The sequence below is a fragment of the Trifolium pratense genome, linkage group LG3 (assembly GCF_020283565.1).
Source record: "Trifolium pratense cultivar HEN17-A07 linkage group LG3, ARS_RC_1.1, whole genome shotgun sequence".
Taxonomy (NCBI): Eukaryota; Viridiplantae; Streptophyta; class Magnoliopsida; order Fabales; family Fabaceae; genus Trifolium; species Trifolium pratense.
Genome location: NC_060061.1, coordinates 47,032,963 through 47,157,289, shown reverse-complemented (window position 1 = coordinate 47,157,289; position 124,327 = coordinate 47,032,963). Strand labels below are relative to the sequence as shown.

Genomic DNA, 124,327 nt, shown 5'->3' with positions numbered 1-124,327 from the left:
TATCGACAACAAATAGAGTGGATTTTGACAAGAGATTGCGATTCACTAATTTGTCGATCTAGTTGTTAACACTTGAGTAGATTCCTATGATATAGTAGATTGTATGTGGTTTAGCTATAGACTAGGCGATTCCGATGATTCTACCTCGCTTTTCCATTATATCAAAGCACGTTTTCTAACAATTCATCACTCAACATACCCCCAATTTATGTGTATTTCTTGCATAATGTCTATGAGTTCTATTCGACTAGTTTAATCACACAATCCCTGTGGATCGATATTTTTATTACTACGTGGTAATTCGTTCACTTGCGAAAATTATCCATCAAGTTTTTGGCGCCGTTGCCGGGGATTGTGGTTGATTCGACAAGGCGATAGTGTTTATATTTTCTGTGTTTTCTTTGATTTTTCTGTTTTACATTTTTTTCTACCGGAGCGTTCTACTTGTGTGTTTCCTTGTGCATGCGGAGAACAGGTCCAATTGAGCTGGATTTCGATCCTGAAATTGAGAAAGCAGCACGAGCAAATCGTAAAGTGGAAGGAAGACATGTTTGAATCATATGTTGGAACAAAATTGATTTAAAAATGTTTGCCCCTAAATCTATAAAGGTTTTGATGATAACAAAGTATTAATAAACAATTGGAAGGACTAAAAATTTATTTTAAGTGCGCAGATATAAGCATCATTTAAGTCCTGAGTGAAGTTCAGAGGATGTGAACTCAGAAGTTCACAAGCGCTCAGAAGATGTTGGGCTTCAGAGGTTACAACGTTCAGAGGATGAAGACTTCAGTACTTCAGTCTGTCTACAAGCTTCATCAAACTCTGAAGATCTCTTTGAAAGCTGTGAAGATTCCTTTTGCTAGTCAACTCTTCTACCAATGAAGAAAAGGACCTTTCAAGTCTGATCAGCTTAGCTACCTCTGTTTTGTCTGTCCTATCTTGAGAACGTGGGTCTTCAGTTTTGTTAGCTGAATAAGGAAAGTCCACTCTGCAGTAGTCAAAGTACCTGAAACTCTTTCTTAGTTTTGGATACAACCAAACTGCATCAAGACAGACTGCTTGAAGACAAAAGGTTATCAACTCCAACGGCTCCTTTTGCAACGACTCTTTTCTAGTGGTATATGTACTAGAAGATTCAGCTACAACATAATTAATTATCAAGAATTGAACGTGCGCTGAACAAACTCTGAACTCTGTGATATACAAGCTCTGAACCTTTCTCAAGTGTTTTTGCACTTTAGCCAAATACTCTGTAATACTTGTATTTGCTCTCTTTAGGTTCATCTAAGAGCACTTGTATATTTTTATATACTTTATTGTTACGTGTGTAACTTAAGCTTGTGTGCTTAAGTGTGAGACTTAAACTTGTGTGTTTAAGTGTGAAGTCTTAAGCTTGTGTGCTTGAGCATTGTTGAGAAGTCTCTTGCTTGTGTGCTTGAGCAGGTGTAATCTTGTGTGATTATAGTGAACTCCCTTGGAAGTGCAAGGGGACTGGACTACTCTCGTTTTGTGAGAGGAACCAGTATAAACTGCTTGTGTGTTTTTCTCTCTCTCTCTCTTGTTATTATTTGTGTTATTTATCCGCTGCAAACGTAGCTGAGTTAAGAACTTGAAAAAGTTTTAAACTTAGCTAAAACACAATTCAACCCCCCCCTTCTTGTGTTTTCACACCTTCAATTGGCATCAGAGCACCTGGTCTGTTACTTTCACTTAACAGTGAGACAGTAAAGATCTTGTGAGAACACTATGTCTGGAGGAGATGATAGTAGTACTAGAACAACCGGTGAAGCCGGTAATGCCAGTGGTGCTGGTGGTGGTCCTAGAAATGCTTTTGGTTATGACTACTTAAGTAATGAATCAAATGAACATAGTGGCAATAGAAAAGCCCCTATATTCAATGGTGATGCTTCATTATTTGAGTGGTGGAAAGAGAGACTGTATAGCAATATTACTGCTATTGATCATGAGTTGTGGGATTTGGTTGAGTTGGGAGTAACTTTTGAAAACTTGAACGAACATGGTAGGTTGTCCATGGAGAATAGAAAGTTACTCACACCAGCTAACCTAAAAATCTACACAAAGCATCATAGAGTAAAGGACATTGTTGTTGGTGCTATTAGACATGAGGATTATGTCAGAATAGAGAACAAGTCTACTGCTAAATCTATCTTTGATTCTATGTGTGCTACCTATGATGGTAATGAAAAGGTTCAAGAGGCTAAAGCTAGTCTTTTGATAAGGCAATATGAACTATTCACTATGCAACAAGATGAAAACATTGAGACTATGTTTACAAGGTTTCAAATCCTTGTATCTGGTCTTAAAGCTCTTAAGAGAAGTTATTCTACCTATGACCATGTTCAGAAGATTCTGAGAAGTCTTCCTATTGCTTGGAGACCTAAGGTCACTGCAATAGAGGAAGCTCAAAATCTCAAGACTCTGAGTCTTGAAGCTCTGATAAGCAATCTCAGAAGCCATGAGATGGTTCTGGATGCTGACTCAGAAACTAAGAAGAAGTCTAAGTCAGTGGCTTTACAGTCAACTAAGACTACTTCTAAGGCTCTTAAGACTCAGCTTCTTGATATTGAAGAAGAATCTTCTGCTGATGGTCAAGAGGATGAGATGAATGAGGATGAGTTTGCTTTATTCACCAAGTTTCAGCAATGGAACAGATTTAACAAAAGAAATTTCAGAGGAGGTAACAGCTCCAGAAATTTTGTCAGCAAAAAGGATGATCAGAAGAATTGCTTCAACTGTAAGAAGCCTGGACACTTTATTGCTGATTGTCCAGAAATGTCTGCTAAAGACAAAAGCAAAAGATACACCTCAAAGAAGCAACAATTCAAGAGTAAACTGAGAAAGAGTCTGATGGCTACTTTTGAAGAGCTATCATCTGAGGAAGAAGTTGATGAAGAAGAAGAAGCAAATCTAGCCCTGATGGCTTCAACTGACTCAGATGTAGACTCAGACGATGAATCAGAATCAGATTCAGAAGCAACTGATGAGGTATTTTCTGACTGCTCTAAATCTCAACTCATAACTGCACTTAACAAGGTCATTGAGAAACATCTCAGAGTGTTAAGTAAACAAAAAATTTTACAAGAAAACCTTAACATTCTGACTGAACAAGCAGAACATTTTCAAGGTCTATATCAAGAAACTCTGAATAGAGTAAATGATCTTGAAAAGGGTTGTGCTGTGTGTCACAAACCTACTGATGAGCAAGAAATGGCTCTTCAACAGTTTGTGCATCTCAACCTTGGTAAGAGCAAAGCTGCTAATCTTGTCTATAATGTCATGAGACATAGAGGAGAGGGACTTGGCTATGAATATGGTAGAACATATTCAAAGCTAAAGACCTATCCCAAAAAGGTTGGAAAATCTTGGGTTTACTATGTTGTACCTCAGAGTGAAGAAGGAAAGAAATTTGGTACTCTGGAAGATGAGGATAATAATCTGAGAGATTTGGGAAATGACAACTCAGAGGAATCAAGTTCCTCAGGATCTGGGAAGAAAAGCTCAGAAGATAAAAGCTGTTCAGAACTTGACAGTATTAGTTCAGATGTTCTGAAAGTTTCAAAATCTGATACTTCAACTTCTGGAACCAGAGGAATTCTAGTTCATGAGAAAAGTCAACCTAAAAGCTCAGAGGTTTTTAAAAGAAAGTCAAACCTCAAACCTCAGAGGCAACATAGGACTAAGGTTATTTATGATTCTAGAGTCAGTAAGTATAACCAGTCAAATCAATGGACTGGTGATAAATACAAACTCTGGGAGCATAAACAATCCAAGTCCTGGAATAATAACAGAACTCAAACTAAGAAATATTTTCAAAAGAGTTATTATTCCAAACCAAAATCTTTCCCTCACACTCAACAACACAGTAAGCATTTGTGGACTAACAAGCGTGGACCCAGAAGATGGGTACCAAAAGCTGAAATTATGTATCATTCAGATTTACCAACTAGGAAAGGATATGTCCTACCTAGAGTTTGGAAACAAGTTCTATGCAAAGGAAGAAGGGCTTATGTCCTTGACCAATGGCTGACAAGTTCTCAAGTGAACAATCAGAACTTGATCAATGAAGAGGAAGAATATTGGGATGACTTTATCATTAACGGTGATAAAGAGTTCCATCGTAGTGATTAAAGTTGTTTCTCATACAGCCTATCACTCAAAGAAGTATCATGAATCATTCATGGTATCTGGATAGTGGGTGTTCAAGGCACATGACTGGTGACAAGCAACTGTTCTCCAAGCTAACTATGAAAGAAGGAGGTTCTGTTGGCTTTGGAGGTAATCAGAAAGGAAAGATAATAGGTACAGGTACAGTAGGTAATTCCTCCCTATCTATTAATGATGTTTGGTTAGTTGATGGACTTAAACATAATCTATTGAGCATAAGTCAATTTTGCGACAATGGTTATGTAGTCATCTTTAATAAGGAATCATGTACTGTGTCTAAACAATCTGATAACTCCATTATATTCAAAGGTCTGAGAAAGAACAATGTTTATAAAGTTAATCTTTCTGATTTGAATGAACAAAAAGTGATGTGTCTTTTGACCTTGAGTGAAGAAAAATGGATCTGGCATAAGAGGTTAGGCCATGCTAACTGGAGGTTAATCTCTAAGCTTAGTAAACTTGACCTTGTCAGAGGTTTACCTAAAATTAAATATCACTCAAACACACTTTGTGGTTCATGTCAAAAAGGAAAGATTACAAAGTCATCTTTTAAACCTAAGAACATTGTCTCTACCTCAAGACCATTGGAACTTCTTCACATTGATCTTTTTGGACCAGTTAACACTGCTTCAATCAATGGAAAGAAGTATGGATTAGTGATTGTTGATGACTACAGTAGATGGACTTGGGTAAAATTCCTAAGAACAAAAGATGAAGCTTATGATGAGTTTAGCATCTTCTGCAAACAAATTCAAAATGAAAAAGGCTACACTATTTTAAAAGTTAGAAGTGATCATGGTGGAGAATTTGAAAATGAACCTTTTGAAAACTTTTGTGAAAAATATGGCATTCTGCATGAATTCTCTTCTCCTAGAACTCCTCAACAAAATGGGGTAGTAGAAAGGAAGAATAGAACTCTGCAAGAAATGGCCAGAACCATGATGCATGAAACAAATGTAGCAAAGTTTTTATGGGCAGAAGCTGTAAACACAGCATGTTATGTTCAAAATAGAATCTATATCAGATCTAAGTTGAACAAAACTGCTTATGAATTGTTCAAAGGAAGAAAACCTGATATTTCTTATTTTCATCAGTTTGGATGTACATGTTACATCTTAAACAACAAAGTCCATCTAAAGAAATTTGATGCTAGAGGTTATAAGGGTATCTTTATAGGATACTCTGAACGCTCAAAAGCATACAGACTGTATATTTCTGAAACACATACTGTGGAAGAAAGTATGCATGTCAAATTTGATGACAAAGAGCCTGACCAAGTGTCAGAGCTTGTGGAAGGTTTGTCTAGATTCCAGGTATCAGAGGATCAATATTCAGATATTCCAAACTACTCAGAACATCCATTCTCTGAAGTACCTCTGAACACAATAGTTCCTACAGACTCTGAACAACCAAGAACAGAAGCATCTGCTGAACCTGATGTTGATGAGTCTGAAGATGATGAACCCCCAAGAAATACTTTCAAATACAAGTCATCACATCCAGAGGAACTGATCTTAGGCAACAAGGATAGTCCAAGAAAGACAAGATCTCAACTAAGAAATGAGGAATCATTAGTTGGTCTTATCTCAATGATGGAACCTTCAAAGATTGATGAAGCTCTGAAGGATGATGCTTGGATTGTAGCAATGCAAGAAGAGCTGAATCAATTCCAAAGGAATGATGTATGGACTCTAGTGCCTAAACCTTCACACAAGAACATTATTGGAACAAAATGGGTATTCAGAAACAAGCTGAATGAACAAGGTGAAGTGGTAAGAAACAAGGCTAGATTGGTTGCACAAGGTTATAGTCAACAAGAGGGGATTGACTATACTGAAACCTTTGCACCAGTTGCTAGACTTGAAGCAATCAGGTTACTTCTATCTTATGCTGTTAATCATGGAATAACCTTATATCAAATGGATGTTAAAAGTGCTTTCTTAAATGGTTTCATTTCTGAAGAAGTGTATGTTAAGCAACCTCCTGGTTTTGAAGATATCTCAAACCCAGAACATGTTTTTAAACTGAAGAAATCACTGTATGGTCTGAAACAAGCTCCCAGAGCTTGGTATGATAGACTCAGTAATTTCCTTCTTGAAAAAGGTTTTGAAAAAGGAAAGGTTGACTGCACACTCTTTAGAAAAACAACCAAAGAAGACATCTTAATCATTCAAATTTATGTTGATGATATTATTTTTGGTTCAACTAATGCTGCTTTGTGCAAGAGTTTTTCTAAGATAATGCAGGATGAATTTGAAATGAGCATGATGGGAGAGTTGAAGTTCTTTCTTGGAATTCAAATCAATCAGAAGAAGGAAGGAACTTATGTTCATCAATCAAAATACACTAAAGAACTTCTGAAGAAATTCAATCTAGATGACTGCAAGATTATGAATACTCCTATGCATCCAACTACCAACATGGGCAAGTCAGATGATGAAGGAAAGGTAGATCAAAAGGTCTACAGAGGTATGATTGGTTCCTTACTCTATCTGACAGCCTCTAGACCAGATATTTTATTCAGTGTTTGCTTATGTGCAAGATTCCAGTCAGATCCCAGAGAATCTCATCTTACTGCTGTAAAGAGAATCTTTAGGTATCTGAAAGGAACAACTAATCTTGGACTTCTCTATAAGAAATCCAATGATTATGTGCTAAATGGATTCTGTGATGCTGACTATGCTGGAGATAAAATTGAAAGAAAATCCACAAGTGGCAATTGTCAATTTGTTGGTGAAAACCTTATCTCCTGGGCTAGTAAGAGACAAACTACTATAGCTTTGTCTACAGCAGAAGCAGAATACATTTCAGCAGCTAAGTGTTGTACACAACTACTCTGGCTAAAATATCAGTTAGAAGATTATCAGGTAAGCAGTAACAATATTCCTTTATATTGTGATAATACTGCAGCCATTCATTTATCTAAAAATCCTATCCTACACTCTAGAGCCAAACATATTGAAATTAAACACCATTTTATCAGAGATTATGTTCAGAGAGGCATTATAGATATTAAGTTTGTTGATACTGAAAATCAATGGGCTGACATATTTACAAAAGCCTTATCTGTTGAAAGATTTGATTTTATAAAGAAACATCTGAACATGTTTTCAATCTCTGAATGAAAATTTTTTTGGCACTTAAAGTGTAAGAGGTTATGTATATCAGAACTTATGATTCAGAACATCTGAAACACAAGCTCTGAAGTACTTAACTCTGATAGAGAATTTTAAATAACTCAGAGGCTCTGAACTATTTAAGTGGGAACGTTTAGTATTCACTGCTGAACAGTTGTCCACTAAAATAGCAGTTACCGAGTAAATTTCTGCACGTGGTCTACGTGTGTCAGGTAGTGGGTGGTTAATGATGATTTTTGGTATTCAATTTTCTGTCAATTAGCGTAACTTCCCAAATTTGCTATTTTCGTGTTAACTGTACTCATTTAAATAAAACTTACACAATACACTTGCACACTATTCACTTTCACAACCTACACTTTCATATTCTCTCTAAACCTCCAACACAAACTTTCTTTCTCTCTCGTTAGTCTTCCAAACCTTACCCTAATCTCCAACAATGGCTGGTACTTCGTCTTCTTCTTCAAAAAGGATTCCACCGTTCATATTCAAGAACCTTCAGATCGTTGGGAACGAGATGGAGTTTCCAGAATCTGAACTTACTTTTCTCTCAGAGAAGATGGTTGATTTTGATGGTCTACAAGCTAATGGGTTTGATGTTAAAAAGTACTTTATCGCTCAGGGATGGGATAAGTACTTCGACATGCTTAATGGTCTTATTTATCCAGATTTGTTGAAGAAATTTTGGATGAAAGCAAAGGTTTTTGATAAGCATGAAGCTAAGAAGGAAGAGCTTGCTGCTATTGAGAGGGATCCTAGTCTGAAGGGTAAAACTAGGAAGGAAATGGGTTTGCTGGATTATACAGGTGTACAGATTAGGTCTAACATCTGTGGAATGAACATGGCAATCTCGCCTATTCATTTCAATGCTCTTCTTGGTCTACCTAACTCTGGGATAGAGTTAGATGTGTTTGAAAAGGATACAAGATACAGGGATGATCTTCTGCATCTCATCTGCACAGATTTCTCTTTGAAAGGGAAAGTAAAGGGTTTGACTGATGAATGTAGAGTTCTCTTCAAGATTATCCTAGCTGCTATCAGTCCAAGGGTTGGTGGGACTGATACAATCTCCTGGACTCATCGTCATCTGCTGTACTTTCTTCTGACTGAAAAGAAGGTTAATCTTGGAGATTACTTTTTTGAACGTATCTGTGAAGCCATTTTTGCAAGCAAATCTCAGAGGAAAACTACTATAGTTTATCCTAGGCTGTTGTCTGACCTTCTGCATCAAGGTCATGTTGTTCAGAACTTGAGGAAGTTCCACCCTGAATTGGTTGAGAAGAGGTTCTATCCAGAAATTCTGAACGCTAATTTTCTGTCCAAGATGCGTTTGATTGCATCTAAGCCTGTTGCTCCCCCACAAGAGTTCACTGTTAGGCTTGAGGATCGTCTGTATGTCGACGGCTACCCACTTATATCTGAAGCTGATGCTGAGCATGTAATTCAAGGCTACTTGGAAGTGCTCAGACAAGAAGGTTTTGTTGTTGATAGAAGTATGATTCCTCCTGCTCCTGTCAATCTGTATAACCCTAAGAGGAAACCAAAGAGAAAAGCTGAAGCTCAAGCTGATCTTCCTAAGCCAGATCTTCTGGTTCAGAAGAAGATTAAGGTAGAAAAAGCTATGGTTGAGCAAAGGACTAAGAGGAAGCATGAAGAATCTGCTACCAAGGCTGCTGAAGGAGCTTCCAAAAAGCCTATGGTTGTTGAAGTTGAAAGTTCATCTGAGGAATCTGACTCTGAAGATGAAACTGAGTCTGATGAAGAAACAATTGCTGAAAGCCTTCGTAAAAGACCTGCTCCTACTTCTAAAGATAAAGGTAAGTCTTCTAAGTATGTTTTTAATGAAAATGAGATTGGATTAGGTTACACCAAACCTCTCAAAACCATCTTACCAACCTCTGATATTTCAACCTCTGATAACCCCCTATCTGAGCTTGAAAAACATCTTAGCCCTGACCCTCTTAATAATCACCCTTTTTCTCCTGAAACTCAATACAAATCTAGCTCACCTCCTAAACCTACATCACCTCAACCTGAACCTCAACCTGACATTCCACAATCTGAACCTCAAACAGATATTCCTGTCACTAAACCAACCTCTCCCACAAAACAACCTTCTCCACATAACTCTCCTGAACCAACAGCTGAACACAAATCTACTGAACCAACCCCTGAACAAATTGCTCCTGAACCATCTCCTGAACATAAATCTCCTGAGCCATCTCCTGAACATGTTCACCCTGAATCCACTTCTGACATCTCATCATCTGAACCAACTCCTGAACCCCATCCTAACCCAAGTGCTGAACATGCTTCTCCTGAGCGCATTCACACTTGTGCTCCCAAGCCTTCAGAGGTAGAAGTTGTGATTATTGACAACCCTACTTCTGAAATACCTACTCTCTCTACCATTCCCAATCCTTCACCATCATCATCCAACACTTTTAGATATCTATCCACTCAATTTCATGAAGACTTGCTTAGATTATCTACGATAAAGGACAGGTTCTTAGTTTGTCCTTCTGATGTGGATCTCGAAGTATCACGCATTAAGGCAAAGATTTGCAATGCTCTGGATGTTGCTGCTGCAAAGGTTAAGGCTGTCATTGGTAAGCGGGATCTGGAAGGTATAAGCTTCATGAGGAACAATCTGGCTAGGGCTGAGCTGAAAAGGTTAACGCCATTCAATCATGAAGAGCATGAGCGTGCTAAGCTTGTTGCTATAGCTGCTGCTGTGTGGCGTATGTCTGAATTTCAAGATTGCTGGGTTGATTCTACTCTTCTGCAACGTCTTGAGGATCAAAGGATTGAGACTGAACGTCTGGAAGAAGCTGCTGCTAGAGTTGCTGAGTTGGCAAATGAGCTACCTAATGAGGATGCCACAGAAGAGGATGTACTGGATGTGCTTGCCTCTCAGAATCAAGAGGATGTGCTGATGATAGACTATCCAGAGGAAGGTGAACCCTCTGATAAAGGCAAGGCACCTATGATTGAAGAACCAGAACCTGTGATTGAAGATCAAGCTCCTGCTATGGCAGAACAGTTGCAGATATTTCAAGAAGCCCTGAGGGAACAGCAAGAAGGTCTAGAACGTCAAAGAGCTGCTCAAGAGACATTGGAAACCAAGGTGGATGGTTTAGTTTCCAATGTGGGATCCTTGAATGACAAATTCGACCAACTCTTAGCCCTTCTTAAGAAACCCTAGGATTCTCTGCACATGTTTTATGCTTTCTTTTTAACCTCTGAACAATTTTTTTTGTTATGTTTGATTTTTATTATTATAAGGTTTTGTTTATGTTTTGCTTGATTAATTATTTTATGTTTTCTTGATAAATTAGAAAATAAGAACACAAGATGCTTTCTAAAAACAAATTCTTATTAATGATCTGATAATGTAGAGTACATTGGTAAAAAGAAAAAGAAAAAGACAACCTAATCCTAATCAGATGGATAACACTCAGAAGAAATCTCTGATTTCTCCTCAGCATCCTCTGATGATATTTCAATGGGATCTGGGTTTTGCTCTTGTTCTTCTTCTTCTTGTTCCTCTTCTGGAACATAGCTAGCCAAGAACTCCACATAGTCAGCATCATCCTCATTCTCTTCAGCTTCAGAGTCTGATGAGATGATTATTATCTCAGCATCTTGTGGTCTCTTGTTGTCTTTTTTATCCTTCTCTTCGTCTTCGCGTTTCTCTTCGTTCTTCTTTCTCTTAAACTCTGCGATGCGTAAACTAAATCTTTTCATTATTCCAACTCTCTCTTGCTTCACTTGTTTGTTCTTGTTTTTGCGTGAAGAAGGCATGTTCTTCGTTTACCTTTTTATAAACCCTTGAGCGCGTTGGTTTTTGGTTTTGAAATTAATTCACCTTTGTAACAACCACTCTTTCTTCTTTGACTGTCTTGGTTTTATAACTTTGTTTTACTTTTTGATAATGACAAAAGGGGGAGTAGTTACGCATTAATTGATAAGGTCCAAAACTGAAACCACGCCTTTTATCTCGTTTTTATCTGTTAAATTAAAAGTTGTTACTTTTAAGTTGTTTTACGTATTTCAAGGAGGAGACTAAGTTAGTTGAAACTAAAATAAATTTCATAAGTAAGGATAAGTTAAGAGTGCAATTTTAACTTAGCCTTATGAGACTTAGGGGGAGAGCTTGCAAACCTCTCACTCTGAAGAAAGATATGAAATTTGTTTTATTTCAAAACATCTTAATCTTATACTAAATTAAAATATCATGGATAAAACATAAAGTTCAGACTTTATGGAGTATCAATCTTAGGGGGAGCTTGCAAACCTCATAAACCTAAGAGAAACATGATAAGTTAATTTAACAACAATTGTCAATTAATACTTGTGTTTGTCATCATCAAAAAGGGGGAGATTGTTGGAACAAAATTGATTTAAAAATGTTTGCCCCTAAATCTATAAAGGTTTTGATGATAACAAAGTATTAATAAACAATTGGAAGGACTAAAAATTTATTTTAAGTGCGCAGATATAAGCATCATTTAAGTCCTGAGTGAAGTTCAGAGGATGTGAACTCAGAAGTTCACAAGCGCTCAGAAGATGTTGGGCTTCAGAGGTTACAACGTTCAGAGGATGAAGACTTCAGTACTTCAGTCTGTCTACAAGCTTCATCAAACTCTGAAGATCTCTTTGAAAGCTGTGAAGATTCCTTTTGCTAGTCAACTCTTCTACCAATGAAGAAAAGGACCTTTCAAGTCTGATCAGCTTAGCTACCTCTGTTTTGTCTGTCCTATCTTGAGAACGTGGGTCTTCAGTTTTGTTAGCTGAATAAGGAAAGTCCACTCTGCAGTAGTCAAAGTACCTGAAACTCTTTCTTAGTTTTGGATACAACCAAACTGCATCAAGACAGACTGCTTGAAGACAAAAGGTTATCAACTCCAACGGCTCCTTTTGCAACGACTCTTTTCTAGTGGTATATGTACTAGAAGATTCAGCTACAACATAATTAATTATCAAGAATTGAACGTGCGCTGAACAAACTCTGAACTCTGTGATATACAAGCTCTGAACCTTTCTCAAGTGTTTTTGCACTTTAGCCAAATACTCTGTAATACTTGTATTTGCTCTCTTTAGGTTCATCTAAGAGCACTTGTATATTTTTATATACTTTATTGTTACGTGTGTAACTTAAGCTTGTGTGCTTAAGTGTGAGACTTAAACTTGTGTGTTTAAGTGTGAAGTCTTAAGCTTGTGTGCTTGAGCATTGTTGAGAAGTCTCTTGCTTGTGTGCTTGAGCAGGTGTAATCTTGTGTGATTATAGTGAACTCCCTTGGAAGTGCAAGGGGACTGGACTACTCTCGTTTTGTGAGAGGAACCAGTATAAACTGCTTGTGTGTTTTTCTCTCTCTCTCTCTTGTTATTATTTGTGTTATTTATCCGCTGCAAACGTAGCTGAGTTAAGAACTTGAAAAAGTTTTAAACTTAGCTAAAACACAATTCAACCCCCCCCTTCTTGTGTTTTCACACCTTCATCATACAATCAAGAGGCACTTTTAACTAGTTGCAAGTTCAATAATGTGTTTCTACAAATCATTACCAAACAACTAGAAGCTCAATGTATGGTGCAAGCAATCTCTCAAAATAATCCTCATTTCAACACCTACAATCTTGGAGTGAAGAATCACATGAATTGTTCTTATGAAGCTAATCCAAATCAAGCATTTCCTCAAGATCAACATTTTGAAGATCACCTTGAATCTTTTGAAGATACTCTTATCTTGGCCATGAAGATGACTCAAAGCAATTTTGAGGTGATGAAGGCAAACCAAGAAGTGTCAAACGAACGTCATGAAGCCTCCATCAAACATCTCGAAAACCAAATGGGTCAACTAGCAAGGCAAGTCTCTTCTCTACAAACTCAAAGTGGGTTTTGTGGAAACACCACGGATCCTCGTAATGAAAGTTGTAATTCCATTAATTTGAGGAATATAGAAGTTTCATCACCGGAAGTAGTGGAGAATCCTAAGAAGGATGAGAGTAGAAATGGTGTAGTTGAAAAGATGAGGGATGGTGTAGTTGAAGATAGAAAAGAAAATAAGAAAGAAGAAAAAAATAAGGAAGAAAAAGCTTATGAGGGTGAAGTTGAAAAGAGAGTAGAGAATGAGTCTAGTGCTAAGAAAGACAAGAAACCTCTTGTGAAGGACCCCAAGTTTCAAGTTCCTTCACCATATGCTAGAATGCCTTATCCTAGGATGAAGAGGGTCAAGAACCAAGACCTTGAAGTTTGTGGAGTGGTATCCGAATGTTTCAAAGTGGAAGTGCTAGAGGAAGTGGTAAAAGATGGGAAAGAAGAAGAGTGGGATCATGAGATTGAAATATTTCTTCAAAACTTGGATAACCCCCTAGAAGAGGAGAGAGAGCCAAAGGCGATGAAAAAGCCACCGGAATTAAAAGAACTTCCTCCTAAATGGAAGTATGTGTTTTTGGGTGGCGACTCTAGGAAACCCATGATCATAAGTGATTTGCTCACTCCACTAGAAGAGAATGACTTGTTAAAAGAAGCGGAGAAAGTAAATGACGACCTAGGATGGGACTTGGATGGTGTGATTCCTATCTATTGTTTGCACAAGGTGGCCAAAGAAGAAGAGCCCAATCCGGTTGTCAATCCTCAAAAGTCTTCCACTTCAACATTGAAAGCTTCAGTGAAGAAAGGCTCTAAGAAATCTCCATCACGGTCTAGTAAGAAGGAAAGAACTAATGTGAAGACCAAAGGGGAAGATCTCAAGAGTGATTCGGGAAGTGTGAAATCATTACCTATTGATATTAATATTGCTCCTTTGAATGAAGAGAACAAGAGGAGCCGGGTTGAATCAAAGTTGAAGTATCCTCCCTAACTTGTGATGATGAAGCGTCAAGCTAATGACGAGAAAGAAGCGCTTCATGGGAGGCAACCCATGAGTTTACGGTCCTTTCTTCCCTTTCACTCTTATGCTACTTTATGAATAATAATTTGATGTTGCTTGGATTTGGCTGGATGTACTATTTTAACCTTGAATTTGAACTTTGTCATGTTTGATTGTGGAATGGTTTTTACTTTTAGAGTTTGATTCAATACTTTGGCATGTTCCTTCTTGTTACTTGAGTATCAATTGCTTGATTTTCTCCGTGTGTGATTTGTGAAACCTGCAGTGCAATAGCTTGTTGCACTCATGTGATCAAGAGACAAAGGAAGGGAACGCACACTTTTTGACCGGTTCTTTGATTCGACCCAACCGAGAGGTATTGAGCCAAACACTCCTTTTTCCTCTATGTGTGATATCCACTCATGTATTGTCTCTCGATTTTGCTTGTCGTCTTTTTATTTGATTGGTACTTTTGTAGCACACACGAGGCATGTTCCTTGGTACCTTTGAGCCTTTCTATCCACCCTTACATATAATTATCCTTTGCTTAACCAATTTGAGCTGAAAAATAATATGTTATTTTGCACAACCTTAAGAACATTTTAAAGAAAAAAAAGGAATGACTTTCTTGGAGGTTAGGCACCTAATTAGTGGTTGATGCGCATTGCTCACCACTAAGTTTGGGGTTGCTCTTTGGAATTAGCAACAAATAAAGTTTGGGGTGAGGGTATTAGAGAACTTATAAAAGTTTTGATTGAAAAATTTCAAAAATTGCAAGGCAAAGAAGTAGAGAAAGAAAAGAAGAAAATGAAAAAAAAAAAAACAAAACAAACACGATGAATGAATATGAAACAAAAAAAAAAAGAAAAAAGAAGTGATAGCCTTGAATTCAAAAGAATTGCAAAACTTTGTTTGATGAGTTGAAAAAGTTCTCTAGTCCACTATATTTCAAAAGAAAAGGGGTTTGGTTTATGAAAATGTTCTTTGACTAATAGGGGGATCTAACTCCAAGTTTTTCTACTACTTATCCAAAATGTCACCATCCACCCTAGCCAAGCCACGTTATAACCCTAAAAGACCTCTAATGTGTGTGCACAAAGTGAACCGAATGAATTCTTAGACTACTTGCAAAATTATTGTTGACTTGCATTGATGTGTTGATTTGAGTGAATTACCAAAACTGAAGAGTGAATGTGAGTAGTGTGATGAAATCATAGAGCCTTGGTCGAAAAGTGTGCAATTGAGCATTATTTGCAGGTGGATCATTGATCATCAGGTGATTCTCACGTATGTATGATTCGAGTGAATTTAAGGAAAATGCCAAGGTCTTGACACAAAAGCTTGAGGTAAAAGTTGTTTCCTTGAGGACAAGGAAAGGTTTAAGTTTGGGGTTGTGATGACGGATCGTCACACTCTCTAATCCATGCCTATTTTAGCAATATTAAATGCATTTTAGTAGGTTTTAAGCAATAAATGTAAGAGAAATCTAATCATAAGCTTGATTACTTGTTTTGCAAGAAAACAGGAAAAATTGCAGGAAATTGCTGATTTTCACTACGCTGGGGGCGTAGCCCATCACGCGCGGCGTGATGCCTGACCACGCGCGGCGTGAAGCTTTGTTCAGGAATTGGAGGCTCTCTGACTTGATCACGCGCGGCGTAGCACTTGACCACGCGCGGCGTGAAGAGAAGAGGAACAACTACGCCGGGGGCGTGGAGCTATCACGCGCGGCGTGAAGATGGCAGAGCTGAAGATCAGAGACCTCAGATTTGATCACGCGCCGCGTGATACCGTTACACGCGCGGCGTAGTTGAAGGATTTGCAACCACGCGCGGCGTGATAGATCTGACGCGCGGCGTGGTTGCGATTATTATATAAGGATTCTGCATTTTTCTGTTAAGGGGTTGGAAAATTCTGCAAATTTGATCTACATTCTGGTTTGGAACTTCAAGATTGGGATTCAAGACTCCAGAGGATAGCTCCAAGCACATCGATAGCATGGATTCACAAGCCATGACATTGAAGCTCGGACGCGAACAAAGGGAGATGAGGAGCTAAGTTCTTCGGAGGTAGGATCTAGGATAGTCTAGGATGTAGATAGATCAGTTGTAATCTGCTATATGTGTAAGAATCTACTCTTTTCATAGTGTTGATTTAATGCAATTCGATGCATAATGCTTTATAATCCTTCATTAGTGTTGTAATGATTTCGAGTTAAGTCACGTGCGAGAGTATTGATTTAATTTCTGAACTGAATTGCATTAAGCGCTCGAGTGTCTCCGGTCGAGAGATTGAGGCATAGAGTGTAGCGAACGATTGACGCGCGTTAATATCATTCGTTGTAGGTAGCTCCCGCCCGAGAGATCGGGGGAGTATCGACAACAAATAGAGTGGATTTTGACAAGAGATTGCGATTCACTAATTTGTCGATCTAGTTGTTAACACTTGAGTAGATTCCTATGATATAGTAGATTGTATGTGGTTTAGCTATAGACTAGGCGATTCCGATGATTCTACCTCGCTTTTCCATTATATCAAAGCACGTTTTCTAACAATTCATCACTCAACATACCCCCAATTTATGTGTATTTCTTGCATAATGTCTATGAGTTCTATTCGACTAGTTTAATCACATAATCCCTGTGGATCGATATTTTTATTACTACGTGGTAATTCGTTCACTTGCGAAAATTATCCATCAACTATTTTGTAATTTTAAATTCCCTTGTAATTTTAAACCTATGTTTTTGCTAAGTGATTGACAATATGTTTAAATTCCATTGTTTTTGCTTAAATTTACCTTGTTTTGCTTAAATTTGCAAAGTAGTACAAAATGTGTTGTGGGTTTGGGTTTGGGTGTAAAAAACCCGAACCCAATGGGTGTGGGCATGGGTGTCGTTTTGCCACCCGAACAGATTTGGGTTTGGGTTTGGGTGTTGATTTCGGGTGTGGGTTTGGTATCACACAAACCCGCACCCGTGGGCGCCCATTGCCATCCCTAAATAAAATCGGAAGAATGAAACTAACATGGTTTAGATCAAATGATGCGAGTGTTTTTTAGTTTGACTAAGATTTTGGGTTTCATATTTAATTTGGGAATGCACCAATGTTAAATGTTTTTTTAGAGCATTTTATCACCTATTGGATCCTACAATATTCGAGAGATTAATCTCTACGGTTGCGCGCAGACTATATCTAATTAATAAAAAAAAAAAATTAGAAGAAGGAAGGAAGAAAAGAAAATGAATTAGAAAAATTATATTTAATGATATAAAGACTTATGTTCTAAACATAACTCAAATTTATCCGATGAGATGAGATAAAAGATAGGATAGAGAACTCATTGTTGTGGACCGATGGAAGAAATGTTTCGAGCTCAATGTCAAAATTCGAGGTAGAGTTGACCAGGGATACAAAACGGGTGTACCTGCAGAAAATACTCCGACACCCAAGTCAGTATAAGCTTGAGGTAGAGGTAAAGGTTAGAGTAATGCATACTTTGTGAGGTTGTGAAGGGTTGTATATAGTGTTCAGTGAATTTGATATTGAGCCGGTGAGTGTGAGATTGGGCTTGGTCTAACTCAACACAATTCAGTTCAAAAACGACTAAAATATAAAGAGAAAAGCACGTATAGAATGTATTGATTATTACATACTTACTCGATGGACTGCACGCATATTATGTGCATGTTTGAATTGACTATGAATTTAATAGAATCACGTACTCAAGGTTTTAATAAGTGGAATGTTTGAAATTCGAATTCCAACCTATGCTTATAACAATGTCCCTACAAAATGAATTATCCTCATTGGATATCACTTTCTCACACATTTACGGACTAAAATCATGAATTATTTTTAAAAAAAAAAACTATATCCATAAAAATCCAGGATAGTTCAAAATTCAAATCAATGCTAGACATATATAAAATCAAGAACAGTTTAGATGAGCCACAAATATTGCATACCAATGGTCGAAATTTAGGGAATGTGTATGGGTCCCTGCTTCTTCAGAATGGCAACATGTGTGACCTTGATATTTGAGGACCATATGAATGTTCTCCCATTTTTCTTGCTAAACAATTAATATTGTTGAATCCTTTAGGAAGGAACCAAAACAGAGAGTAAGATAAGAAGGAAGGAAAGGAGTGAGAAATTGCAAATTAGTAAATCAGACATTTTAATATATTTCACTCAATATACACTCTCAATCTTTCATGTTTATAGATTATATGCCAACATATTATGTGCATCTTTAGATTGATGGTGAGTTTAATAAAATTACGTCATGCCAGTGTAATGTTATTAAAAATAATATTTTGAAATTTCAATAAATTTATCTTGTCATTGTGATTTTGCCAAATACACCGTCAATAAAAACATTGTTCATTAAAAAATACACAAAAATAATGTATTGATGATTACACCACATTAGCATCAAGCTCTTTTTTTTTTCGAGATACCATATTATTACCTTTTTTTTTTTAATTTTTCAAATTATTATATGCATATATATTGTTTGTAGCTTCTTTGGTTCTCTTTGAGCTTTAGTTCACATTTGGATTGACATTTCAGTGACGGGCTCCACTACTATCCGGCATTCCTTTGTTCAGTTTACTTCTTCAGCTGGTGGATCTCGGGCATGACGGTCTTTTTTGCAACTCATGGGCTTGCTAGTGTATGTGTTGTATGGATGGAAAGAAATCACAGATTGTTCAGAGGCTCAACCAGTACTCTTCATCAGTTGCTAGACAAGATCAAGATTTTCTCTTATAAGTGGTTGAAGGCAAAGAGTGTTACTTTAGCTTCAAACTACCATAGTTGGTGATCTAATCCTTTGTTATGTTTGGGCCTTGTACGAATTTGTTTTTTTTTTGTTTTTTTTTTCTTTATGTAAACTCGGGTAGTCTATCTTGGCACACCTTGTACTGAGGAGACGTTTTATTAGTAATAATATATCTTTTGGCTTGTTAAAAAAAAGTTCCATCCAAAAGGGTTGTAAACTAACCCATTAGATCCACTTTAATTAATTAATAAAAAACAAATTTTGTGTCTTAAACTTCTTTAGATTAAAATTAGTAAACACAACCAAGAAATGGTAAATGGTACCTACAATTAATTAGTACCTAATATATGAGAGATGTTAACGAAATTCAACTTCTGGATATTTATCAATACAGGAAACAATACCTTGGTAAAGAAAGAGTTGTTGTGTTAGGCATGTGCTCTTAATAAACCTATTTCAGAAAAAAATAAAACCAGGCAGTATATTGTGATCTGGATTCTGGATTTTCAGCATTAACAGATACACATTCATTAATTGATAATCCTAGCTACTCTATCTGCTCTTAATTAATTATAACCAGCACTAACAAACTGGTCACTTAATTTAGCTAAATTTGATTATTTATATAACCGATCGAGTACTAATTTGGATCAAATGGTTAATCAGTTTTTCTTAGGACGTCGAATTGTTCGGAAGAATGCAAATTCAATTTTTAAGAGGAACAATTTTTTAGTAGACCGGATACTGATGCTGAAAATAAAAAAATAAAGAACTAATAGATATCTAATGTTTAACTCATTCATATAGTGGATATGAGATTAATCCATCACACTAGAATACAACAAACCTTCACTAAATCATCTTAAAATAGTTTTCAGATCAGATCAACCAAAAACACATATACCTGATCAAGCATTTAATGTGTTGAATTCAACTCCCATTATTGCAAGAAAAAACACTAAAAAACTATTGAGTAAATACACTCTGAAACATATCAACTAACCACACACTATTCCTACCTGTAAATATTTACTTCACTCTCCATATAAACCATTCCATATTCCTCACTACTTCCTCACTCCACAGACACCACTTCACTTCTCTCAATCCATCTCTCTTTGTTCTAAGAAATGATGAAGAAAATAAGCAATGTCTCCTTTTCCATGCTTGTTCTGCTTATAGGTCTTCTTTCTCAGCACCTTGTGATTCAGGCAATCTCCAACACTGCTGGAGATCAGAAGAACTTCAAAATTCCAGATCCACATTCAGGAAATCCTCCTACAGGTTTCACTGATTCTCTATGTAATTCTCTAACTTTTTAGCTTCAAAATTTCTCAAATATTTATATCAAACATGTAACAATCTTTTTTATTATGTAACAATCTTTCTAAAGATAATAAGAACCAGATACATCAGTTATTCAATGAATCTGAGAAAAGAATCTTTACTTATATAAAATTAAAGTGTTTGATTTTTTTCCCATTGGTGTCTTTAACTTAATGCAGGTCCACATAAGAATTCTCCTTCATCTCATAGCTCACCACCATCACATGGAAGCTCCTCACCACCATCCCATGGCGGAAGCTCATCTCCACCGTCACATGGAGGAGGTTATTATACTCCAACACCATCAACACCTTCAGGTGGATGTGGAACATCACCATCACATGATCCTTCTACACCATCAACACCATCACATAATCCAACAACACCATCAAACCCTCCCTCAAGTGGTGGATACTATACCTCCCCACCACCATCAACTAGCAACCCTCCAATTGATCCACCAATCACTTTGACACCACCATCTCCATCCACACCAATTGACCCTGGCACTCCTACTATCCCTTCACCACCTTTCCTTCCTTTCACTTCTCCCTTCACTGGCACATGCAAGTAAGTTACTTTCACAACACATCACATTGTTAATGTTACCTTGCCAACCATAAAATATACTATGTTTCAAATAACATGATGTTTGGTTGTTAGAAAAAACAAAGTAACATTTAATTTTAGTATAACTATTGGACCTATGTTGTGTCTTTTTCTCTATAAAAGAACCTTTTATTCTGTCATTTTCAAACATTAAAGTCATATCATATAATTATAATCGTAGGGTTAAGTTGTATTTACTCTGTAATGTTATGGAATTTCGGTTTAATCTATGTAATATTATTTTTTTCCGATTACCCCGTGCTTTCTAAAAAGGGTTAATATATAGAGACAGAGTTACTACCAATTTTAATAATTTTTTTAAAAAAATTCAGTATCGAGCTCAAAAACAGACTAATAATATATTAACTTTTGTGTGATTTTCAGCTACTGGAGGACACATCCCCAAATCATATTGGGAATTCTAGGTTGGTGGGGAAATGTGGGGCATGCATTTGGTGTGACCAGTCTTCCAGGTTTTAGTCCTGGATTAACCTTACCACAAGCACTTTCCAACACAAGAACTGATGGATTAGGAGAACTCTACAGAGAAGGCACTGCTTCCTTCCTCAACTCCTTGGTGAACCACAAATTCCCTTACACAACTGACCAAGTTAGGGAAAGGTTTGCATCATCACTTCACTCCAACAAGGCTGCTGCAACACAAGCTCATCTTTTCAAGATGGCAAATGAAGGGAAAATCAAGCCTTGATCACCATGAAGTTGATCATAATCTTAATCCAATTTAATTAGTTTGTTTGATTTGGTGTGTCAATTTATTATTGAGTTATTAAGAACATTAAATTAGTTTGTGTCTTGTTTCAATTATGAGTCTCATATGAGTTGATTTATTATGTTGAGATGGATATCATGTTTCTTTACAATTTAAATTTAATGAAAGTTTTATGGTTTTACTAGTTTAAATTTAATGTTCATTTATAGTTATGATTGATGGTTGTTGATGTTGTCCTTTGGTTCAAAATATTCAAGTGTAAATTTAAATTCTTGTCATGTCAACAATTGATTTTCCTAGACTTGAGTAATAATGAATTGTTCAAAAGTGACCAATAGGATTACTCCCTACATAAACTGCACAGCTCACATGATATTGGAATGGATAGGTGAGTCTTGCAGATAAAGAAGTGTCGCCACTTAAATGTTGTCCAGCACTCTAGCTGAATATTTAATGTTCAAAGTTTTTTATGTTCTGTTTCCTAGTGGTAATGCAAGGTAAAATTATGTGTGGTTTTCTTTATCAATACCTACATGGTTTACTTTTTTAAAGGAAAATTAAACAGTATCCTTTTAGGCTTTCACTCTTTGTAACATTAATCCCCAATTCTCTGGTCAGGATCAAATGACACCAAGACGTCAAACTTTTTATATGGCATATTCGATAATTCTTTACCAGATAATCGTATTACAAAATTGATCATTGAATTGAAATATATTATAACATAGATCATATATATAAAATATAACATTATACGGAAATCATTTGATACGTCAATGGGATACATCAAAATTAACATTTTACGAACATTCAAAAAATGAGTTAATTTGTATGTATTTCATTTATATATGAAATGATTTCCGATTAATGTAATATTTTATAGACATGAATCTATGTTATAATATAGTTAAATCCAACAATCAATTTTGTAAGACGATTATCTGGTAAAGGAAGTGTACCAGAAGACTCATTTGAAAAATACTAAATTATTTAGTATTTGTAGATACGATATTGTGTTAAAAAAAATTAAAATATAGATACGAATACGATATTGGAATATTGCAAAACTTTTATTTTTGTTGACAAAAACAACTAATTTCTACCCAAAAAAAAAACTAATTGAAAATTGAATTTTTTTTTTTTTTGACGGAACTAATTGAAATCTTATGCTTAGAGCTGTCAAAGGGGCCGGCCCGGTCCGGTCTGGTCCGGCATGGAGGGGCCCGGTCAAATAAAGGGGTCAGTCCAGCTCGGCCCGTTAACTTCATGGTCCGACCTGCTAAGCCCGACCCGATAAGCAAAAGCCTACATGGCCAGATGGGCCGGCCCACTAATTTTCATAGTATTTTTTTTAAAAAAAAAAAATATTCTATTAAATTTATGTTATATTTCTCAACTAAATCTTCAAGAAGATAATTCGTATCCCTATATTTTTTCACATAATCTCCCAAACAACAATATCTTCCTCTTTATCCTCATCAAACAAATAATCTCATTCTAATCCAATAAGTTTTTTGTCATATTATTATTATTACTACCAACAAAAAATCCAAGTTTTATATCTTTCATTCATCTATTGTAATTTAAGTAAAAAAAAAATTAAAATATAGAAAGAATATAAAATAAATACAATAAAAAGATGATAGGCTTATAATAAACATATTCCAAGTTTTATATCCTGCGTCGTAATTGCACAAAATTTTTTTAAAAAAATATAAAAAGATGATATGCTTAAAAATAGGAATAAAACAGTATAGATAGGAACAAAACACAAATAATAACAATAAAACAACAAAAAAAATTTTAAAAAAATTATATATGAATTTATGCATAAAAATATGACCAAAATATAACAATAAAAAGATTATAATTTTTTTTTTAATTCTTTAAGGTGCCGGCCCAAAAGCCTGTGGGTCGGCCCATGAAAAAGCCTGACCCGATAAGGCCCGACCACCTTTTTATGAAGCCCGACCCGTGTAAAAAGATAGGGCTAATGGGCCGGCCCGACAGCCCGACCCTTTTTTACAGCTCTACTTATGCTCCAAGAAAGATATTATTATGATGCAATATAAAATAACTCTAAACAGTTCATTATCACTGCACCCGATTTTTTCTTCTTTTCTTTGTTCACTTTTTGCTTAAATAAAGCACATTAATTATTTGAGTCTATTTCCTTAAAAATTTAGTGTATATACTTCGTCAGTGTAAAGTTATTTTGCACATGCGTTCAATAATATACCGGCACATCATGTATGGTAATTAAAAAGAGTTTAATTGTTGTGCACCGTTGGTGTAATTTTTTTTTACACATACATCTAATGACGCGTTGCCACATTATTTAATGAATGTGTCACATCATGTGTTTTTAATTACCATACATGATGTGTCAGTACATTATTGGATGCATGTGCAAAATAACTTTAGACTGACGGTGCATATAAATTAAATTCAATTAAAAAACATGATGTGTCACATTCATTAAATAATGTGACAATGCGTTATTGAATGTATATGTAAAAGTTTTTTACACCGACGATGCACAACAGTTAAACTCTTTACTTAATATGAATGTTCTAATGTTTCTTTTAAATTCACTTTAGCAACATATCAGAGCTTCAACTAGTTATTGTATCCGTCACACTTTATTTATTTATTGAATTAATTGATATGCACCGACGGTGTAAAATAATTTTACACTGTCAACCAATACCAACCCTGTTTTCCGCCACATCATCCCACTTCACTCCACTTTCTTGACATGACATGGCAAAATAATGATTATTTATTGGAAGATTGTGTAAAATTATTTTACACCGTCGGTGCATATCAATTAAACTCTTATTTATTTTTGCTTTATAACTCTCTGATTCCTAGGAGAAAGGGTCTCTAGTAGTTCAGAGTTCGCGAGGTAAGTCAAAAGCCCGATAAGAAATTGTTCCACCCAAAAGTTTTAATTGAACTATGAATTAGGAGTTGAGACCTAAATAAAATAGAATATATTTGTTATTTATTATTTTTGTTCATGGAATTTTGCACGATGAATTAATTAATATTTTTTGTTTGTTTGTAAAACCTAATGCAGAATGCAAATCTGAAGTTTGTGAAGGTGGTAGATGCGCATTATAGGTCATGTAGTTCAATGGGCTATTGCATTAAACTGAACGCTAATGATGGAGAGAAAGTGAATGTCTATGAAACGGGAAATTTTATTTTTCTACCCCTACATTTATCTCTTTATCCCAACATATTTTATTACTTGTTACTCTGTCGTTTTCTCACTTTTTCGATAAAATGTACACCCCTTCAAACACAATGTTCCGATAACCCCTTCAAAAGTATTTCGGTACGATATTTTCCGGTTTGCAAAAATTTTCAGAATTTTCATTGTTTTACCGGAACACTTATAACAAGTGTTCCGGTTTGTATTTTATTCAGAACCTATTATAATTGGTCACCGGAACACTTTAAAAATGTATTCCGGTATAGGAAAAATTGCAAATTTTTTTTGTGGTTACCTAGTGTTCTGATATGTTAAAGAGCCACATTCTACTTGTACTGAAATATTTCCTAGGGCAGTCCCGTCCAGCAACCTCGATTGAGATCACAACTTATTTTCAAACTTCCAAAAGTACAAAAGAGCAAAAATTGCAGTCAAGCCAGTAGTAGTAGCCAGCAGATGATGATCTCCCATATGTATACACAGATCTGGGAACAATGTTTGAAGTATACTGGAAATGATAAACTAGCACATATAAGATATTCAATTCGAATAAACTAACCGGTATTTAACCAAATAAAAAGAAAAGGGGTAGTACTTAAGAAATTGAGACTTTGCACAACTTGAATCTCCAACAACACAAACATTTATGTCCCCTCTAAGGTTGATGCCTTCATGAGTAGATTTGTGGACACCACCAACAAGCAAAAGAAGGATTGCCTGCTTTACTTCTCGATGACCAAAAACCGTTGGAGCAATACTATCAATTAGTTTGACAAAGGAATCTTGAGTGCTCTGTGCTCCTCATTCTTTGAACTTCATCCAGTTCTCGTGCTTATCAATTACATCAACCAAATATAAGTTTAATTTTTTCTCAGATACCCGGCACAAATTTGACCGCAAAATTTAAGTGTATGTGTTGGGGAACAAAAAAAGTGTATAGTTTAACATACAGGAACACTTATAACAAGTGTTCCGGGGTCAACAACAAAATTTCTGCAATTTGTCTTATACCGGTATACATTTTCAAAGTGTTCCGGTGATCAATTATAATAGGTTCTGAATAAAATACAAACCGGAACACTTCTTACAAGTGTTCCGGTAAAAACGATGATTTTTTTTTATAAGCAACGATGAAAATTTTGCAAACTGGAAAATATCGTTTCGGAATACTTTTGAAAAGTGTTCCGGTAAAATTAACATGCCGGGAAAAAAAAGATTTACCGGAACATTGTGTTTGAAGGTGTGTACAGTTTACTGGAAAAATGAGAAAATGACAAAGTAACAAATAATAAAATATACTATAATAAGATAAGGGTAAAATTAGAATAATTTAAAATATGTCGGGGTAAAGGGATAAATATAGGAGTCGGAATTTTTTTTCTTCATGAAACGGATATTTCTGTGACGCCTTGGAAAGATTGGAAGGAGATGCTAAATCTAGGAGAGGTGCGGCTTATAAGCCATAATCAATTGGTAGATTGATTATTTTCTGTTTTGGGAATGACATGTTATTAGTTTCCATTACTATTTTTATGTTTAATCATCTTTGACCTAACAAACTAACCAGTCTCCTTCACTTCACCTTCATACTGAACCCGAAACCGCCACTTTCACTTTTGAATTCAACATTGTCACAATATTTCTGTTCACACAATAGATTAGTATTAATTACTACCACAAAAAATATTTCTTCCTATCATTTTAATAAGAAACAACGCACTCACTTCCTTGAGAAGAGGGAGACAAATAATGTAGGTTGTGGCCGTTCCAGAAATGTCGCGGTTGCTCGACCAAAGCCGGTCAAAGAATGAAGAGTAGCTAAATGAAAGAAGTGAAGCAATTCGCATGCTTGGAAGTTAGGTTACTCTAAAGGATTTTATTAGGTCCCCTTCCCCGAACCCTTATCTCTCATGGTAGTGTTCTTCACAAATATGAGTAGCAAAAGGAGGCGAACTCGGAGAGGTTAATGAACTTGGAGAGGCGAACTCGCAAATATGTGTTCTTCGCAAATAATGAAATGGGTGTTAAGAGATTCGAGTTTTTGAAATTTGGGGTTTGAGTTTTGATTTTTGGGAAGAAGAGGAAAAAATTTGTTTGCTCCTTGGAAGCAGAAGCAGGTTTGAGAAGTAGTTTTGATTTCTGGGTTTTTGGGAAGAAGAAGCAGTTTTCAGAAGAAGCAGGTTTCTGTATTTTTTGGGAAGAAGATGCAATTATCACTGAACTTTGATTTTATGAGAAAAGGAAAGAATTATATTAATATTTGGATCTTATTAATTATGTCTTCAAAAAAAAAATTGGATCATATTATATAATTATATTAATAATTTTTTTCTTTTCAAAAAATAATTATAAAATTATGTGGCACAAATTATTTTATTAAAAAATTAATGAAAAACCAAATACGCTTGCTACATGATCAATTTTGCCCATTCAGCAGCTTGACACATCATCAAAAGTATAGATTCCAAGGTTGGGTTTGCAGCAGCTTCGGCATGGTTGGGTTCTGCAATTGCGGCAAAACAGGCCGGCGAAACGGCGAATGCAAAATGACAAAATGTTGAGGTGGTTTGTGTGCGTGGTGGTCGATTGAGAAAAGGGGAGAAAAACCGCCGCCCTATGACGGCCGGAAGTGGGGGCAGTGACGGTGGCTGAGGTTGACAAAGTGATGAAGGAAGAATATGGAAAGACAACACAAAGATCACGCGCGTGTATTCCGTTTGTTTTGTATTGTTTTTAATTTTTAATTATTTAATTAAAGTCATTAAATTCTAACCATTAGATTCAATTTTGCCACATGTCGTCAATCAATTAAAGGAAAAGGAAGAAAATGAGCTCTAGGAAAAGGAGCAAAGTTGCACTCCTATTTGAATAGGCTTAATTATAAGGTGAACACTTCGGTACACATATTATGTGGATGTGTACCGGTACACTGCTGAGGTGGTTAACAAGTGGCAAATATTTAATGCAGATTTTGTTTCTTTATTAAGTTTTCTATATTAAACCCTATTTTTTAATATTTGCAAATGTATCTTTTACATAAATGTAATCACTAATCATGTCCCACAATAAATCAAAGTATGCATCAAATCTTTCAACTTAAATTTTCAACTTTTTTTTAAGCAAATATTTTCTTTTTACAAGATTCAAATATTATAATATTATTATATATCCTGTAAAATATATGCTTTTTTATTATTTAAGAGCATCTGGTATTTTCTTTAAAAAAACAACGGATAAATATATATTATTTTTGATAATATTTATTATTATTATTATTATTATTATTATTATTATTATTATTATTATTGCATCCAACGAAGTTTTTAATATTTCAATATTATTTATATTTCCATTTTTTTAATATCATTAGTTTGTAATGTTTAATATTTATTTACCTTTGAACCATTAATAGATATAATTATATATTATTTTATGTAAAAGAAACTTATAATTCTTAGTGTGTGTATATATATATATATATATATATATATATATATATATATATATATATATTGACTCTAGAAGTAAGACTTCATTGACTTACTCCGCTTAATAACTCGACATCGGCATTATATTTCTTCAATCCAACCGTTGAATTCAAATATCTCATTGAGTAGATCAACTTCACAAATTTTTTAAAAAATTCAAAACTGTTTGATACTTTTTTTGACAACTTCAATTGAACGTACGATAAACTTTAAAAAAAAAGCTGTTGAATTTCAATGGTCTGAATACATAACTACATATTTTGAATTTTTATAAAAATTTGTGGAGTTTATCTACTCAATAAGATCTTTGAATTCAACGGTTTGATTGAAGAAATATAATGGCGATATCGAGTTATTAAGCGGAGTAAGTCAATGAAGACTTACTCCTAGAGTCAATGAATCCCTCGTCTATATATATATATATATATATATATATATATATATATATATATATATATATATATATATATATATATATATATATATATAGGGGTTTTCTAACTTAGACCCTAGTTAGGTCTAAGTTAGCAAGGTGCACCTTTTCAATTGGACCAAAATACACATTCTTTTTAATTAATTAACCAAAATACCCATCAATGGACGCGGATCCAGTGTCGCGCGCGTACCGAAGGACCATGGTTACTGACCGTTGATTTCCATCAGACAGTCAAGATCTGATCTCATCAAGACTGTCTGATCAATCCGACAGCCCAGATCATCCTGATCCATCAGATTCCAGCGCGTGCGCCACACTGGATTACACCCTGGAGAGAGAAAAATTTGCTTTTTAAAAGTAGGACACGTGTCACACAATGGTTGGCAGGACATGATTTTTTTTCATTTAATACTTTGAACTCAATTATTTCGTTGTAAATTAATTTTTTATTTTTTTTTTATACCAAAATTCATAATTTTTTTTTTTTTACAAATAGAGACTTGGTTCGTTTGATTTGGACACCGAAAAAAAAATTCAATTTTTCACTACCTTAATCTCATTTTTTGTCTACTAAATACGTTACTTGTGTGTTGTAATTTAACACGCACCACTCAACCAACTCACTGAAACCATTATACCAGGAAAATAGTAGATAATATTCTGGAACTTTTGGTATATTTTATGAAATTTTTGGAGACCTGAAACTATTTTTAGTTAATTAAATGAGATAAAACGGTAATTAAAAACTAGTGTTTGCTTCTGAAACCATTTTACTGGTAGAATGGTTGCACATAGTTGTATTCTGAAACCATTTTACTGGTAGAATGGTTTCAGTGAGTAATTTATTAATTGTGTTTGCTTCTGAAACCATTTATCTGGTACAATGGTTTCAGAGAGTTGTAATCTGAAACCATTTTGCTGGTAGAATGGTTTCAGTGAGTTGATGTAAGGTAGTGAAAAATGAGATTAATGTAGTGAAAAATTGGGTTTTTTTTTCTGTGTCCAAATCAAACGAACCAAGTCTCTATTTGTAGAGAAAAAAAAATTATGAATTTTGGTATAAAAAAAAATAAAATAAATAATTTACAACGAAATAATTGAGTTCAAAGTATTAAATGGAAAAAAATCACGCCCAGCCGATCAGACAGCGACCCGTGTCCTGCTTTTAAAAAGTAGATTCTTCTCTCTCCAGGGTGTAATCCAGTGTGGTGCACGCGCTGGAATCTGATGGATTCGGATGTTCTGGGCTGTCTGATTGATCCGACAGTCTTGATGAGATCAGATCTTGGCTCTCTGATGGAAATCAACGGTTTGTAACCATGGTCCTGCGGTACGCGCGCGACACTGGATCCGCGTCCATTGATGGTAATTTGGTTAATTAATTAAAAAGAATGGGTATTTTTGTCCAACTTTTAGACCCAACTGGGTCTAAGTTAGCAGCCCCCATATATATATATATATATATATATATATATATATATATATATATATATATTTTCGTATACATAAAAAAATTATGTCTTCATCTCTTCAAACTGTTTATGCATGCAGATAGAGTCATGGTGTTAAGTTGACGTGTATTTATGATAATTTTACAAATATGTATAGAGTATTATAAAAAGTTTGTCAAAAAATAAAGAGCACAATATTTGATTTTTAGGTCAAATGATTTTTTAGACAAAAGGAAAAATATATTAAGTAAAAATAAAAAATACAGAGACCGGAGGACATTAAACCTGGCCTGGCTAAAACCTAAACGGGAATACAACGTGATCAAACAAATAAGGTAGAACAACCCTAATCAATCTAACACTACAAACAAATAAGATTTTATGCAATATTATATAAGTTTTTTAAGGTAGTTTATGAGAAAATAGCTTATAAAAATATAATTCTTGTTGGTGAAAACTTATCAAAATAACATAAATTTTATTTATTTGAATAAGTTATTTTCATAAACTAAAAAATAAGCTAAATTCAATCGGGCCCATAATAACAAATAGGTTCAATTAACAAGATGATTATTTGTCGGAATTTTTTTTTCTACCCCAACAATTGTCAATCTACCCCAACATTAATTTTGAATGGACGAATTTGCCCTCGTATATAACCCTGAAGAAAAAAATTTGGTTACCGGTACACTTTGGAAAAAAGTGTGTAAGTATGTAAAATTTTTCCAAATTTATTTTGTTACCTACACACTTTGGAAAAAAGTGTTCAGGTATGTAAAATTTTTCTAATTTTTTTTTACCTGAACACTTTGAAAAAACGTGTGTAGGTATGTAAAATTTTTCCAAATTGTTACCTACACACTTTTTTTCAAAGTGTTCAGGTAAAAAAAAAAATTAAAATTTTTTTACATACCTGAACACTTTTTTCCAAAGTGTGTAGGTATGTAAAATTTTTCCAAATTTATTTTGTTACCTACACACTTTGGAAAAAAAGTGTTCAGGTATATAAAATTTCCAAAAATAGCCTATTTTTTTACATACCTACATACTTTTTTTCAAAGTGTTCAGGTAACAAAAAAAAATAGAAAAATTTTATATACCTGAACACTTTTTTCCACAGTGTGTAGGTAACAAAATAAATTTGGAAAAAATTTACATACCTACACACTTTTTTTCAAAGTGTTCAGGTAAAAAAAAATATTTACATATTAGAACACTTTTTTCAAAGTGTTCCGGTAACCAAATTTTTTTCTTCAGGGTTTTAGTTTATATATGAGGGCAAATTCGTCCATTCAAAATTAATGTTGGGGTAGATTGACAATTGTTGGGGTAGAAAAAAAAATTCTTATTTGTCTTGTTGGTAAGTTATATGTGTTGTTAACGTATAGTCTGGGTTCTAATTCTAATCCATCATGGGCCAAATTTTATTTTACTATTTTTTTGAAAAAAAAATTGTCTACAAAAGTATGATCGTTTGGTCTAGTGGTGAGGAGTTTGAGTTGTACATTTGAGGTCATAGTTCGCTTTTCAGCTCAATTGTAAACAAAAAAAAAGTAGTAGCTTTTACAAAAAAATAGGTTTGTTTGTATTAACTTATTTTTAAGCTTATAAAAAATGACTTATGCAAATAAATAATTGTTAAATCTCAACTAACTGAACTAACAATACTTAAAAATTCATCATGGACCAAATTTTATTTTGCTTTTTATTTTTGAGTTTATAAAAAACATTTTATACAAATAATAAACTTTTATATTAGTTTATTAGTTGCTCCAAAAAAATATTAATTTATAACTTCTATCTAGCGAAAATTGTATTTTCATAAGTTATTGTTTTCATAAATTCTTTGACAAGCTTATGAATAATACATAAGAGCTTATTTATTTGTCTAAGCTTAAAACTAAGTCAATTCAACTGCGCATAAATTTTATCCTTATTAAATCATATTTAACCATACTAATTTCAAAAATCATAACTCTCAACTAATTAGATTAGCTATGGCTCAAGAAACCTAGTTCATATGAAATAAGTCTCAACTAATTTTCTCAATTGTGACCATGGGAATCAATCCATCTCATTCAGTTTGTTCAACTTGACCTAATTAGAATAATAAACACTTAAGAAGTTGAATTTCAACAATCTAACGGTTCAATATCATATTGTTGGACTAATAACTAATGCTCAAGAAACCTTAAATTATGAAAGGATTGCTAAGTCACATCCACCTAGCCAGATTGAAAGGGACTAAGGAGATCATGTATTCTCAATCTGACTATTCAACTTGACCAAATTGGAATGAGAAACACTTAAGAATTCAAATTTTGACAATCAACAAATAGTTAAACCTCAACTAGTTAGATTAACTATGACTTAAGAAACCTAGTTTATATGAAATTATTGTTAAGTCTCAACTAATAATGTCGAATGTGACTCAAGAAATAAAAATTTATAGATCAGACATTTCAACTTGAAACATAGTTCATATGTAAACCTAGCTAATTATACATACTTTCATTAATGAATTCAAATTTTCTCAATCAAGTCGTTCAATATCACCTAATTGGACTAACAATAACTTATGAATTTAAATTTCGACATTCAAGCATGTCTAGAACAATATTTACAAAACTTTAGTATTTTCCAAAATGAGATGAATAAAATATGAATTTTCTAGATCAAAATATCAAGATAATAGTAACGAATGTTCTGACCTAAAAATCATATTTTGAGATCCTTATTTTTTGACAAACTTTTTATAACGCTCTATACATATTTGCAAAATCATCATAAATACACATCAACTTAACAACATGACTAAAATTACATGTGAAAAATTAAATTTAATAATTTTGCAGAGGCAAAAAACTTATTTAACCCTATCAAATATTACCAATCACTAAAAAATAACATAATTACAATAAAAAATTTAAACATATTAAAAATTATAAGTTTTTTTTCCAAGAAAATAATTGTATTTAATAATTATATGTATTAATTGTTAAACAGTAAATAAATATTAAACTTTATACACTACTAATATTAAAAAAATTGAAAGGAAATAATAATAAAAAAAAGTTATTAAAATCCTACGTTTTTTTTTTAAAGAAAAAATATCAAATGTTGTTAAAAATACTAAAATCATATTATTTTATAGGATATTAAATAATATTTTTTAAAGGGATATTAAATAATATTAAAATATTTGAATCTTGTTAAAAAAAATTAAAATCTAGATCGAAAGATTTGATGCATGCTTTGATTTATTGTGGGACATGATTAGTGATTACAGTTATGTGAAGGATGTATTTGCAAATATTAAAAAATAGGATTTAATATAGAAAGCTTAATAAAGAAACAAAATCTGCATTAAATATTTGCCACTTATTAACCATCTCAGCGATGTACCGGTACACATCTACATAATATGTGTACCGAAGAATTCACCTAATTATAAACAATAAATTAGCATTATATTTTATGAAAAAGGATTGTCTTAACTATGAAGTAATCCTTAAGAAATCAACCAAATCTTACTATCGCTTATCAAAAAAAAAAAAACCAAATCTTACTATTACTACTACACACAGCATAAAGAGAGGAAAATCTAATTAATCTAGTAAAAAAAAAACCGGTCAAAACAATATGTCTATAAGAGTTTGTCTAATTAATTTTTCTTTCTAAAATGAATATTACTTTGTCAAAAAAAACAAATAGAGTCAAAAGAAAATGTCTATAAGAGATTGTCTAATTAATATGACCTCGCACAAAAGTTATCTATAAATTATAAATATAAATTTGACAGAAGTTTTATCATTCACGATAACAAAGAATATCTAGCATTTAAAGATGGATACAACAGATATGAAGAAATTAGAAATGGAAGAGGAAGATGAAGAGGAAGAGATTTTGGGAGGAATATTTGAAGTGGAGGGAAGTCAGAGCAACCCCACTATTAATAGTTTTGCTCGTTTTGCTGTTGATCAACACAACAAAAAAGAGGTTAATATTTTTGTATTTGTCTTTTTCGCTTTGTTGGTGTTGGTAAAATTTATATTCTTTTTAATATTGATATATACCGAAGTTATAGTATGAATTGTTAATTCATTATAATTACTTCATAATTAAACTCTGAATTATCGTTCAATGTCTGGTTTTGATTATTGTATTAATTTTTTATTTTTTGTATAAAACATAATATGCAGAATGCAATTGTGGAGTTTGTGAAGGTAGTAAATGCAAAAATTCAAGATGTTGCTGGAGTGTTGTATTACATCACATTGGAGGCCAAGGTTGGAGAGAAGGTGAATGTCTATGAAGCAAAGATTTGGGAGCAGAGTTGGTTGGATTTAAAGGAACTAACAGAGTTCAAGCTTGTTGGTGATGCTCCTTCTGTTGACTCAGGCAAAAAAGCATGAGACCACAAGACTTAGAGAGGTGTATTGGATTAAGATTTTGAAAGACAATTTTTGTATAATTTTTTTTTTTGTGAATTTTAAAAGATTGTGCAAGATTTTAATTACTTTTAAGATTTTAATAGATTATTAAGATTTGTAATTTGAATTTTAAATGATTTTTATGATAAGATTCTATAAGATTTGAATGACTTTATGAATTTCAATGGACATTGATTTTTTAGTAAAAAAACAGAAAAAGACATTGAATTTTTTTAAAAAAATGGAGATCATCATCAACATATATTATTAATATTATTATGAATTATGAATTGCCAATTACAGAGTGACACTAACGAATTAGAATTGGAAGAAAATAGAAGAGATGATATATATAAAATCGTTAGAAAGTACATATCATATTTGTATGCAGGGGTGTACGTGGGCCGGATTGGGTTGGGTTTGACCAAAACCAAAACTCAAACTACATATGGTACTCCGGGTTGGGTTTAGTAAAATAACCACCCGTTATAACATTGGGCCGGGTTGGGTAAATCCATTAATTTTCGGGTTGGATTGGGTTGGGTTGTGGGTTACCCAAATTATTTTCCAATTTTTTTTATATTAAATATCTAAATGTTGAATCATCATATTTTTTCATAAAAATAAGTCAATCAATGTATTTTCTTGAAAAATAGGGTAACTTTTTTTCACTATAAAAAATAATCACCCTTTTTTTGTGTAAAACTACTAATTTACGGGTTGGATAGCGTGTTATCCGAATGATGTTTTTGTTTTTTTTAATATCAAATGACTAAATCATGAATCACTATATATTTGTTTATGAAAATTATTCAATCTTTTTTATTTTCGTAAAACATAGTATAACTCATTTTCAATATAAAAATATTTAATAATCAAATGAAAAAATCTTTAGTATTTTCATAAAAAAAATTCAAGAAACATAGCACTAGTGGGTTAGTGGGTTTTTTGGGTTGGGTCCGGTTTTACCCGAAACCCGATTTTTTTAATGGGTTTTTCATTTTTGAAATCCATATCCACCCACTTACCCGACCCAACCCACTTTTTTGGGTTGGATTGGGTGGATTTGACCGGGTCGACCGGATTTGCCCAACCTATGTACACCCCTATTTGTATGAATGAGTGAGCAGAGTAACATTGATGCACTATTGAAAACCATTAATTGGAAGTTTTCACATTGGTATCATGTCGTTTGTGTGCAGTCTTAAAATTTGTCGGTATGTAGCATCGATATGACATATTTCTAATATTTAATTCAAGGGTTAAATATGTTTTTTTCACTGATGATGAATTTCTGAAATTTATTTGTATTATGGAATAATAGTATTATTTTTTTCCATGATTAACCACTTTCCTTTCTCAGTGTATCAATGCAAATGTGTTGTCCTACAAAATTGTTAGTGGATTAGAAAAAATTTGAAGCTAGAAAATGATTAGTATATGTGGACAAGATGGCTGTTTAGTATGCTTTCAAGTTCTACACTTTTCAAAGTATATCACATTCTATGCAAATAGCTGGTTATTTATCAGTCTTGATTGGCTAATTAATAGGATTTTTTAGGCCTTATATTGATTCCAACCCAAAATTTCACATTAATATCCATGGAATACACTGACTAAATGTAAGTACTGTAGTTGAGAGATACCTCTTGTGCTTAATTGAAAATGAAATTTTAAAATATAGAATTTATTTCAAAAATATAAGTCAAAAAAGTGCGGTGAACGTGGATCGAACACGTGACCTTCAGATCTTCAGTCTGACGCTCTCCCAACTGAGCTATCCCCGCAACTTGTTGAATTTGTTTATTTTACCTGTGCTATACTACATTAAAAGAGTTGCTCCCTCCTTCTTCTCTTTACTCGTAATAATTTTCGGTCCTTCAATCTAGGATATCTTCTTCGTCAATCGCCATCTCTTCCGGTTCTTCTTAGACTTTGGTACCTAAAATATTCTCTTCTACACAACCAATAAAGATAATTTTCTTATGAACATTTCAAGCTTGTTGGTGATGCTCCTTCTGTTGACTCAGTCAAAAGCAATTGTGATATGAGCCCAACTCAGCTGGTAGAGACTACACATGTGCCAATGTGATAGAGGAGCCCAATGTTACTAGTGAAATCATGAGGCCACAAGACTTAAGCAAACGTGTAAGGAAAAAGCCCTTGTGGATAAATGATTATGTGTGTTATAAAGGGAGTTTCTAAAAGAGGATCATCCTTGTTTGTATGAGCCATTTTCATTCTTGCATTTTTTGTTTTCTTACATGTTGTGTACTTGCTCTCAATTGGTATGATGATTAATAAGGCTCTCATTCTCCCTTTTTTCTTATATATTAATAATATCTTAGATAGATTGTTCTTGCATTTAGTATTACAATCTCAATACATCTCCATCGTGCTCTGCTACTATCCTCTGATATTTGATCCCATCTTTCAACACTTATAGGACAATACACTAACTTTGAGCAAGGCGACCGAGCAACCTCACAGTTTGCACCATTATCAACAACCTTGTCCATTACCACCAATTTCCAACACAACTTTTTATGTCTTTTCCAAATGCCACACCTGATCTGCTACCATTTTTTGAATCATAATTTCTATGGCGATGGCGGAAGCGTTTATGAGAAGGAAGGAAGAGAGAGCGGTGGCAGTGGGGAAGAGTTTAGGGAAAGGAGGGAAATTGGGAGAAGAAATGGACTCCAGGAAATTGTGAAGCTTTAGAAATTGAGGGAAAGTGAAAAATTGGAATATTCAGGGTTAAAAATAAGGAGGGAGAATGAAAAGGGTGAGTTTTCTTTCGTAAAGGAGTTTTTTTAGCCACGGTTTAACCGTGGGAAACATACATATTTATTTGTTTCTGTTCCTATTGTTTTGCGTATTATTCTTCTTTGTTTTTTTTTTTTTTTTTTTCTTTTATCGAATAACTTATTTAATTTGTTATTAGATTGAGTTCCTATATTTATATGTAGATCGATGTTTTTTTCTAGGCAATTGCTTGTTATAGAGAAAATTTCATCATGAACTAATCGCGAATGTTCTTGCAGCCTGGAACCAAAAAAAAAACTCAGTTTGACAAAAAAAAAAAACAAAAAAAGTTTCTGTCTTCTCTTTCATGATTTCATCCTCCTTTAATATTCAACCACCCAAAAAACCCACTCCTTCATCTCTATGCACTTTCATAAATTCTTGGTTGGTTCTGTACCTCTTTCTTTCTTTTATTCTACACTGAAACTCATAAACTTGATTGAAGTCTCTTTCAATTAACTCTCAACAAAACTTACTTTTTTTAATTGGAGTTTTTTGTTTGAAAGAACTGTATATTATCCAAAATGAGGTTTTCGAAAGTGAAATGCAAGGTTTTAAATTGCGGTTGCGGTCACGGTTGTTGCGAATGTGGTTGCTGCAACGCGCAATACGGTTGTTGCCGCGTGGAATCATTTTGAAATTTCATAAGTTGTATAAAATGAAACTACTATGTAACTACACTACTTATCTATCATTGCATAGTCTTAGTTTATTCCATAAACAATAATTTGAATGTACTTAAAATACACGGTTGAGAGATTGTTAAAAGTATAAGATTTTTCATTAGATATGACACAAATTAGGATTTGAAGTTCAACTGCCCAGTGAGGCTCGATAAGGTGCAATCCGCACCTATCTGCGTGTGTGTGTGGTTTTTTTGAGCTTCTTGCTGCGCCAACAATATCAGATTTGCGATTCGCAGATCAATTAGTAATCGGTGAAAAGAAAATTATAGAGGATATAGAAGCAGATAAGTAATATAGAGATATAGTACACTAAATGCAAGTAGTTGAGAGAAGGATGTTGAACCCTCTCTTAATATATGTAAAATCATCGCTTAATATGTGTAGAAATCATTCTTTTTTACTTCTCTGGGTATGTCTTGTGCTTTGGAAATGTAGTTTTAAAATATTTAGCTTTTTTCCTTCATCCGCACCGTTCCATGCAATATTAACTTGTATCTTCCGTGTTGAAGAACTCACAATATTGCTAACATTTACTCTCTCATATTGAAGCACCCAACCAAGAATGAAGCTCCAGGGGTGAATGCGACTTATACGCGTATCACCGTGACCGTGAGCCTCGCGGTTCCTCCAATTCCACAGAAAATAGCAGCCCACTACCCACACATTAGTCCAATTCCCGTGCATGTTACTACCAAGCTGCCGATGCATAATACTATGAATCCAGTAAAAAACCAGTCACGTAATACATGATTGAATATGGTGTGTGTATGAGTAGAAGCTGCGATAAGGAAAAAAGGTCAAAAAACAACCCTAAAATATGCGGTGAGCGTGGATCAAACACACGACCTTCAGATCTTCAGTCTGACGCTCTCCCAACTGAGCTATCCCCGCAACTTGTAGAAACACTTTATTTTACTGATGATATAATACATCAAAAGAGCTGCTCTCACTGATGGTCTCCAGTAATTATATTTGGTCCTTCAACGTTCAACCTAGGATCTCTTCTTCTGCAACCTAAAACATTCTCTTCAACAAACCGATAAAGATAATTTTTGCTTATGAATTTTTTTTTTAAGATTGGATTTTTCCGAACTTCCATAACTTTGAACCAAACTTTTCTATTGCATATCAAGTCAAATAAAAATAAAAATTCTATTGCCTATGTTAAAAGTTATGATTCCATATGTTTCACATTTGATCACAACCCCCGTTGTAGAAGGAATGGCACTTCCAAATATAATTGGGATTTCATCATCCTCGTTAATATCCATTATATAAAAATCATATAGGACAGCCACTAGTTGGGCTATTTGAGAGAATTGAATCTCAATCATTCTGTTGTGAGTAGCCATATCCGTTTAAGATGTCAAATGATTTAGCATATCACCAATTTGAAAATTTTCTCTTTTAACTTCTGCATTTTGTTTTACTTGACTTGAAACAAAATTTTCAAATTAGATTTTTGAGAATTAATTATTGGAATTGTTTTCGAAGCCGGGGGTCTAGCCGTTTTATATGAAAAATTTGGGTTATCCTCTTGGATTTGAATTCTCTATATTAAAAAATCTTACATTTAATTTATTTTTAACGTCACCCAAATTTTTTATATGAATTACATTCTGCATTATGTATCATATAAATAAATAATTCTTATAAAAAAAATATAAATAAATAATTGAATGGACTCTACTTTATTGCTAAGTAATTATCCATAAGAGGCAAAACTTTAAAATTTGGCATTGTTGAACAAACTTCAAAATTTGGCTATATAAGTTATAAGCTTACTAAAACTTAGCTTACAAATGAAAGACAAGATGCACATAATTTGAAAGACAACATAATACTATTTGAATATAGACAAAAAAAAAATATTTAGCTTAATATATGTAAGTAGTTGAGAGAAGGATGTTGAACCCTCTCTTAATATATGTAAAACCATCGCTTAATATGTGTAGAAATCATTCTTTTTTCCTTCTCTGGGTATGTCTTGTGCTTTGGAAATGTAGTTTTAAAATATTTAGCTTTTTTCCTTCCTCCGCACCGTTCCATGCAATATTAACTTGTATCTTCCGTGTTGAAGAACTCACAATATTGCTAACATTTACTCTCTCATATTGAAGCACCCAACCAAGAATGAAGCTCCAGGGGTGAATATGGGACTTACACACGTATCACCGTGAGCCTCGTCGCGGTTCCTCCAATTCCACAGAAAATAGCAGCCCACTACCCATACATTAGTCCAATTCCCGTGCATGTTACTACCAAGCTGCCGATGCATAATACTATGAATCCAGTAAAAAACCAGTCACGTAATACATGATTGAATATGGTGTGTGTATTGAATATCTATGAGTAGAAGCTGCGATAAGGAAAAAAGGTCAAAAAACAACCCTGAAATATGCGGTGAGCGTGGATCGAACACGCGACCTTCAGATCTTCAGTCTGACGCTCTCCCAACTGAGCTATCCCCGCAACTTGTAGAAAGTCTTTATCTTACTGATGATATACTATATCAAAAGAGGTGCTCTCACTGATGGTCTCCAGTAATTATATTTGGTCCTTCAACCTAGGATCTCTTCTTCTTCAACCTAAAACATTCTCTTCAACAAACCGATAAAGATAATTTTTGCTTATGATTTTTTTTTTAAGATTGGATTTTTCCGAACTTCCATAACTTTGAACCAAACTTTTCTATTGCATATCAAGTCAAAAAAAAATAAAAATTCTATTGCCTATGTTAACAGTTATGATTCCATATGTTGTGAGTAGAATTGAATCTCAATCATTCTGTTGTGAGTAGCCATGTCCGTTTAAGATGTCAAATGATTTAGCATATCATCAATTTGAAAATTTTCTCTTTTAACTTCTGCATTTTGTTTTACTTGACTTGAAACAAAATTTTCAAATTAGATTTTTGAGAATTAATTGTTGGAATTGTTTTCGAAGCCGGGGGTCTAGCCGTTTTATATGAAAAATTTGGGTGATCCTCTTGGATTTGAATTCTCTATATTAAAAAATCCTACATTTAATTTATTTTTAACGTCACCCAAATTTTTTATATGAATTACATTCTGCATTATGTATCATATAAATAAATAATTTCTTATAAAAATAAATAAATGAATGGACTCAACTTTATTGCTAAGTAATTATCCATAAGAGGCAAAACTTTAAAATTTGGCATTGTTGAACAAACTTCAAAATTTGGCTATATAAGTTATAAGCTTACTAAAACTTAGCTTACAAATGAAAGACAAGATGCACATAATTTGAAAGACAACATAATACTATTTGAATATAGACAAAAAAAAATTAGCCCCTTTATATTTTATGAAAAAGGATTGTCTTAACTATGAAGTAATCCCTAGGAAATACCAACTCTTACGATCACTACTACACACATTGCATAAAGAGAGAAAATATAATTAATGTAGTCAAAAAAAAAAAAATCCAGTCAAAAAATGTACCAAAAAAAAAAAAATCCAGTCAAAAAAATATGTCTATGAGAGTTGGTCTAATTAATATTTCCTTCTAAAATGAATATTTTTTTGTAAAAAAAAAAAGTAAAAAAATTCTATTTTTATTGTAATAATAACTCTTTGTCAAAAAAATATAGTCAAAAGAAAATGTCTATAAGAGTTTGTCTAAATTATAAATACAAGTTTGACGACGGAAGTTTTATCATTCACTATAACAAATCAATTTAAAGATGGATACAACAGAGACGAAGAAATTAGAAATGGAAGAGGAAGAGGAAGAGATTTGTGGAGGAATAAGTGAAGTGAAGGGAAGTCAGAGCGACCCCACTATTAATAGTTTGGCTCGTTTTGCTGTTGATCAACACAGCAAAAAAGAGGTTAATATTTTTGTTTTTGTCTTTTTCGCTTTGTTGGTGTTGATAAAATTTATATTGTTTTTAATATTTATATATACCGAAGTTATAGTATGAGTTGTTAATTCATTATAATTACTTCATAATTAAACTCTGAATTATCGTTCAATGTCTAGTTTTGATTATTGTATTAATTTTTTATTTTTTGTATAAAACATAATATGCAGAATGCAATTGTGGAGTTTGTGAAGGTAGTAAATGCAAAAATTCAAGATGTTGCTGGAGTGTTGTATTACATCACATTGGAGGCCAAGGTTGGAGAGAAGGTGAATGTCTATGAAGCAAAGATTTTGGAACAAGGTTGGAGAGATTTAAAGGAACTAATAGAGTTCAAGCTTGTTGGTGATGCTCCTTCTGTTGACTCAGCCAAAAGCAATTGTGATATGAGTCCAACTCAGGTAGAGACAACATGTGCCAATGTCATAGAGGACCCAAATGGAACTAGTGAAATCATGAGGCCACAAGACTTAAGCAAACGTGTGAGGAAAAAGCCCTTGTGGATGAATGATTATGTGTGTTATAAAGGGAGTTTCTAAAAGAGGATCATCCTTGTTTGTATGAGCCATTTTCATTCTTGCATTTTTTGTTTTCTTAGATCTAGCTAGTTTGGTATAAGGTTGTTGACAACCATCTCTTTAATTATACATATTGTGTACTTGCTCTCAATTGGTATAATGGATATTAATAAGGCTCTCATTCTCCCATTTTTCTTAGATATTATTAATATCTTATATAGATTGTTCGTTGCATTTAGTATGGAGAAGTACGATCTTTTTCCGTCAAGGTCCGATTGCATTTTTACCATTAAATTATCTTCAACCTCACCATTCTCCCAAAAACAATATAAACAAAACAGAACTGTACTACAAAAATGGGAGATATAGTGGTTATGATTAATTTGGTTCTTAATTCCATACATATCTTTTTCTTACCTTTATGAAATTGCCAGTTAAAGTGTGGTTGATGATAGTTGGTATGCAAAGGATGTTCCCTAAATCTTATGCTACTTGGTGGGGAGAGGTGTGCTAGACCTTCGTTTGGTAAATCTTGTGCTACATGGTAAGTGGAGATAGAGTGTTCTTTTTGAAGGACAGTGTCTTCGGTGCAACATTCTTTTGGCGAGGCCGGTATGGTTACTTGTGCCCTGCTCGCCCTAATAGTTTAGGAAGGGTGTCCTTGTGGTGGGGCGATGTATCTCTTTTACGGTCTACAACAGGCACTCCAGCGGATTGGTTTTTCAAATGGGTGACCAAGAGGGTTGGAAATGAGAGATCCGTATCTTTTTGGTATGATCCTTGGTTAGAAGGGGTCCCTCTGCGAATTCGCTTCCGACCTCTATTTCAAGCTTTGGATCGGTGTTTGGTTAGTGTTGGTGATATGGGAAGATGGGTGGAGAGTGTGTAGGAGTGGGTGTTCAGATGGAAAAGGACTCTCAATATCCTCAAATGTAATATTCTTACAGATATGAGGATATATATGTTGTTGCGGGAATCTCATATGTCGGTTAGCGATGATGTCTGGTGTTGGAAGCATGACCCAAGTGGGTTGTTTTCAATAGAATACGCGTACTTGGTTCTTGAGGGTAGAATGAGGTTGATAGGACTTATCTGGTTCCTTGCTCCACCCATTTAGCTAGCGTATGAGAGTTGTGGGCCCCGTCAAATGTGAGAGTCTTTTTCTTGCAGCTCCTTCGAGATAAAGTGCCTACACACCAAAATCTACTTAAGAGAAGAGTGTTGGCGGGGTCATTTGTCACTTCATGTGTGTTCTGTAGGCGGTATCTTATCTTATATCTAGGTGGTTGGAGAGAGTTTGGGTCCCCTTAAGGAATTGTGCAACTTTTTGAGTCGTTCTTGTATGGGGCAACATATACGCTTTAGGTTAACTTTAGTGTGGCATGTTGTTGTATGATCTATCTGGACATTTCAAAATGATATTATCTTTGTCGGAGGGTCTTCAGGGGTCAACAGGATGTTGGAAAAGGTGAAACTCGTCTCTTGAAAATGATTTCTACGAAAAAAACTTTACTAACTCTTGTTCTTTTTATGATTGAGAGGTGCAACCTCTCTTGTGTTGGGCCCGATATGGTATGGTGAGGCTGACTTACCTGCCTATTTTGGGATTTGGTTGAGTATGCTATCGTGGGACGCTTCTTTGTCTTAGGTTGGTTTCCTCTTTTTCTCCTTTCAGTTGGTGGTACTGTATAAATTTGTTTGTTTTCGGTCACTTCGATTTCTTTGGTTTTTCTTTTATTAGTTTGTTTTTTGGCTAGTGTACTTTTAGTACTCTTGCTTTGTACAGTACTCTTCTTCTCTTTATTTATTTATTATTATATATATATTTGCCATTTAAAAAAAAAATTGTACTACAAAAATGTCTTGAGAAAAGAGTATTTGAGGAGTGGTTTTTATTTTAGATATGGAATTCAAGAATTAATTTTTTTTGCAAAAATGTACCATGACAATGAAGTTTTTAATCTGAAATTTGATGATATTTTGTTGGAAAAAATGTGCTACACAGACAGACGTAGTATTTTGTTCAGATCTAATCATATCTACAATATTTTTTTTTGGGTTAATATCTAATTATATGAGTCAAATGAAGTATTACTTATAATTTATAAGCTGAATTAAGGCACTCCACCGAATATTTATAATGAGGTGCTTACTATTCTCCAGAGATATACTCTCCTTTGGATGAGGTCTAAGATTGGGATTTGGGGCGTCACTCCCATTATTTGAACCATGCTTCTCTACGACGACTCTATTCTTAATAGCCTTGAAATAACACATCAATCTCCAATCTTTTTTCTCTGTCCTCCAAAATATATAATATTAACAAATTTTTGTGAAAAATTGAGAGTATACGTGTCATTTTCTTTCAAAATCGTGATCCTCGTGGCACAAAACAAATTTTGTGCCTTGTACATGTAAATGACCAAAAAGGTATGGCATGAATAAAAAATTAGCTCGTGTTCCATGAGAGACATCAAAATGGAGCTTATTATTTTTTATGACTACTATTATAAATTATATTATAATATTATTAATTATTATATGAGGAGGGATGAAATTATATTATTATATATTGGAAAATGCTAAACAGTGCCCCCGGGGCATTGTTTAAGGAACCAAATATAGTAATATCATATTAAAGTTTGTGCAGTCAACGTCTCGAAAGTTTAAAAAGTGTTATTTTCAATTTTAAAATTTCCTTTTTTGGTTTCCTTAACCAGTGCCCCGGGGACACCGATTAGCATGACCTTTATATATTATATATAGTATATAGTATATATACATAGAAGTCTGCTGCAACAATTGCTCATATCTTATCCTTCAAATTACTATATTGCATTTCCTTCCCTCTCCTCCTTTGTTCTGTGACTAGGGAAATCATGTAAGTTATTTCTATGTTTCCAATTTTTTGTTATTTTTGAATTTCTGTCATACAAGATTTTGGGATTGTCTAGTTATATCGATCATCTAACTATATATGCATGCATCAAATATAGACTTTATAGTAGAAAAAAATGTTGTTACTAGTTCTAGAATTTTGTAGGCACAATCTTTTGATTAAATTCATTAATCCCCTGATTCAAAAAAAAATTAGTAATCCCCTTATTTTGCTTCATTTACAATTTGGGTGTCCCAATATTAAAATTCACAATTTTGACCATTCAGAATTACATTTTTGGGTTTTTTTTTTTTTTTTTATGATTTGGCAAGTGAGATTTTTATGTGACAAATGAGTTTTTTTTTCTTTACAAATATAATATGTGACAAATGAGTTGATGACATAGAATTTAGAAACAAGTTATTAAGCGAGAATCCACATAGATAATATTTTATATCAAATTTAATTGTTTATGTGATAAAGATTAATGTTTACATTACTAGTAAATATTTAAGGAAACTGTTAAATAGTGCAACCGGTGCACTAATTAAGCATACCAAAAAGAAAATTTTGTTTGAAACTCGTGCATTCAATGCATTGAAAGTGTAAAAAGTTGTTTTTATCAACATTAACGTTATGTTTTATTTCTATTTTTAGTATGCTTAACAAGTGCACACGGTGCATTTGTTTAACATACCCAATATTTAATTAGTTGCTAAGTCAGAATTGACTTATACACTATCATGTCACCAACTGAGTTGTCACATAAGCATCTCGCTTATCATACCGTTAAAGTTAAGCCTCAAAATGTAGTTTATCACTTTTAAAATTGGGGGACTAAAATCGTCAATGAGACGAAAACAAAATTGGATTTAAGTCGTTTATTTATTAAAATGCTAAAATATTTGTATACTCTTCTATGACATGAATCAATATATGTGCAAAACTTGTGATATTTACATCTTACTAATAATTAACTTCTATTACATTAATCAAAGTTGTGCAGAAATGGCTACCAACTACAAGCCAAAGAACATTCTTATTACAGGAGCAGCAGGGTTCATAGCATCCCATGTATGCAACAAACTAGTCCAAAACTACCCTGCATACAAAATCATTGTTCTCGATAAGCTCGATTATTGTTCAAATCTAAAGAATCTAATTCCCTCAAATTCATCTCCTAATTTCAAGTTCATCAAAGGAGATATTGAAAGTGCTGACTTAGTCAACTACATTCTATTAACTGAATCTATTGATACAATAATGCATTTTGCAGCTCAAACTCATGTTGACAACTCTTTTGGTAATAGTTTCGAGTTCACGAAAAACAACATTTATGGAACTCATGTACTTTTAGAGGCTTGCAAAGTCTCAAAAAATCAAGTCAAGAGGTTTATTCATGTTAGCACCGATGAAGTTTATGGTGAAACGGACGAAAATGCAATTGTTGGTAATCATGAAGCTTCTCAGCTTTTACCAACAAACCCTTATTCTGCAACAAAAGCCGGTGCAGAAATGCTTGTTATGGCTTATGGCAGATCCTATGGTTTACCAGTTATAACCACTAGAGGGAATAATGTTTATGGGCCAAATCAGTTTCCTGAGAAATTGATTCCAAAGTTTTTGCTTTTGGCCATGAAAGGGAAGACTCTACCGATTCACGGCGATGGATCGAATGTTAGAAGCTATCTCTATTGTGAGGATGTTGCTGAAGCTTTTGAGATTATTCTGCATAAAGGTGAAGTAGGACATGTTTACAACATTGGTACAAAGAAAGAGAGAAAAGTGATTGATGTTGCAAAGGATATATGTAAGCTTTTCTCATTGGATTCTGATAAACATGTTAAGTTTGTTGATAATAGGCCTTTTAATGATCAAAGATACTTTTTGGATGATGAAAAGTTGAAGAAATTGGGATGGTTTGAGAGAACTAGTTGGGAAGAGGGTTTAAGAAAAACAATGGATTGGTATGTTAAGAATTCTAATTGGTGGGGTGATGTTTCTGGTGCTTTACTTCCTCATCCAAGAATGCTTGCAATGCAAGGAATTGAGAAATTCTGTAATGACTCAGATGCAAGCAATTCTGGTGAGAACAGAGTTGTTACCTCGGCTACAAGGAACAACGATCAATCATCGCGAAAAGCATCGTCATTGAAATTCTTGATATATGGTGGTGCAGGGTGGATTGGGGGGCTTTTAGGAAACATTTGTGAGAAGCAAGGGATAGAATTTGAATATGGTAAAGGATGTTTGGATGATAGATCAGAACTTTTGGTTGATATTAAGACTATTAAACCAACTCACATTTTCAATGCATCTGGTGTTACTGGTGCATTGAATTTGAAATGGTTTGAAGATCATAAACCGCAAACTATACGCGCTGATGTTGTTGGTGTGTTAACATTGGCAGATTTATGTAGAGAGCATGGTCTTCCTTTGATTAATTATGCCTTTGGTGGTGGTAGTTTTGAAGACAAACCAAATTCTACTGAGTCTTTCTATTTTAGAACTCAAGCAAAGGTACGTTCTGAAAAACAATGTTTTAAATAAAGATTTGCTTCGTCATTGAAATTCTTGATATATGGTGGTGCAGGGTGGATTGGGGGGCTTTTAGGAAACATTTGTGAGAAGCAAGGGATAGAATTTGAATATGGTAAAGGATGTTTGGATGATAGATCAGAACTTTTGGTTGATATTAAGACTATTAAACCAACTCACATTTTCAATGCATCTGGTGTTACTGGTGCATTGAATTTGAAATGGTTTGAAGATCATAAACCGCAAACTATACGCGCTGATGTTGTTGGTGTGTTAACATTGGCAGATTTATGTAGAGAGCATGGTCTTCCTTTGATTAATTATGCCTTTGGTGGTGGTAGTTTTGAAGACAAACCAAATTCTACTGAGTCTTTCTATTTTAGAACTCAAGCAAAGGTACGTTCTGAAAAACAATGTTTTAAATAAAGATTTGCAACTACAATTGTGGTCACATCAAGTGCATATTTAGAATACGATGGCGGACCATAATTCTGCCAAATTCACAACTGTATTTGACTTCAATGTTTTGCAATGCTGCCACTCTTAGAATTGAGAGTTGGCCTAACTCAACCCTATAAAACTGGCTTGTAAGGTGGGGATTGCCCTCACTTTATAAACACATGTCCAGGCCATCTCGTAACCGATGTGGGACTTCTTAACACACCCCCTCACGCCCAGTACTATTGGGCTTGGTGCGTGGATATAAACGGTGGGTGACTCGATAGCGGAAACCTGATAACAGGTGGCCCTGCGGATCTTGGAGAGGCTCTGATACCATCTTAGAATCGGGTGTTGGCGTAACTCATCCTTACAAAACCGGCTTGTAAGGTGAGGATTGCCCTCACTTTTGCAACCACAACCACCATTTAAAACCACGTTAAAAAGTTTCATTTTGTTTTATGATTTTTTTTTACAACTAACCTTTGTCTATATTCACAATGTAATTTCAGGTGGAAGAGTTTCTAAAGGAATACGAAAATGTATGCAGTTTCAGAATTCAATTTCCAGTATCATCTGATCTAAGCAATCCACATAACTTCATCACAAAGATAACAAAATCTGACAAAGTGGCCAACATTCCAAACAACATAACTGTTTTGGATGAACTTCTACCTATTTCAATTGAAATGACCAAAAGAAATTCAAAGGGAATTTGGAACTTAACAAATCCTGGTATTGTGACATGCAATGAGATTCTTGAGATGTACAAGAATTATATTGATCCAAGTTTTAAATGGATTAATTTTACACTTCAAGAACAGGCTCAATTTCCTACTCCAAGAATTAACCTTATGGATGATGCATCAAAATTGAAGAAGGAATTTCCTGAAATGTTGTCTATTAAGGACTCATTGATTAAATATGTGTTTGAACCAAAAAATAAAAGCTTTGGTTATTGAGAGTAGTTAGAGTAATAAACCATATATGTATAATTAAATGTATACATGATGGTGCTATAACCTAATGTGTCACTCTATTGTATTTTTCTTTTTTGGGAAATAAAAGCTAAATAATGTTTCTTATGTTTTTATTCTAATTTTTCTATATTTATTTCTGTTTCTGCTTTTCTATATTGAAATGATATCAAATCTTAAAGAAGTAGATTGGCAAATTGGACAACACTGAAATTCATTGTAAGTTCGCGATATGCATCTTCTTGTCATGAATCATAAGAAAGATCCTTTGGACCTGCTATGATTCTTCATCAACTAGCGGTGTCTTTTTTTTTTTTTTTGAATAAGCTAAATTAGTCCACCTAAATTGGTACCAGAGAGAATCTAACCTCAGACCTCAAGAGGAGCACACTCTCAGGTCCTAAGTCAATACCAATGCACCAACCCAAATGGGTTTTGCCTCCAATGAACTTCTCTAGATATTCTTACAAGTTTAGGTCGAAGTGGTCTTGGACCTACTGTACTCCTGATGTTAGGACTTACGAAAAAGAAAATCCTACATTCGGTGTTTTGCGCCAAACTAGAGTTGATTGGCTATAAGACTTTTTGTTTTATGATGTATTCATAACAATAGCACATCAATTCAGAATTCGCACACTGCTTATGCCGCATTTTCCTTACCAAAATTCTGCTTAGACTGTTCTGCTTTGTATTTCTTTTAGAAATTCTGTTATAAGTTTGTCATGCTGTCTCATTCTCATATCTCTACAACTACACAAGTGTAAATCAACTATCAGCAAAAAAAAACAGGTGTCAACCTCTAAGGTTGTCCACATAGGATCTGAGCTTTCATGTTTAGACAAAAAATTTTCCTAATTTAGGCAATGTTTTCAAAATTGTTGATGGAGGGAAAAAAGTGTGAAGAAATGATCAAAGGGCCAGAAAACTGGGTCGAAAATGCAAGGCCCAGTCCATAAACCCACATGGATGGACAAAAAAACAAAATCTGTTCTGAAGCAGCAAGAAAGTAGCAGTGTTGTGTCACTTTCATCATTGAAAAAATTCAACTTCTTTCACCGTCCCACCAAAATTTATTCATCTTTTCAAAATTCAAATCCCACACCTATTCTTCTTTCTTTGTCTCGACATCTCTTCCACACATATTCTTCTTTTAGTTTCCTTCAACTTCTCTCACCATTGCAGAGGCATCAATTTGCTCAGGTAAGGTTCTTTCATGACAATATTTGCAGAGTTTCATTTCTTTTCGGATTTTTGTTTTTCTTTCTGATTTTAATTTGTTCATGTATTTGATTTTGAATCTTATGCAGTTTCATATTGACGAACAAACATGGCTGGACAGGTGGTAATTTTATCAGTAGGGTTATCTGTTACTTCTTCAGTCAAGTGGCTTCTTCAGCTTTGCAAGTAGAAAAGCTTCCTCGGATAGAAAGGTTTCAACTTGCTTCTCAATCCCTTTCTTATTTCACGATTTGATTACATATTATGTTATTTATTTTATTTTTATTTTTTATGTTTTATTATTTGTTCAGGTTAACAAATTGGGGTTTGATCGAGTAAGTTTTCTGAACTTTAATTGATTGTTTCATCTTTTCTCAATGTTTTTTTTTCCTTCCTTTTAGTTTGATTTAGATAGAAAGAATTATTGTCATTCTTTGAATTCCTTACTTTAGTGAGAGTTGGTGAGATACATAGCTTTGATTGTAAAAGTGAGCACTCAAAGTGATTGTGGAAATGTCTCAATATGAAAATTGATGGCTTTGTGGTATTCCTTCTGATATTGCTTCTTCCTTTTACTCACATCATATTTTATTAGTGCATATATCGACTCATAGTTTGGTGGTTGATGAAAGTGATATGTCATTTAACATTCTAAGTTTGAGTTTTTATTTATTGTTAATTATAATTTCTACAAGTTTATATTTCTTCTGTTTGTGTTTATATTTCTATAGGTTTCAAATCTCTTCTCCAAACAATATTTCCTGGTTTGATTTCATTATCTGATTTGTATTGTGAATGTTTAATGTTCTGTTTATTTTTACAGGTTAGATCCTCTTCTCACCCAAATCCTTTCTTTCGGATTTCATGTCTTTCCCCTTCAATATTTCAATTTCTTTCTTTTCTGAAATCCCTAATTTTATTCAATTCTCTTTTTTTGTTTTTTTCCGGCAACAGAAAGGTGATTTTGAATACAAGGAAAATCAATTGAAGTGGCAATGGAAGGAACCGCCATCAATAAGGACACACCATGGAAACCGCCATTAGCAAGGACACATAGCAGGAACCAGTTCAAGTGGTATTATTATTGTTAATGATTATTTTATTTTTTTTAATGGTGTTTTGGTTTGATAGTTTTGCTTTGGATTTCATGACTAATTAAATGCATGTTCAAATTTGGATTTCTTCCTTTCATGTATGCAAAGACTATCTTAATCCAAAGCTAAAAATCCCCTGATTGTTTTTATTGGAGTATTTCATTTGAAGGTTTTTCTCTTTGATAAGAATTTTTATATAGATATAATGTTGTTTCAATCCCAAATGCTACTGTGGTCTGAGGGTTTAGTCAAAGATTATGATTCAACTTCATTTTTTTTTAATTTGCATATATATTATGATCCCAAATGCTACTGTGATCCCAAATGGTTTTCTTTAATTTGTTTGGTTTTCTTTAATTTCTTTAATTTATTTTTGTTTTCTATTTTGAGCAAATGGTTTTATGTTTTGTATATCATGGTTTGTTTTAGTTTGTGACTTTTGGTTTCTTGGTTTGCAAATAGTTTTATTTACAAGTGAAATCATTTGAGTGAGTTGTGTTTTAAAGGTAATGAACATCTTCATGTTAAGTTGTTTTTTATTATAAAATTGAGGACATATTTCGTGGTTTTGAATCAGGTTATAGTTTGTCTTTTTTCTATTTAATTTTAGTTTTACATTTTAAATCAAATTGAGTATGTACAATTTATTCTTTTTTTTTATCTTCATAAGCATAATGATTTATATCCATATGACTACATTAGGTAAATATATTGTTCCATAAAGTATCACAGGTTGAAAAATGAAACTTTTTTTCCTATTTGCCTCTTTCATTTGTGACTACATGAAAAGTTTTTCTTCTATTTTTAGATTAGCATTAGCATATTTTTCTATTTGCCTCTTTCTATTTTTTTTTTTTAAATATTGTTGCTTAGCTGTCATACTTATCAGGACTTGTTTCTATCTTTTAGCTAATAATCCCTACTTTTTAGGAGTTGTTAGTGGAATTTTTTTCTCCCCTGCAACATGATTGATTTGTTTTGTTAAATTTCAGATTTTTGTTTTAGATTTGTATAATTTTTAATTTGTTTTATTAGTTATTTGTAAACTTTAATTGAGGAGAAAACCAAACTGATATACCGTTACTTTAATAAGATTTTTTGTTTCAAAATTTTAATTTCAAATTCAATCTAAAAACTTTTTTATAAGTAGTTAGTTTGATTGAATAATTGACCCAAAAAAAAAAGTTTGTTTGATTGAATGTGTTTTACAAATTTTGAAACTAAATATTTGCATATATCCACTACAATCACCAAATAAAAGTCTGACAAAAAAAAGAAAATAAAAACTAAAAAATCAAAAACAGGAAAGAACCTTTCTCTACCCTTTCTGCCTTGATGATGTCTTCTTTCTCTCCATCTTCAACAAAACTTCCATTTTGGTGAAAAACCAAAACTGTTCTCTACAAACTTTGACTAATTTAACGATGCTTTCAAGTTTGTGTTAAATTTGGAATGCAGAACATGACAGATTCCTCAGTATGCTTTTAGGTACATTCTTTTTGACTATATAACTATATATTGCTGAAAGCATCATTATGTTCTTATCTGATGTCGAACTGCGGGTTGCGCCATAGATGTATTTTACGACTTTTTAGTGTGATGCGTAGATGTAGCTAAATAATATCTTTAGTTCATTTTGGAGGTTTCTTGATGAATGTTGTTATCTCATTTGTCTATTTGCTTTGCTTATTTTTGTTGCAGAAACTTTTTTTTGCTATTTTTGAGGGCTATAAGTGGGCTATGATTTGAATGGGGAGAGGATGCTAGAGTTGAGAAGTGGAGCTAGAAGGTCCAAGAGGCTTGGGCAGAGCCTTCGCAGGACAGAACTAGCAGGAGAGTTGGAGGTGGAAGAGGAACTGGTGCTAATGCAAGCAAGCAAGCTCCTTCTATCATTTTCTTTCTCTGCTACCTTTCTTTTGAAATTCATAAATTCCCTTACCTCCAATCTGTCATTCTCTCTTCTTCAATTTCCTCCATTTCCTCTACATACAAAATTTGGGATAGCTTCATGAATATAATCCTTAGTCAGTACTATTTTCCCTTTGAATATACATTGTGGACTTTGAACGACTATTAATTGTGTCTTATTATGACTATTTTTTGTGATGCCTTTATAAGTGGATCAATTATAGTTTGATATTTTTAATTACTTTTATTTTGATTCCTTGAATTATTGTCATTCCTTGATGGTGAGGTACATAGCTTGATTGTATTTGAAAACTCCTCATTATGCGGTTCTTTGATTCCTTGATTTCTCTGTTATTGTTTGTCCAAGTTCACAAACCTAGCGACGACAGAGATCGATGAAGCAGAGCACACGACTGCAGCGAAGGTAAGCACTTCAGATCCATTTTAGTTTTTGGATTCCAGATTTATTTTCAATTCATTTTCGGATTTCAGATCTATTATATTTTTGTTCAATCTATGGTGATGTTGCTTCTTACTCTACTGCCATTTATTTGATGTAAGGCTTATTAAAAAGGAATAAAATGTGCTTCTATTTGATTGAGAGTGGTATAATCTCTCTTTTGTAAAGAATTTGCCATGATTTAGAGTGGTATGACCACTCTATTGAAAAGGGACGAAATATGCTTCTATTTGATTGGTTCTTTTTCCTATACATTTTTTAAGGTTTATTTTTTGAATATCAAAATTTTAATTGCAGGAGTTTTTTTAACTTAAAATGTATAATACCTAATTGTGTTAAACGTGTGGAACCATGTAAAAACTTCAACTTGGAATAGGATATTGATATTTTGTCACCTACAAGAGGAGTGGTATATAAAGAGCAAATCATAAACATCAAGGTAGAATTGAGATTCATTTTATCTTATGATTACTATTGTTTTTTATTATGAAAGGTTATTTTCTTTATTGTGAATCTTATTTACTATTCATCAGGTTTCTAATGACATCTTTTTTTGGTTTCAGATCTAGCCATTCATGCATGCACAAATGAGTTGATAGTATGCATTTTACAGAGGTAAGCTTTCCCTTTGATTAGTTAATAATGCTGGTAGTAAAACTGAACTTCAACTTATATTGGTGCTACTTTTTGTTTTGCAAATATAAGTGGATCACTTATAGTGTGATACTTTTTGTTTTGAGAATTTGTTTTAAGTGACTCAAAGCAATGGATGATTTATGCTCTGTGTTCATTACGTTCAAGAGATTGGCTTATCCTCTATCTGTTCCAATTCATAAGCACCTGTAAAGGCCATTAGTAAATGATTTTCAAGACTTAACTTCATATTATTTGATACTTTTACTTTTGAAGCATTGTTTTAAGCATGTGCATTATTCCTCAAGTATTTATATCTTAAAGACCTGTGAGAAATATATGTAGATGAAGTAAGTGCATTATAGGAGGATTTAAATCGAATTCTACACACTCTACATTTTTCAAGTTCTATAAACAAGTAAGTGTCTTCACTCTTTGACTATGATTTAATTTTTTGTTACTTTGTTCGAACTTTTTAGTAAGAATGTTTATGTGTTTGCTCTTTTGGACAAACCACATTGACCTTCTAACTAATTTGGGTGTGTTTCATTTTTTATTGACTCTGAATTTGTTTGCTGGATTCTTCTCCCAATCATTTTTTTAACACATTCATTTTTTGATTAAGTATGTTTTGTTTCAAGTTAGCATATTTAAGTTAGAGACTACATGTGGTACATGTAAGGGAAATTGGAACTCGAAAAATTTCATTGGTATAGTGTAAACATTCACGTTGAAAAGGAACAAAGAGTAGTAGGCAATAGGCAGTACCTGTGGTCTCATGGTTTGGATTCTATTATACTTTAATGCATAAGAACAACTAACTTTTACCGCAAATTGAATCCGATATAAATGTCTGACTCATGGATGCTGAAGGGAAGGAATTCCAAATCATACCAATCTATGGAAACAATTTTGTAGAAGGAATTATAGGTCTTAAAAGTGAAAGTTGTTAAAGGTGTGTAGACTTATTTTTAATTCAATTTTGTTACTTCTGTGATTTGTGTGTCAATGTGTCATTATAGCGTGTTATTCATATCTTATTAGAAAGACTCAAGTGTATGTACAACAAAAAAAAAGAATGGCTCAAGTATTCAAACTACATGGTTTGATTATCTTTTGTCGAAGCATTCCTTAGATTTTAACTACATTTGTCTCATTATAGTGTCTTCTGCATAGTTTTTATTAAGATATATATCTTATTATATATTTATAACTTATTAGAATTAGAACGACCCACTTCTTCAAACTACATGGTTTGGTTATCTTTTGTCGTAGCATTCTCTATAGTTGGTAATTATTAAGTCCATAGTGCTTCAGTTTTTTAAGCTTAGACACTCTTATTTGACAAAAGTGTTAATGATGAATTCTTTCACTTTAACTTTATAGTTTCTTTCCAATAATATAAGTATTTTCTTATTGTGTATTATTTACTAACGCTATTTTTATTTTTATTTTTTTACAGATTTGGTTTTACATCTAAAGGAGATTGTGAGCCGAAATATCGATAGGGTTGCAAAATGGGTTTTTAACTTCCAAAGGATTTATCCATGATAATACAATGTTTAAAAAGGGTTTTATATAGTTTAAGTTTACCGTAATGGTATTAACTTTCTTTAGTTCATGAGTTTTTCTCTTAATGGAATTTGAAAAAATTTCTTGAATGAAAATAAAAATGACATTAAAATATAACATTAAGTTTGCTATGTTATAGTATATCCACTACATAAGTATGAACACATGTTGCTCTTTTTTATTTTGCAATGTGTTCTCAACTTCATCTCATACAACAAATTCTCATTAAATAACATACCTATAATGATACAGTTAAAGAAAAGCAAGAGGACGAAAACATAAGGAAACTTGACATAGATTAAGAGATTATCAATGTAATAATAAACATGAAAAACAATGTTGCACTAAAAACTAATGTCTTAAATCTCAATTTGAATAAGTATTTCACCATCAAATTATGCGAAACACATTGGATCACAAATCACAATGTATATGAATTTAATATTAATTTTCAAATTTCATATCTCTAAAAAACGCATGGGGACTGTAATATTTTATGTAGACTTTATTATACGCTCTATGTTTTGTGTATCCATTTTGTTTATCCATTAAATTTAATATTAATTTTCAAATTTTATATCTCTAAAAAACACATGTGGACGGTAAGATTTTATGTAGTCTTTATTATACGCTCTATATTTTGTATATCCATTTTGTTTATCCATCAAATTTAATATTAATTTTCAAATTTTATATCTCTAAAAAACACACGGGGACTGTAAGATTTTATGTAGCCTTTATTATACGCTCTATCTGAAAAATAAATAAATTTTGCCATAAATAAATTTCAAATTTCGTATCTCTAAAAAATTCACGGGGACTGTATGATTTTATGTAGACTTTATCATACACTCTATGTTTTGTGTATCTATTTTGTCTATCCATTCAAGATTACATTAATTTTTTTTTTTAAGAAACATTACATTAATTTTTTAATTGAATTTATAATTTCATAATGTAACCGTGTAATATGATATATCTTTTACCATAAATAAATTTCAAATTTCGTATCTCTCAAAAATGCACGGGGACTGTATGATTTTATGTAGACTTTATTATACGCTTTATGTTTTGTGTATCCATTTTGTCTATCCATTCAAGATTACATTAGTTTTTTAATTGAATTTATAATTTCATAATGGTACCGTGTAATATGATATATCTTTTACCATAAATAAATTTCAAATTTCGTATCTCTCAAAAATGCACGGGGACTGTATGATTTTATGTAGACTTTATTACACGCTTTATGTTTTGTGTATCCATTTTTGTCTATCAATTCAAGATTACATTAATTTTTTAATTGAATTTATAATTTCATAATGGTACCGTGTAATATGATATATCTTTTACCATAAATAAATTTCAAATTTCGTATCTCTCGAAAATGCACGGGGACTGCATGATTTTATGTAGACTTTATTATAAGCTATATGTTTTGTGTATCCATTTTGTCTATCAATTCAAGATTACATTAATTTTTTAATTGAATTTATAATTTCATAATGGTACCGTGTAATATGATATATCTTTTACCATAAATAAATTTCAAATTTCGTATCTCTCGAAAATGCACGGGGACTGTATGATTTTATGTAGACTTTATTAATTATAAGCTCTATGTTTTGTGTATCCATTTTGTCTATCCATTCAAGATTACATTAATTTTTTAATTGAATTTATAATTTCATAATGGTACCGTGTAATATGATATATCTTTTACCATAAATAAATTTCAAATTTCGTATCTCTCGAAAATGCACGGGGACTGTATGATTTTATGTAGACTTTATTATAAGCTCTATGTTTTGTGTATCCATTTTGTCTATCTATTCAAGATTAAATTAATTTTTTAATTGAATTTATAATTTCATAATGTAACCGTGTAATATGATATATCTTTTACCATAAATAAATTTCAAATTTGGTATCTCTCAAAAATGCACGGGGACTGTATGATTTTATGTAGACTTTATCATACGCTCTATGTTTTGTGCATCCATTTTGTCTATCCATTCAAGATTACATTAATTTTTTAATTAAATTTATAATTTCATAATGGTACCGTGTAATATGATATATCTTTTACCATAAATAAATTTCAAATTTCATATCTTTCAAAAAGGGACGGGGACCGTATGATTTTATGTAGACTTTATCATACGCTCTATGTTTTGTGCATCCATTTTGTCTATCCATTCAAGATTACATTAATTTTTTAATTGAATTTATAATTTCACAATGGTACCGTGTAATATGATATATCTTTTACCATAAATAAATTTCAAATTTGGTATCTCTCAAAAAGGCACGGGGACTGTATGATTTTATGTAGACTTTATCATACGCTCTATGTTTTGTGCATCCATTTTGTCTATCCATTCAAGATTACATTAATTTTTAATTGAATTTATAATTTCATAATGTAACCGTGTAATATGATATATCTTTTACCATAAATAAATTTCAAATTTCGTATCTCTCAAAAATGCACGGGGACTGTATGATTTTTTGTAGACTTTATCATACGCTCTATGTATTGTGCATCCATTTTGTCTATCCATTCAAGATTACATTAATTTTTTAATTGAATTTATAATTTCATAATGTAACCGTGTAATATGATATATCTTTTACCATAAATAAATTTCAAATTTCGTATCTCTCAAAAACGCACGGGGACCGTAAGATTTTATGTAGCCTTTATTATAAGTTCTATGATTTGTGTATCCATTTTGTTTATCCATTAAATTTAATATTAATTTTCAAATTTTATATATCTAAAAAATGCACTGGAGTTGTATGATTTTATGTAGCCTTTATTATATTATTCAACTTGACAGCATTTCCCCCGAACTATCGTGTCTAACTATTTGCTACCTCAGCAACGAGAGATTCTTCTGATTTTGGATAACTCAAACATTTCTGTGAATTGCATGATTCATACATCACAAAGGAATATGAATGAGAAGTATATAAGTCAAGGGTGGATTGCATTTATCAAACAAGCTAATATCAACATTGGTTCCAGGCTTAGGATTACTCTTTTAGATCCACCAGAAATTTTGAATGTTGGAATCATCGACCAACATGATTAACTCTATTTATCATTTGTTTAGTTTAGCTGATGTTTTAAGAACCATGTGATGTTTTATTATGGTTTGAACCATGTGTTGTTTTATTATATTTTGATTAGTATGAGTTTCAAATTCTACTTTAAAAATCATGTGTTGTATTATTAATTGACCTAAGTCATTATTATTGTACTATTTCGTATTATTCGATTATTTGTAGGTCAATGTTTGATATCTTAATATTATACCTAATTATTTATCATGGTACTAACAATTAAAATATATAACAAATACTTGCCCGTGCGTTGCACGGGTCGGATATCTAGTATGTAACAGAATGGGATCGGTGTAGTGTATGGTACATTTTCTTTTGGAATGGTCACTTTAAAGATATTTTTGGTTTCAGATTGGTCCATTAAAAAAAAAAAATCTGAATAGGTCCTTAAAGAAAAAATGGTACATTTTCTTTTGGCTTAAGTAGTAAAATGGTCACTTAAAGATATTTTTGGTTTCAGATTGGTCCATTAAAGAAAAAAAAAGTCTGAATAGGTCCTTAAAGAAAAAGAAAAAATGTCTGAATAGGTACCTTAAAGACATTTCCGTTAATCAGTTTGGTCCCTAAAAAAATGTCCGAATAGGACCAAACTGATTAACGGATATGTCTTTAAGGGACCTATTCGGACCTTTTTTTCTTTAAGGGACCTATGTGAAACAAAAAATGTCTTTAAGGGACCACTTTACTAATTAAGTTTTTCTTTTCCTTGATTAGTTTCTTGCTAACTAAGTAATTATCCAAGTACCCAATAATTGTGAGAGAAATGGGACAAGAAAATGATTAGAGGAGAGTAGACCAAAAAATGGATGAACCTTTCACTTTTTTTAGAAGAGTATTTTTCAGAAAATTAAATGATGAATAAATACTTATCAGAATAGTAATTAATGGGTTTTTTCTTTGTTTCAAAGTTGTACCACTCACATCCTAAGAGTATGTTTGGATAGGGGGCGGAGTTCAAATTATTGTATCTAAATTCTCTTATTTGGATGAAATTTATGAAGTTTTGTTCAAGCTATGGAATTTCAAATGACACCTAAGATGTTTCAAAAAAATTAAATTAATCCCTATAAATTTTTAAAAATTGCAAATTTATCCCTAATTTTTCTTTAAAATTGCAAATTGATCCCTACTTATCAAATTTTAAATTTAACTCAACTTTTCAAATTCATAAAAGTGGCTAAAAAATGTTCATAACAAAATTTTCTGTAATTTTTATCAAACACATTAAATTATTTGAATTGCTTAGATTTCTAAATCCTCTAAAAAATGTAACTACTGCATCAAAATACACTAAAAGAATTACAACAAAAAGAAGCAATTAGTTCCCAATAAGTTTTTTATTGGATATTGTTTTGCCTAAAAAATTAGGATGGGAAGACACTGTTCGAACATAATACATCTAAGATAGATTTAGTAGATAATTAGGATGGGATACTTTTGAACTTTTTATCATAATTCGTAGAGGCTTTTTTTTTGGTTTAAAATTCTTACCCGCTATATATATTGGTTAAAAAAAGATTACTATAATTTCAATCAAATCAAATATCATCAAAGTGGAAGAGAATAAAGATATTCTAATAGTACATGATTAGAAATCACTAGTCTAGGGCCAATTTTCCACATCTCCAAAAATGTCCAATGAGAAAAAAGTATAATTTCACAATAATTTTTACATATATTGCCTATTTCAATGAAACTCGATCTCTTTTATACGTAGTTCGTACATGCCCAACAAGCTTTTGACCAAAACAGCTCAAGCTTATAAATAAAGAGAATGCAAAGCCAACAAGCAACATGGAATAAAGCTAAGCCATTATAAATCAAATTTTCAAACAAAGAAAAAGAATCATGTCTGCATGGCCACTAAATTAGTCATCATGATATATAATGTAACCAATTGCATCAAAGTAACAGAAGTCAGTACTACTATTTATTATTGAATTGAAAATGCAACAAGTTATTATTGAATTGAAAATGTAACAAACTTCCAATTAAAATTTATTGACTAGAAGACAAATTACAACTATAAAAGAAAATAAATAGAGAATTAAATAGTGATCAAAAGGTTAGGAGGAATCCAGAAAATAGAAAATTCAATAATAAATGATGAAATGATTTTTTGAAGAAAGAGGATGAAATGATGAATCACATATTTGTTGAATTCCTATTGTTTAAAAAAAAATCGGAATTATTCTTATAAGATATCTTGAGTTCAGAACTTTATATTTCTCTAAAATTAAATTTATGATTGATAGACGAAATGGTAAATCTTTTGAAAACTCACACACATATAGTGCAATGATCGGGATGTCCGACACTAACAATTTCGATATTTCTGTTAGTTGAGCTAGAATTTGTGGACTACTTCTCAATATTTTGTGTGCGTGACTTTCGTCACTCTTTAGAAGAAAATTACATTTTTTACTTTTTAACCCCATACACTATCCATAAATTTGCAATGCAAGAATAATGAAAAAGAAGTTAATGTTTCTTGTGGCATAGGTAATTGACAAGGACATACATAATTAATTGCTTTGCCAGGTTGATGCACATGTTCTATTGTTAACCAGATTTTGAACCTGCACATTTCTGGTCACATTTTGCAACCACAAACCTTGGTGGTGGGCCAACATTAGGCTCACATAGACGATGTTCGGATCGATTTGGATCCTCGACTGCCATGTTCTCTACTGCAATGTCTGCTGCAAATATGACAGCCCTTGGATTAATCAAATGGCCATGATATAAGATTAAAAATCTGATATAAGATTAATGCTATGCACCAAAATCTGATTTCTATGGCATCATAGAACATGGCAGCTGAGGATCCAAATCGTGTTCTGATGTTCCATTGATCTTATATCCTTTCCTTATTAGATGCAACAAAACTTCGACAATTTTTTATATAGCAATGCAGCCATGAAAAAAAAATTAATCATTGTGAGACATAATTAACATGCTGCTAAAATTATACTAATAGTAGTCTCTATAATATTGATATTACTTTGAGTTTCATATATTACTAACAAGTAGTCTCTATATATTACTAACAGTTGTCTGCCTTTTGTCTTTCTGGTTTTGCGCTGGCTGTTCTTAGGGGTTTTGCTTATTGTCTTTGTTTGGTGTTGCAAACTCACTGTGAGTGCTTGTTGTGTATCTGGAGTTCTTTGTAACCTGTTTTCCTTCTTGTGTACTTCCTCCGGTCCTTTTTATAATAAACACTTTGAAAAAATCACACAGAGCAAGAAAATACATTGTAAATAGTTATTTTCATTTAATACTCCTATAAACTTAAATTTATTCCATATATACCCTTATTTAATTGTTTTTGATTCAACTAACTTACTTAATTTTAATATTATCTCCCATAATAAATAAGGGCATAAGTGAAATTAAACATCTAAAATATTTGAAAATTGGTCAAAGTTTGTTATAAAAAAAACCAAATTTTTTTTCCAAAATATTCCTTATAAAAAAAATCGGAGGGAGTATATCTTATACCCAAGGAATTTGTTCAATAATATATGCTGTTTCAAAAAAAAAATCTCTATAATGTCATATAATACTGTTGCAACTCATAAATATTTTACTGATATAAAATTATGCAACTCATACATATATAGAAAATATTATATTTAATATGATTCACAAAATAAGTCAATATTATGTACAACAAAAAAAAGACCAATATAAAATTGATGATATGGTAATTTAAATAACAAAGTATATTTTAGTTCTCTTCTTTTATTTTTATTTTTTATGCTATGCTAAAAGAATTTATGTGAATGTTCAGGGATTTGAACCCGACGTGAATCGAACACGCAACCTTCTGATCTGGAGTCAGACGCGCTACCATTGCGCCACAGATCCACATGTGTTGTTTTAGTTCTCTTCTAGTAGATGTAAGTGCATTCCCTCGTGTCGTGAGAAAACATGTTTGACCGAATAATCTCAGTGAGCAAAACTATATACTAGTAACATAATATAACAATAGTATTTTTTGAGAAACAACAAAAGTATTTGTTATTATATTCATTTAGGAATTACATAATGTCTGTTTGTAACATGTTTCGGACCGAAGGCCCAATCCAGACTTTCCCTCGTGAAGGTCCAATCCACGGTACTCTTTAAGGTAAGATTATTACTTCTGGCGCCACCGGCATACATGGCCATCCCTGAAAACTCCATTTTACCCCTCTCGCTACTTAGGATGCAAGTGTGTAAAATTGCAAAACTGGAACACCATCTTTGCTTTCTAGGTTGCGAGTGTATAAAATTACAAACTTTTCATTATATTTTGGACTCTTTTGAACTCTTGCTCATCGGTCGTTTGAACATGGTTTTAAATTGCAGTTATAGCCGTGGTCATTGCAGTTGTGGTTATTGTAAATGTTGCAACACAAGCATTGTGGTTATTGCGGCGTACAATCATCAATATATAATTGAAAAACAAACTTTGTTTTGCTGACGTGGCAGCCTAACAAAGCTTCCCATTTTTTTCCTTTTTCCTAAGCTATAACTATCATTAGTAGTCTAATAAAGTTTCCCATTTTTTTTCTTTTTCCTAAACTATAGTTGATGCTTATGTGTCATCTATCATTACATTGCATGCTTATGTGTACTTTCTAATGTAACCCTCAATTAACTTTCTTATTATTTATTAAAAAAAAATATACACTATATAACTCTTTGAAATAGAAAAATTCTTCATGTTTTTGCTTTCTTGACCTCTAAAATTCTTTTTCACATTTTCTTAATTTATTGCATTAATTTTACATCATTTAAATATTTTAATGAATGTTTATCCTACATTAATCAATCCTAATATATTTTAATGAAAAATTAAGGATATATAACGAGAATCAAGAAATCTGCACGTGGGCATTTTTCAATCGTTGATATTGTCTCACCCTCCTTGCTAAAAATTTGTGGGTTCCATAACCTAAACCGACACCTTTGATTGTATCATGAATAGAAATTAAGACCACCATTGTTGATAAGAACCTATTTTTTATCAACGCAATCTGAATTTTATAGTACTAAGAATATAATAAGCCCCACAAATTGAAAATTCCTGTCAACAAATAAACTACAATCTCATACCCCAAATTTAAAATTTCAACAAATCTCTCAAATTGGTAAGAAAGATCATACATATATATATATATATATATATATATATATATATATATATATATATATATATAACTAATAAGGTTTTAAAGATCATATAATTAGATAACACCTTTATGTCTTTCATCGAAACTCATTTCTTTTTATTTTTGCAATTTTGCTTTTAGTTTTGATGCATAACATTTTAAAATAAAATTATTTGACTCTTTTTTTTTTTGTGTTTTCGGATCATCAAATTGCGCCTTTGCATCTCAATCTTCGTTAGTGAACATCTTTGAGAGGTGACTTGAAGAGATAATATGCTATTTCTCTTTTTTCTTTTTGTAATTTATGTTTTTAGTTCTTGAGAAGTTGAAGAGATATAATCTACTTAAAAGTTTAATTTGTAACATAATATTTTTATACATTTGTAATGATCTTATTCTATTGTTTCTTATGAAGGTATAAACTATGTATCTATTGTTAACATGAAATATAGCCATTGGGAGTTTTAGTAAGTGTGATATTGAATTTAAGATTAATTTTTATAAAGTATATGTGTGGTACCGACTTTTTGAATAGATGTTTTTTGAGAAATTCATATTAAACATGATATGAAGTTTATACGGTTATGACACGATCTCATTTTATTGTTTCTTTTGACGGTATAGACCAAACATATCTATTGTCAACATTACATTGAGAGCTTTAGTATATGTGGTACTAGCATTCTTTAACTTTTAAACACTCTATCTTTTTGTCAAACTAATCCGTGCAGCCACTTTTTGTCTAACTAATGAGTTGAAATCTATCTTAAAAATATTTAGCCGTAAGTAGAGATGGATTTTTAAAAAATAACCTTTTCACACAAACCTTTGCAAGTTGAAAAAATAAAGGTATGTAAGTTGGAAGAGAATCCAAGGGTAGCTGTTGATGAGAAAAATAATTTTTATCAATTGATAATGAGGGAGGTATTAATATAATTTGAGAAGAAATAGTAATTTTTTTCGCGATTTCTTTTTTAAAAAAATATGAGTACTAATCGATCTAAGAAATATGTTTATACCTTTCTCTTATCCTACCGATAACAATACATTTCTACAAACTGATTACAACCACTGAGATAACTTCATGTTTCATATCACATTTTTTCTTCCGCAAACTTTAAGACTTCCACCAGAGTGACCTCACTCAGAATTTCTTGCCTCAGACTAGAGGATTTCCGCCAAAGTATCATTCTGCCTAACTTGGCGATACTCTATATTTCCACCGAAGTATCATTTGCCTTATATGATCTAATAACTCTCATCATTGAGGATATATAAAATGCTCGATCACATATTCAAGGCTTTTCCAAATTTTCCAATTGAAAGAATAGGGGTGGGCAAAAAAACCCAAAAACCAAATCGAACTGTCAAACTAGACCGAACCAAACAAAAAAAAACTGAACCATAACAAACGGTTTTAAAACTGAACTGAAACAGTTTGATTCGGTTCATGATTATCAGTTTGGTTCGGTTTGGTTTGGCTTAATAGTTCAGTTATTTTTAGTGAAAAATTAGTTATGATTTGGTTTAAAACCATAAAACTGAACCGCTTTAACAATTCTGTTTAGTTCAGTTCAAAAAATAAACAGTTCAGTTTGGTTCAGTTACTATGAATTTTGAAAACAATACACCCCTATGAATGAACATGCCTTTTCTCTTTTTGAGTTTGAGAAATGTTTGGATTTATACTCATTTATTGTGATAGTTTTTCCATTTGGAAGAAATTCACTAATGAAAGGAACGACCTCACCGATTCAACACACATTTTCTAGTGGCCCTAGTTTTTTAGCAAAAGAAACTCCCACCCCTTTCTAACCTCTCTTCTTCTTTATTACTCCCTCCGTCCCAAAAAGAATGACCCAGTTGACCGAAACACGCATGCCAATGCATAACTTTGGCGACTAATATCTTTAATTGTATAATAGTAAAAATTATAAAAAATTGATATTTTGAAAATACTCATCGAGACGAATCTAACAACATCTTATATGTTAATATTTATTTTTATTTATTAGTAGAAAAATATGGTCAAAACAATATATATGAATAGTGCATATATTCAAAATGGGTCATTCTTTTTGGGACGGAGGGAGTAATTAATACAGGTGATGAGTGCTTTTGGATTATTTTTCTTCCCTAATATAACTCGTTTGCATAACTTTTTCTCTTATATTATCTAAGTAAGTATTTTTTTATGGTAAGTAAGTCTTATGCACCTAAATTTATTTTCTTTTGAGTATTTTATTCTTTGTGCAGCTAGTTTGATTTTTTCGGATTTTTTTTTTTTTTTACAATCAGTCTTATTGCGGCATAGGTTTATCTCGTTTTATTGCGATTTTGTTTCGTTAAGTATACAGATCAATTTCGACTCATTATAAATTCGAAATTCAAATAATGATAACTTGAATCATCAATACTAATAAATGACTTTGACTAACACAAAGACTTCAACAAGTCTTTCATAATACACAAGTTGTCAAAATTATTATAATGAATATGAATTTTACAAAATTTACCGGAGACTGTGGATTTCCTTAGGAGAGTCCAAAGGATGATACATAATAATATTGTGTCTCCTAGGCCAATGAACGTTGTTTTTAGGAGGATTAGTTGTCATCCGAAAAGATTTAAAGGTGTAGCTTGTTATTATTCGCTTACCTTTCATCCGTATGTAATTATTTTATATATATATATATATATATATATATATATATATATACACACTTTAAAAAAAATTATATTATCGAATTTATTAGGGTGATGTCTACTATGCACAAGTGGTTTAATTCTTGCATCATGCACCATTCACAAGTCACAACGAATACAAATTTTACAAAATCAACCGTTGAATTGAAAGTTTATGTCATATATGATGGACCTCAATAATATTTCAAACGATTTTCGATTTCTTTAAAAAAAATATAAATAATTTATATAATATAAACTTTCAATTCACCGATAAGACCATCTATTTAATAAAAACCTTAATAAAATAAACAGAAAAAGAAAGGCCGACGTGAATGCTTTGTGTAATGACTATTTGTATGCGAATGAGTTTGACATTTTGCTCTCAACTTGTAGTTTCTTTCTCAATTCTAATGCTAATTACAACATAGCTTATGTTAAGAGACAAACCAATAGAGTCGCTCACAATTTTGCTAGAACGTCTTTATTTCAGCCTAGCTCCAGTATTCATCATTATTATCCAACCAATTATATCTCTTCTATTATATTAAATGAAATGCAATTAGTACATTTTGTTTTTCAAAAAAGAAAAAGACCGACGTCAAACCTGACCCTACCTAAAATCGTAACAGAGACTGTCGGCGAGTGCGAGTAGTATGAGATAAATACTAATGTCAAAACCGTAAATAACATAAAAAATCAGTGTCAAAAAATACACAATCAAGTCCAAATTTCACTCATATATAATCATCAAACCAGCGTGTCCCATGGCAATCTCATAATTTCCCGCTGCATTAAACGCGGCTTCACTTTCCACACTTTCGTACAAAACTTTTTCATTTTAAATTCCATTTTACTTCAAAAACAATTAAATTAAATTTATTTTCTTTTGTTAGGAATATTTCCCTCAGTGAAAAAAAAACCCGTGAACTCACTTTTTTTGGTTCAACTACAAATGCATTTTGTTTCACTTTTTTCACACTAGCGAACACAGATACTCTTTCTCTCTATTCTTTCACTCCTTTTCTCTGTCACTGTGTAACTGAAGAGTACAAATTTTCTGAATCGTTGAAGCAACGAAGTTTCAGATCTCCTTTTAATTCGATTTTGAGGAAATAATTGAAAGTGAAATTGAAGAGTTGGAGAGAGATTTGTTCATGGAATCAAGGAGATGAAGTTTTATATATCTGCAAAGGGAATAAAGAGAGTTACGATATCAAACGGTGGAAGTAAAGGATCGGGTAAGGATACGACGGCGGTGACGGGAGGGAATCCGGCTGGTAGTATTTTCTCAGGTCGCCGGATTTCACTCCGGACGGTGCTTCCGGTGGTGTTGGTTCTCGGGATCTTGTTGCCGTTTGTGTTTGTTAGAGTTGCGATTTTGGTGCTTGAATCTGCTACTTTTTGCTCATCATTGGGTAATTCTTGCTCCAGTTCCTTTTTTACGGTTCGATAATTGCAACTCTTTCTTTTTAACCAAAAGTTGTAGTTATTTTTTCGATTTATTATTCATTTTTCATAATTTCACTTGCATTTCCTTTTTTTTTTACTGTTCGGAAAATGTGGAACCTGTTTTTTGACAGCTGGAACTATTTTTTTAATCCTTATTTTCGTGTTTTTAATTTTTTTTCTTTTTGATAACGTGTTTTTAATTTTCATGTGACTAGTTCTTGAATACATTATCCAGTGTTAAATAAATTTTGCAGGGAAGTAATTTCTATATGTCTTTAAAATTAATTATATTTAGTGGTTTGAAAAAAAACTAAAGGAAAAATTGTTAAAAAATTAAAGAAAAATGTTTTTATGTAATATATGAAATTGATAATTTCCTTCATCGATCAAAAAGTTGATGTTAGTTTGCACATTGATGAAAATGACTGTTGCAGAATGTGCTGGGTGGAGGTTTTTCAGTGGAGCTGACACGTCACTGGTAAGTGTTTATTTACGGAATTATCCTTATTGTTTATATTCTACTTGACATTTTTTAATTTATTTAATTAAAAAAAATATTTCCAACTAGTACTATGTATTTTTTTATTTTTGGTTACACGTACTTTTTTGGCCATTCCTTGTCAAAAATTTGGCAGATTCACGTAAATGGATTAACTTGACTTAGCTCAAGCAATTGTATAAGTAGATCAATGATTAATTGATTATAGTAAAACATTATTAAAATGCAGATTCTGAATTAATTTTAAACAATTTTTTGTTGTTAATGAAAAGTTAGGTTCCTTTTTCAAATAAAGTGACTTCAACAACAGGAATTAGTTTGACAAATGTGACGCGTTATTTTGTTAAAAAATCGCAACTAGTGAAAACAGACAACGTTCTAGGACACTTATTGGAGATTGACAAGAAAAGAATAATTTTGTATTAGAATTATTTTAATTTTAATTAATGATGCAGTCTGATTTTTCTTAGGCTGTTTGATTTGATAAAATAATTTATCAAACCTACAATTATTGCAAATTTGTCAAGGTTTTGGGTATTGAGACAAATCTATAAACAAATTTGTCAAGGTTTTGGGTATGGAGACAACTCTATGATAATTGACATTTGTCAAGGTTTTGAGTTCGACTTTTGAAATATTTTGAGTTGCTGATATAACTGGACTATTCACATAGAAAATAATTTGGAAGACATCTAAACCGTGTTAAAAAAAATGGATGTCTTACTACTAACTTGAGAAGGGGTTTACATTGAGGAAATCTTGAGGCGCCTGTTGTTGTGACTAAAGACCTTAATTACAATTAGTTGGTAAACAAACCAATTAAACCTTAGTATTCTACTAAATAGGATCGGTTGCTTGGATCAATGACGTTGTAATGTTCAGCCATATATATCACATCTTATCAAAATCATTAATCTTAATATATACTCCCTCCGTCCCAAAATATAAGCAAAAATTGGTCAATGAAAGTTGATGTATTTGGTTTAAAATTTAGTCCAGATATATTCACTTTTGTTGACCTCATTTTGCTTATATTTTGGGACGGAATAGTATGTTTTTAACGATAAGCCTTTTCTTTGCTTGGATCTTCCTCTGCCGCTAACGGTTGAATATCCTCCATCAAAGATAGAGTCTACGGTCTTTCTATTATAAACCTTTTCTTCGGTTTAGAATCTACACATGCCCTAACCATCTAACTCAAGCCACGTGCTACTTCAACTCTCTCTAATTTTGACATTCTCGATCATATCTTGTATAGTTTTACGGTAAAACTAGACAAGATATGATTGTATCGTAGAGATGAAAATTGTGTGATACTAGTGACTCCGCGATTGCCCTCTAAACGATCAGAATAAGGTAAAGCTTGAAGATAAGTTTTGTACTCTATTAATTTCTCAGTCCCTCTAGTTGGGTGGGCGTCGGCGGGTCTTTCGACCAGATCACGCAATTTTCATCTCTACTGCACTTTTTTATCCGTTAGTTTCTTACCTTCCAACACTCCATTGACACTATTTATCATATGCACTATATGAAAAAACTGTTTTTAGTTCTCTTTTTTATCACATTTAATTTTATTATAAGAAAATCAAAACTTAATCAAAATATGAATAAAAAACTGTGTCCATGTCATATGTCTACTATATGTATTCCAGCTTTTCTTCTGTTTTGGAAATATCCACGTCAGAGTCGTTTGTCAGACGCCTGCATCAAAATTGAGAGAGTAAAAGACAAAGGAAAAGTTACAATTTGTGTATTCAGCAAAACCTGACCCATTATCCTAAACATACCACGTTTTAATTTTTTGGTACAACTCAATGACTCACAATCTTTGTTCACGTGACATATCTTCTTTGCTAGAGTAATCTTGGTATTATCTCTATTCCAGTTAAAAGGACATTAAAAATGTTGACTCTCTTACACATACTCACTCATTAAAATTCAAGCTAGTTTATGAAATAAGGATTAGTTTAAAATAGAAGCAAACATTACAGATCACATAATAATTCCCAAAAATTCTGTAAAAGAAAAATACTATAAAAAACATCATTGTTTGGGATATAGTTTTGATAATGGAAATTTTTTCCATATCCAACTGTGTCTAAACACATCATAGAAGGATTGTGTAATATTTACAATACAAGTGCTCTTTTTTCTGAATAAATACAATATATAAGTACTAAAGTAGATCTAAATTGACATATACTACATTATAATTTAACTTTGTTCTTTATTCCAAACCTATAAAAAAATCCTATGAATTTGGAAACAAACAAATAATGCATATTACTTATGATACTCCTGTGATATTGGTGGTGCATTGTCGTTTCTTTCACAAGTTGCATTCCTGCAATCTGTGGGGCATTGCCATGCATGCCACTTGTGCTGCAATTTGTTTTATCCTCTACTCCTACTTTTTATGTTAGTGCTATCCTTGCAACTTTTTTTCTCTGCTTTAAAAGGTCTTCATGATCTTTCGTTGTTCTGCTGGGACCATTTGTATCCATCACATGACATCATTCACAAGTCACAACTGAACTAATACTGTTTTATGTTTTTATAATTTATGTGGTTAAATAAATTTTATTACCTCCCTTCCTTTTTATAAGAAACTGTTAATTTTTAGATTTATTGAATAACTAATGTATATGGACTATAAGTACACCAGATACATCAAATATGCAATGAACCTACAAAGTGAGTTGTTTCTTATAAAAAGGACCGAAGGGTGTATAATCAACCAAACATATGCAATTTTACTGATAAATCAACTGAGACAATTTTAACAATTTTGGATTGACGATGAGTTTGACAAAACTATGGCGTAACAATGTTATTTTGACAAAATCTATACTTTTGAACATTAACAAATTGCGCGGGCATTGTGATTTTGGCAAATTCACCGATAAATCAAACACGCATGAAATCAAATTTGATAATTTCCACTTGAAATTAAACACACATTAGTGAAGTATGAGCATATGAATCAGTTAACTTGGTTTGCACTCTGGTGCCTCTTGTATATTTTGATAATAAAAGATAATTTACGATCTGCTTTCTTTTATTGTGGATGCTTGAAGCAACTCAGAGATGAGCTGACCAGAGCGCTAATGGAAGCAAATGACGGCAATGTTAATGATAATGAAGGCGCAGGATCATTCAACGAGCTTGTGAATGAGATGGTCTTAAAACAAGACCTCAAAGCTTTTGCTTTCAAGACCAAAGCCATGGTATATAAAATTTACTTTTGGTTGTTACTCTTTATAATGATGTTTCATATTCAATTTCGTTCCTTATTTGTTTCCTTCTGGTGTTAATCAATTATTAGGGCTAAAGGCTTATCACAACGTAGATATTGATTGGGTTGGGTCAGTGAGCATATTTCAGAAGTGAAAAATCATGAGAAGCCAATGCAATTATGCTGATAAACATTACATAGTAATGCACTAGATGTTCACAATTTTCTTTAATTGGGGAAGGGAGATTATGTCCTATTAGATTATAAAGTCCAATTGTTACTACTAAGCTACACCGAATGGACAACATTCACAAACTGAAATTTGTTAATCTTAAGCGAAGTCTGACCTAAGATTGTTCCAGCCAGGGTTCGAACTCGGGTTCTCCCGGACGATTTGTCCTTGACTGAAACTCATTAGCCACTTGATCACAACCACTTGGTTTCAGCTATAGATATTTGATTGAGCAAACAAATTTTGTGAATCTTTAGTGCTCTAACAAATCATGCTATTTCTTTTGTACATATTCAGCTATCACAAATGGAACACAAAGTGCAAACAGCAAAACAGCAGGAGTCAGTTTATTGGCATCTGGCTTCATATGGTGTTCCGAGAAGTCTACACTGTCTTTGTCTTAAGTTGGCTGAAGAATATGCTGTAAATGCCATGGCTCGATCTCGTCTACCTACTCCCGAATTCGCTTCTCGTCTTGTTGACCCTACTCTTCATCACCTAGTTCTCCTAACTGATAATGTCCTTGCTGCCTCTGTTGTTGTGACCTCTACAGTTGAAAATTCATTCAACCCTGAAAAATTAGTTTTTCATATTATTACCGACAAAAAAACTTATGCTTCAATGCATGCTTGGTTCGCCACCAATTCTGTTGAACCAGCTGTTGTTGAAGTTAGGGGATTACACCAATATGATTGGTCTGAAGTAATGAATTCTGGTGTTAAAGAGATGCTGGAAACTAATAACTTAATTTGGAAGCAATACTACGACAAACAAAAGAACATTGATAATAGTAATTTGGACGCTTTAAGGCCCAGCAGCCTTTCCTTGATGAATCAACTCCGCATTTATATGCCAGAGGTAATTAGTTATTTTTCACAGTCTTCTGATTGAGAATAACTAATAACAAGTCTACATGTTTGGTTACAATTGTTTCTTGATGATATGAATTTTTGTGGATCACAACAGCTTTTTCCGGATCTCAAAAAGATAGTATTCTTGGATGATGACGTTGTAGTACAACGTGACTTATCTTCTTTGTGGGACTTGGATCTTAATGGAAAAGTCGGTGGTTCAGTATACAAGTCATGGTGTGAAGACAACTGCTGCTCTGGAAGTAAATACTTGAACTACTTGAACTTTTCACATCCTCTCATATCATCAAATTTTGATGGTGAACAGTGTGGATGGCTCTACGGCATGAATGTATTTGATCTTGATGCTTGGCGAAGAACAAACATAACAGAGACCTACCGGAAATGGTTGAAACTTGTAAGTATACATAATATGCTTAATTACGTTAACCTCTACATACTGCTATAAAATGTGTTATGGTTTAAATTCTTATTTTTCCTTCCAGAGTTATTTGTTATTTTAAATTTTTATACACTATTTAATTGGTCTTAAGCATTGCGTTGTGCTCTTCATACCTGTATAACATTATTTAGGACTGCTTATGTTTTTATGAGTGCTAGCAACACACTTTCTTTTCGTAAAAACTCACTCCCTTACTCCTCTGCCTCTAATCTATGGTCTTTTAAGCTTTGTAGTTTTTGTCCATAAACTTTGATTGTTTAGGAAACCAAGATACAATTAAACATATTTTTTCCCTTTGTACCGTTACAAAAACCAAAAGCATACATTAAATGAATTTTATTTTTGCTAAATGAATTAAGAGTAAATGGGTAAATGAGTTTATCCTTAAAGGACCAAATATCAGGGATGAGTTGAGTATTACATAATAAAATTCATATAGGTTTCATAATTTTGGGAATGAGTTCCTCATAAAGTGTTGTAAAGATCATTAGAGATTGTGTTGTTAGCAAGTATCTTATGTTTTTTAAGACATACAGTATAGATAACATTCTTCAGTTTTTTTGTTCTTGTATACTGTGTCACATGTCAAAAGAGAAATTGCTATATTTATTTGATAATTGTACTGTTTTATTCAGTATTATTGCCATCCTACATTAACAGCATACATATATATATCTGACTTCACAGAACCTCAAGTTTGGGACAGCGTTATGGAATCCAGGAGTGCTTCCACCTGCCTTAATTGCATTTGATGGTCAAGTGCATCCTATAGATTCATCAATGCTTGTGACTGATTTAGGCTATCGCTATAAATCTGAAGAAATTAGCAAAGAGAGATTAGAAGCTGCTGCTGTTATCCATTTCAGTGGCCCTGCAAAACCATGGCTTGAAATTGGTTTCCCAGAGTATCGAAGTTTATGGAGTAGATATGTAAATGTCTCAAATAAGTTTATTAGGAGATGTAGAATTTTAGGGTGAAGGGACAAAGTTCTTCCACCTCATATATTTATTAAGATTGCACCATTGATACCGTGTTGGATTAGAGGGAAGAAGCTTCCGCCTTCAGTCTCTGATTCATACGTTCGTTCTGCATGATATCGATTACACCATGTTCATAATCATATAGATAGTAAATAGATGAAGCTACCAAGAAATATCTTACTAGAAGCAGTATCTGCAGTTAAGAAAGATATAATCATCATTGATTTAACTGTCTGACAATACTGTAAATTTGTTTTTGAAATGGAGAAATTGTTTATGTTTCAAAATTTCATTGAGACAGTTCTGAAATCTTGTTGCATAAAACTCTAGGTAATCGCTTAGAGACAGACAGCTTTAGATTTCGTCCTTTTGGTCTTGTAAGTTCCTATATTGGAGCCATCAAATTTAGTTTGCTATCTCTTGTCAAAAAAAAAAAAAATTTAGTTTGTTATCATTGTTGTGTTACTTACACTGGTTATTGTAGTATTGTGTAGTGCTATGAACACAAATAGTGGAAAAGAGTTTAACATCTGTACAGATGTAACTGATGAGAAACTGAAATTAATGTTCAATTATATTTATTTTTAATAAAATATTTCATGTTAGTTCTCCCCTAGTTTTCTTGTGCAGTAATGTTCGGTTATTTGATGTCGTATATGGCATATATCCTCATTACAATTGAATGAAATGGCTCTGGAATAATGTTATGCAGAAGAAAATGTTACTTATTAGTACATTGTTTATAGAGCCTACAAGATTTATTAATCTGTCAACCCCTTTTATTGCAGTTTTGCAAAAAGGTTGCCCATGAAACATTGCGATACCAAATTAGGATTTATTGTCGTCGAGATCAAATGTATTTTTAAAATTTGTTATGAAAGACTGAACTGCTATAGAGTAATTATAAGATGTTTTGAATTGAGATATTCTAAAATTAGAACTTTAAGACTAAAAGGGTGATGGACGAGATACATCATACATGGATCAAAGATGGAAATTTATGACCAATTATTTTTTTTTTTTTTTTTATGATCATGGAAGTGTTTTCTCAGACAGAGTAACAGTAAATAGTCTTATGTGTCTGTGCACTTCATTAATGGAGAACAAAATACAAGAGCCGGCCTATAGCCCTATACTAAAGGAAAAACACTATAGGGAATCTAGATTGAATCTTGCTATAATGCTATGTTAGAGCTGCAGTTGCTATGCTAGAGTAGACACATAGGTTGATTCTATAGTACTTGAGAATTCTATTCCTAAATGCTTGAGAATAAGATCCCTTTGATCTTGCAGACATGCAGTTACCTCTTCTGAAAAAGTGAGCAAACAAATCAATACATTTTGACTTGAGGAGTTGTGAAAACACAATTTATGGTCTAGCTCTGTTGATATAAGTGCAAGCTCCGAAGAAGAAAAATGAAAAAAAACAACAAATCAACTAAAAGTAGAGAGCCAAAAAGTTGGAGGCTATAATAGTATGTAAGTGGTAATTGGGATAGCAAACAATCATAAAGAAAAATGGAGAGCTATTTTTTAAACCCTATTGTTTATTTTTACCTTAAATCCAAACACTTATAGATTTATCGATCTTGACATAAAAAAATTGTCTTTTAACATATTCGGGCCAGGAGCAAAATTGGTATGAATTTTAGGACAATAAACTTCTTACGCTTGAAAATTCAACTATGCCACTATACATAACCCTCATTAATAAATTTGTGCAGAAAATACAACAACCTCCCATTTTGTTGACCTTTAAGTATTCTCAGCCGTTGGATTCATCCAACAACCATTCTTATCCAATGGCTGACCCCTGAAGGAAAGTGTGATCCAATCCACCTATTGATATATCAAATTTGAGTGGATTTTATGTTTGTGTTGTTTGAGTCATCTGATCTTAAAATCAATAATTGAGATCTTAAATAGCATATTACTGCGTGATATAACTACTACAGAGAATCTGCATCTAATTTGAGTTTGTTACAGAAATCTTATAACTACTGCAGAGAATCTGCATCTTATATGTACATATATCTGTATAATGATGACATTCATTTTAGCTTAAGCATTTTGATTTCATATATGATAGTATAATCTAAATCAACATGCAATCAATACGAGGGAAAAAAATAGTATCAACTTTTACGAAATCACGCGATCTCGTGATTTTTTTAAAAAACTTCGTAGTATAATGTTTGCAAAAATTATAATGATACAACATGTTCTTAAAATCTTCTGTCAAGTCAAACATGCACTAAATTTGTGTACCTAATTCATTTTGAATAGGTATTTCATGATAGCATGGTAAAAAGTGCATAAAAATACAAATAATGTGGATTAGAAACTAGTTGTATTAAAAGATCCATATAACATTATTATTATGAGATATGGTCTCAATTCAAGTGCTGGTTCTGTTCTAGTTCAGATTGTGAAGAACTGTAGTTTAAAGTAAAGTTTAAAGGAACCATTTAATTAGTAAAAGCAGGAATGTAAATATGGTTCTTTACTACTTTATATGTAACTATTTTAAGTAGATTAATAAGCAATTTCAGGGCAGTTGCAGCATAACTTCCATTGGCCTTTTTCAGCATATGTTCACCTGCATTCAAAGGTAGAATATGGAAGTAATTCAGAAACATACCATGAAGCAAATTCATAATAAGCTTGAAACTGATTATAAGTATATTTCTTACAAATAATTGCATTAGAAAAGGTAAGAAAAAACTATATTCCATAGTTTATAGAATTGGTCCAATCTAGGATTTACAAGGAGTTTGCAGTCATCAAGTTTATATCATATCTTACCTTGATAAAGAGATTAAATAATAAAGTCAAAATTTTAACTGTTCGATAATCGGATGGTCGATGCTTGCTGACTAAGTAACTGCACAGATTCTCTAACAGCAGCTAGCCCGAATCAAATTTAGTTTTCTTTTTTTCTTTCCAAAATCAAAGTCAATCCATTTTACCCTTATCATTGGCTCAAAAAGAACAAAATCTAGAAAAAAGGCGTAGAGATTATTCGGCATCACCATCATTATGCGGAGCCATGAACAAATTGCATAAAGCTAACAAATAATGTTTTCCGTCAAAGTTATCGTAGTCGTCCTATAATAATATTCAACAACTTATTACTTGCCAACAATAAAAGAAGATGAATATGAATGCTTACACAAGTTGGAGAGCAGTTTGGTCTTGACGCGAATACTGCTGCTGATCCGATCCAAGAAGATTAACCGGAAAGAAATTTCGGTCATATGTTTGTGAAGGTAAGGACTCACACATTGTTTCTGGCATCAAATTTTGCTGCTGTTGTTGAGCTCTTTCATGTTCAGCTATCTACAACATTTAACAACTTAATTTCTTAGTCTAAATAAAAAAAAAAAAAACAACTTAATTTCTATCCTCATTCATTTCACTCAATTATAAAAAATAATGATGCAATACATGTGTGTGTGTAAAGAGAAAAAGAGAGACCTTAGTTCGAAGATAATTGTTGTGGTTTTGTAGCTCAATTTCCTGCACATTATGAATAAAATTTTCCATGTAAGCATTTGAATGAATCTAAAATGAATTTAACGGAAACAGATATGCTGCAGTAACTGTGTCACGCATTAAAAAAAAAAAATAGGAATAGAACAAATTATTATTACCCGCTTTTGCATGAACTCCACATCAGCCATCAACGTCTCATGCTGAAAACATTTAAGTACATCATTCATTCCAAAAGAAATAAATATGTAACAAGGAGGAAAATAGAATGCATAATGTTAATTTATTTAGTTTTGGTAAAATCATATTAACTTTTTTAAGCAACAAAAGCAGAGTTAACCAAATTGCAAATAGAAAAGGCTAAACCAACAAATAAATTAATAGGCCAAAAATTATAATTTTAAAGTACTACTCAAATTATTTTGATATCAAGCTAGCTATAAGCAAGTTTTGCAAATTTTATGCTAACAAACTTTTAATTTTGAACAAAAAAAATTGATATAATTTTTTTAAGGTATACATAGGTTGTTCTTAAATCAAATTCCTTAAGTAATTGATATATTATTGCTGAGTGCAAGGTTTTAAATTGCGGACCGCATCACCTGATGCGGCCGCAATATTGCGGATGCGGTAGGCACTGCAACCGCATCGGACCGCAATTGCGGTGTGAACTCAAATCACACGTGATGCCGCAACGCAACCGCAACGCAACAGCATTTCACCGCAACACAACGGAGTTTTGACTGCAACGGCCGCAACGGTTCAATCCAATATTCCTTTTCGTAAAAATTCAGAGAATCTCACCTTTATTTTTTCCTTTATGTCCTTTCATTTTAGAGTTTCTGTCTTCTTATGTCTCGATGACTTAAAAATGAATTAAAATTTATATAGAATTATAAGTAAAAGATATATAAGGAATTACAATAATTATAGTATTTTTTCTGTGTTTGTGCGGATAAAAAATTATTTCACGTCGCAACGGCCGCAATTGCATCGCAGTGTCCGCATTAGCCGCAATCGCAATACCTACAACCGCAACCGCATCCACGACCGCAACCGCAATTTAAAACCTTGGCTGAGTGTATAATAATTATAAGTTATATATACATTTTTGGTAAAAAAAAAAAATTAAAATGATATATACCTTTCTAGATCTAACTCTGCTTAAACCTTTCTCCAATCTACCCTCAAGATTCTTTAGTTCCTTGAGACTCAGAGATCCCAAAGCTTCACCAAGGATATGTCTGCAGGAAAAATAGCTCATATTGATGAATCATTAAATTAATGGAGAAATACACTATTGAAAAATATATATAAAAATAAAAGCTGACCTATTTAGATTCTGAATATCTCGAATTTGTCTCCTCAATTTCGATGATTCTTGCTGGTAAAACTAATATTGTCCAAATGAAAATTAGTGACGGTAAAAATAAATTCGATACTAATTTTTTTGACTCCAACAGGTAGCGACGAAATTAGAGATGATAATTTAAGAGTGTAGCTATTTATTACGAAATTCATCCGCAAGGTAGGGCTCGAGATTTGTTCATATGCTTTTCTTAGCAAAAGTTGGAGGAATTAATCCTTTACTAAATTTTTTATTTTTTTTAAAAAAATTATAATTGATATTAAATTTAATTACCTGGGTATTAGCTTCAGATACAGATTCTGTATTAGTGGAAGCAGCACATGCTTTTTTGTACCTTTCAATAGTTGCTCTAACACTGCAAAAAATGCAAGCAATTGTAGAACTATTTGGGTAGATCTAAAAATACATTACATGCTTTAATGTCATAATGTTATGATTTTATGACACTTAGTACTGACAATTTATAGAAGAACATAAACTTATAAATTTGGTTTACAAACAACCAAGATAATAACATATGATATCGTCATTGAGTACTCCTAAGACGTAGTTGTAAGCCTAAGTGTAGAGAAGGTTTTAGGATCAACTAGTTTCATCTCGCTAATCTTGCACTTTTAGGAAAGTGGTGTTGGCGGAATATGTTTATTGCTAGGTATGAGTCTCAATTGGCTTTGTCATATTTTGGGGGGTCGTCTTGGGGTTTTCGTAATGGACTTACGAATTCCTTCTGGTGTGTGACTTCAAGTTGGAGTTGGTATCTCTCACAACACTTGTTTAGAGGTTATTCCGAGTTTAAGATCATTATATAGAATTTACTAGCTAATAAGCAAGTATTCTAAAAATATGGTACCAGTACTCCCTCCGATTATTATTATATAAGCTAAAAATACTGCTTATTGAGTAATTAACGAATATATTTAATGAGTTACGTTCATTGTTCAATACATTTTAAAAATAAAGATATATATTTGAAACTTGATTTTAGTTTTGCTTCCAAAGAACTGTAGATATTGTGTCAGTATACACCAATCATGAATTCTGAAAATTAAACCAAGAAATGAATGTCATTATCAACTTCACATTTTCTCTCTCTTTTTTTTTTGTTCATATATATATTTCACATTTTCTCATTGGATCGTACTCTTTTTTCATTAGCTTATTTTCCCTCTTCTTGTCACCTAAAATTTCTTACACAACACATGACAATGTATATGGAGTTTCATTCTTTTGAATTCATATAAATGATGGATATGCATGTAAACTTTCTTTTCTAATGAAATTTCCAAAATACATAATTGAGAGTAGGTGGAGAATTCACGTCAAGTGTAGAAGCTTTATTTCCATAAGCATGAAAGGATTAAAAAAGATAAGAAAGAGAGGAGTGGTTTTCTTTTAGCTATTCTAGGAATCTATATCATGGTGTTATTTTTCCCTTGCAGAGGGTAAAATTTTAACGATCCAGGAAAATCAATATCTCTCTATTTATTTTTTATTTTTTTGAATCAATCTATTTATTATTATTTATTATTATTATTATTATTATTATTGAAATCTGAAAGAAAATTAACATGAAATATTTTTATAAAAAATAATGAATGAAAATGGATGACCCCTCAAAAGATATCATTATGTCTTGTTGTCCTTAGTCAAAAACTGTGAAATACTCACGTGAGCAATGGATATATAGTATTTTAAATTTTTATTCAATAAAATACTTGGCTTTTTTCAACTGAAAAAAGATAAAAATGAAAAGATATTATATTTATTTTACATCATAATATTTTCCGCTATAATAGATGAGTATGTTATTTTACACAAAACTGCACCTTATAGTTGTAGTGTATAAATTCAACACAACTAATTGCACAATTTCAAAACCTCTCTACCGGAAATTTGTTATGGAAAAACAATAAGTCATGGACATTTATAATACCCCATTCGGGTTAGGAACCCTAACTGCAGCATGCTTCCTCAACCATATTGTAAAGGACAAAATCAATGAAGGTTGGAAACAAAATATAGACTTTTATGAATCAACATATAGGTGCATATAAATTAGTGACTAAATTCTTTGGGCTATAGCCCTCAACTGTACCCAAAAAAAAATTAGTGACTAAATTCTTGAAAGAAAAAAAAAATTGTGACTAAATTTATTAGTAAACACTGTTAATTAATTTGAAAATAATACAATGTCTTTGACCCTTTGAAACCCTAATATCTAGTTTTCGATTTTTTTTAACGGCAAAATATATTATTAACCAGGTATTTGTTCAAGACGAACAAAGACCGGTGAAAAAGAAACTAACATAAGAGAAGCGTCGTATATATGCGGAACGCCGAAAATAACCACCAAATCAAATACGTCTAATCGAGATCCACCTCCTAATCTATTTTTCGATTATAACTTTTTTCTCTTAAAAACATTTTTTGAAGTCACTTAATCCACTAAGTGTGTAATAACATTATTTTTAGAGGAGACTGTGTCAACATATCATCTTTAGTAGAGCAAATTATTTATTTTTCTTGGTTTTGGTTTATAGGCCGAACAGGGAACAATGTTAATTTAGCTTTCTCTCAATGACGTAATAATCTTTTAGATTGTTTTCAACACATCTAAAGTGATATATTCTGAATTGTAAGAGTTGAGTACCCCTTGTACTCCTTATAATTCATTTTTTGCTTATTAAAAAAAAAAAAAACCAAGTGCGCTTTTTATTTTTGTTACAAAGTTCACCAACCGAGTTATCTATGTGGATGTTATATTGTTACTTCTTTTATTATTACCACTCGTGGATTGAAAAATTAACAATTTTTTATTTTTTTTAAAAAACTCAATATTTCAATTATAAAATAAAATTATTTTTTATTTTATTTGGGATAGGCATATACGATTTTGGACTTTCTTATAGTCCTTTACGAAATATGAAAGGGATTATTAGAGTGTGACTAGAGAAAAATTTGAAACCCTAAGTTGTAATTGGATGAGAAATAATAATGGAAGTGAAGAGTGCAATGAGTGCATGACAGCTTTATCTGGCAGATTTTGTAAGTTTCATGGTTGATTATACATATGTAAGGAAAGAGAGAGAAAGAAAAAAGGATTGTGAAAAACTTAATAACATGGGAGAATATACACAAACAAGCTAAGATTTCTCTGACCTAGAAACCTTTCTAACCCTAATTAAAGTTTTTACTCTTGTTCTACTATATATTTTGTAAATATTCTTAACTCTTATTTCTATATTTTACCTCAGATCTGCAAAGCTTTTCAAAGTTCTAGTCAAATAACATATTGGAAAAAAGAATAAAAGGACTAGCAAGATGTATAACAAGAGATCATCAAATAGAACAAACACATCAAAGGACCAAAAGAAAAATAAATATAAAATATAAAACACACAACAAAAGAGGAAAAAATGAATAGCTTGAGTTTTGGGAGAATTAGAAGTCACTTTAAACTTCAAAGATTGACCTCATAAATCCAACTTAAATTTTTGATTCAAATAAAATAAAATTCATAGCTCAATATATAAAGTTTTTTCTTTTGATAATAAAATACATTTTAAGGCAAATTAACAAGTATTTTCATTTTCAATTAACAACAAACAATAAGATAAACTAAGAATCCTCAAGATTTGTTGTGAATATATAAAATTAAATAAAGAATAATGCTAGCATACTCATACAAGCGTAAAATCAAACCTGTTGTTAGCATACTCATACAAGCGACCGCGGGTTGAGAAGACAACGAGAGCAACTTCAGCATCACAAAGTACAGATAATTCATAGGCTTTCTTCAACAATCCGTTGCGTCGTTTGCAAAAAGTGACTTGCCTATTGGTTGTATTCTCAATTCTCTTAATTTCAATTTTTCCTCTTCCCAATTTCTTTTGAGCAGATCCTTCTCCACTTTCATTTGGAAGCTCCATGTTTGAAAGCTATAAATTAAATTCAAGTTAATTAACAAAATTAAAATTAATCACTAATACCCTCAATATTCATCATCAAACATGAAAATTTTATAATAAATCTCCTTGCTTTTTTTTAAAAAATTAAATATGAAGAAAGATCAAGAAGTGATAGAAGAAGAAAATATATATATGGTATATTAGTATGGGATATAGATTTTTGTATACTACTAACCATGAAAAAGAGAAGAAAGAAAATCTAGGGTGAGATTTGAAAGAAACAAAGGTAACTATATGTTGAGTGTTTGTTATACCTTATGAATCTTCAACTATGGTAAAATGGTTGCAAAATATGGAAGTGGGTTGGCCTAGAAGAGACGTATTTATGGACTGAAAATAGACATTCCAACAATTACCCAACTCACACTTAAAATTTAACTTCTATTGTTGGAGAATTAAAGAAGAAAAAAAAAGATAGAGAGAGAAGGTGATTTGATATTCATTTTCAATCTCCATTAACCAACAATTCACTTTTTTTAACACTCCATATATCTTAGAGTATTTTAATAACCATTAAAAATTTACACACAAGTAAAAAAAATTGGAATTTGAATCTCAACTACGATGTTTAGCTTAACAATTTTGACATTTAACCGGTTAAGTCGATCTAGATTCATTGACGGATATATCTTGGAATTTGCTTCATTTTTTAAATGACAAATATATTACATATAAATATAAAATGAAAAAGTATAACAGAAAGTTTAGTAAAACAAAACGTACCAGAAAATATACTCTACCACAATCCAATAATTTCTAAGGTAAGATAAGAAAACAAGAAGAAAAAAAAAAAAAAAAAGGCACACAGATATCTTAGAGTTTGCTAGAGAGCATATCTAGCATATAATCACTTAATTAATGTTATGTTATTTCATCAAATTTTGGGGTGTATAATTAGAATTTGGTCTATAGGTGAACCTTCATTTGTTTTTGGTCAAATAGGAGAACCTTTCTATTTTGTAATAAATTTTAAGGTTAAATAATTTTTTATCCCTAAAAAATTACAAAGTTTTATTTTTCGTCCTTATAAAAAAGTGGATGTTATATCTTGTGAGTTTAGCTCGGTTGGTAAGAACATCACTTTTTATATGCAAGGATCGGAACAAACCCTGAATATTCACCTTAAAAGGTGGAATTCTGGCCACTAGACTACCTAGTAAAAAAGTGGATGTTTTCATTCCTACAAAAAATTTATGCATGCAATTTAGTCTCTGTTATTAAATCGATGTGTGTTTTAGATTGATTATTTTCTAGGCATGTTTAGAATATTACAAAGAGTTTAAAAAAAACTCAAAATTTGATTGATTCTAGATTTTATAGTACTATTCTAAACATAATTTTGGTCTCCCTTATCATAATTTTTAACTATACATTAACGATGTGATATGTTTTAAATGACGTTGTATATGATCTGATGATGATAAAATACCAACATCGATAAAATTGTAAAAAATATCTTTCATTAAGTTAATTTAAAACATGTTGTATCATCATATTTTAGACAAAATATGTGTTTGGGAGATCAAAAATGTCAAATTTAAAATAGGAAGACTAATTCTACAAAATAATACAAATAGGAATCAAAGCTGCAATTAAACCTAATTTTTATTTAGTTGTACTTATACTAAATAAAACTCTAAGAGCCCGTTTGGTGCACAGGATAAGAGACAGGATATGATAACTGTATCATATCCTGCCGCAATCCAGTGTTTGGTGATACAGCAGGATATGATAAGTTAATCCTGAAGCTTATCCTATCCTGTCTCTCTAGTTATAATTCTTATCCTGAATTTGAGCTGGGTTACCAGCAGGATAGGATAAGAAGAAAAAAAAATTACCGATTTATTTTATAAAATATATTTTAAAATACATAAAATAAAATTAATAAAATATAAATAATAAAATAATTAATTTTTAAATATATATGTGATTTTCTCACAGGGATAATTTTGTAATTTATATATTCTAAAAAATCAAAATTTTACTAAAATTACAATATTTTAAAGTAAAATGATTATTAAAAAATTGACAAATAGGGATATTAACTTAAATTTTATAAAAAATTAAATATAATTCTTTTGCAATAATAGTTTTATTATTTACGTATGAGATATATCATATATTTATTTGGCTTATCTAACATGTATATATTATTGAGTTATTTATTTGATCATGATTCATATAAAAAATTAAACTTGATTATTTTCTCATGATTTTTATTTTAAATTATATAAAGTTATTTGATTACTTATTTATATTTTTTATTTATAAATTCAAAGTATAACAAAATAATTTTTAAAAAATAATAATTGTTTTACAAGAGTAATTTTGTCAATTAAATATGTTATATATCTTATCATATTATTATGAGAAAATATGTATTAAAAACAAAATATAATAGTTATCATGTTTGTTATCCTGTGTGCACCAAACATAGGATATGATAACTGAGTATAACTGTTATCCTGTTGTTATCATATCCTATATATCCTTATCCTGTTTTATATCCTATCATGTCACTATGCTATCCTGCGCACCAAACGGGCCGTAAATATTAAATTTTTTTTTTCATGAGAAAAAGGATAGAGTGACAATATAAAAGGGTCTTTATGAAAGTGACTTTGATAATGTGGGGTACGATTAAATTTCAATGAGAGGGACATCAACATAAAAGTTTGTACGCAAAATTTCTAAGCTATACAAATTTTTATGCCTCATCAAAGAGATAGAGTACGGCAGGGGAGCAACCCAAAGAAGAAAAAGAAGCCATTTGCTTATTCTTGGATTTTGAAAATTATAGTAGATTTGTTTCCACCCTACATCATTTTCAATTTTTCTCGGTTATAAGTTTTAAAAAAAATTATAAGAGAAATAATTTTATTAAAGAGAAGTTCAAATTATTTAGCTAAGATGATCTAGATCGTTACATATACATAAATAACGACCTTTGTTAACTTTTTGCTAAATGTTACTTCTATATATGATCCTAAAAGAGTAGTTCAGTGTTTTAGAATAGGACATCAAAGGATTTGGATTTCCTGCCGTACAAAAAGCAGGTATTATGATGTTGTACTGCATCCTGGCCGTCCGATCACGATCCAACAGCTTAGATTAAATCCAGTAAAAAGCAATCACTACAGATCTGATCTGTTGGATCGTGATCGGACGACCAAGATGCAGTACAGCGTGAAACTGCGTGTTTTTTGTACAGCGGAAAATCCAAATCCGACATCAAATAGCAGCACGAAGGATATGGTATGGCGATGGGAGTGGCGTGATAACTTAACGCAGACGGAAGAACTTGATTTAATCAAGCTTAAGGAGCTGCTGTTGGAAGTTAACTTGAATCTGAATCTGAATTGTTCTCGGTCAAGTCTTGTTATAATTTTCTGTTACAAATTGACTCGACTGAAACTCTTAATTCATTGTTGCTGGAGGCTTTTAAAATGTTGTGGAAGAATGATGTGCCCTCGAAAGTGAGTGTTTTTGGTTGGCGTCTTTTATTGTATGCTTTGTGAAAGACATTAGGCCGTTTTGTGCTATTATCTCGGATGCTGTGAGTCTGTTTACAGATTCATCCTTATTGGTTTTTAGCGAAATTGAATATATAATGTTTTTTATCGATGTATTTTCTATGAATTTGAATGAATGAATATTGTTGTTTTTGTGTAAAAAAAAAAGAAAGTCAAAGAAGCTAAACCAACAAAGCGACAAATGCAAGGCCAATAATTAATTTTTTTTTATCTCTATTTAACTTCTTTTTTAAAAAATTTGGTCACCCATCTCATTTGATAATTTTTATCATGTGATCAATTAATTTATAATGTGTGTATAAGTATTTATTAGACCAGAATGAATATCGATAATTGAATATGTCATATCATTAAAAACTGGTCTAAAATAAGACGATGACTAGTTTCTGAAGAAAAAAACGTGAAATTAGGACCAAAAAAACAAATTTTAAATAAAGAACCCAAAGTTTCAAATATTTTTTAAAAAAATAGGAGGTAAAAAATATATTTAATCCAATTATAATTTCTTTGACTACGTTGCCAGTTGCCACACGTTTTTTATTGATAGAGTTGATCGGATTATATTAATTCTTTGACCCGTATTGTAACTTACAGTATAATCCACTTGCGTAATCCTATAGTGCGTTTTGTTAGAATACGTTTAATTTTGTCTAATTGAGTTTGACTCTTCGTAGTCGCTTTGAATTTTTATTTGGAGAAAGTTGATATGTACCCTAAGGGCAGATGGGAATTCAGATATAAAATATTGATGTGGCAAAAATGAAAGAAATTATGAATTAAATTATATTGAAAATAAAAAATAATATTGTTTAATAGAATATAAAATATATTTATGATGAAAATTGTTTACTATCAATTTCTTGAAAATGAGCTAAAATAACAATATTGTTTAGAGTTTCAAGAACATCTCTTTTTATATAAGTTACAAGACTGACATTTAACCTTTGATTACTCATTTTGTAAATATAATTGACTCTTCACAAACTTCATAGCTGAAAAATCACGATCTGCGCTTGTATTTGCTATCGACAAAACTAAAGTCAACTTCATAAACTTATAAACCACTGTATCAAATATGTTGTACTTATTTGTTTTCACATGTTTTGCACAAAAATTTGAAAGTTCTTTTAATTTTGCAAATTTTGTGTCACATCGAACATCTCTAACATAATTCTGAAGTTGATGTTGCGCAACTTTAATACTCGACAACTTTAATTCTCTCCAATTTGGTCCATATACTATAGAGATATACAAAATAGTTCATAAACTATTAATAATCCATCAATTTAGTCTCTGAACTATCATTTCTCTCATATTTTTAAAAGAATTGAGAGACTAAATTGAAGAGAGATTGATAGTTTAGGGATTAAAATGATATTTTATTTCAGCAAGATCCTTTTTATTTTTATTTTATTTTGTATAGAAAACATTATTTGCACGAATAATTAATAACAAAATTATGTATCATAAGTCCTAGCTCAACCGACAAAAAATGTCGAAATTGTTAGGTTGGATGTCGTGATCCGGGTTCGAATCCGAGTTCTCACAATTATATGAGTTTAATTTCAGTGGATTACCAATTGGTATAAACATTACATTATATGTATAGGGATTGAGGTTTGAACTCCGAACATTTTAATCATTCATTTTAATATTAAAATTTCTAATCAACAAAAAAAATTATTACTAAACTATAGTTTGAGGCTTTGAGCAATGGTTAAAATTTTTAAGTCGAGAGTTTGTTTAAATTCCAAAGAATCAATTCATCTCTCTCATGTTATCATAAATTTGCAATTGTGATTATGGCAGGTTATATTTTTGTGACGTTATGTGTAGGGTTCCCACGTGAAGTCCTGATCATAATTTTCAATTCTTGTGTCGATGTGAAAAAGTCAGTCTGATATTTCCAGTTTCTATTTTTATTTTTCTTTTTACCTTTTCAGTAAATTGATTTTGATGGATGGTTAATCTCTACAACAACCCTAATCAAACATTGGAATAACAAGATGTGTTAGGGCCACAGTAAGTGTAACTAAATATATGAAACAATCGGTGATATATTGATGTAAGGGTTTAATCCGTAATTTAGTCTCTATAATATGAGGAGAATTTTAGGTAGAAGTTTCCAGCAAGCATAATGCAGTAATTGATTTCTTGGTTTTTCAAGCTCATTCTTACACCAATCAAAATCAAACAGAATTAGGATGAAAATGATCGCTAGAGAGACTAGAAGAGGTCCTAATATCCAATTTGATTCTCAACTAATTAAATAATCGGAACCCTAAAACCCAAAATCATGGACCCAACCTCCACAAAATATATGGTTAAAATCTTAAGTTCTTGGATGATCTAGGCAGAGTTGGACTCAGCGATAGATATGAAACGCAAAGAAAAAACTTGGAAGAGAGAGAGACAACTCACGGGTTAAATTAGGACTTCTTTTCACCAGTAATTTTTATGAGTTGTCATAATTTTATTGGATGTGCCCAAAATTTAGGTGTTATAGTTGTTCCTATAGAAGACTTTCTCCTACAATTGTTAAAGAAGAGGTTGACAACCTCAGTTGTATTAAGAGCATCTTTGGCATCACTTATGATCTACTTCTCTTCTTTTAAGAAAAACCGGAGCCAAACATAATTTTAATAAAAAAAAATTTAAATAAAAAAATTGTTATTCTTATGAGTTGGCTGCATTATAAAGCTAAAACAACTTGAGCAAGAAACAAGATGTGCAGGTGCAACATGTTGAACAAGATGTGTCAGACATCATATTCAGGGGGAGAATACATGTACGTGCAACATGTTGAACAAGATGTCCCAAACAATGGCGTAGGACATCTTGCCCCAGTACAACAAGCTGAATTCAAAGATGGTCAGCTGTTTAAGAGAGTTTGTTATGATTGGGGATCATAAGTAACTTTGATAAAAGGATGAGATTAAATTTTTTATCTAATGGAATTTGTTTTAAAACTAAATCATATGAGCTGGCATCTCACGATCTCTATAATCAAGAGGATGTGTTGAAGGATTAACATGAATCTTTTATCTTAAGGAAGTTTTAGATCAAAAGTTTGTTAACAAACTAAAATCCCTATTAGCGTCCATATCAAACAAACTACAAATCAAAAGAGAAGCAAGGCTATTAATAGAGACTCTAGCATACGTTTTGAAGCATGAGCAATAACTGAAGATTGCGAGTCCAAAACTTTGTACCCACTTTGCAAAGTAGTACCGGCTTTTAGTTGCGGTTAGGAGTTTAGTTGTTGAATGTGTATTCAACATTGAAGAACGACAAAGAAGAAGATTACCATCACTTGTGATAGTGGTGAGAGGAAGATGTGCAGTAACTCATATCTAGGAGAATAGCTCTTAGGTAGAAACATATTAGGATTAAGGAAAGGCATACATATCCATAGGTTTTGGTATGCGTTGTAAAATTAAATTAATTCAGAGTAGTGGGTTTCTCTTCTTGGATTGGTATCCCCCAGAGTTGGTGTGGTTTGCACTGAACTGAGTTAACAATTACTTGTGTCATTATTTTTTTCAGTATTTTACTTCAGTATAATTAAATTGATCCTGCTGTCAAGTTGTCGAACCAATTGTCTGAGACATCTAGCAATCTACACAATTGTCCCAGACATTGTGTAAGACATTTGTCCTGACAAGAATAGAATTTCAAAAATGTTTTTTTTTTAATAAAGAAAAATACATAAAGTGATTTTGAAAATAAGAAGTTGGAGAATGATAAAGGTATTACAAGGATGAAATCAAATAAAAGGCATTACATGTTTGAAAGGTACTTTAAGCCACTTAAAACACCTTTTAAATTGACAGATTAAAAGGCAAGCAAATACTAAATCACCAATAAGCATACACACGAAATCTGCGAACATGTACAGCCACACATAAGAGTTTTAATGGACTCTAATGAAAAAATTTTGAAAAAGAAAATGTTTGATGTGGAAATGCATTTTTTATGTATGTTGACTCGATTTTTTTTCCTGAATATGGGAAATATCGGAAAATTGGATCCCAAAAACATGCATACCTTCTTAAAATTTAATCATCATAAAAATCAAGAAACGAGTTAATCGTAAACCTTATTAAAATCCACTTTAAAAACATACAATCCTTCCCAAAACCATTAGCCAAATCCACCCCCAATAGCTTAATATATTGTATTCTTCTCATGATCTATACATCTTAAAGATTATGATATGTTCTCGATTGGGCCAAGTCTCATTCGCGAACTGGATTGGGTCGCCTGAACCGCACATAGCTGAATAGATTATACGATGGATAAGCTCTAGCGAAAACGCACGCGATTATCTCTCAGTGGGACACGCGGACAGCTGGATCATGCCATACGAGCTATCTTCCCACACATGTCCCTGAGACAAGTGTGCAAAAGAAGATTTTGGGTTCTCTAAAATTCTAATTCTACATCTATAAAGCATACCTTATTCACATTAAATCCTAAACACTTTTCACCTTCGACCCCTACTAACTTCATTGTCTGAGTGTATGCATGTACAACCTCCTCTCAACGGGGTTCAATAACCAACGATCTAGAATCAACAATCTGAAACAACCTTACCATTCAAATCTCGGGTCTGAAAAGGATCAAGATACATGAAGGTTGGATTTGCTATAATTATCGGGAAGATTAATCCCACAAGAGTACTAGCTAGCTAGTTATGTTTAGTTTCTTGAACTAGTTCAAATTGCACTTGTTGGAATATTTTTCACATTCCAAACACTACCATATATACTGAATCACATCGGTGGCAAGATGACCTGAATATATGTTTATAAAGTAGAGACAATCCTCACTTTACAAACTGGTTTTGTAATATGAGGATTGTAAGGTGACAAGATGACCTGAATATATGTTTAAAATGTAAGGTGGTAAGGTGACAATCTTCCCTCGCGCCCAGCACTATCGGGCTTGGGGCGCGGTGTAATGGTGGATGACTCGATCAGAAACCTAATAGCAGGCAGCTCAATGGATCGTGGAGAGGCTCTGATACCATATTAGAATTGGGAGTTGGGCTTAACTCGACCCTATAAAACCGAATTGTAAGGTGAGAATTGTTTGTACTTTATAAACATATATTCAAATTATTTTGCAACCGATGTATGAATTTTTAACGGGTACAAATATGAAAAAGTATATATGCAATGAATTTCACAAAGATAAAAATATGAAAAAGTAGTAAACATGGCAAGACAGCCTATATGCTAGAACCATAAGTTAATTAGATTGTTGGTTATTTAAGTTATAGATTAAGTTTTATGTGTGAGTGGTCCCTATTCATTCCAAGACTACAGCTATATATATATTTTGTGTGTGTGTTTAATTCTTCAATGTCCACCATTTTTTCTGAACTTTAAATGCAAATTTTGGCCATGCCCAACCAGTATATTGATATGATTATAAGGGCTATAATGTATATCTAGGCGACCACACAATATAAAAGGAAAATTCATTCCTATAAGTTTCTTCTTTGAGGACCACAATAATATTGTTCTAAAGTAGAAAGGGGTTTGACAATAAGCCGTTGATGAGTGCAATGATTCTTTTATGCCCACTCTCTAATTATGGTGTCTCGAATTTAGCAGTATAATCACATTTATATTTGATGAGTTAAAGACTATAGGTCGTAGGTTCACCTAATATATGAATTTTGTTGTTGTCAAGTAGTCTAATGACAAGACTCACGCATTTAACTATGGAGAAAGTGAAATTCGGGATTTGAACCACAGTCACTCCAATAATGTTCTTGATAACTACCATTTGAGCTATACTTATCGGACATATATGAACTCTTTTTTTCTTTTTTTATAGCAATATATGAACTCTTTAATATAAGCAAATGGTAAAATGTATATTTATTCCAAATTTCGATCAAATCTACGTGGTAATAAGAAAGGTAAGAAATGTCTTGATTCAAGTTTGGCAAACCTTGATAATAAGTATAAATTTAATCATCAGAAAATTAAATTGCACACTTTAAACTGATACTTTATGTATAATTGTAATTTGATATCATTTGAGACTTGAGTTCTCTTAATCAACTGATCTCACTTATTCGGTTCTTGTAACCAAATCTCACTAATTTGATATAGTATTTCTTATATGGTTGGGTGTGGAGATGGCCCCTTGCAGTGGTGCTTTAGGGTTTTTGAGGCATTCTTGGGTATGAGAATGAGTAGAAAAGATAGATTGGGGTATCTGTTAATTTGATATACTATTGTGTCGACTATTTGGAAATTCCAAAATGACGTCTTATTTTCGGAAGGGGCCTTTTACGTTGAGTATCTGCTAGATAGGGTGAAACTTTTATCTTGGAAGTGATTTTTAGGTAAAAACTGACTATCCTTATTCCTTTTATGAGTGGGGTATACACTATATTTTATGCCGGAATTGATAGAGTTTGTTGTGGTATCATGTTGGGTCTCGATGGATTAGGAGGATTGGAGACCGTCTTGTTGCTTTGTCCTACCTATGGTGTCATGTTGGTGTGTCTCGTTGTTTTTTTGTAGTTTATTGATCTATTTGTTTTTCTATCTTACCTCAGAGGTTAAGTTCTGGTGAATTGTACTTCTGATACATCTTTACTTTTATGAAATTTCTCTTGTATTTTTTTCGTTTTTATATCTATATAAAATATTTGTCATTAAAAAAAAGTTCTCTTAATTATTTTTACCGAAGACATAATGCTTAAATACAATTTAGTCGCAATTTGTGACGGATTTAACATTGCTATTCTGATATTTTTGTGAGGCCTATTTTTTAAAAAAGTTTTAGCATCGTCGCTAAGGTGATTTGTCATGGATTTGGTTTATTTTAGTGACGGAATTGTCCCAACATTTGTTTGGTCATAACTCCAAATAAATATAATTTGGGGTTGTGACTTGTGACCAAAGCAATAGTTTACTCACTTTTCATATAGTTAAGATATTTTTTAATGGCAAATATAATATTTTATATACGAAATAAGGACAAGAAAAAATTTGAAGTATAAATGGATGCTACACAACACAATAAAAAATCCAACATCTAAACAAGGCAAAACACAAATAGTCGGAAATAACAAACACACCAAAAATTACGCGAAGCAGAAAATAAAACAGGCAAAGTGACTCCAAAAACACAAAAGACGCCACAAACACCTCAACTACGAGAAGATCCAATTCCAACCCCCCTCAATGAAAATATAACCACTAAAACAAGATAGACACTAACAGTCTCTTCGAAAACATTCAATAAAATTGATACGATACAGAAAAAATTAGTATGACCCCCAAGAATAACACGCACAACTCAAAAAATTGTCCAAAAAAAGACAAACACCATGATTCATATTTTTAATATTTTAAACTGTGTTAATTTGAATGAAAGATGTTATAAAGTAATAATGTAAGTTTAGAGAGAAATGTTATAAATTTTACGCACTAGCCCTTATTTATTTTTTGTTTTTGCACATTGGTCCTTACATTTTTTACATTTTGCAAATTGGTCCCTAGAATCTCTAAAGGTTAAATAAGTTTTTTATCCTTCATTAATTATTATTGTTTTTTATAGTCCCAACAAAAAATTTCTTCATGTATATAGTTTTTATAATATTCTTTAGACATTTTTAGAATATTGCTCTTGGATCAAATTTTCAATTTTAAACATATTACACCCTGCTTCAGATATGACAATTAGGCATCACAATGAGGGCGGGGACGGATTTTGCCCCCCCAAACCTAAACCCATAAAGTTCGGGTTTCCCCAAACTCATCCCAAATTTGAGCGGGGATAAAAATGATAACCCTAAACTCATACCCAACGGGGATCGGGTATCCCCATCGTGTTTCGGGTATCCCCATTACACTTCTTTCCACATGAATTTAGATTGTATTTTAGTACTTTTTTTATTAAAAAAAAGTTAAATGTCCAAAATTATTTTCTCTCAACAATATTTTTTAAAATAAAAAAAAAATAGAGAAAATAGTTTGTTTAATACTCAAATTTAAAATAAAAATTAATATATGAATGTAATTTAAGAGATTGTTTAAGCGTTTCTAATTTAAAAGAGGTGAAACCTAATTATTAATATAAGCGGGGCAAGTTCGGGGACGGGTTCAGGGTGGTATCAATGTACCCATTACCTGCCCCAAACCCATCTTTTGAAATTGGGGAAAACCCAAACCCAGTCAACTCGAGTTTTCCCCGTCAAAACGGGTATGGTTTGAGCGGATACCTGTGGGTATGAGTTTTATTGTCATGCCTAATGACAATGGATCAAACTCTTATTGTTGAGCTAAGATTTGATGAACAATTAGGCAATTTAACATAATATTGTTGGGAAAAAAATCAAACTTATTTTAACCGTGCTTTATCCAAACTTATATCTCTTTGGCAAAAATATATAGTAGTGTTATTTTATTTTTCACGTGTAAAGTGTAGTATTATTCTTGTACCCAAAATAAAAGTGTAGTGTTATTCAAAAGCAGTAAAAGCTATAATTTTAGTACAAAAGAAAAAGCACTGTTTCTATTATTTTTTTTAAAGAGTTTTTTTTTTTTTTGAAATATTTTTTTTAAAGAGTTAACTCCGTATTTTTTAAATTGCATTATTTTTAACAACGAAAAAGGGCAATTTAAAAGTATATTACATCAAAAAAATCTAGTGTATTGGTCATTTCTATGTTTGTGTTGAGTTATAGCTGTTATGCATGATTCAAAAGTGCATCGATTCTCTTGTATAAAACATATCTGAAGGGACCACATGCTACAAACAACGTGATGTATACATATATTTCCTTAAAGAGGAGATGAATATGACAACCTTCAAAGTTCAAAGGAATACAAATTCCATTGATGGTAGAGTAATTAACCTGTCAAAATCACACCATAGATTTGGATACATCATTTTTTTAATTGAATCATTTTCTTAGTAACAGATGTGTGTACGTATGATGAAACATCATACTTGTACTCTATATACATTTTTGAGAGAATTAAATCCAACTTTTTACTGTTCAGCTGATCGAAGTAAATCCTTAAATATAATCAACAATTAATACACAAGACTGATTTAAAAAAAAAAAATGCTAAAGTGAAAATATAAAACAAATGGTGCAGTGCACACAATAATATATATATATATATATATATATATATATATATATATATATATATATATATATATATATATAGGGGCGGATCTATGGTGAAGTGAGGGTGTGCATCTGCACACCCTGAACTTTTAAAAATTACACATAGTATCCTGTATTTTTTGCACTTTGCACCCTCAGAAATTTTGTTTTTGCACACCCTGACCCAAGAGATTCAAGGGGAAAAATATGAGAAAGAAGAAATGGAACATAAAGATGCATTTGCAATGTAGAAAAAAAAAATAGAAGAAGAAGAAAACTGCAGCATGATATGCAGAAATAAAGCAGAATGTAAAAGAAGTAAGTTTTTAGAGAAGTAGCGGCTGCAGCATGTAACAAGTGTTTGTATCTTCAATTTAGGGTTTGAATACATAATTTGGGCTTTACTGCATTACCTCAATGGCCCAGTTTTTAATTGAGTTTTATTATATAATAAAAGTCCACTATATTATTTAGTCCACTCTTTTCTTTTTTCGGATACAAATTTATGTGTCTTCTAAATCATAATAAATAAATGATCATATGACTTTCGAAAGAATAATATATTATTTCTATTATTATTAAATTTGTATAGATTATATTTATTTGACACTCAATATGTGTTTTATAAATGCTTTTTTTAATTGGAACAAAAAAAAAATGCTTTTTTTAATGTATATTTCAATTAGTAAATCACTGGATCGATCAATAACTCAATGATTAGAGTATTAATTGAGAGGACCGATCAAATTTTGTATTGAATATTTTTTAAGACTTTTAAGAAATTGAAGTTTTAGAACAATATTTCTATATTTAGTTTTTTAATATGTGACTAGGAGGCATATTAACATTTTAACATTTGCATATTTTTATTTATTAAGATTAAATAATATGCACCTTGTTAGCAAATCTCGGACACTCTTCTTTAGATTTTAATTGCATTTTTTTATGTTTCTCCTTTTGCTTTGAAATTTCTTTTAGAAGATGATGTAAGAGGGGTTAATTTGCCTCGTTTTATTTAGTAGTTTAATTCATTTTCTTAAAAAAAAAAAAAAAAGTCTGCACCCCCTGATCTGGGGTCCTGGATCCGCCACTGTAATATATATATATATGCAGAATTAGGGTTTAAACTCAAGATTTCACATTTATTCACATCAAAGCTAAAATTTCTAACTTCTAAATTAGTTGACAATATATATATATATATATATATATATATATATATATTTATATATATATATATATATATATATATATATATATATATATATATATATATATATATATATATATATATATATATATATATATTTGGTTACATGAGACAAAGACAAGGAAAAAAGAGACAAAAGATAACAGAAATTACTAAACACTACTCCTCGGGCATCAGCAGAGAGCGGACATAACAATTCATGTGGAGGTGTATCAATCTTCACCAAAGGAGAGGTAGACATTGCATCCATCTTTGCCATGACATCAGCACACACATTCCTTCACGGAGGGTATGATTAATCACCACATTTCACTCATTAGCAAGCAAATTACAAATATTGTGGATCTCATTAGCATAACGGTGATGTATGAAAAGAGAACGAAAAGAAATCCACTTCCGGGACGAAGCCCTACTAAAATTGAAGCATCAGGAACAAGCAAAGACGTGGGCCTTTCTCATACCATACATGCAAACATAAAAAGGAAAACCAAACAATCGATAGAGCGACAAAGAGGCTACCCTCTGCAGCGGACCTTGAAGGCCCAATCCTTCGTCGTACGGAATGGCATATTTGCTAAGATAAGATAATATATTTAAACCTATTTATAAAAACATAAAAAAGTAGAAAATCTATTTCAAATTATATATCTTGCATGACAAATATGCGAATTGATTGACCTAATGAATTAGTTGGCATACTTATTATGGTGCAACACTTATTGTTACCTCTTTTTATTGGTTGGGCTCAAATTAGTAAAGGAAATCAACTTTCCCTTTACCGCTTATTCTCTTTTCTAAAATGTAAGTTTAGAAGTTTTAAACAACTAATTTGCTATAATACTTAGTATTTACTTAATTTTCGTTGAAGAGAAAAAATTCTAGAAGAAACGGGAAACTATTTTCTATAAGTGAAACAGTATTGTAAGTAAGTAGTCACCACTAATACATGAAAGCTAGCATATTGTTTTATAAAAACGGTTAAAGTTCGTAATTAATCGATATTGTTAATATTTTTTAACCTTAACTCCTTTCCTTCAAAGCATAAATCAATTAAGCTACCTACCCAGAAAAGTTAGCATCATTTTATGTCAGAATTTCACCTTCATTCATTTCAAGTAGCTTTTGGCAATGAATTTCAACTAAAACTTCATACTTTTCGAGTGTAAAAACCTAAAAATGGCAAGATAAGAATCAAAACTCTACGTCCACTTTAAAGAATTGCTATTCCTTTTCACATAAAAATAATGTTACCTAAAAACCTAGATTTCATGTAACAAAAAAAATCATGATCAATAAGCAATGTCAATGATGTTACCAAACGACTAGATCTAGTTGAATGAGAGTCTTATTGGGTTTTTCTATATATGTTTAGAATTAATTTGTTTTGTTCATAGGAGTACAGTTTAAGATGACGTGAAAATCTTCGAATTTTACAACTTGAGGGCTCATCTTTTTAAACACACTTCCAACTAATTTTTGTTTGACTTTCATTTTACAGCAATTGCATGTCTTTTTCTTTGGTTTAATTAAGCAGTATGAAGGAAATAAACATTACCCTTTTAAGAAAAATATACTTGATTTTCCTTTCTTCAAGTAAAAGAAGAAATTGTGTCTATAGTCTACAATAGTAGGAAGCATTTAGTAAAACGTTGGAGCACATTTGGGTATATTTGATAATAAAAAATTTCATGTAAATATAAAAAACTCAAGATAGCTTACCAAAGTTATTTATGTAGAACTCATCTTTCGTTCTTTTCTTATTTTTTTATCCAATGCAATGCTACTTTATCAAATATTTGAGTTATGATTATGACCCATTATTTATATGATAAATGCTTATTAAATATGCAAAAAAAAAAATATGCACAAAAAAAAATGCTTATTAAATAATTACAACCTCCGCCAGTAACTCATTGACTAAATCACAAAAATTAAAAGTTTCTGGCAATAGTAATTTATCGCTTTTTCTAATCTATCCCTTCATAATTTGAGGGTATCTACCTATCAATCAATGAAAACAAGCCATATATAAATCAGCATTCAACATATGCAAATCCAAAAGTTTGTTACAAGTTAGTTGTAGATACCCACTTATATGGATTATTCTCATTAGTCGATGGATAAATAAATTAGAAAGGGATATGGTAGACCTCACCATAATTTATTAATAGTGGATATTGTTTTACAAATTTACCATTCAAGAGAAAATTCGTTTATGCTCCTACCAACATAATTTTTTTTTACACAACCAATATATTTATTTTAAGTTGTAGAAAAAGATGTAAGATAATTAAAGGCATGTTGATAAAAAAATAATTAATGTGATTAAAATTCAAAGATCTTATAAAAAGAGACAAAAATTTCTTAGGAGAATATTATATTATTAAAGGACTGAGGTAGTATTTACTTATTTAATATAGATTTAAAAAATCATTTGATGTATAAATAAGTGAATCTTATTAAAAACACAATTTAAAAAAATTCAACAAAATTCAATTAGGTACAATACAATTAACTTTCGAATCCTTGTAATACACACCAAGGGGGTAAAAATTGCTTGCATGTTTAAATTCCAAAACATAAGAAAATTTATTTTTAGTCCCTGTTGTTTTGGCTTCAGTTTCTATAATATTTATCTATATTAAAATTAGTCCTTCTATTTCCCTTTCGTCCTTCCTTTTACTCAAAGTGCTTTCTTCCCTTCCCCCCTAACACCATTGATAGAGATATAAGGATTTAGAACCTGTTTGGATTAACTTATTTTTGAACTTTATGCAAACAACTTATGCAATATAAATTAAGTTTTATGTTATTTTATAAGTTCCCACTAGTGAAAATTGTATTTTTATAAGCTATTTTATCATAAACTAAGTTGACAAACTTATAATAATACATAAAAATTTATTTATTTGCATAAGCTGTTTTACATAAGCTCAAAAATAAGTTAATCCAAACAGACCCTAATTACAATATATCACAAGAACTATAACAAAAAACAAATTTTCTATCTATCAAAGGATTAAAACAAACAATAAATTTTTAGAGACTAAAATGAAAAATTCGTATATTAAACTTGCAAAGCAGTCTCGCCTCAAGTACATGCACACTTTTTTTTTTTTTCCTTTTATAGACTTGCATAAAATCTATACTAAAGGAAGCCCCCAGGCAATTCAATGAACCAAAAAACTTATCCCCCCCGGAAGATGCAGTAACATGCGGTCAATCTCGAGGCTGGAGCACGCACACAATTGACTGCCGACAGTTTGTTTGTCATCCCCAAGTAGACTCCAAAATTGAATAACCGAAGAGCCCACATATCTAACATTGAAGTTTTCAAATCAGAGGTGATACAAGAGGTTTCCGATATTGCAAATTATTTCACTCTTAAATTATGTGGCGCAAAACCGAATAGCAATTCTACCAAGATGGTCCAATTGTAAACACTCAACTAACCTAATTGTTGGTGAGCTAAGGGACACCAAAGGAGTTTTAAGAATGAGGTCTAGGATTCTTAAAAACTAACATAATCACTAACTTACTAACATTTGTCTATCCAAAAAAACACCTAATTAAGGCATCATGTTTACAATGTGAGGGGTCTTTATCCCTTATCTTTTACAAATATGGTGTCACAAAATCAGGGGTTCCTGAGAAATAAGAGTGGCGCCAAACAAATGATGAGTGAAAAAACTGACAAGATTTGTTGTCTTTGAGTTTGGTAGAGGAGAAGTCGAGGAGGAAAAAAAGGAACTTAAGGGTTTCATGAATGTACTTTGCAAAATGGAGGGTAGGTTGTAGGAAACGGGCACCTAATGGAGGAAAGGATGGAGTTGATTGATAGTGGACAAGGATGATTGCACACTCGACAGAGGTTCAAGGTTTTAAGTTGCTGGTGGGGAGGTGAAAGACTTGGAGAGAATGATCGTCACATGGCTCTCACGTGAACAAGCCACACATGCCAACATAACATAAATCAAGAACAGAAAAAATAAGGAACATCACTAAGAAAAAAGCAAAAACTTATATACTGAAGGACTGAAAACATAATTAAGCTATTGGAAAATTGGTGTTCTTGAGAAGTAGAATGGTCATTTTAATCTGACAAATATTTACCACAATTCTATTGTAGCACACGATAACATACTTTGTTTTCAACAAGTTACCCAAAAATAATAATCAAATATAATGCAATAAAAGATATCATTAACAAACTTGCTAAGTTTCATAAGGATGTGGGCTAAATAATAAAACCTGCAGAAAAAAAGGTAGAGAAAATTGAAACTGAAGTTAGAAGATCCAACTTACAACGGCGACATTTCTAAGAGGAGAATTGGCATGTACAGTTAGAATGCAGGGGAAAAGCAAATCTAGTTTTCCAGTTCACTCCGTATCCAATCCTGTGAACACACCAAAGCTTGGACAGTAGCCGGAGTAAGTGAGCTCCAATCACGATCAAGAACTCTTCCGCTATAATTGAAGGCTAACTCTGGTGCAACCTTTGACATTGGAATTCCTAAAACATTTCGAGCCATCATGGATAAGACAGGATACCTCGGAGTGTGAACTTTCCACCAATTTAATATGTTGAAATCAACATTTCGCGGAAAAAGAGGTTCTTCCAAGTACTTTTCTAGATCTGATTTTGCACCTTCGCCTTGAGAAGTTTCATGGAGGAATTTGTCAAATCCCATCAATCTATCCCTGGACTCCTTTGCAGACCATGGCACGTTCAGCGGACCACTGCCATTACCAACTTGCCAAGCCAATCCTTGGTCATGAGAAGCTAACGGGGAACCTATAGAATGTTCGTTGTAAAGAGCCTTAACACCATCAAAGACCTCTTCGATGCGACTTGTGGACATGCTACCATAGATTTGAGGATAATAATAGTCGACCAACTTCATCTTGAATCTAGGGTCTAACATGGCAGCAACTGCCAACCCTAAGCTACACTTGTCCCAATACTCATCAAACTTGCTTCTCAACTTTAACGCCAAAGAACTGATGCACACATCTGAATTCTTGCACCATTCGATCAAATGCAACTTAACATCGCAGAGCTCGGGGAAAAATATATTTGCAGTTGGATACTTGCGACTAGTGAAAATATTTAAAACCTCAACAAAAAGCTTTAAGTAGCTGGTAACTGCAGCGAGTCTCTCCCACTCTATTTCAGATAAATATATACTATAGGCAGTGTCATTTTCTTGCAAAAGAATTAAAACATCCTTGAATTCTAAAGCAGCTTCAAGCATTGAATATGTTGAATTCCATTGCAGTGCATTATCTAGAAATAAGCACTTTTGTGTCATGATCCCAACTTCTTTAGCCATCTCATTGAACTTTGCCAATACGGGTTGTGAACTTTTAATATATCGAGTAGTTTCACGAATCTTATTGACTATTTCACTTACAGCTCCCAAAGCAAGTTGTGACATAACATTCAGAATATTGGCAACACAGCGTATATCAAATAATTGGCCATTACAATAAAGAAACCTGTTTTGCATAAGTCTATCACCAATTCTAATCGCAATGTTATCACAGGTAGAACAACTGTCCAAAATCATGGAGAACAATTTACGGTCAATATCCCAATCCATCAGACAAGACATGACAGCTTCTGAAAGCATGTCTTCAGTATGAGAAGGATCAATCCTAATGAAATTTAATATCCTCCTTCTTAACTCCCATGACTCATCTATGTAATTTGATGTCAAACACAAGTACTCAGCATCACCCGTTGCAGTCCACACATCAGCACTAAGACTGATTTTTCCAGGTAATTTATCCAACATCTCATTCATCTTTTTCCTCTCTTTCTCATAAATCTCAATACAATCAGCCTCAACCCGATTCAATGTTACAAGCTCAAACAAGGGCTGTAGGTTTTTTACAAAAGCTCTGAAACCAACATGTTCAACCATAGCCAACGGATATCCATGTAGAATAATCATACGGGCAAGGTCGAAACGACTCCGTCTTTGATCGAAGTTACTACTTCCAGTGCTGACAGTTTCATCTTTCAACTGTGCCTGCTCAAATTTGATATTCACAAGGCTGAGCGTATCATCTTTGGTTGTATCTTGATCCAAGCTGAAATTCGCAATAGCAAGAGTCCCTTCCTTTCTCTTTTCTCTTGCTGTAATGTATTGTGCTAGACCATGGTTAGACCTTCTCTGACACCTAATTAAATGATTCCTTAGATGTGATGTTCCACTCGTACTTGATCCACTCAGTTTCTTTTTACAATGCCTACAAACTGCCACACATGTGTCACCTTTTTTAATCCTATCAAAATCATTCCATACAACAGATTTCAACCTACTAGATTTAACAATCACAGCATCAGACATGTCCATCACATGAACCTGTAACAAAAGCATGCCATTAGTTTCAATGCTGCATATTTTTTGTCCAAAAGGACAACAAATAACAGGATGCATATTTTACAGTCTACTATACGTGGGTTCGCATGTGTGTTTAAAATGAAGAAACTGCAACAGGACAGTTTATTTAACAGCAGCTAATCCAAAGCCGAAGATCACATTCACACATCACTTTCTACAAGAGATTGACCACAATATAAAACCATGTCCAACATGCAATAGTTTATTGATTGGTGTTTCCACCAGAGAAAACTGAAATCGTTTTTTTTATATAAGCAATGAAGCATAGACTCCGATAAAGACACCGAACAAGACACGGACACACTACTAATGTCAAAAACATAGGACACCGATACTGATACATATGTTTACTTGTTATAATTAAATAAAATATGAACATTTTTTATAAAATATCTGAATTTAGAATCAAAACATATATGTGCATCTAAATTCAGCATTCCGAAACAAGATATGATGGTCTTTAATCTTCATTCATCCATCTACTGCCGAAAATCTATAAATGATCTAATCAAATTTAATGTATTTAACCCCCTCACATTGATGATGCTTTTACACTTTTTTTTTGGATTGACATTTTACACATCTTTAACTCTAGTAGATGTGTCCAAGGAGTGTGTTAAGGTGTGTTGAAGTAAAGAAAGAAAAAGAAAATTGAGACACTTGTATAAATTGTTGGACACGCGTCCTACAAGTGTCAGACACGCCCAATCGCAAAGTTGTCTCTATTTCATAGGATTTGACAGGCTCTAAAGTTTTGTGTGGACTGGTTGCAGACTGATGCAATCATCTCTCCAACCTAATTTGTGAGTTAGAATTTCAATTCCAAACTTTCACCACTTTGAAGCCAAGGACAAAACTGGTCCAAGGAATTCTTTGTTTAAAGGAATTCTTCTAATGTTGACACCACTATTCTAGTTAACTGACAATTTTAGTCAGCTTTGGAATAGTTTCTAATGCATCTTGGTTATTAGAGAAAGACCAGACAGACAAACTGACTAGTTACTGATTTACCAGCAGCAGAACCGGTCTAGTTTAAACAACTATGATCATATTCATGTATAGTTTAACATATATAGTGGGACTTATTTAATGAAATAGGACAGGCTCCGAATGTAATAATAAAATTAAAGAGGAATGAGAGGAAGCATGATAAAAAAGCTTACAGAAAATTTGACAATATTATATTCACAGATGTCCAAACAAACAATTCCTACAAACAACTGGTTTGAGCTAAGGGTTAAAGGAGTTGGAGGACCCGGGTTCAGACCCGTGAAAGATAAAAATTACTAACCTAACAACTAATTACTAACATTGGCGGTTTTAAAAAACAAAAAACAATATCTACGGGAGTAAAAGCTTTGAAGAGAATCAAGTCATTTCTTGGTGACAAAACCATAGGTCTATTATTATTATTATTCAGTATCTTGCCTCTAACCTTTATAGTGTATTATTATTATTCAGTACCTAAAAGCTCCCATGTAGTCAGAACTAGCCACTAAGAAATCGAAACAATAACAACAAGAAAATTATGTGTATGCAGATTGCAGTGCATACCAAACAAAAAGTCAGGAATTTCTCTTAATTTCCTAGTAATAGAATGTAGCAACTATGTCTTAATGGAATTTGATTCATCTAACTATAAAAAAAGTCCACTATAATTTATATACACAGTAATTAGGGGTGATCGTATCCGAACCAATCCAAAAGTAAAACCGCAAACCGAACCAATCCAAACCGAAACCGCAAAAAACCGCATTTAGTTTTAACCGTGCGGATCATTTTTCTTCCAAACCGCACGGTTTGGTTTGGTTTGCGGTTTTCTTTTCAGAAAACCGAACCAAACCAAACCAAACCGCAATACTTAACTTAGCTCTATCAACTATTAGCAATCAACCCACATTGAGTCCATAAAACGATGGGCTGTAAAAACATATCATTTCACGTGATCGAGAATTATATTGTTCGCATTAAAAGTAAGTTATTATGTATATGTAAATTATGTATATGCATATTGTATCATGTAAACAATAAAATAAATTAAAATTTCATGTTTATTTTGTAACAAAGTTGAAAATATTGTCATAATTTTTATATCGTAATAAACCGCACAAACCAAACCAACCCTAACCGCATTGGTTTGGTTTGGTTTGGTTTGGTTTGGTTTGGATGACTTTTTAAAAATCAACCGAATCAAACCAAACCGCATGCATTTTTATCTCGCGGTTAGGATGACTTTTATGCTCAAAACCGAACCAAACCGCACCGCGAACACCCGTAACACTAATAGCAAAATCGAAACAGTATAGAAGTGACAGCTTCCTGAGACAACAAAAGGATTTATTTCTTCTAGTCTAGTAGTGAATTCCGAAATCACCCAGGACACTGCAGGCTCATCCAGGTAAAAAATAAAATGCCTAAACAGCAGAGAAACTTGTGGTACCTTGAATTTTTTGAAACGCATTATAAACACCTAACCCAACAATTATCATGCAACCCAATTATAACCCAACAGTTATCTATGAATCAATGGCGATGGAAGTGCTTATTGGGCGACAATGATTCTTTTTCATAAAATTAAGTTGCCACATAGTAAAGGCAAATATAATTCGGAAAGAACTAACTACTCGTGAAAACCTAAAGATTAAATTCTGGAAGTAAATCAAATCTCTTTATGTTACTCAAAGTCCTTCAACTATATATAATATGTTCCACGTTGGGGGGAAACAAGTTGCAGAAGAACACAATATCAAAAGAACATTATGAGTAAGTTTATACTCATTGTCTAACTGCAAAGGAACACATAAATCATCCATGTTCAAAAACAAGCTCCAGGTAAACTTCTTTGTTCTCAAAGTTTAAAAATAACTCTAGCAACAATATACAAAAATGTTTCAAACATGCATTATCAAACCAAACACGACAGTGCCACTGATACGTCAACACCAATAATAATTTGAGGATATGATATAATTGAATGTAATCACACTGATACCTATCAAACACACCTTCAATCAGAAGTGTCGGTGCTATAGAGATATGCATAAACTAGACTTGAAAAATATATATTTATTAAAAAAATTAAAACCTAAAGACTTAAAATATCTTCACTATTCAGTAATTAAAACTAGACTAGTAACCCACATTAATTCATCACAAAAATCCCACCACTAACCCAAGGTCTCATTCATTCATGTTATAAAACCAAACACAACCCCACACGGACACTGCTCAAACTAGGCATGTTTAAGTGTCCGACACACATCACAACACGACACCGACACATGTGATTACATTGAATTATGTCATTTTCTTAAATTACTATCGGTGTTACCATTCAATTCCATTACCAAAAGAAACTAACACAGTGAACTTCAAACAACATTATTCACAAATCCCAAAAAGAAATTACAAAAAAAAAAAGTATGATTTTGACGCAGGTTTGAAAGACCCAATAAGAAATTGAAACTGCAGACACATGAATTGCGTTTAAAAATATTCAAAATTATAAAATGGAATTTAATTTCCTAGCGAAAAACAAAAATTACAAAACGATTTGGAAAGCAGAGAATAAAAGGAAAGAAACATCGTACCGTGTAGCACGAATTGCTCGGTTTCGGCGATGCGAGTACGAAAAGGGAAAAAACAACTAATAGGTTTTCGCGAAAACCCTAATTTGATGGGATATGAAGGAAGAGGAAGAAAGAAGAAGAAAATCAAAGAGCAATCTTAGGCACAGTGCTCCAAATCTTCTCCTTTGATTGAAATGTTAAAACGCACCGTTTTAGTTAGGTTCGAGTATAATAGTTTTTTTTTTATTTTCCAAATATCACTTGGAAAAATCCGAATTTAAATCTTGAAAACAAATATTTGTCATACTTTATTTCGGGACTGAATTTTAAATTATCGAAAGTTCCTTCTCTCAAGAACCACAAGATTAATACTTAATACCAATAAATAAATAACCAAGACATTGTTATAAATATATAGCAAATTTTAATTGTAATTTCTATAAATAAAATTAAATATTTTTTGTTTTCTAAAATTTTTAGTTTCCTTTATTGTCTTTAATGACCAAATTTTCAAGTTAATGTGAAGGTTATGACATTTTTATATTTAAGACATTTCATATTTTTTTTATCTATTATGTCAAATTTTTCTATTTGTCCATAAAACATTGTTAAGGACATGTCAAAGTTGTCCATTAGGGACAATAAAATAAAATAAATTTTCGGAAGGACGGAAATATTTCGTTTTAAAATTTGTTATATTTAATTTTTATGAAAGAAAATGTATTCAACTCTTTACTATACTCTCATCGATCCTTTTTATAAGGAAGATTTTGAAAAAAATAATTGGTCTTTTTTAATATGAAATACTCTTTAAATTTATTTTTTATTAAATGCACAATTTTATTTGTACTCTTGTTAAGTAAAATCAAAGGGAGTATTTGTCTATAATTTAGGCACCGTTTGACATAACTTTTTTCCTCTGCTTTTATCTTATAACTTATAAGTAAGAAGTTAGGTCTTTGGTTCAAAAAAAAAAGTAAGAAGTTAGGTCAAACAACAACTTTTAGAAACTCTATTAAGAAAAAGAAAAAAAAAACCAGCTTCTATATTTTTTTAAAAATTATAATATATTATTAAACATATCTTTTAACCTTATAATAATAATAATGATAAAATAAAAACCTTTAACCTTTTTTTTTTAAAAAAAAGTAACATTTACCAAACAACTTTCATTTTAGTTTTAAAGCTATCATTTCTAGCTTTATGATTAGGGGGCTGCTAACTTAGACCCAGTTGGGTCTAAGTTAGCAAGGTTCACCTTTTCAGTTGGACAAAAATACCCATTTTTTTAATTTTTGAAAGAATAGAGCAACAGGGGCATTTCTGTAATTTACCCAACAGTACACGCGCCTCCACCTTCTTTTCCCACCCCCCAGGACACGTGGCAGCGTGTGATTGCACAAAATCCAAGCGCGTGCATCACACGCGCCGACAGACGCGCGTGGCTGCAGCCCACACGCGGAGAGAGAAACTTTTTAAAAAAGAAAGGCCACGTGTCAGCATATGATTGGCTGCGTTAATTTTTTTTTCATTTAATACTTTAAACTCAATTATTTCATTGTAAATTAATTTTTTATTTTTTTATTTTTATACCAAAATTCATATTTTTTTTTGTCTACAAATAGAGACTTGGTTAGTTTGATTTGGACACAGAAAAAAAAACCCAATTTTTCACTACCTAAATCTCATTTTTCACTACCTTACATCAACTCACTTAAACCATTCTATTAGGAAAATGGTTTCAGAGTACAAATCTCTGAAACCATTCTACATGCTAAATGGTTTCAGAAGCAAATAACTAATAATCAACTTACCGAAACCATTCTACCAGCAAAATGGTTTCAGATTACAACTCTCTGAAACCATTGTACCAGATAAATGGTTTCAGAAGCAAAAACAATTAATAAATTACTCACTGAAACTATTCTACCAGTAAAATGGTTTCAGAATACAACTATGTGCAATCATTCTACAAGCTAAATGGTTTCAGAAGCAAATGACTAATAATCAACTTACTGAAACCATTCTACCAGCAAAATGGTTTCAGATTACAACTCTCTGAAACCATTGTACCAGATAAATGGTTTCAGAAGCAAACACAATTAATAAATTACTCACTGAAACCATTCTACCAGTAAAATGGTTTAAGAATACAACTATGTGCAACCATTCTACAAGCTAAATGGTTTCAGAAGCAAATGACTAATAATCAACTTACTGAAACCATTCTACCAGCAAAATGGTTTCAGATTACAACTCTCTGAAACCATTGTACCAGATAAATGGTTTCAGAAGCAAACACAATTAATAAAATTACTCATTGAAACCATTCTACCAGTAAAATGGTTTCAGAATACAACTATGTGCAACCATTCTACCAGTAAAATGGTTTCAGAAGCAAACATTAGTTTTTAATTACCGTTTTATCTCATTTAATTAACTAAAAATAGTTTCAGGTCTCCAAAAATTTCATAAAATACACCAAAAGTTCCAGAATATTATCTACTATTTTCCTGGTATAATGGTTTCAGTGAGTTGGTTGAGTGGTGCGTGTTAAATTACAACACACAAGTAACGTATTTAGTAGACAAAAAATGAGATTAAGGTAGTGAAAAATTGCGTTTTTTTTTCGGTGTCCAAATCAAACGAACCAAGTCTCTATTTGTAGACAAAAAAAAATTATGAATTTTGGTATAAAAATAAAAAAATAAAAAATTAATTTACAACGAAATAATTGAGTTCAAAGTATTAAATGAACAAAAATCACGCCCAGCCAACCATTGTGTGACACGTGTCCTACTTTTACAAAGCAAATTTTTCTCTCTCCAGGTTGTAATCCAGTGTGGCGCAGGCGCTGGAATCTGATGGATCAGGATGATCTGGGCTGTCTGATTGATCAGACAGTCTTGATGAGATCAGATCTTGGCTGTCTGATGGAAATCAACGGTCTGTAACCATGGTCCTTCGGTACGCGCGCGACACTGGATCCGCGTCTATTAATGGGTATTTTGGGAAAAGAATGTGGGGGCGCGTGTATATGGTTGGTAAAATTACAGAAATGCCCAATAGCTCTATTCTTTCAAAAAATAAAAGAATGGGTATTTTGGTCCAATTGAAAAGGTGCACCTTGCTAACTTAGACCTAACTAGGGTCTAAGTTAGAAAACCCCTTATGATTAAAATAGCTTCTACACCTAAAAAAAGTTGGGTCAAACGATCCCTTAGAATTATTAATGAGAAAAATTAGCTTCATTGATCTGTGTGATTTTTTAAAAATGTTCTTTGTAAAAAAGATCGAAGGGAGTATTTTGTTTGGTGTTAACTCGTCGTTTCTCGGAGTAAAGGATCTAGAAAAAGAATACTCTTTAGACCCCTTTGTGTTATATCGATTGATAGGTTCTGAAATTTATGGTTCGATTAAAATAAATTTTAATACCATTTGTAACTTATATAATTTAAAAATTCAAAATTCTACTAAAATTACAATTTTTAAAAGTAAAAGAATTATTAAAAAATTTAAGATAGGGATATTAATTTAAGTTTTATAACAAATTAAATATATATTTTTTTAATGGTAGTTTCATTATTTACGTGTATATATATATATATATATATATATATTTTGATTTTTAGAAAAAAATAATTATTTTACAAGGATAATTTTATCATTTTAATATGATATATATCTTCTTTTTTTTGGACAAGTAGTTCAGTGACTAGAAAATTCACTCTTGAGATGGATAAGTGAGATGACTGGAGTTTGAACCACAGCTCCCTGCATATATAATGCAATGTCACTGCCAACTGAGCTAAGATCAAGGGACCAGGATCGGCCCAACATAATTATTTTTGAAGCAAGGGGTCAGCTCAACATAATGTGAGGCCTAAAACTAACATTAAAATGAGGCCTAAGAGGTATGTAAAAAAAAAAAAACATGATATAATTTTGTTTTCTTTTTATATTCGAAGCAATTTCGGTCACAAATAATGGACACCTTTCACGTTATGGAAGAATATCGGATTCTTCTAGATTCAATTGTTTTTGGTAAGATAACTTTTTTATTGGTTTGAATTTTCAAATCCAATTTATAGATATTCTAAATATGATTCATTTTTCGTCAAAACAAAAAAGAAATATCATTCATTTAATCTTTGACCAGCGACTTTGATTTCTCGATTATGACATTTTTTATTATATAAAAAGGGAATTGTTAGGCAAATGCTAAATAGTGCCCCAGTGACACTAGTTAAGAATTCAAATATAGAAAGTTTGTCTTGAGTATTGTGTAGTCAACACATGAAAAGTTTAAATTTTGATTTTTTTTAATGTATAACTTCTTTTTTATTTCCTCTTTTAATTTCTTAACTAGTGTCCTGGGGCCACTAGTTAGCAAGACCCTTTATATTATACTATCTCTCTTCTTTTTCACGTAGCAAATTTCTAGGACCCGAGTATCTCACATTCGAGACAAATATTATAAATTTCATGTGGCATTGTTTGTCTCTTCATCATCTATGACAAATAAGCACCCTTTCTCTCACCATATCCCCAAAGAAAATGGTCCCTCAAAGACATTTTTGATTTTAGATTGGTCCCTTAAAGAAAAAAGTCTGAATAGGTCCCTTAAAAAAAAGTCCGAATAAATCCCATAAAGACATCTCTGTTAATCAGTTTGGTCCCAAAAAAAGGTCTGAATAGGACCAAAGTGATTAACGGATATGTCTTTAAGGACCTATTCAGACATTTTTTTTCTTTAAGGGATCTATTTAGACATTTTTTCTTTAAGGGACCAATATAAAACAAAAAATATCTTTAAGAGACCATTTTACTAATTAAGCCTATATTCCATATAAAATGTAAGAATTGCATGAGTTGAACAAATGGTGTGTGTCACTAGAAAGGAGAGAAATATGTTAAACATGAGACGTAGTATGTGTCTATGTTCGAGAATTTATGAAGTAATTTGAGAATGGATAAAATATGTTTGGGAAAATGTTAAACAGTGTTCCGGGCACTGATTAAGGATATAAATATGAAAATTTTATCTCGTAAATTGTGCATTCAATGATTTAACGATGTACAAAGTTATATGAACTTTTTCATTTGTTTTCTTTTTTAGAATGTTTAATTAGTCCTCCCAGAAGCACCGGTTAGCATGACCCGTATGTTTTATGTTGTTAGGTCATATTCTTAAAAATAATTTTGGAGTTTAGTTGATAAAACCGTAAAGAATCACATTGAATGAATACAAAGAAATTTTCTTAACTTCTATATAATTGATTAACTAACAAGTTGAAGTACATTGTGAAAAATACAACGCTTACTTCCTCCAACCGGCCTTAATTATAATCAAATGTCATTTTTTGGATACATTGAATAACTAATGTATTTAGTCTAAAAAGTGGACAAGATACATTAGTTATTTAATGTATCTAAAAAGTAACATTTGTTTATAATTAAGGCCGGAGGGAGTACTCTTTTTAGGTGAATGTTTAAGACTAGACTTTTTTAGTTACTATCCACGGAAAAGTCCATGTTAATTTCTACCACGAGATGCAATCTACCTTATAAGCTATATTTCTTCAGAAGCCTTCACATACAAAGTAATGTTCCGTTTGGTTGAGCGGAAAGAAAGAGGAAAGAAAGAAAATTACAAATTCCAATGGATGAACTTTGACAAAAGTTAGTCCACATTCATCCATTAAAATCCGTAATTTTTTCCTTTTCCTCTTTCTTTCCGCTAAACCAAACGGAATGTAAAGGTTCCTTCAACCACTCATATAAAAGACAAATATTTCGGTTCTCTTTACTCAAAATCCACCGCCACGACACCACGCCACTTTAATCTCATCTAAAAGTTCATTAGGATCACCATTGCGCTCCTAAAAGTTTCTTGATCCGTCTTCAGCATTGGTACCATAACACCTAATTCTAAATTACCAACAAACCTTTCCTCAACTTTGACCCGAAACCGGTACCATACAAGTAATTTATCATTGTAAATAAATGCCAAGGTAAAATGAGCCCCACTTACATTATTGAGAATAACTATAGAAAATTAACTCATCAAACTCAAGTGGCTAATGAATTTTTATTAAGAATTTAAGATGAATCATTAAAAAAAAATCTAAGTTTGATTTATGGTAGGAACAAATTTTAACCAAATTTTATTTACTTCATGTTCAAATTCTAAATTATCATAACTCATTTCTTTTGGAATCCAAATGCTTGATAAAAACAATAACCGATCGAAGAAAGTGTTTACCTAATTAACTTAATAAAAAAAAACTAATGTGTTTACCTCAATTATTTATAGAAAATCCGAGTGGTTTGGTGGGAAGGTGAGGTTCACATGGACAATTAATTATTAAGGCGCCAATTAATCAATACTGTATTATTTAATATATGAGGAAAAGACAATGTTATTACTATATACAGTAATTCCTCCGACTTTATTTATAAGCAAAAGTTGCATTTTAGATTTATTGAAAAATCAATGTATCTAGCTTAAATATAGGCTAGATACATTGATTTTTCAATGAATCTAAAAGACAAATATTCCGATTTTTTTACTCAAAATCCACTGCCACGACACCACACCACTTTAGTCGTCTCATCTAAAAGTTCGTTAGGATCACCATTGCGCTCCTAAAAGTTCCTTGATCGCGTCTTCAACATTGGTACCATAACACCTAATTCCAAATTACCAACAAACCTTTCCTCAATTTTGACCTGAAACCGTACCATACAAGTAATTTATCATTGTAAATAAATGCGTAGGTAAAATGAGCCCCACTTACATTATTGAGAATAACTATAGAAAATTAACACATTAAACTCAAGTGACTAATGAATTTTTATTAAGAATTTAAGACAAATAATTGAGAAAAAATCTAAATTTGATTTATGGTAGGAACAAATTTTAACCAAATTTTATTTACTTCGCATTCAAATTCTAAATTATTAGAACTCACTTCTTTTAGAATCAAATCAAATCAAATGCTTAATAAAAACAATAACCGAAGAAAGTGAGTTCAGATCCACTCCATTGCCGTATCCTCCATTTCCCTCCAGTCCATTGTTAGATTTGTGACATGTGGCAAAAACAAATCTAAAGGCTGAAATTAAAGAAGGCGTTTCTTCTTTCTCTTTGATACGCATCATTTTCTTCTTTGTGCATCAAAATTCATCACTCCGCCTCCGCCGCCCCTTCTCTCACCGTCTCTGTTCTCCGTCCATTACTTTGATCAAAGCGGCAAAGCTCTTCCCTAACATCTTCTCCCTTCGTAAAGCAGAAGAACCACAGTTCCACAACGTCACTTACACAATCCAATTTGCAAAAGAAAAACTGCTAGATATCACCGTCATCTTGTTCTCGGTGGTGCAAAATTTCGTCTCTTTTCATCTCTCGCCGTCGTCTCCAACACACCTTCTCTTTGTCGCCTCGTTCTCGGAGATCCAAAATGTCATCACAAATGGAACAGATCTTCGCCGTGCTCTTCAACCCCGGCAGTGGCGGCGAATAATTTTCTAAACTGTGTCAGCATCGCTGTTGTAACTCATTATCTTAATTGACAATTACTCCCTAAATTGAAAAACGGAAGCTGTAGTGGACTTGAGAAGCTAATTTAATAATGAAATCAAAACAGTGATGCAGCGGCGGCGGTAACAGGTAATAGAATGTGTTTCGCGGCGGCGGTAGTGAAACATAATTGATACACGTGGCAGTGAAGGCAAATAGACAGAGATATGGTGTAGAAACCATGTTGTTGTTAGTTCACACAAGTGTTTCTATGTGATTTTTAATCACAGCCGTTAAAATTCTTAATTGCCACCTGTCCTTGATCAGTAGAAAAACTGGAGGGAAATGGAGGATAGGCAATGGAGTGGATCTGAACTCGAAGAAAGTGTTTACCTAATTAACTTAATAAAAAAAACTAATGTGTTTACCTCAATTATTTATAGAAAATTCGAGTGGTTTGGTGGGAAGGTGGCTGACATGGGCAATTAAACTACTGTATTATTTAATATATGAGGAAAAGATAACGTTATTACTATATTTTTTTGTTACGATGATATTCGTACGATGTTTTCACTGCTGTTAATAATGACTAATCTTTATTGGAGAACTTGTGGGGCACATAAGATGTGGGTTCTCTCATTCCAATCAAATTTTCTCGGTATGCATGAGTTAAAAATCAAACTGATGACCACATGCTTAACGAGACCAATACTCTTACTTACCATTTCAACCAATTTATTGTTATTAACGTTATATATTATGAAAAATCATCACTTGAAAGTTGAAACCCATGTATCTGGATCTCTCTCCTTCTCTCTCAAGTCATTTCCAACATCAAACTAGAAAACCATTAGTCAAACACATAAGCAACTAACTAAACCAACCATGTCTGATGAATCTGTTCATGTTGCTATGTTTCCAAGTGCTGGAATGGGTCATCTTACACCATTCCTAAGACTAGCCACTTTATTTCTCAACAACAATTGCAAACTCACTCTCATCATTCCATTTCCCACTGTCACTCATGCAGAATCACAACTTCTCTCTCACTTCCATTCTTCTTTCCCTCAAATCAATCTCATCCCATTTCATCTTCCACCACCACCTTCTCCTCCTATCTCTGGTGACCCTATGTTCATCCGTGTCAAAACTCTCCGCGAATCAACACATCTTCTTCCTCCTTTAATCACTTCACTTTCACCACCTCTATCTATTTTCATCTCTGATATCTTCCTTGTTACCCCTCTTCTTTCAATCACTCAAAAACTCTCTATTCCTAACTACACCTTGTTCACTTCTTCGGCTTCCATGTTCTCGTTCGTCTCTAACTTTCCTACTCTTGCTCATTCTAAATTTGATCTTTCTGATGAGATTCATATTACTGGTATTCCATTTTCACCTTTACCATATTCATCTATGCCACCAATTCTTTTCCAACCTACCTTGTTTAGAGACTTTATAATGGAAGATAGTCCTAATCTCACAAAACTAGATGGTTTTTTTCTTAACACATTTGAAGCACTTGAATCTCATTCACTAAAAGCTTTTAGTGATGGAAAAGTTGTCAAAGATATGCCTCCTCTTTATCCTGTTGGTCCTTTTCTACCTTTGGAGGTGGAAGGAGAAGCATCATCACCAGTCACCACCTTTGATTAGTTGGCTTAATGATCAAGCTATTGGATCTGTGGTTTATGTTTGTTTTGGAAGTAGAACTGCATTAAGAAGAGATCAAATGAGAGAGATTGGATTTGGGTTGTTAAGAAGTGGATATAATTTTTTGTGGGTTGTTAAGGATAAGATTGTTGACAAAGAAGATGAAGAAATTGGGTTAGAAGAAGTATTAGGTGTTGAGTTAGTTGAGAGAATGAAGGAAAAGGGTTTGGTGATTAAGGAATGGGTGGATCAAACTAATATTCTTAGTCACAAAAGTGTTGGTGGGTTTGTGAGTCATTGTGGATGGAACTCAATTATGGAAGCAGCTTTGAATGGTGTGCCAATTTTGGGTTGGCCTCAACATAGTGATCAGAAGATAAATGCAGGGTTGGTGGAGTTTAGTGGGTGGGGGGTTTGGAACAAAAGTTGGGGTTGGGGTGGGGAATGTGTAGTGAAAGGGGAAGAAATTGGAGATGCTATAAAAGAGATTATGGATAATGAATTATTGAAAGTTAAAGCAATGGAGATTAAAGAGGGAGCAAGGAAAGCTATAAGTGTTGGTGGAGATTGTGAGGTTACTATTAAGAAGCTAATTCAAAAGTTGAAAAATAATTAATGTTAACAATGTTTGAAGTGTTTTATATTTTGCCATTGTGGTATGTGTACTATAGTTCATCATGCTTGTTCTATGTAATCCATCTTTGCTGTTAAAGAAATAAAAGTTCATCCTGCTTGTAAGTTGAAGTCATTTTTATTTTATTTTGGTCTCTTAAAAAAATTTGTTTCAATCAATCCATTAATGATTAATCATCCTTCTTTGATACCTTAAAAGATATCTCTGATTGTCAATAAATAAGAATTCCAACAAGACCAATGACAAATCCTTAAAACCATCAATATGAAAAGAACTAAATCAACTGACCAGACTTTAAAACCTGAAAAGTTGAAAATCAACTGACAGTGATATGGGGAGTGAAAGGAGGATGACGAGGACGAGGACGAGGAAGAGGATCATCCATCTTCATTCCATAGGCAAACATTTCAATTGAGTGACAGTAACTGCTATGGCTTACAGTCAATAGTTCTTCACCTGGCTGACAATCTCACCGGTGAAGTTATAGCTCTCTAACAAGCAATGAGGAAAGAGGTTGCCCGGTTCAACGGATTGAAGGCAGTAGGTGTGTTATAGTTACAAATCACCACATTATACATTTAAAAATATCAATTCACCACCACAAATAAATTAAGAATATATAAGTTGATCCCCAAAAAATTTAACAAAGTCATGTAATACATAAGTCATTGCAGTTGTCTAATTTCTTCAACATTACATAATAAGTCTAACAGTTTGACTAAAACATATTAAGCTACATCCAAAATAATTCTTCAACATTACATAATAAGTCTAAGAGTTTGACTAAAACACATTAAGCTACTTCCAAAATAAACAAGTCTTAAAACATATAACTGATAAAAAATACAACAATTTTGCAGCCTACAAAGGACTCTGATATTGTCCTTCAATGATCTCCACTTCCTCTAAATGCATCCTACAGAAAATATAACAATCACTTTATTATCATTAATCACTATAATTTATGTAGTCAAGTAATAATTAGACTCTCTATCAAGATAATAATAAAACCAGAAATTAGCATACACATGAGGCATATAAAACAAATTTTAGAAGAAATAAACTAATATTCCTAAAATTACAAAACATGATCAATTATCACTATCAAAATAATAACATCACATTCACTATCAGAAAAAATCTGAAGACGAAGAGGGTTGCCAACGGAAATGGACTTGATGCAGTTACTGCGTCAATGCAGTAACTGTTTCTGACCATCGTCCCGTGAGCTTAGCTCAGTTGACACACGAACATTGCGCATTATATATGCAGGGGACCGGGGTTCGAACCATGGTCATCCCTCCCACTTATACACCTTAAGGTGGAATTTCAAATCATTAGGCTACTTAACAAAAAAAAAAAAGTTTCTGACAGTCCGATCAGAAATGATACTTAGCAGAACATTAAGAAATTTAGCAGAAGAATATTAATGAGTACCAAAGTTTAAATATTCATTATGAAAAGATAACTATATACTAACAACTAACCAGTATTACTTACTTCAGGTATTCTTGGACAAAAAAATCAAGTCAAGATAAATTTTTATCATCCTTCTCTGAATTCTGCAAAAAGTGAATAATTTTTGTAAGTATAATTGTCAAAAGAAATTTAAGAATTCCATTAAAAAAATTTAAATAAGAAAATATATATATAATTCTCACCAAATCTTTATATGTTTTCGTCACACGGCTTGAATTCTCTTGTTCTACATTTGGTAACTTATTTGGCTTTGTAAGATCGATGAATTCAGTTGCCGATCTCTTCCTGGAACTTGAGAGTTGATGATTGTCTTTGGTAGTTGCCTTAACTGTGCATCTATTTATGGGAGAGGGTTGATTGGTAACTCGAACATGTGCAGGTTGAACAACCGGCGCTGGTGGACACCATGATGATGGCGGCGGTGGTGGTAACTGAGACAATTCAAAGGCTGAACTTATACCATTGTTCAATGTAGGAGCAGCGAAGAGTCCCTGAGGAATGGTTCTTGATCTAAACGGGTCTGAAATGATTGAACTTCCAGTTCTACCAACACTTCCAATGCTTCGATTTTGATGAAGATTACCCTGCTGGAACTTGTGTGATTTCATCGATATGCCGCTGGTTGGCAATGGCTTACTCCTCTCTAGTTTAACAGGTTGGTACAAATTATCAGGGGATATTTGCAATTTCGAACCAGAGTGTGGTTTGTGTTTAACAGCATCTTTACCCTTCAAAGTACTCATTCTTGGTTGGCTATAGCATGGTGAAATAAGACTAGAACTTTCTTTCGGAAGAATCTTGTCTTCTTTATTCTGTTGAATAGAAGAATCTCTTATAAGTTTCAATTCTGAATCAATCCGATTGAATAACTCTTGTGTTGCCTGATTTTGCAGTGTATTGGAAGCAACATTTCTCTCGCCAATGCTTAAATTTTCTCGGCTAGAATGATGAGGAGAATAACCCACAGGTAAACCACTAAAAGAACCTCTTAATTTACTCGATTTATCGGGCTGGTTCATCTCAACCTTTCCACTTGAACTGAATTTGATTAGCTTTCCATTAGAATCCAGTGACAAACCATTGAAGTTCATCTGCTTTTCTGGCACGAAGCTCGATTTATCCATATATGTCCTTGAACTAGCATTCGGGTTCACAGCCGCAGACTGAAAAGACTCAGCATTTGACGAAAACTGCACTTTAGGCGTGTCGCCTTTATCAAACTGAACTAAATTATCATCACAAAACGACACCTTGGATAATGATTTCGACTTCTTTACTAAAGGCATTGATTTCTCTTGATTAGCACATGACTTCAAGAATTTTTGTACAGCTACTTGTTCTGAACCATTAGAATGCTGTTTCATTTGAAGTTTAACACAAAGCTCTTTTCTTTTCAGATTCTCAGTTCCTTCATCATTTCCAGAAAACTTAACCTTTTCAACCGAAGAAACCAACACATTTGAAGATGCCTCAGTTTTAACTTTCCCTTGCTTTCCCACAGAGTCACAGTTTTTTTCTTTTCCTCTCTTTTCTTGTGCAGAAGCATCAGAATCACCAAGTGTATCTTTCAACTTTTTGGATTCATTGCTCACTGGATTTGGCAACTTGAGCTTAGCAGCATCTCCCTGAAACATGTAAAGTGAATCAACTAACTCGAATAACTACTAACTGAAAATAACTACCGCGTTCCCGATAACACACTTCAACATGTAAACGGTAAAAAAAGCCTTAATAGCGGCTACTATGTTTTATATATATACATCAAGACCAATATTTTAAAAACCGGACTGGTCATCGAACCAGTGAGGGTACTGGATCACTGATTTTTTGGTCGAACCACTGGGTCACTGTTCGAACCGTATGACTAAACCGGATAAAACAATGAAAGTAATGCAGTTATTAGTTTGTAAACACACAAATTATGAGTTTGTAGTCAACCGTGTGCTTAAAGGATTTAGGCAGGGTTTGGATTTGAGTTTTAAACATCTTAGAGAATTTGAAAATAAGAGATGTGTACCCTGAAAATGATTTCTTTTAATTAACAAAATGCTTTTAGTGTTTAAATGTGATATATTTCATAAAAAAGTTCAACTTCTTTTATCAAAAAATAAAAGTTTTCAACTTCCTAAGTAGTTATTCTGAATTTGCAATGTAGTATATTTTTAATTAATTGGAAAATACTAAGCAAATATTATAAGTGTTTTTACAAATTGCAAAAATATTGAAATAATTAATAAACTTTATTAATATATTCTTCTACTTAATTAATTTCTACGAAGTATTGAAATAATTAATAAAATTTATACTATTACCCATTTTCTTAATTTCTAATATTTGGTCAACAAGATTAACAAAATTTGTATAAAATTAGCTTCTTTTTTTTCTTCAAGGAATTGTATAAAACTACCATACAATAAAAAACATTAATTTTGTCAGCAAAAAAAAACATTAATTAAATTATCAACAAAAAACAGTGGCACGTTATTATCAACCAAAAAAAATATTGAGTGTCATGTTAATAAAACAAATACATATTCCAAAATAAGTTTAATATTATTTTTTAATGGTTAATGAGTTTGATAAAAAAAATTTATATTAATTATTTTATTTCTACACAATAATAAATAATTAATGGTTAATGAGTTTGGTCAAAAAAGATTATATTAATTATTTTATTTCTTCTCAATAATAAATAATGTGTGCATAACTTTTATTACATTATAGTGTAATTGTACTATATTTTTTATATCAATAATTATTAATTACATTTTTTAAATGATTGATTAAAAAAATAATTAATTTTTATGTGTTTTTATTTACAATTAATATGCACTCGGTAAATAAAGTTTGAACGGTAAGGAAAACAGCAAATTTGTTTGCAAACTTTAACTCAACTGTTAAAATGCAAAAATTGTTAGTTGGTAGAGACATTGTTTTATGTTTGAAATTCAAACCGACAACTCTCCATTTATTCACGTAAAATTCTAGTTACAGTTACTTCACCAAAAACATCTTTCAAAAAAAATCATAAAGGAATTTGGTAAAAAACATATATTAAAAAGTAATTAAAAATAATACATACCATTGGTGCAACATTGATTTCCGGCGCTTTGAAGATTTCATCAAGCGGATACTGGTCAGATCTCGGTCCTTCAAATCTCCGTCTGAATTGCGTTATTAATTGAGGATCTTCTTCCTCCTCATCGTCCAGTACGATGACCTTCATCAAGTCCTCAAGTTGAGTATTTGACGAACGAGGTGGTGGAGGTACCATTTCCGGATAAGTCGGAGCTGGCGGCGGCAGAGGTAAAGGTGGTACTACTACCTTGGATTGCGACAGTTTCTCTGAATCATTCTTTCGATCGATAATCTCCGTAAATGTGCGGAGCCTCGATTTCCTCCTACTCAATGATTTCTCCCCCATCGATGCAACGTCATCGTTTCGAGAAACCTCTCCGAATGAATTATTGGTTTCAGCTCGTCTACGACCGTCATCTGCGTCGTTCATCGGAGGCAGCTTAGACTGGATATCCTCTTGTGATAATTGCCCTAAATCTAACGGCCAACATTGGAAAGCATTAACGGTTCTCATCTTGTTAGTGTAGTCTCTGCAACACGCAATTAAAATTTTGTTTGTTACACTCACTTTCATAACAGAAAAAAACATTGAAAATCGAAATTGATAAATGAAAATGGAAAAAAAAATTATTGAATATAGATTGATACCTTATAGAGAATGACATGATTGGTGATGCACAGAGATAACGATTATGAAGATTTTTTTTTTTGAAAACACGATTATGAAGAAATTGATGAGGATGATGACAAAGAAAGTGATTTTCAGAGAGAAACACTGAAGGTGGCGAATGTATTGAGAGAGAGAGAGAGAGAGAGAGAGAGAGAGAGGGAGAGAGAGTTTTTTTTGGTACAAAGAAATATAGTGAGAGAAACTTTATTTTATTTGTTGGACGATTTATAAAAGGTTTCGACGATTTATAAAAGGTAAAGAAAATAATCACTTTTTATTTTCCTCTCCCGCTCATGGGAACGGGTGCTAGGATGGCGTTTTGTAAAGAAAATGTGTTCTTGGGATTTGGATTTGCTCGAGTCACATATTCACGCAATCAAGCAGTACGATGTATCAAAGTCGGCCTAACCCTAAAAGAGATCTAAACGAATTTTAAAGTGAGATTTTTTTTCTTATTCAGAAAAAGAATGAAAGTGTTAAACAAAAACAAAGAATATTAAAAAAAAATTATAAAAAATCTAACAAAAACTCTTCCTTCACTCGCAAAATACAAAGTCGCACATTATTTTATACCGTGGAAAACACTATTTTTTCTTTTTCGAAGACCTTTGGCTTTATTTCGAGTAGAGCTGTCAAAATTGGGCCGGCTTAATAGGTCGGCCCATTAGCCCACAAGTTTGGACGGGTCGGGCCTAAATCCTAGCCAAAATCAACTGGGCCTTTTTGGCCCAAGCCCATGTAGCCCATATTAAAATAAGGTTGGGGCGGGCTAGTCCATTGGGCTTCAGGACCGACCCATTTTTTAAGAAATTATGTTATTTTTGAAAAAATAATAGAAATAAAACATTATCATCTAATTGAAAAATCATTATAAAAAATATAGTTAAATCTGTAAGCCTAATAAAAATGGTTATTTTTACGTACCAAAAATTTTTAGAAAAATTAAGTTTACAATTTATTAATTTGGTTTAATTATATTTTTATAGAAATCAAACTAAAGTTTAATTGATATTTAGTGCTGGTGTAAAAATTATTTACACTTGCATACAGTTATATCTCAATAAAATTGATAATCATGAAAAAAAAATACATCAAAGTAACATACAAAAATATTGAATAAATGAAAAAAAATGAAATGGGTCGGGCTGACCCATTAGCCCACATGACCCATATGGGCCGGGCCAGGGACTCGTTAATGTGTAGCTCAATAATAGTTTGACCCACTAGACAGGGCAGAGTCGGACTATTATGGCCCATATATAGTTTCACCTACCTGGCTGAACCAGGCTGGATCGGCCCGACCCATTTGACAACCCTAATTTCGCAAGATCCTTTTCTTTATGTCTTACCACTGGGTTGTCCCTATGATACATTGATGGTTGCTGAATCAAGATTGGATTGATATACAAAATAAGTAAATTTCAAATTAATTATTTGAAAATCATAATTTACTAAAACAGTAAAAAAAATTACTAATAGTGGATATAAGTAAAATAAAATTCTCTTAGAAAAAAATTAAAAATTAATTAAAGTATATAATTAATGAGAGAAACTTTATTTATAATATTTTTACTATTTATAAAAGGTAAAAAAACAAATTTTTTTAAATTTTCCC

General features: G+C 32.3%; 7 protein-coding genes, 2 long non-coding RNA genes and 4 other non-coding genes across 19 annotated transcripts; 7 read left to right on the top strand and 6 right to left on the bottom strand.

The window, feature by feature from the left end:
* The first annotated feature begins 20,007 nt into the window (after positions 1 to 20,007).
* On the top strand, positions 20,008 to 21,830 carry LOC123917209 (protodermal factor 1-like). 2 transcript variants are annotated; one of them, XM_045968877.1, is made up of 3 exons: positions 20,008 to 20,283; positions 20,487 to 20,877; positions 21,301 to 21,830. In XM_045968877.1, the coding sequence occupies exons 1-3, from the start codon at positions 20,112 to 20,114 to the stop codon at positions 21,623 to 21,625; spliced, it is 888 nt and encodes a 295-aa protein (XP_045824833.1). In that variant the 5' UTR covers positions 20,008 to 20,111; the 3' UTR covers positions 21,626 to 21,830. The 2 variants fall into 2 exon arrangements, with proteins under 2 accessions (XP_045824833.1, XP_045824835.1); XM_045968879.1 differs by having other exon boundaries at positions 20,025 to 20,265.
* A 12,014-nt stretch (positions 21,831 to 33,844) lies between these two features.
* LOC123915268 (multicystatin-like) lies at positions 33,845 to 42,713 on the top strand. Its single transcript, XM_045966405.1, has 4 exons — positions 33,845 to 34,240; positions 34,444 to 34,650; positions 41,878 to 42,024; positions 42,228 to 42,713. The coding sequence occupies exons 1-4, from the start codon at positions 34,088 to 34,090 to the stop codon at positions 42,594 to 42,596; spliced, it is 876 nt and encodes a 291-aa protein (XP_045822361.1). The 5' UTR covers positions 33,845 to 34,087; the 3' UTR covers positions 42,597 to 42,713.
* On the bottom strand, positions 36,389 to 36,461 carry TRNAF-GAA. Its single transcript has one exon. It is a non-coding gene; the product is annotated as a tRNA-Phe (tRNA).
* On the bottom strand, positions 38,987 to 39,059 carry TRNAF-GAA. The gene has a single exon. It is a non-coding gene; the product is annotated as a tRNA-Phe (tRNA).
* Positions 40,568 to 40,640, bottom strand: TRNAF-GAA. The gene has a single exon. It is a non-coding gene; the product is annotated as a tRNA-Phe (tRNA).
* Positions 42,714 to 45,361: 2,648 nt separating the features above from the next.
* On the top strand, positions 45,362 to 49,514 carry LOC123917208 (trifunctional UDP-glucose 4,6-dehydratase/UDP-4-keto-6-deoxy-D-glucose 3,5-epimerase/UDP-4-keto-L-rhamnose-reductase RHM1-like). 3 transcript variants are annotated; one of them, XM_045968874.1, is made up of 4 exons: positions 45,381 to 45,456; positions 46,452 to 47,623; positions 48,038 to 48,387; positions 48,942 to 49,514. In XM_045968874.1, the coding sequence occupies exons 2-4, from the start codon at positions 46,462 to 46,464 to the stop codon at positions 49,389 to 49,391; spliced, it is 1,962 nt and encodes a 653-aa protein (XP_045824830.1). In that variant the 5' UTR covers positions 45,381 to 45,456; positions 46,452 to 46,461; the 3' UTR covers positions 49,392 to 49,514. The 3 variants fall into 3 exon arrangements, with proteins under 3 accessions (XP_045824832.1, XP_045824830.1, XP_045824831.1); XM_045968875.1 differs by having other exon boundaries at positions 45,394 to 45,456; positions 46,460 to 47,623; XM_045968876.1 differs by lacking the exon at positions 48,038 to 48,387 and having other exon boundaries at positions 45,362 to 45,456; positions 46,452 to 47,973.
* Positions 49,515 to 50,361: 847 nt separating this feature from the next.
* Positions 50,362 to 51,512, top strand: LOC123917207. 2 transcript variants are annotated; one of them, XR_006812403.1, is made up of 4 exons: positions 50,362 to 50,606; positions 50,714 to 50,836; positions 50,936 to 50,959; positions 51,356 to 51,512. It is a non-coding gene; the product is annotated as an uncharacterized LOC123917207 (long non-coding RNA). The 2 variants fall into 2 exon arrangements; XR_006812402.1 differs by lacking the exon at positions 51,356 to 51,512 and having other exon boundaries at positions 50,936 to 51,346.
* A 72-nt stretch (positions 51,513 to 51,584) lies between these two features.
* LOC123917206 lies at positions 51,585 to 56,405 on the top strand. 2 transcript variants are annotated; one of them, XR_006812400.1, is made up of 4 exons: positions 51,585 to 51,699; positions 53,420 to 54,525; positions 54,650 to 55,674; positions 56,182 to 56,405. It is a non-coding gene; the product is annotated as an uncharacterized LOC123917206 (long non-coding RNA). The 2 variants fall into 2 exon arrangements; XR_006812401.1 differs by lacking the exon at positions 51,585 to 51,699 and adding an exon at positions 52,177 to 52,224.
* Positions 56,406 to 63,218: 6,813 nt separating this feature from the next.
* Positions 63,219 to 63,290, bottom strand: TRNAW-CCA. Its single transcript has one exon. It is a non-coding gene; the product is annotated as a tRNA-Trp (tRNA).
* A 4,742-nt stretch (positions 63,291 to 68,032) lies between these two features.
* Positions 68,033 to 75,593, top strand: LOC123917205 (probable galacturonosyltransferase 15). 2 transcript variants are annotated; one of them, XM_045968872.1, is made up of 6 exons: positions 68,033 to 68,682; positions 69,151 to 69,194; positions 72,293 to 72,442; positions 72,980 to 73,540; positions 73,649 to 73,951; positions 74,684 to 75,593. In XM_045968872.1, exons 1-6 carry the CDS (start codon positions 68,436 to 68,438, stop codon positions 74,972 to 74,974), a joined length of 1,596 nt encoding a protein of 531 aa, XP_045824828.1. In that variant the 5' UTR covers positions 68,033 to 68,435; the 3' UTR covers positions 74,975 to 75,593. The 2 variants fall into 2 exon arrangements, with proteins under 2 accessions (XP_045824828.1, XP_045824829.1); XM_045968873.1 differs by having other exon boundaries at positions 68,633 to 68,711.
* A 1,717-nt stretch (positions 75,594 to 77,310) lies between these two features.
* LOC123917204 (agamous-like MADS-box protein MADS1) lies at positions 77,311 to 84,156 on the bottom strand. The gene is made up of 9 exons (XM_045968870.1): positions 84,061 to 84,156; positions 83,541 to 83,776; positions 80,112 to 80,193; positions 79,801 to 79,862; positions 79,614 to 79,713; positions 78,631 to 78,672; positions 78,455 to 78,496; positions 78,150 to 78,316; positions 77,311 to 77,576 (listed from the first exon to the last, which is right to left on the bottom strand). The coding sequence occupies exons 2-9, from the start codon at positions 83,765 to 83,767 to the stop codon at positions 77,573 to 77,575; spliced, it is 726 nt and encodes a 241-aa protein (XP_045824826.1). The 5' UTR covers positions 83,768 to 83,776; positions 84,061 to 84,156; the 3' UTR covers positions 77,311 to 77,572.
* A 17,700-nt stretch (positions 84,157 to 101,856) lies between these two features.
* Positions 101,857 to 107,955, bottom strand: LOC123917203 (zinc finger BED domain-containing protein RICESLEEPER 2-like). The gene is made up of 2 exons (XM_045968869.1): positions 107,698 to 107,955; positions 101,857 to 104,068 (listed from the first exon to the last, which is right to left on the bottom strand). The coding sequence occupies exon 2, from the start codon at positions 104,057 to 104,059 to the stop codon at positions 102,065 to 102,067; it is 1,995 nt and encodes a 664-aa protein (XP_045824825.1). The 5' UTR covers positions 104,060 to 104,068; positions 107,698 to 107,955; the 3' UTR covers positions 101,857 to 102,064.
* An 8,039-nt stretch (positions 107,956 to 115,994) lies between these two features.
* On the top strand, positions 115,995 to 117,599 carry LOC123917202 (UDP-glycosyltransferase 708D1-like). Its single transcript, XM_045968868.1, is given in 2 exon segments — positions 115,995 to 116,832; positions 116,834 to 117,599. Coding segments are annotated over 2 exon segments (1,383 nt in total). The 5' UTR covers positions 115,995 to 116,083; the 3' UTR covers positions 117,468 to 117,599.
* The last annotated feature ends 6,728 nt before the right edge of the window (positions 117,600 to 124,327 follow it).

Coding starts and splice junctions, on each gene's coding strand:
- LOC123917209 (XM_045968877.1), top strand. CDS start 20,112: ATGATGAAGAAAATAAGCAATGTCTCCTTTTCCATGCTTGTTCTGCTT. Junction 20,284..20,486: donor AGGTTTCACTGATTCTCTAT/GTAATTCTCTAA, acceptor AACTTAATGCAG/GTCCACATAAGAATTCTCCT. Junction 20,878..21,300: donor CCCTTCACTGGCACATGCAA/GTAAGTTACTTT, acceptor TGTGATTTTCAG/CTACTGGAGGACACATCCCC.
- LOC123915268 (XM_045966405.1), top strand. CDS start 34,088: ATGGATACAACAGATATGAAGAAATTAGAAATGGAAGAGGAAGATGAA. Junction 34,241..34,443: donor ATCAACACAACAAAAAAGAG/GTTAATATTTTT, acceptor CATAATATGCAG/AATGCAATTGTGGAGTTTGT. Junction 34,651..41,877: donor CTGTTGACTCAGGCAAAAAA/GCATGAGACCAC, acceptor ATCAATTTAAAG/ATGGATACAACAGAGACGAA.
- LOC123917208 (XM_045968876.1), top strand. CDS start 46,462: ATGGCTACCAACTACAAGCCAAAGAACATTCTTATTACAGGAGCAGCA. Junction 47,974..48,941: donor ATTTTAGAACTCAAGCAAAG/GTACGTTCTGAA, acceptor ATGTAATTTCAG/GTGGAAGAGTTTCTAAAGGA.
- LOC123917205 (XM_045968872.1), top strand. CDS start 68,436: ATGAAGTTTTATATATCTGCAAAGGGAATAAAGAGAGTTACGATATCA. Junction 69,195..72,292: donor GTGGAGCTGACACGTCACTG/GTAAGTGTTTAT, acceptor GGATGCTTGAAG/CAACTCAGAGATGAGCTGAC. Junction 72,443..72,979: donor CTTTCAAGACCAAAGCCATG/GTATATAAAATT, acceptor GTACATATTCAG/CTATCACAAATGGAACACAA.
- LOC123917204 (XM_045968870.1), bottom strand. CDS start 83,767: ATGGAGCTTCCAAATGAAAGTGGAGAAGGATCTGCTCAAAAGAAATTG. Junction 79,714..79,800: donor GATATTCAGAATCTAAATAG/GTCAGCTTTTAT, acceptor TTTTTCCTGCAG/ACATATCCTTGGTGAAGCTT. Junction 78,317..78,454: donor ACAATTATCTTCGAACTAAG/GTCTCTCTTTTT, acceptor TAAATGTTGTAG/ATAGCTGAACATGAAAGAGC.
- LOC123917203 (XM_045968869.1), bottom strand. CDS start 104,059: ATGGACATGTCTGATGCTGTGATTGTTAAATCTAGTAGGTTGAAATCT.